The sequence below is a fragment of the Phacochoerus africanus genome, chromosome 2, assembly GCF_016906955.1.
Source record: "Phacochoerus africanus isolate WHEZ1 chromosome 2, ROS_Pafr_v1, whole genome shotgun sequence".
Lineage (NCBI taxonomy): Eukaryota > Metazoa > Chordata > Mammalia > Artiodactyla > Suidae > Phacochoerus > Phacochoerus africanus.
In genome coordinates, this window is record NC_062545.1 from 122685583 (window position 1) to 122815096 (window position 129514).

General features: G+C 43.0%; 1 protein-coding gene across 1 annotated transcript; it reads left to right on the forward strand.

Moving 5' to 3' along the window:
- Positions 1-70286: 70286 nt before the first annotated feature.
- TNFAIP8L3 (TNF alpha induced protein 8 like 3) lies at positions 70287-119794 on the forward strand. The gene is made up of 2 exons (XM_047766353.1): positions 70287-70496; positions 118268-119794. Exons 1-2 carry the CDS (start codon positions 70445-70447, stop codon positions 118828-118830), a joined length of 615 nt encoding a protein of 204 aa, XP_047622309.1. The 5' UTR covers positions 70287-70444; the 3' UTR covers positions 118831-119794.
- Positions 119795-129514: the final 9720 nt, after the last annotated feature.

Sequence of the window (129514 nt, forward strand, 5' to 3'; positions counted from 1 at the left end):
GTTCATGAGTTAGCAATTCTGAAACTACTTTCTGTGTATCTAAGCTTGAACAAAGGCCTAAATATTTTAAGGAAACTGAGGGCCAGGTTTCTCACTATCAGAGAAAAGAATTATAAATACAGAAAAGAGGAAGATTAGAATATTCTCTGGTTATGGATTGCAATTAGAGGTACAGGTATGAACTCATGCTTTCTAACAGATAAATAGTTAAATAAATACTTTTTCTAGCTCTGTCCACTGAGAGCACTTGGAAGCAACAACACCCCAATAGCAATGAACAATTATATCTTGGTTTCCAAATAGTATTCTTCACCAAACTGAACCAGGGATCCTTAGAGAAAAGTCTTAATATTCCAGGACTAATGCTTTTCAAGCACAAGATGAGCCTGGAACATCTTTTGTACCAGAAACTAAGGAAAGACTCAATGAGTAGTTGAGAAAATGACTCAAGATCAGCTCAAAGGAAATTCCACTGACCAAATCTGGGACAATCTGAGCATCAATGATAATAATGCATTATATAACACTGAATAAAATAAAAATCCACGAGATCACACTGTCATGAATAGATACATATAGACACACACATAAAGTAGGGGAAAATATAATCTCTTCTACAGAGAAAAACAGTAGATAGAGAAGGAATAATATAATTAGAAAATCATCAATGGACCCTAAAACTAGTTGGATGAGGGTGAAGTTTAGTGAGGAACAGAATATTTACATAGTCTCAAAGGACTTCCCTACGATTATTTAGTACTTACAGAGGGAGAAATAGTAACTTTATGGTGGAGAAATTTGGCAGACACCACATGTTCCAGTTACTAAGGCTATATAACAAATTACCCCAGACTCAGCACCATTAAACAGTTATTTATTATGCTCATGGATTCTGGAGTTTAGGAATGTGGACAAGGAAGGTCAGTGATGGCAGCTCCATGATACTGCAGTCCTCAGCTGGAAAACTTGAAGTCTGAAGACTGGGATCAAACAAAGGCTCCTTTAATCACATTCATCACATACTTGATATTGTCTGTCACTGAAAGCCTCAGCTCTTCTCCATGTGGCTCCCGGGGCATCCTTACAGGATGGTGGATATCTGTATTCACCAATGTACAGTTACTACTTCTCAATTTATTATCAATAAGTAAATTATAGGGAGAGACTTTGACTGTACTAATACTCCACATCTCAACCTTGCTAATTTTAGCATCTACTGATGATTTTTGCCTACAACAATTAAAATTGTAGTATTGCAAACTCTATTTTTTTCTTCAAAAAAGTTTATTTTTTTCAAATTAGGAAAGTAAGATATACTTACAGTATAACACTGGAAAATGCAGAAAAGCACTAGACAAAAACAAAAATCACAAGTAATCCTACTACTCTCCGCCCCAAATTAATATTTTCTTATCTCTATGAAGATGTCTACTGTAACATTATTACAGTAGAAAAAAAATTGGTAATAAACCAAATGTCTGTTGTTGGTAAGTTTGAGGAAGGAATATCATGGAGGCAGTACAATATAGTGGGTAAGTGGGCTGCCTGGGTCTGAATCCGGACTCCACCATGGACTCAATTGTGACCTTGGGGAAGTCATCAAAACTACACTGTCTCAGTTTCCTCATCTGAAAGATGGGGCAACTGTAATACAGACCTTTGAGAGTTATTGTGAGGATTAAGTATGTTAATATAAGTAAAGTGATTAGTCTAATACCTAGCATATATTTAAGTATTAGTTATTACACTGATAAAATTTTACTATTATTATTGAAAACCTTCGAATAACGAAGTTTTTATTTTATTTTTTATTACTCAAATGAATTTATAACATCTGTAGTTGTACAAAGATCATCACAATCCAATTTTACAGGATTTCCATTCCACAACCCAAGCACATCCCCCCAACCCCCAAACTGTCTCCTCCAGAGACCATAAGTTTTTCAATGCCTGTGAGTCAGCATCTGTTCTGCAAAGAAGTTCACTCTGTCCTTTGTTCAGATTCCACATGTCAGTGAAAGCATTTGATGTTGGTGTCTCATTGTATGGCTGACTTCACTTAGCATGATAATTTCTACATCTATCCATATTGCTAAAAATGCTGGTATTTTGTTCATTTTAATGGCTGAGTAATATTCCATTGTGTATATGTACCACCTCTTCTTGATCCACTCCTCTCTCAATGGACATTTAGGTTGTTTCCATGTCTTGGCTATTGAAAATAGTGCTGCAGTGAACATCAGAGCACATGTGTCTTTGTGAGTCATGGTTTTCTCTGGATAGATGCCCAGCACTGGGACTGCTGGGTCAAACGGGAGTTCTATTTTGAGTTTTCTGAGGAATCTCCATACTGTTCTCCACAGTGGTTCCACCAATTTACAATCCCACCAACAGTGTACTAGGGTTCCTTTCTCTCCACAGCCTCTCCAGCACTTATTGTTTGTAGACTTTTGGATGACGGCCATTCTGGCTGGTGTACAATGGTACCTCAATTGTAGTTTTGATTTGCATTTCTCTAATAACGAGTGATGATGCACATCTTTTCATGTGTGTTTTGGCCATCTGCATGTCTTCTTTGGAGAACTGTCTGTTTGGATCTTCTGCCCATTTTTTGATGGGGTTGTTTGTTTTTTGGTATGGAGCTGCAGAAGGTGTTTATCAATTTTGGAGATTAACCCCTTGTCCGTCACTTCATTTGCAAAGATTTTCCCCCATTCTGTGGGTTGTCTTTTCGTTTTGTTTTGGGTTTCCTTTGCTGTGCAGAAACTTTGAAGTTTGATTAGGTCCCCTTTGTTTATTTTTTGTTTCACTGTCATTAGTCTAAGAGGTGGATCTGAGAAGATGTTGCACTCGTTTATGTCGGAGAGTGTTTGGCCTGTGTTTTCCTCTAAGAGTTTTATAGTGTCTGGTCTTGTATCTAGGTCTTTAATCCATTTTGAGTTTATTTTTGTGTATGGTGTTAGGAAGTGTTCTAATTTCACTCCTTTCCATGTGACTGTCCTGTTCTCCCAGCACCACTTCTTGAAGGGACAGTCTTTTCTCCATTGTATATTCTTGCCTCCTTTGTCAAGAGATTAGTTGACTGTAGGTGCGTGGGTTTAATTCTGGGCTTTCTATCCTGTTCTACTGATCTCTATGTCTGTCTTTGTGCCAGTACCGTGTGCTTTTGATGATTGTTGCTTTGTGGTATAGTCGGAAGTCTGGGAGCCTGATTCCTCCAGCTCTATTTTTCTTTCTCGGGACGTCTTTGGCTATTCTGGGTCTTTCGTGCTTCCAAACAAACTTTAAAATATTTTGTTCAAGTTCTATGAAAAATGTCCTTCCTAATTTGATAGGGATTGCATGGAATCTGTAGATTGTCTTGGGTAGTATAGTCATTTTGATAATATTGACTCTTCCAATCCAAGAGCATGGTATGTCTTTCCACCTATTTGTATTGTCTTTATTTCTTGCATCAGCATCTTACCATTTTCAGAGGACAGGTCGTTTGTCTCCTTAGGTAGGCTTCTTCCTAATTAATTCATTCTTTTTGATGCGATGGCAAATGGGATTGCTTCCCTAATTTCTCCTTCTGATCTTTCATTGTTAGTGAATAGAAATGTCGTCAATTTCTGTGTATTAATTTTGTATCCTGCGACTTTTGCCAAATTCATGGATGAGCTCTAACAGTTTTCTGGTAGAGTCTTTAGGAGTCTCTAGGTATAGTATCATGTCATCTGCAAATAGTGATAGTCTTACTTCTTCCTTTCCAATTTGGATGCCTTTTATCTCTTTTACTTCTCTGATTGCTGAGGCTAGGACTTCCAAAACCACATTGAAGAGGAGTTGCGAGAGCAGACATCCTTGTCTTCTTCCTGATCTCAGCGGGAATTCTTTCAGATTCTCACCATTGAGAAGGATGTTAGCTGTGGGTTTGCTATATATGGCCACTATTATGTTGAGGTAGGTTCCCTCTGTGCCCACTTTCTGAAGGATTTTTATCAGAAATGGGTGTCGGATTGTGCCAAAGGCTTTTTCTGCATCTATTGAGAGGATCATATGCTTTTTATGCTTCAGTTTGTTGATGTGGTGTATCACACTGATTGATTTGTGGATACTGAAGAACACTTGCATCCCTGGGATAAATCCCACTTGATCATGATGTACAATCCTTTTCATGTATTGTTGGATGTGGTTTGCTAGTATTTTGTTGAGGACTTGTGCATCGATGTGCATCGGTGATATTGGCCTGTAGTTTTCTTTTTTTGTGGTATCCTTGTCTGGTTTTGGTATCAGGGTGATGGTGGCCTCATAAAATGAATTTGGGAGTATTCCTCTGCAATTTTTTGAAATAGTTTCAGAAGGAGAGGTGTTAGCTCTTTCCTAATGTTTGAGAATTCGCCTGTGAAACCATCTGGTCCTGGACTTTTGTTTGATTAAAAAACTTCCAACACAGTTTCAATTTCTGTTCTTGTGATGGGTCCATTCATCTTTTCTATTTCATCTTGGTTTAGTCTTGGAAGATTGTACTTTTCTAAGACTTTGTCCATTTCTTCTAGGTTTTCCACTTTACTGGCATATAGTTGCATGTAGTAGTCTCTTATGATGTGTATTTCTGTGATGTCTGTTGTTACTTCTCCTTTTTCACTTCTAGTTGTATCGATTTGAGTCCTCTTTTTTGCTTGATAAGTCTGGCTAAGGGCTTATCAATTTTGTTGATCTTTTCAAAGAACCAGCTTTTTGTTTCATTGATCTTTTCAAGGGTTTTCTTCGTTTCTATTTCATTGATTTCTCTCCTTCTACTAACTTTAGGTCTTGTCTGTTCTTCTCTCTCGAGCTGCTTTAGATGTGAAGTGAGCTTGTTTATTTCAGCTTTCTCTTGTTTCCTGAGGTGGGCTTGTATTGCTATAAATGTTCCTCTTAGAACGGCTTTTGCTGCATCCCATAGGTTTTGGAGTGTTGTATCTTTGTTGTTGTTTGCTTCTAGGTAATTTTTAATTTCCTCTTTGATTTCTTCAGTGATCCACTGGTTGTTTAGTAGCATGTTGTTGAGTCTCCACGTGTTTGTGTTTTTGGCAGTTTTTTCTTGTTGTTGATTTCCAGTCATATAACATTGTGGTCGGAAAAGATGCTTGATATGATTTCAATTTTCTTAAAGTTACCGAGGTTGGATTTGTAGCCCAGGGTGTGATCAATCTTAGAGAATGATCCATGTGCACTTGAGAAGAATGTGGATTCTGTTGCTTTTGGATGGAATGTCCTATAAATACCTATTAAGTCCGTCTGGTTTAATGCTTCATTCAGGGCCTGTGTTTCCTTATCGATTTTCTGTCTGGATGATCTGTCCATTGCTGTAAGCGGGGTGTTAACGTCCCCCACTATTACTGTGTTATTGTCAATTTGTCCTTTTAAGGTTGTTAGCAGTTGCCTATGTATTGTGGTGAACCTATGTTGGGTGTGCACATATTTAAAATTGTTCTATCTTCTTCTTGGATTGATCCTTTGATCATTATGTAGTGACCTTCCTTGTCCCTTAAAATATTCTTCATTTTAAAGTCTACTTTGTCTGATATGAGTATTGCTACTCCAGCTTTCTTTCGATCCCCGTTTGCATGAAATATTTTCTTCCATCCTCTCACATTCAATTTGTATGTGTCCCTAGAAGTGAAGTGGGACTCTTGAAGACAGCATGTATATGGATCTTGTTTTTGTATCCATTTAGCCAGTCTATGCCTTTTGGTTGGGGCGTTTTGTCCATTAACATTTAAGGTAATTATTGATATGTATGTTCTTATTGCCAGTTTATTAATTGCTTTGGATTTGGTTTTGTTGCTCTTTTTTCTTCCCCTCTTCTCTTGTTCTCGCCTCTCATGGTTTGATGACTCTCTTTAGTGTTGTATTTGAGTTGGTTTTTCTTATTTGTTTGTGTATCAATTGTAGGTTTTTGGCTTGCAGTTATTCGGAAGTTTAGATATGAGTCTATATGTATGTGAGATTAAGTTGTTGTTCTCTTAATTGAAGTTCACCTCCAGTGTCCTGCATTTGTACCCACCTCTTCTCATGATTTCTGATTTTGGTGGCATAATTGTGCATGGATGATTTCGTATCTTTACTGTATATATACCTTTACTGGTGAGCCTTGCCATTTGTGCTATTTTTGTTTCCTGTTGCTGTCTTTTCTTTTCTGCCTAGAAAAGTTCCTTTAGTATTTGTTGTAAGGCTGGTTTAGTGTTGCTGAATTCTCTCAGCTTTTGCTTATCTGTGAAGCTTTTGATTGCTCCTTCCAATCGGAATGACAGCCTTGCTGAATAATACAATCTTTGTTGGAGGTTGTTTCCTTTCATCTCGTTAAGTATATTGTGCCACTCCCTTCTGGCCTGCAGAGTTTCTGCTGAAAAATCTGCCGATAGCCTTATCGGGGTTCCCTTGTATGTTATTTCTTTTCCCTAGCTGCTTTCAAGATTTTCGCTTTGTCTTTAATATTGGTCAGTTTGATTAGTATGTGTCTCAGTATATTCCTCCTTGGGTTTATTTTATATGGTACCCGTTGTGCTTCCTGGATTTGAGGAAGTGGTTCCTCTCCCATGTTAGGGAAGTTTTTGGCTGTTATCTCTTGGAATATTTTTTTCTGTCCCCTTCTCTCTCTCTTCTCCTTCTGTCACCCCATAATATGGATGTTGGTGTGTTTAACATTGTCCCAGAGTTCTCTGAGACTCTCTTCATTTCTTTTCAATCTTTTTTCTTTTTTCTGTTCTGCATCCTTAATTTCTACTAATCTGTCCTCCACCTCGCTTATTCATTCTTCTGCCTCCTCTATTCTGCTGTTAGCTGCTTCTAGTGAATTTTTTCTTTCAGTTATTGTTATTTTTGCATCTCTTCTTGTTTAAGTTTTATATTTTGTGTCTCTTTGGTCAGGGTTTCCACTAAGTTATCCATCTTTGCCTCCAGTTTATTTCCAATGTCTTGCACCAATTTCAGCATCAACAATCTAAAGTCTTTTTCCTGGAGGCTGAGAATCTCCTTATCACTTAGCTGATTTTCTGAGGTTTTTCCTTTCTCCCTCTTCTGAGTTACAGTTCCCTGTCTTTTCATTTTTATAGGTTTTTGGTGTGGTGACCTTTTTACAGGTAATAGAGTTGTAGCCTCTCTTACTTCTGATGTCTGCCCCCCTGTGGCTGAAGTCGGTATGGGTGGCTTGCTGTAGGCTTCCTGATGGGAGGGACTGATGCCTGACCACTGGTAGGTAGAGCTGATTCTTATCCCTCTGGGGGGTGGGGCTTAGTCTCTGGATGGGATTAGAGGAAGCTGTGTGCCTGAGGGGTCTTTAGGTAGCCTGATTACTGAGGAGCAGGGTTGTGAACCCACCTGGATTGTAGTTCGGCCTGGGGCTTCTCAGCACTGACTGATGGGTGGGGTCTTATTTTCCCAAAATGGTCACCTCCAGAGAAAGGCACACTGCTGAATATTCCTGAGAGCTTTGCTTCCAATGTCCTTCCCTCACAACAAGACACATTCACCCCTGTTTTCCCAGGAGCTCCTCCAAGAACTGCAGTTAGGTTTGACCCAGAGTCCTTTGGAGACTCTGCTTTGCCCTGGGACCCAGTGCACGTGAAAGTCTGTGTGCACCTTTTAAGAATGGGGTCTCCATTTCCCCCAGTCTCATGGAGCTCCTACACACAAGCCCCACTGGCCTTCAAGGCCAGATGCTCCAGGGGCTCTTTCTCTCAGTGTCAGATCCCCACACGTGTGAGTCTTATGTGGGGCTCAGAACTCTCACTCCTGTAGGTGAGTCTCTGTGAACCAGTTAGTTTCCAATCTGTGGGGCTTCCCACCCAGGATGTATGGGGTTGTTTATATCACATAATCGCCCTTCCTACCTCTTGATGTGGCCTCCTCTTTGTCTTCTGGAGTAGGATATCTTTTTTTTTGTCTTTTTGCCTTTTCTAGGGCCACTTCCTGCGGCATTTGGAGGTTCCCAGGCTATGGGTCTAATCGGAGCTATAGCCACCCGCCTATGCCAGAGCCACAGCAACATGGGATCCGAGCTGTGTCTGCAACCTACACCACAGCTCATGGCAATGCCAGATCCTTAACCCACTGAGCCTGGCCAGAGATTGAACCTGCAACCTCATGTTTCCTAGTCGGATTTGTCAACCACTGCACCACGACAGGAACTCCAGGATATCTTTTTTAAGGTCTGTTCTATTTGGTTGAAGATTGCTCAGCCTTTAGTTGTGAATTTTGTTGTTTTTAGGAGAGAAGTTGAGCTCCAGTCCATCTATTCTGCCATCTTTATCCCATCTCCCATGGTTAAGTTTTTAATATCAGGGAAAGAAGCAGAACACAAGATTATATAAAGAGATCTCAATATGTAGAAAAACAAAGGAAAAGAGATGCAAACTATTTTTAAATCCCAGGTCACTTCACAGACATCTACATTTCTCAAAGAAGTCCAAAATCCAGAGCATTTTTGAAAGTACAGAATCCATTTGTTTATCTCACAGCCTTCATCTTTGAAAAAGCCCCTTATTTCTAGTTTGATAATCTTTGCTAATCCAACACATTTAAAAAAAAAGAATATCTTATCAAATCTTGAATTGCATTTCTGCTATTATACATTGAAGTTGAATAGGTTTTCATATTTGAATCATTTGTATTTCCTTTTTGGTTAACTGTTCTTATCATGTCCATTTTATTTTTACTTATAAGAGTTTTTCTATACAATAATTACAAAAGTAAGAAAGAAATGTTATAGAAGATAGCATTGCAATAATTTTTCCAAGTTTTTTCTTTTGGCCCTTTTTCCTTTTACTTTTGAGTATTCTTTTTTTATATATGCAATTTTTTTTGTTTTTGTGTAATAGAATTTATCAATGTGTGTGTGTGATTCATTAGCATTTCCTTCCACATTCGATAGTATTAGTCAAATCTCTCATTATCACATACTACTTCTATTATTTTATTTTTTACATTTGTATATTTGATCCATTTGGAAGTTAATTTGCTGTAGAAAGTAAGTCAGAGAGCCAACTTTCTTAGAATAATGATTGAGTTGTTTAACACCATTAAATGAATAATTTACCTTTTCCATAACCAATACACCTTTTATCATATATTAAATTCCCATATGGATTTGGCTTGACTGTCGTGTCTTAATAATGATCTAGTTATACATTTTACCATGTTTTTAATTCCTACAGATTTATAATGTTTTAGTATTTTGTATAACCAATAGTATCTCTTCTACTCTGTCTTTTCCAAGATTTTTCTCTCCAAGAACATGCTTGTTTGTTATTCCTGTGACTTTAGATTCAGTTTATATGCTTAAGAATGTGATTTGTATCAGGAAAATAATGGATTTCTGGATTAATTTAGAGAGACGACATCTTTTGATACTGAGGCTTCTCAAGTACATAAAAATTAAAACATAGCAAAACTTTCCATTGTTTTAGGCTTATTTTGTGCTCTCCTTTTTTTATTGTGGCTTAATATAGCACTTTAAATGTTTTTAATATAAATCTATATGATTAAATTTATTTGAGGGTATGTTATTTGTTTTGTCATTATTACAAATGGATTATTTTCTCTTGTCACTGCTGTTTACATAGAGTGAAATGTTTATAAACAGTTAAATCATTCTTAAACTCTCTAAGCTTTTATCACTTAATATAAGGAAGAGGATTTTCTTTCTATATCAATCACCAACCCACAATGGTAGGAAATGAATCTAGGATATAGGGCTATATACCAAAAGCAACCTCAGAATTGAAAGACAATTCTCTTTTTTTCTCTTGATGAAATGAAATAGAACATTTAGGACACTTGTTTTAGAGAGAGAGAAAGTCCTTTTTTAAAAGAGCTGTGTCAGCTTGTCTTAACTATATTAGCTCCAGTTAATACAAGTGAAGAGAGTGAGAACAAAAGTGAGAATCAAGGGTAAAATACAGAAAATTCTGCAGAGCTTGTAAAAGGTCATAACCACACATCTACTTAGGGTGTGGGATTTGCAGTCACCACACTGCTCTAAAAAGAAAAAAAAAATTAATGCAACTATGCATAATTCCCAGAACTTTCCATAATCTAATTTGAGGTTGCAAACCTGCCAAAGGGGGCCAGGAAGATGACACAACTGAGTGAAGCAGTCCTGGGATGATAAAACAGGGAAAGGTGAGGGCTGGGGCAAATTACCCACCTTTTGCCCCACTAAGGCAATAGTTTCCCTTTAGCCACAAAGCAGTGGCCTCCATTTGGTAAAGATCCATCTTGCTGTATCTTCAATTTTTTAAGAGAAACCAGAAATCCAGATTTAACAATTGAAAGTTTCTAGTTGTTAAATTCTGGCTGAAATTTTTTTTAAAGCAAAAACCACTGCAGGCCTGACATAACCCAGGCCCTCAAGCCAACCAGTGTGACCCCCCCACCCTGATCTCACCCTTGCTCCTGCACCTCCAGCTGAGTGGTGACCCCAGCAGTGCAGAGTATCCTGTGTGCGGAGATAGCACTCAGCACAGGCCATGTGGAATCCAGCTGAGGCCATCTCTGCACTCCAGACTGAGCATTACCACCCCAGTTTGAGGGATGTGCACCGGACACAGAAGGGGAAAATTAACTTCTGGGTTTTTAACATTCTCTAATTATGGCAATGACCAGCTCCAGGAAACCAGCAACTTCCTATCAGCCTCCTCCCAGTGAACTGTTCAGCCTCTTTTTCCTAGTGGGACCTGGGACACTGCTTTGGCTTCTAATAGAATGGTAGCCAAAGTTTGTATTCTAGACTCTAGAGGAGGGGCAGAGAGCACCCACCACACTTAGAATGTATACATTGTTCCACAGCTGTCACATGTGTGAAAGAATTCTCCAAAGCTAGCACAAATTCTTTAAAATTAACTAAAGTTTCTCTTCCAGAGCAGCATCTTTTTGAAAGAGATCTACTGATCTACAAGGTTTGCAATTTTTAGAGTGTCTCCGGTCTTCTTATCCAATCTTACAACAATCCCATGTGGGAGATGTTATGATAACCCTCATTTTACAGGTGAGAAAGCTGAAATCAGCGAGATGTGTTAGTTCACTGGAACTCCACAAACCAATACTTCTCTACAGGCAGCCTAAACACCTTGCCTGCCCATCGCAACTCATTAATAAAGTAACCCCTGGCACAAGGCTTTGTCCCTATTTTGTGTGAAAATCTGTGTAGGAGGAAAGAGAAAAATAGTGCAGTTTCTTTCACCCCACAGGAAAGTCAGGAATAAACTTCACAAAATTCTAGAAATTTTGAGACAGAGAGAGCTCAGAAAGACAGCCTGCTAGAACCCCTGGAGTTATGAGTTCCTCAGGAAAACTCAGGCAGGATAGTGCCTGGTTAGAGAAAAAGTCATTAGATTTGTTTATTCTGAATGGCTTTCCCACTCTTTATATATATATGGTAAAATTTCCCATTTTATAATGAAGTTTGTGTGTGTTTTACCAACAGGAAACTATTTTTATAGAGCTGGAATACAGGAGGCTAATTTTGTAGTGTATTAAAAAACAAGTGCTCTACACAGAGGCAAGTGAGTCTCTGTCACCACCTAGTGAACATCTCTAAATGGGAAAAAGCAGAGGAGGCTGGCCATGGTTGCTTGGAGGCCCCAAGGACATCTCACCATGGCATCCATGTGGCAGCCACTAAGAGGCCAGAGTAGTCTGTGCAGGCCTACCCACAATCAAATGTCATTTCTAATCAGAAGCAGATGGCATTTAAAAGATGTTGAAAAACTGCTCACAATATTTGAAGTGAAGCATCACAAATTGAACAGGAACACTTACCTGATCTACATGCCATGTTCCTCTTCTCTCCAATATTATTTTCACATTTTCTCCCAACCAGAGTGCGGCTCTGTTGACTTAAATATTCATGCTCAGTGCATGAACCATGTGAGCTGACCATATTTTACATCCAAATCTGACTTGCTTGATCCTTTGGACTTCAAACCTGTAGCACGTGCCCTCCTTGTTCTCCAGCTTACAATAGCCATTATCTGAGTCTATCATTTCTGCTTTCAAAATATTTTTTAAATTAGTCCTCTCTTCCCATTGCCACATCCCAACCCTGGCCTTTATCTCTTAATTCTGTTTCATTTGTTCAACACATTTTTACTCCGCACTGGCTGTCATTATATCCAGCCATGGCCCTGGGCACAGGGTAGACACATGAGGGCAGCACAACTGTGGACATGGGAGAGGATGTATTGACAGAAGGTTTCAGGTGAAACTGTGAAAATCAGGTTGAGAAGGATGAGGCGCTTCTCTGCTGGGATTCCTGACATGAACTCTTTCTATTTTCAATCCAGCAGGCCTTCTCTGCAGCCTGGCTGCTCCCTTCAGGCCTGACTCAGAAACTCTCAAAGTTCCCTCCTTCATCCACACAGCTCATCTACTGAGTCTGTATGGCTCTGTGCTCAGAGATACAGATGGGGTGAGATCCAGTCCCTGGCCTTAAGGAGCTCAGCAGGAGGAAGACAGACCAACAGACCCACAAGTGCTGGAAGGGCAACCCGAGACAGGGATAACGGTGCTCTAGGGGCCCAGAGAGGGTCAAAGAAATTCTGCTGGGCAGTGGAAAGAGCTGCCCTGGGGAGATTTCAGGAGAAGGTGACCTTCACACTGGACCCTGAAAGATGAGTAAAAATTTATCAGCTGGTAATGGAGGATGACTAGGCACAGAGCATCCCAGGCAAAGGGAACAGCAGGTGGAAAGACACACAAGAGTGAACGGAAGATTCAGGGTCATGGACAGCAGTCCTTCTGCATGGTGGGAGAGGAGGTGTATGACTAGTGTGGCAGTGACCCAGGTTCAGATCACATCACTGGATTGATGGCCATATGTTCCTTCCACCATGTGGATTTATCATCCCCGAGGATGCCTGAGGCAATAAGAACTAATAATAAGGTCTCAGATGAATGAAATCCTATGTGGCCACTTCTGACTCTCATTTCACCTGCTGCTACACTGATACAACTGAGGATGCATGGGGCCCAACAGTCACTGTGAGTCAGGCTCTGGGAACAAAGCTCATATTCACAAGTCACAGTGTGGTCTAAGTCCTTCTCAGAGTCTGATTTCCAGAGAAGCTAACCCACAATAGACACCCTAGGCAGCCTGGTTCCCATTCAAACAACACCTGATGGGACTGACACAGTTTTAGAAAGGCTATATCAATCTGAAGAAAGTTGCTCAGCCATGGAAACACCATAGAGATTGTTACTGGCGATGGATGGTTCACCCCATCCCTATGCTAGAATAAGGAGCCTTGTCAGAGCCTAACAAGCTCTGTTCCACCTGGAAGAACACTTCCCTCCTGGGGAGATGGACAGATAGGATTGCTGGAATCTCATGCCATTAAATGAAACTCACATCCTGTAACTAAATCTTCTCTCCCATTGCTCATGCTCATTAAGAGACATTGTGATTCTCATTTGCCTTTTCAGGTACCTGCAGACACAGAGTGCCTGAGTGTATAGTCCATCTGCCAGTTATAGTTTCCTGTTTTCCATCAGCACATTGACATTCAAGCTTGGAGGGTGTCTCTGCAAACTCCATCCACTTGAATAGAATGATTGGTCCTGAGATAGTGGGGAAGACATATATGCAAGCCCACAAGGCAGAGTTCAAAAACTTGGATGCTGGGCAAGCCACCACAGCAATGCCCTTCTGGGGTCTCTTGGTAGACAGACAGCCCACTGCTTCTGATGACATCTCAGCCTAGACTTTCAAAGGCCTATAACTTAATTCTGAAGGAACCTAGAAACAGTTCTGCTTCTGCCAATGCAGCCTCTTCTCAGACCAAACTCACTAGGAAACAGATCTCTTTTCCCTCAGATGTCTGGGGAGATAACTCTCTGGAGGTTGAAGAGCTTTTTCAACAAGCAAAGGAAATGAGAGCTGCTCCTGGAGTGAACCATGACCAAGGCCCTCTTATGAGGAGACACTGTTGATTTATTAAAGCAAGACTTCTATAAATAATCTTGGAATAAAGGAGATGGTTGTTCTGGTAACTGCTTTCTGACTTCACCTTAAAATCTCAACAGAAAGTGATTGATACAGTAAGTAAAAGAGCCAGTCAAAATCTATTTGTGTCTGCCCAGCCTGCTTGGTGCCATGAAGAACATTCACTCAGCTTCCAGACCCTGAAAGCAGGAGGCCAGGTTATTACCTTCCAGATCCTGTCTTTGAAAAATGGAATTCTGGGTAGACAGTTTCTGTCTCTCACAATCTGGTGTTTCTTTGGGGACAGGGGGTCTCTCCAAATCTCTGCTGTTGAAACCTGACTTGGAAATAGAATTTGGGGGAGTTTCTGTCACGGCTCAGTGGTTAAAGAATCTGACTAGGAACCATGAGGTTTTGGGTTTGATCCCTGGCCTTGCTCAGTGGGTTAAGGATCCGGTGTTGCTGTGAGTTGTGGTGCAGGTTACATACGCCACTTGGATCCTGTACTGCTGTGGCTCTGGTGTAGGCCGGCAGCTACAGCTCTGATAAGACCCCTAGCCTGGGAATCTCCATATGCTGCAGGAGTGGCCCTAGAAAAGGCAAAAAGATAAATAAAAAAAAAAAGAATTTGGGGAATTGCTCTCATCTCTACCACCTTCGTCTCCTTCTTAATCCCTCCCCTCAACCCTGCTCCTCTATGGAGTGGCCCCAGAGGTCTACAGAGGAGAACCTGTACAGCCTCTGGTCACTCAGTGAGTTGAGGTAACTTCCTCAAGGACAACTGTCTGTGTTGACTGGAGATGGTGACATTACTGTGGAGGTGCTGGCAAGGCCTGTGTCAGAGTGGCAGTGCTGGTGGGGACTCCAGCTCTCCTCAAGCCCCTCTCTTGCTCCTTAGGAAAAGGAGGCTCAGGAGTGTCATAAGCAGAGCCCAGAGGTGATTCCTAGACCAGAGATGCTACCACCTGGGACATTCACTGAGCTGTTTCACTCACACACTCATCAATCACACAGTTAGCCAAGCACTTAGTCCACAAGGGCTCACTAAGCTCCGACTCTGGGTAGGCAAAGAGCTGGGTCAAAGAAAGGAGTGGGAAGAAGTTCTAGTGCTGAATTCATGTATTAGTTCTAACAGTTTTTTGGTGGAATCTTTAGGAGTTTCTACATACAGTTCATGTCATCTGTGAAGAGAGATCATTTTACTTCTTCTTTTCCAATTTGGATACCCTTTATTCCCTTTTCTTGCCTAGTTACTCTGTTTGGGAATAGGGAAGGCTTTTTAAGGGCTCTGCCTCTGGCCCTACAAGGCTGTCTTCCTTGCTTCCCCAAATCCCCAGTGTGCTAAACCTACTCTCTTGGCTTAAATGACTTGCCTGAGGTCACAGCTAATATTGGGTTAAGGCAGGAATTGGTGTGAGACCTATTTGACCACAGACCCCCCAGGCTCTTTCCATGTTCTCTCGTGGACTAAAAGATCTATCGTTATTAAAATAACATTACTAAAGTGCACAAGTAACATCCACTAGAAAAAAAGAGTTCCTTTAGAAAAAAAAAAATGACTTCCAAGAATGGGTTAGTATTGATATAACTGAGGAAGTGGAAAAAGATTTAGAATTGGGGGCACGAAGGAATGGGCCTCTGGAAGGCAAAGAAAAGGGAGTGGAGGCCCTTAGATAAGGTTGGAGTAAAGAAGAGTCGAGCTGATGGGGGACTGGGCTAACACTGACTGAAGTGGCTACCTGTTTCCAAACTCCCATCATTGGGGTACCACCAGTTTGATTTTTTGCTATATGCTAGTACTATCAGCACTATTATTCACTGTTTTTTCTGAAAATAGATTTTCACTTTTTTTTTTTTTTTGCCTTTTCATCTGGAGGTTCCCAGGCTAGGGGTTTAATCGGAGCTGTAGCCACTGACCTATGCCAGAGCCACAGCAACGCGGGATCCAAGCCACATCTGCGACCCACACCATAGCTCACAGCAATGCTGGATCCTTAAGCCACTGAGCCAGGGCAGGGATTGAACCTGCAACCTCTTGGTTCCTAGTCAGATTCATTAACCACTGTGCCACAACGGGAAGTCCTAAAAATAAATTTTCAAAGGAAACTTTATCTCTCTCCTCTAAATCCCTATCAGAATCACTTGCCATAAATAGAATATAACTGTATAAAGTAAATACAATGAAAACAAGAGCATATTGTTAAATTCTAACTAACTAGTGGTCTGCCAAGGATGCCAGCCTAGAGCCTATTTTCTCTGTTAAAGAGAGATTTAGCATGAGTTAGGAGGTGTGGAAAACATTACCATCATGCTACATTTCTTCTTGAAACAATTAGAAAAACTAAGCAACAATTAAAAAGGGAATAACCACCTCACTCTCCGGTTCAAAGTTATTTTATGTTGGCTTGATGTCCCATCTAAAATTACCTCCCACACCTCCAGTGGAACATGTCCTTAAATAAATTCTGAGGTGGAGTATCAGATTTGTCTTGTTTTTGTGAAAAGAATCCCAAAGAAGCCATGAGAAATGGGGGTTGTGGCTGGGAAGGGAATCCGTAGCATTTCTAGGGAAGTAAACATCTCGGAGGACCACTAGGGGCGGCAGTGACTGGAGCCTGAGAAACACAAACATCTTTCATCCCCACAATCAGCTTTCCCAGTAGGATCTGTGGGGAAAGCAAAAGCCATTTAAAGGTTAGAGACATTCCAACTTGGAATGGATGGGCAATGGGCTCCTACTGTGTACAGCACAGGGAACTGTATGTGATTGGGTCACTTTGCTGTACAACAGAAACTGAAGAAACCTTATAAATCAACTATACTTTATTAAAAAATAAATCAAAAAATAAAAGAATAAAGGTTACAGACAAGAATGGAGCTAGCAGGTTCTGCTAAGAATTCTTGGCTTCAGTTCTCTGTTCACTCTCCCCTCTTTCCCCCCCTTCTCCCTTCTCCTCTCTCTCCCTCCCTCCCTCCCAACTATTCTAGCTTACCTTATATACATAGGAAAAAATGGAAGGAGGAATACCAAAAATGCCATCGGTGTTATACATAAGGATTCAAAGTGGAAGGAGCAGGGCTTGAAAGGGACTTCATTTCATGTACAAACTTTTAGATCATTTAAAATTTTCAACAACTGGGAGTTCCCGTTGTGGCTCAGTGGTTAACACATCCAACTAGGAACCATGAGGTTGCGGGTTCAGTCCCTGCCCTTGCTCAGTGGGTTAAGGATCTGGCGTTGCCGTGAGCTGTGGTATAGGTAGCAGACTCAGCTCGGATCCTGCATTACTGTGGCTCTGGTGTAGGCCAGCGACTACAGCTCCAATTGGACCCCTAGCCTGGGAACCCTCATATACCACGGGAGCAGCCCAAGAAATGGCAAAAAGACAAAAAAAAAAAAATTTCAACAACTATATGTCAAACAATAACAACATTTTCATAGCCTAAATAACAACCAAAAAGAATGACTCAATGAGTATTATGATATATCCTGTGATAAACCATAAAAGAAAAAAAATATGAAAAAGAATGGATATAGGGAGTTCCTGGCAGTCAGTGGCTGGGATTTGGTATTTCCACTGTTGTAACCTAGATTCAATCCTTGGTCTGGAAACTGACATCCCACATCAAGCTACTGCATGTTTCAACCAAAAAAATAAAAATTAAAAAATATAAAAAATAATAATGCATATATAACTAAATCACTTTGCTGTGTAGCAGAAATTAATACATCATTGTAAATCAACTACACTTCAATACAATAAATTTTTTAAAAATAAGCATTGTGTTAACTATGTTTCTGTCTAATGGGAGATCTGTTTTCTCCTTAGAATATGAAAGTTACTCTTTCACCAAAGAAACCAAGTATAGCATCCCACGACCACCACACTGGCAGCAGAATACGGAATGTTCAAATCATACAAGTGCAGGATCAAGACTGCGGCATAACAAATTTTTTAAAAAGCTATTTTAATAAATAGCAAGTAGCAAGTAGTTAACAAAAAGCATAGTGAAAGACACAATTTATTTTAAATACCAATGATAAAGGATATATTTTAAAATAACTTTGAACAAATAAAAGCAAATCATTTTCTAAATGCTTTTGAAAAGTAGTTTCCACCATTATTTTCTACAATCATGCCTTGCTACTTCTACACAGCATTTATCACAGTTTGAAATTATTTTAATTATTTTTCCATTTTTTTTGTCTCTCTCTCTCCAATAGAATATAAGTTCAAAGGAGTGGGGACCAAATCTGTCAACCGCATTTTTTGGTAAATAATAGCTACTTATTAATTTGTTAGATGAATGGATGGATAAATGAAAACAATGATAAAGATCCTTATAGAAGAAAATAACAACCTCAGAACAACCTATTATTTGATAAAAATAGAATAGAAAACTCCTTAGAGATCAAAAAACCTGCAGAACATAAGAAGAGAAATTTGGCAGACTGCATAGAGAATACCTGGCTAAGGGTTTTCATCGGTTTTTTAGTGAAGAGAAATTGCAAATTAATACTTTCACTTTACTGTCTAAATCAATACCTAAAATTCATAAATTACTGTACAGATATAAATATCTATATATACACTCAAAATTTAACTACAGTATAAACTGTATAGATTTTTTCAATTCATAATGTGAGTTTGGTATTTAGAAAGAGCATGGTCTGGGGGCCAGACCAATATGGGTGTGAATTCCAGCCCCACCACCATTAAGGTGTATGTGTAGTCCTGATTCAAATGAACTGTGAAGAAATATTTATGAAACAAGTGGGGAAATGGGAACACCAGTAGAAAGTAGATGATGTTAGGGAGTTGTTCACTTGGATGGGTGATGCTAACAGTATTGTGGTTACATTTATAAAGGGTCCTCATCCATGGAGATATGTATTGTGGATGCAATGGTATGATGTCTAGGATTTGCTTTAGAATAACTGGGGTGGAGGCTGGCTAGAAGAATGGGTACAACAGGATTCACTGTGAATTGATGATTGCTGAAGCTGGTGTTGGCTGCACAGGACTTCACCATTCTATCCCCTTTATTTTTGCATAAATTTGAAATATTTTTCATAATAAAAAACGTAGTAATTATGAAGCTAGGAGGTCCCAGCTGGGAGAAAGATGTCAGATCTCATTGTTCTCCCAGCCCTTCGACCCTCCCCCAAAGCTCCTCAATAAAATGGATTGATCCTCCCCCAAAAAAGTTAAAAAAACAATCCAATATTTATGTATAGATAAGAATAACACATTAGTTGAGTGACTCCAGCAAAGTTTCAAACCTTTTCTGTCTTTGTTTCCTCATCTGTAAAATGGGGATAATAATAGTACTTATAGATTGCTGTGAGGTTTAAATAATGTAATAATACATCTATCAAACATAACAGTGACTGGTACAAAGTAAGCGCTCATAGATATTAGCTGTTGTTGACATTCATATTATTAGTGAGGGAGACAGCACAAAGTCTGGACATACATGTACCAAAATCTAGGCAAAGAGATTTAATGTTCTTTCTTTTGTTAAAAAACTGTATTTTCTGATATATTCAGATTATTTGCGTAGTAAAAATAAAATGAATCTTGAATGATGCCTCAAATCCTTTTATGAATGAAATGAAATTATTTAATGAAAACTTAGTGAACATGAAATTGAATTAATCATTAACTGAAAATTATCAAGGATCAAGGGAAGAAGTTGTGACACGAAGTGGGGTGGGACAGGTCCAGGCAGTGGACAAAGATGGAAGAGTCAGCAAGCCCTTCAGAAAGGAAAAAAGCCTCCAAAAATTCTTCAAGGACAGACTGCCCTGCACAGCAGTCCTTTCTCTTGATTAGTTGTTTTCCTACATTACAAAAATTTGGTCCTTGCCCTTTTACTCTCAATACATTTTTACTTAGAAATAAGTATCCTTCTAACAGCCTCAATTATCACTCTTCCAAGGACTGCTCTCAAACCCTTATCTTCAGTTCTCACTGTCTCCAAGCTGCCTCACAGGCAATTCAACTTGATATGCTCATTTTCACCTTAAATCTCAGTTTATCTATAATGGCACAAATCCTGTCCCACCCCCACAATATGACACTTATTATGACACTTATTACTGCCCTTCCAATTCCACTAGGCCTCCAGAACCCAGAGCAAACCCCCAACTCCTGCCCCCACAGTTGATTCCATTTGACAATGTCCATATAGGAGCCAATTATGTAACAGGCACTGGGGTTAAAAAGATGAAAATATGTGGGCTGTGCTCTCAGGAGTTAGTGCTTACTGCCAGTATCCCTGTCTGGGGTGACCTTGGATCATTTTTGACTCGGTAAACTCCTACTCACCCTTCAATGCCCAGTAAGATGTTACCTCTTTTGTGACATCTTTTCTGACTTCTTCCTCTGAGACCTCAGCTTGGCACTTGTTGCCTTGTACCAAGATTTCTTGTTGTGGAAGAGGCTTATTATTGTTTCCAAATATTTAGTAACTCCTATTCTCCCATAGTAATAGATTCCTTAAATTTTAGCTCAAGAAATGACCTCCCAGAATAAAGACTGCATTTCACAGCCTCCCTTGGAGTTAATTTCCATGTGAAAAAACTCTGAATTCAGAAAGTGAAGTAGACAACTTATAGGGAGAAATTTCCAAAGAAAGGGTTATGGCCTTCTTTCCTAAACTCCCTCATCCTTCTGACTGGAGCAGAGATGTACTGTAAGCCCTCTTGGCCCAGGCAAGTAGGGCAACACCTGATGGAGCACAGCCACCATACCAAACTTGTAATGCTACCTCCAGCCTATCAGGTAAAAGAGAAATCAACCATTTTATTTAAGCCACTGCTATTTCACGTCTCTGGAACAGGCAGCTAAACCTGCCTGTTTGATAGACTCAGATCACCTTGCTGCCAAACATGCTGTAGTGGAAACACTGGAATGGGTATCAAGAGATCGGAGTTCTATTTCCAGCTCTGCCTTAATTAGCAGCATGAAACTCTACAGCCACTCACTTCCTCCAGACCTCAGTTTCCTTGCTACAAAATCAAAGAGCCAGATTTCTGCCCCTGATGATGGCAGAGAAGCTTGGTGCAGACCAACCCTCCCATTGACACCATCTCAAAAAGGTAGATTAGATAACAAAAGGCAAAAAAAAAATTACAGGTATTGGAGAGAAATCTTGCTAGACAGTGCTTGAGGAAACAGGATCTCAGAGAGAAGGGAATCAATTGAAGGGAGTTCAACAATCTGCCAACACTTTCCCCCACAATGTTCCTGCTGATTCATAAGTAGTTCAGGGTGAGTAAGTAAGAACTCTACCAGAAAAAAGAGCCTAAGAGTTTGGGAAGCTCACCTTAGCTCTCAGCAGCAGCACAGGATTGTAGAAACAAAAACTGCAGTGTATCTAAAATATTTCCCTGGCCCTGTAATCTATAAAAGTTCTAATTTAAAGTAACATCTAGAAGTTGTGGATGTGTGTTGTGATCTCTAAGGTAACCACTGGAATAAGAGTACCAGAACGTACAATAACAAGCTAGTAGAGGAGGAAATTCAATGATAAGTATATTTCATTTGTCCATAATCCATGGAGACCGAATACACATTTGTTGTTACCAGGGACAAGGGGAGGAAGAAATAGGGAGCAACTGCTTAGCAGATAAGAGGTTTCCTTTTGAGATGATGAGAACATTTTGGAACTAGATAGAGGTTATGGTTGCATAACACTGTGAATGTTCTAGGTGCCACTGCGGTGTACACTTTAAAATGATTACTTTTATGTTATATGAATTTCATTTTAATAAAAATTTTAAAATTTCAATAAAAATTACAAAAATGAAATGTAAATCAAAACTACAATAAGGTATCACCTCACACCAGTCAGAATGGCTATCATTAACAAGTCTACAAATACAAAATGCTGGAGAGGGTGTGGAGAAAAGGGAACCCTACTACACTGTTGGGGGAATGTAAATTGGTACAACTACTATGGAGAACAGTATGGAGGTACCTCAGAAAAATAAATATGGAACTACAATATGACCCAGTGACCCCATTCCTGTGCCTATATCTGGACAAAGTGTTCATTCAAAAAGATACGTGCACCCCTACCTTCACTGCAGCACTATTCACAATAGCCAAGACATGGAAGCACCTTAAATGTCCACCAACAGATGATTGGATTAAGAAGATGTGGTACATATACACAATGGAATACTATGAAGCCATAAAAAAGAACAAAATAATGCCATCTGTAGCAACATGGATGGAACTAGAGATTCTCATACTAAGGGACATCAGAAAAAGAAAGACAAATACCATATGATATCACTTATATGTGTAATCTAAAGTATGAGACAGATGAACCTATCTATAGAACAGAAAAAGACTCACAGACAAGGGAGAACAGCTTTATGGTTGTCTAGGGGATGGGGGAGGGAGTGGGATAGACTGGGAATTTGGAGTTAGTAGATACAAACCATTATATTTAAAATGTATAAGCAATGAGGTTCTGCTGTATAGCACAGGAAACTATATCCAATCACTTGTGATAGAACATGATAGAAGATAATAGGAGAAAAGGAATGTACATATATGTATATACGGGTCACTTTGCTATGTAGCAGAAATTGACAGATTATAACTCAACTATAATAAAAAATTTTTAATAAAAAAATTACAAAAATGTGTAGGGGAACTCTCTGATGACCTAGCAGTTAAGGATCTGGCATTGTCACTGCTGTGGCTGGAGTTTGATCTCTAGCCCAGGAATTTCTGCATGTCATGGGTGCAGCTAAAAAAAAAAATTTGTGTAAAATCTTTGATTTATCCAAAAGAAGGTAAGGGGAGAAAAAGGAATACAGAACAGGTAAGACAAAAGAAAATAAGATGATAAAATTTAACCCAGGAGTTCCCGTTGTGGCCCAGTGCTTAATGAATCCAACTAGGAACCATGGGGTTGTGGGTTCAATCCCTGGCCTTGCTCAGTGGGTTAAGGATCCAGCATTGCCATGAGCTGTGGTGTAGGTCACAGACTCGGATCAGATCCCGCATTGCTGTGGCTCTGGCATAGGCCAGCGGCTACATCTCTGATTAGACCCCTAGCCTGGGAACCTCCATATGCCACAGGAAGCAGCCATAGAAAAGGCAAAAAGACAAAAAAAATTAAAATAAAATTTAACCCAATTTATCAATAATTATATTAAATGTAAGTGATCCTAATACATTGATCAAAACAAAGAAATTACCATAAAACTCAACTATGCTGCTTTTTCTTTTTGGCCATAGCTGCAGCATGTGGAAGTTCCCAGGCTAGGGATCTAAACTGCACCACAGCAGTGACCTGAACCACAGCAGTGACAATGCCAGATCCTTAACCCACTGAGCCACACAAGAATTCCCTCAACAATACTGCTTATAAAAGACATATTTTAAATATTGAGATACAGAAAGGTGAAGTGAAGTAAGAGAAAATATATACCAGGAAAATGATGGAGCTGAATTAATGCCAGACAACGCCAAATTTGAGGCAAGAAGCATTACTAAAGAGGAACAAGCCATAATGACAAAAATTCAGTCCACCAGGAGGCCATAGCAATTCTAAATTCAATTGTTCCTCATAGCACAACTTCAAAAATATGAAGCAAAGCTTAAAGAGAAACAGGCACTCCAAATGTCATAATGGAAGATTTAATATGCCCCTCAGTAACTCATAGAACATGCAGGGGGAAAAAATGACCAAAATATTCAAGATCTGAACACCACAGTATACACACCTGATCTAATTAACTCATGAAGAATATTGTACCCAACAACTATAGGATAAACACTTTTCTCCAAATGTACCAAAATTTTACATTTACCAAAATTGATCCTTCTCTGGGCCATAGAACAAGTCTCAACACAATTCAAAGGAATGAAATCCTACAGTGTGCTGTCTCTGATGACAGCAGAATTAATAGAATCAATAAAAAAGATAACAAGAAAATACCCAACTGTTTGGAAATTAAGCAACACTTCTAAAATGAGGAGGCCAGAACAGATGCTCTCCAGGGTCCCTTCAAGGTCTGATGCTCTCCAAGTCTGAGTACTTCATTTGCCAAGTTTTCACTTCATACTGAGCAGTGCAGGACATGCAGAAAATTTTCCTCATGTGTTCAGAGGCTAATGGGATTGTCAGCTTTTGCTTCATTCTCTTTAAGAGAAAGACCTCCCCTGGGCAGAGTGAGACACATTTCTCCTGGCTCTCCTTCCTTCCTCTGCCTTCTGTGGTTCTGCAGGCAACATTTATGCTCACCAATGGCCATTATTCCCAACTGGAGAACATACCTTCCAGACTCCTGTGAGGCTCTGCCAGTCTAATGCCAGCAGCCACTCTATTTCTAAGGCTACTCACAGGAAGGGTCACAGCAGTCAGCCAGAACTGATACTTGGTCTATGTACAGACTCCTCAGGCAGAATCCAGGGAGAATGATATACCAAAAGCTTGGGGACATCATCCTGCCCTGAATTCTCAGAACTGGGCCACTTGCGGCCATCTTGTTTGGGCTCCTGAAGGTGTCTGAAAGCACATCATATAAACCTGGTAGCCCTTTATTGGAGGCATAAATAAGGCTGGTATAGATCAATTCCAAAACCAACAATGGCTCTCTTCAATTACCCTGTCCAGCCTTGCCATGTGCTTATTTACTAGGAAAGACTGAACATTCCTTTATACTAGGGTAGACATGACTGATAACATTTGACAAGCATCCAAACCTCAACATACTTTTATCAAGCTCCTGCTACATGGCAGGTTCTCTACTATACACTGGTATTATATAAGAGGAAGCAAATGGATTCCTCTCTAAAGTGTTGGACACTTTCAGGAATATTTCAAGTATTTTCAGGAATATCCATAGGGACTATCCCATGGATGGATCTGAAGTCCAGCATGTTCCTGAAATCAGAATCTGAGCCATGGTCAATCCTGGAGCCTAGGGAAGTTCAGGTCTTACAGCTCCATAAGGAAAGCCAAGGAGTGGCCTTCCCCTGACACCAATCCCAGACCTCCTGAATCCTAAATGACAGGATTAGGACATTTCTGGAGACCCAGTCAAAGGAGAGATATACATAGGGGACACAGGAACTTAGTTACAATAGGCAAAACCACTGATACCCACAACTCATATTATTGATGTTACAGCAGAGTCCCCGGTTAAAATGAGGCCTAGAGAGGCCTCACATGCCATTCTCAGGCAGCAATGTATTTTCACAAATGGACAAAAAGAGCAGAAGACATGTTCCTGTGGGAGAAAGAGAGAGGGCTGGTGCTTTAAATGATGGCTATAGGGACCAGTGTAGGGAGAGGGTGTAGCTGAGTCCAGATGGCCTGGCTGAGATAAGCAGTGAGTGACCACCAGATCTCCCTGCAGGCATCTCTGAGGTCTAGCACACCTCACCCAGCTGCCCCTCATAGCTCCCTATCCTAATCTCTGCCCCCCTGGCGCACTTGCGGGTCTATACTCAGAGACAGGTCAGACTGTCTGCACAGATCACTGACTGACCTCCTCAGCTCTGGAACCAGGCCACCCTCCAAGCCACAAAGCTGACCCACAACCCTGTGGCCAGAAGTGACTGGCAGCCAGCTGAGAGAAGTTCCCATGGGCATCACAGAATCAAAGTAGAAGAGGTCATTCAGCTAATACCTCATGGCTGGGTGAAAAGGCAGGGATGGAGGGCTCCTGGCTCCCCAGACCTTGAATAAATCCTTCCTCCACTTCTCTCCACCTGGCAAGTTCCCATGGATCTCTGAGAAAACACACACACACACACACACACACACACACACAGGTAGACCACACATGTGCACACGCACACATATCAGGTACAGAACTAAGCCCTGACCCCTGGCTGGGGGTCCTAGGTGTTGCCCCGTGATAGTGCTTGCTTCCTGTTTGGCTTCCTTGAGGCTTTGGATGGACAGCACATGACAGTGGGGCTCAGAGAGGGGTTACAAACAACCCCTCCTGCAGGGTGGGGCAGAGGCTCCTCAAGGGACCAGCAGCCTGTCTGCACGGGTCCAGGGCAGGGTCTGGGGGTGCTCTCCAGTCCCTCAACACTACTTCCCACCCTAACAAGTGTGAGCCAACATTGGCTTCTCTGTGACAACCCCACTCCCATCATAAAGGGTGAGTGACAACATTCTAAAACAGAAAAAAGATGCATCCTCCCCCATCATGAGAAGAAATCCTGTGGGGACAGTCAAAGGGGAAAGAAGTTAACATTTACTTTGTACTTGACATGTGTTTTCACATATGGTCTCAGAAACCAGCAAGGTGGGTAATAGTTTCCAATTTTACAGAAAGAGAAACTGAGGCCCACAAATGCTAGTTATGCAATTTATCCAAAGTCATAGCACTGTTGAGTGGTGGGGCTGGACTTCAAACTCAGGTCTCCTTAATGGACAGAAAACAAAAAAGGCTTGAAAGCCAAGGTGGTGATTTGGGAAAGAAACAGTATGTGGAAAGGGCAGAGCTGAGTAGAAAAGCAAAACACAAGGCATTTGAGTTTATTTTTAAAAGCTTGAATTTCTTTTTTTATAAATTCCTTTTTTTAAAAAAGGAATTTTTATAAAAAAGGAATTTATATATGGTATATGTTACACTTCTAGCACGTTTTCAAACGATAATAGATCCTTCCCCCTTTAAGTGAATTCACATCCAAAGACTTGAGCTGTGTAACCTTGGACGAGCCACTTAATCCTTTGGAAAGAGGCAGATTGGAGATAGCCCAGAAATGAGTTGGCAGAAGGAGGAAACTGAAGGCTGCTGATGTGAATGACAAATGCTAGAAAAGTGGATGTGGAAGGCAGAGACAAACAAGCGGACATCTGGAAAGGGAGGTGAGGGTTGATGGCAGTGGTCAAGCAGAAAGAGCATGGCTGAGCCCAGCCATCTGGGGGCCTACGGACAGGAAAGGGCACTCAACTATAATCTCCATGTTGCTAAGAGCACATCTGATTCTGCCACTGCCCCATCAGAGCCTTAGGCCTAGGGAGTATTCAATGATGAGCTAGAAAAAGAGCAAAGAAGAAATGGAATCTTGTGCTCAAATGGAAAAAGTAGGACTTTAAGACATTCATGAAAGGATAGTGTCTAGGGGCCTAGAACTATGCTGGCACAGAGCAAAACTTAATAACTATTTATCAGCTGAATTAATAAAACAGGATATCTAGTTTTTGACCCAACTCTGCTTCTCCATCAATCTGAAAAATCCATTTAACCTCTCAGGATCTAACTTTATATCAAATGTAAACTGAACAGCTGGTACTGGACAACCTCTGGTTTAGGTGTTCACAGCTGAGGGCCCCCACAGCCAAAGCACACTCTCTCACAGAGGAAAGTGGGATCAATACCACACTAGACCACGGAGTCTGTGGACAGCAGCCCAGGTGCCAAGAATCTCTTTGAGGAAGTGGTGGTGAGTAACCTCTAGGCTGGAACACAGTAGATAGTACACAATATTTATCCAATCTTTCCCTCCCTCTCTCCCTCCCTCTCTCTCTCTCTAATCTCCTATATCACCTTTACCAGCCTAGCAAAGATTTCTGCTGGATGTGTCAGTCAGCTCAGGAAGATCTAATCCTCCGCGCCCAACAACTTGTCAAAGACTTCCATGTGCAGCCCTGTGTTATTTCAAACATGAGATCCATTCCCATCCTTTCTCCTGCATCCCATCCTTCATCCACTCATCAAACCTCCCAGTGCCAGGAGATAGAGGGCATGAGCAAAGGCTTCAGCTGCAGGGCTCCTCCCCAACAGTGACTCCCCAGCTCACTTTGGACAGTCACAGAACCACTCTGACTTCAGTTCCTCATCTGTGAAATTAGGGAATAATGCCTACATGCAGACTTTTTGCAAAAAACAAATGAGAGAATGAATATAAAGAACGCTGAACACCACAATAGGGGAGACTGATGGAGTTCAACTGCCATTTCAATGGGGACAAGTGGGGATTCACAGCCAATGAGCAGAGTGGATAGAAAATTACTAAGAGAGATTAGTGGTAGGGGAAGTCTTGTTGAAAGGAGGCCAAGGAGATCAGTTACCAAAGGTAGGGGATGGGGAATTTGATCATTTATCAAAGATAATTATATATCAAAGGTGGGGATTCTCTCTAAACTGATTTAGCAGGATTCTTATTAAAATTGAGCTTAGCAAGAACAGACCTGTAAGCCCAAGGTTGAAGCCTAATCAAAAAGAGGGTTCAAAGAAATCTAATAAATGTTTGGTCAAGAAAAGAATATTGGTAAGACCTAACACCATAAAATTTCTAAAAGAGCATAGGGAAAGCAAACTCTGATATAAATGGTACCAATGTTTCCTTAGGTCAGTCTCCGAAGGCACTAGAGATAAAAACAAAAATAAACAAATGGGACTTAAATTTACAAGCTTCTGCACAGCAAAGGAAACCATCAACAAAATGAAAAGACAACCTATGGAACAGGAGAAAATATTCACAAAGGATGAGGCAGACAAAGGCTTAATTTCCAAAGTATGCAAACAACACATAAAACTCAACAACAAACAATCCAATCGAAAAGTATGCAGAAGACCTAAATAGACATTTCTCCAAAGAAGACATACACATGGCAAACAGGCACATGAAAAGATGCTCAACATTGCTATTAAAGAAATGCAGGGAGTTCCCATCATGGCGCAGCGGAAATGAATCCAACTAGGAAGCATGTGGCTGCGGGGTTCGATCCTTCATTGGGTTAAGGATCTGGCATTGCCATGAGCTGTGGTGTAGGTCACAGATGTGGCTCAGTTTCCGAGTTGCTGTGCCACAGGCCAGCAGCTGTAGCTCCGATTAGATCCTTAGCCTGGGAACCTCCATAAGTCCCAGGTGTGGCCCTAAAAAGAAAAAAAAATGCTAATCAAAACTACAATGAGGTACCACTTGCATTGATTGAAACTGGCCATCATTAAAAACTCTACAAATAACAAATGCTGGACAGGGTGTGGAGAAAAGGAAACACTTCTACACTGTTGGTGTGAATATGAGTTAGTGCAACCACTATGTAAAACAGTATGGAGGTTCCTCAGAAAACTAAAAATAGAAATACCATATGATCCAGTAATCTCACTCTTGGGCATATACCCAGACAAAACAATGATTCACAGGGATACATGTACCCCAATGTTCACAGAAGTACTGTTTATAATAGTCAAGACCTGGGAACAACCTAGATGTCCATCAACAGATGAATGGATTAAGATGTGGTACATATACACAATGGAACACTATTCAGCCAATAAAAAGAATGAAATAAAGTCATTTGCAGCAACGCACAGATCATACTAAGTTGAAAAAGAAAGACAAATACCATATGATGTCATTAATACATGGAATCTAGAATATGGCATAAATAGAGTTCCCATTATGGTGCAGCAAGTTAAGAATCTGACTGCAGCAGCCCAGGCCCCAGCTGCAGCTCGGATTCAATCCCTGGCCTGGGATCTTCCATATGGCTGCAGGTGTGGCCATAAAATAAAATAATAAAATAAAATGTGGCATAAGTGAATCCGTGTACAAAACAGAAACAGACCCACAGACAAAGAGAACAGACTTGTGGTTGCCAAGGGTCAAAGGGGAGGGAGAGGGATGGACAGGGAATTGGAGAGTCTGGGGCTAAGAGATGCCAACTATTACATTTAGAATGGATAAGCAATAAGGTCCTAATGTATAGCACAGGGAACTATATCCAATCTCCTGGGATAAACTGTAATAGAAAGGAATATTTTTCAGAAGAATGTGTGTGTGTGTGTGTGTGTGTGTGACTAAGACACACTTTCCTATACACAGAAATTTGCACAACATTGTAAATCAACTATACTTTAATTTTTTAAAAAAAGAGAATGTTGGTAACCTGCCGCAATGGTCTAACCAACAATTATCAAGCCAGACACTGGGCCTTAGTGTTCTGAGCCCTTGAGATAACCCTGGAAGGAGGCTCCAGAATCACTGTTCCTGTTTCATCAATAAGTAAATAACGGTGCCAGCAGCCCACAGGAAGATTGCTGGTCAATGACAAAGAGTCTGGATTTGAACCCAGAAAGTGTGGCTCCAAAGCCCACAGCCTTAACCATCAGTTGACACATTTTTTTTCATTCTTTGATGGATTTCATGCTTACTCTCTCCACAAATTTGGGGCACAGAGACCCAAAGAGATACGGTTCTCATGCCAGCCTGCTTTACAATGAGTCATCCCTTCACATCCTAATCATTACTTTGGGGCCTAGAAAGATAAGCCATTGTACTGGACGCTCCATAATATGATTTGACCAACAAAAACATTGGTACACAAAAGAAACCATAGCAGATTTCTGCATTAGTTTCTATTTTTGTTGTGTTCCGCTTTTGTTTGATAATAAGGGGGAGGAGACTGAGCTTGAATACTCATCTGCAGCAAGAATTTTTTATCACCAGGGCCTGGAAAACAAAATGAGTTTTAATTTCTTCAAATTTTATTTCAACTTTGCCAGTGAACATCTGTGCTTATGGGCTTGGACACCATAATAGACAGCTAACTCTTTCCAATAATTTTCTTTTGATAATTCCTCCGACAGTGTGAAGAAAAAGGCCTGAACATGGATTAAACATCACATCCCATGACAGTACTTTCTGAATTCTGGCTGGCAAACTGATACTTTTCTTTTTCTACCAAGTTAATAGGGGGAAAATGATTTATCAGAATGGAAAATCATTGGGCTAGGCATCAGGAAAGTCAAGCTCTCATCCAGGCTCTGCTACCCACTCTTTAAGCTGTATGACACTGCAGTGGGTGACTTTACTTCTCTGGGTGTCTGTCTCCACATTGGGAAGTGAGATGCTTATACTCCCTGGTCCCTAAGTCCCTCCCAGTTCTGAAGTTACCTGCATAAGTGATAATCAGGAGACCCTCACAGTGTCAGCATTTTGGCTTTGAATCTAGTTTGAGTTAACCTGGCTAACATAAGGGAAAAAATCCAAAATTAATTATGCACATTTATGAGCGTAAAAAAGACACTATTTATGCCAGGCATCCCACATGAGAGATGATATAATGGAGGGCATCAGCATGAGCAAGGAAATAATTGGGAACAGTGGGAACGGTGTCTCTGAAGGTGGCAGCTGTGGAAATGCTGGCCCAATGTGACCAGAGTCGAGTTTTCAAGAGAATATAAAAGTCTAGTTTTATGTGAGGCTTTCCCATCTTTAAAATACTATCAGGTCATGAAGTTCCTGTTGTGGCTTAGCAGTAATGAACTAGACTAGTATCCATGAGGACAAGGGTTCAATCTCTGGTCTTGCTCAGTGGGTTAAGTATCCTGTGTTGCTGTGACCTGTGGTGTAGGGCACAGACATGGCTCAGATCCTGCATTGGTGTGGCTGTGGTAGAGGCCAGCAGCTGTAGGTCTGATTACACCCATAGCCTGGGAACTTCCATACGTTGTACATGAGACCCTCAAAAGCAAAAACAAAAGTAAACAAACAAAAACTACTGGGGCAAAAGAAAATACATTCAGAGGTCCCAGTTAGAAAATACTGGGTCAGGTACACTGGGACTCCATACTCTTCTCTTAGCTCCCAGAGCTCCCAAGTGAACAGCATTCATTCTGTTTACTCATATGTCTTCTGGTTGAGCCTAGAAGTCTAAGATCTTGAGGGTCTTAGACTCCATGTCAATCTTGAGTAGCATATTGTGAATAGTTAGTGGAATAAAGGAATCGTATTATCTACAACTAAAACCTCACGAAGGACCACAGACTAAGTGGCTTAAACAAGAGAAATGTGTTTTCTAACAGTTCTGGATACTACAAAGTCCAAGACCAAGGTTCCGCAAGATTGTTTCTAATGAGGCCTCTCTTTCTGGCTTGCAGCAGTCACCTTCTTTCTATGTCCTCATGTGGCCTTTCTTTGGTGCATGAGCCCACAAAGAGCCAATTCTCTAGGGTCTCTCACTCTCTCTGAGGTATGTATCTCTCTCTCTCTCTCTTTTTTTTTTTTTTTTTTTTTTTTTGACCACACCATGACATGCTTAAGTTCCCAGGCCAAGGATCAAACTTGCACCAAGGCAATAACCAGAGCCACAGCTGTAACAACACCAGATCCTTAACCTACTGAGCCACCAGGGAATTCCAGGGTGTCTCTTTTTATAAGGTACTAAATCTATCAGGTCAAGCCTCCCTCCCCCTTATGATCTCTTTTAAACGTGGTGGCCTCCCTTGGTGGCCTCCAAATACAGCCATACCAAGGGTTGGGGCTTCAACATATTAATTTGGTGGGCACACGAACATTCAGTCCATAACACTCACCTAATTCCAGTCCACAAGAATTTACTGAAGGGATGGAGGAAGGAAAATACAAGAGTATAGAGGGCAAGAGGGGCAGGAGACAAAGAGGCCCTCAGCCAGGCTTGCCTGATGCTCTCTCCTTTCCCAAGGGCCTACATTTCCTCAAGCCTTGCTGATGTTCCTCACTCTTCCATTATCCACTGAGCTGAGCAATGGGCTCTCCCACAACCATGACCTTGCGCTTTCGTACAAGTGATACACATACAAAACCAACTGGGCTACCTCCCACATCTATGTACATCGTCTCCCTTCCTCACGACAAGCCTACCATGGAAACATCATTAACCTCACTTTCCTAATGAGAAAACTCAGGCCCAGGCAGACGAAGTAACAGGTCTGAGGTCATAAGCCAAGTGAGTGGTAGGGCCCAGATTCAAACTCCAGTCTGCTTAGCAACAAGGTCTCCAACCCACCCCCTAAGCATGACTGCTTTCCTGCTACCTATCTCTCCATCAGCTGCCCTGTACCCAACTGAGAATTTTTTAGGTATCAGAAGCCAGCACCTGAACCACAAACCGATGCTTACTGGCAGTCCATTCTCATATTCCCCCCAGATACCTCTCACCCTATCTGATCATCATTTCCCTTCAAAGCCAGTCTTAGCAAGCTACAAGGAGGAAGTGATCCATGGTGACTGGTTTCTGGGGTCCCAGCAAGGTCCCCCTATTCAGAAGTGCTTTCTGAACACTCTGTTTTGTGGTGCTTGAAGTTCCATTTTCTGAGCTTCCTAAGTCAAATCCTGACGATGAAGGCTGGTTAATCATCAGAATCATTGAAAAGAAGTTTATTTTTTATATAATGAAAGATCTCATTGGTCTCCTCTTGTGTATGTAAGTAATAAACACTTACTGTAAAAATGTTAAACAACATATAAAGATATAAGGAAGAAAGTAAACCTACCTGAATAGCTACTCTGAGAGAACCATCACTAACACATCAATAACCAAAAAGTCATATATTTCCTCATTAATACATATAATATATACATGTAAGTTTTATGAAGTCTTGTCACACATGCTATTTTTCATTGCTACAACTTTAAATGTGGTTTAGGGAAGGGAAGTTTTTGGGGTTTTTGTTTTGTTTGTCTTTTTAGGACTGCACCTGTGACATACGGAAGTTCCCAGGCTAGGGATCTAATGGGAGCTACAGCTGCCAGCCTAAGCCATAGCAACGCTGGATCCCCAACCCACTGAGCGAGGCCAGGGATCAAACCCACAATCTCATGGTTCCTAGTCGGATTCCTTTCCACTGTGCCACGACAGGAACTCCAGGAGGGGAGATTCTTACTTCCCCTCCTTTCTCCACCTGTCCCCTGTTACCCGCAGTCTTTGGTCCAGGTCACCAATATTAACAACCTCTCTCTACTCTTGTCAATCATCTATACATACACAGACATAGATTGATGATGATGATAGGTATAAAAGAGAGATGTAGATGACACTTTGATTTATTCTTTTTTTAAAAAAACAGTCTTCTCTGACTCTTGATCTTCCCATTTAATATTACCTCATGGGAATATCTTAGTCATCTTTTTTAAAAGCACAAAATATTCCATAATATTATCACAATGCACTGGACTATTCCCCTGCTAATGGAAAACTTATGGTCTATTTTTGTCACTATAAATATTCTAGGACATATCTATCTATACACACTGCTTCCATTCTATGAAAGAGTCTCTGGAATGTAACTGCTTGGTTAAAATAATGTTTTTAATTTTAATTGCTAACGCCAGCTTTCTTACCAAAATGTTGTAGCAATCTCTCTCTCTCTCTACTAACAATGCCTAAGTGTACTCTCTCCTGCTTCCCACCAGTAGTAGGTGTTATCATTCTTTAATTCCTGTCAATCTGATGGGTAGAAAGTGATAACCCAGTGTTACTTTTTTTTTTTTTTGGCATCCTGTCTACCAGAGAGATAGAACATTTTTTAAATGTTCATTAGTAATTTGGAGTTGTGTTTCTGTGAAGAGTCTGTCCTTACTGCCCATTTTTAACTGGATTGGTTACCTTTTATTTTTAAGACATCAATCCTTTGCAATAGAAACAGGCTAACAGTTCACCTAACCTGTTTCTTCATCCTCCTAGGAACAGCCAGACTATCCCAGCCTCACTAGTGCTTAGACATATCCATACACTGAGTTTTGGCTGATGAAGCATGGTGGAAGCATGTGTTCCACTTCCAGACCCAGCCCATGAAGCTGCCCAATTGTGAGTGTCCCTCCTAAATGTCCTTCCTCAGCAAACTTGGAAGTCACATGTCAACAACAGAGGTGCACAAAATGGAAAGAGCCTGTGTTCCTGAATCCCTGCCTGGAAGAGAGCTGTATCTGAACAGGTCACCCATTGTGGACTCTTATGAGTAAAAAGTTCATTTCTACTGTGTTAAGCCATAGGGAATAATGAGTTGATTTGTATAGCTGTTAGTGGTGCCCTAACTAATACATCAATCACTTGCCATAAGTGTTACAACTGTGTTCCCCAAGCCACCATTGTGTATTAACTTTGCTTGTAGTAAAATTTAAAATGTAAAATGCCTCTATTTCCTTAGAGTCCTTCATTTCATAGTTTCTGTATTTTCTATCTATAATGCTATCTTGGATGCTTTTCAGAAATACAGATTCTAAAATCCATTCTAAGAAATTGAGCTATAAGCAGACTATAGTGAAGCCAGGAAATCTAGAGATTTTTAAAGCTCCCTGGGTGATTCTGTTACTTTCCCAGGATTGAGAGTATTGTTTAGGACATTGATGTGGCAGCCCCTACCAAAATGGAAATAATTGGGGGTGATGACCCTTCTTATTACCCACTGATGCCTCTGAAAATAATTTACCTGTCTTCTAAAAGTAGATTCCTGGAGCCATCTGGACAGAGTCTAACCTGAAGTTGTATTAACCCATTACAGTAGGAGGCCACAGTGGGTTCAAATCCTGACTCCTCTACTTACTAGTATATATCCTTGGGCAAGTGACTTACCTTCTCTCTGGGCTTCCTCTCTCCTCCCCTTCAAAATGGGGGTGATTATAATTTCTACCTTGTGATATGAATAATGACAACTTTCAGGGTCAAGTAAAAGATAAAGATACAAAAGTATTTAATTCTAAGTCTGGTACACAGGAGCAGTCTAAGAATTGCTATTATTAATTCAAAGTTTGAGAGACACTAAGTGCAACCTTGCCTAATTTATAACTTTGCCTGTGGATAGTTTCAATGGACATCTTCAGGTACTTTGCCCTTCAAGAAATGCAAATTAGAAACCTCAGATATAGATAGATAGATAAAATTACCTTTATACTTACAGAAATATTCCAGAAGTTACCTGAATCTCTCAAAGCTTACTTAGTTCTGTGTATATTGTATATGTAAGTACGTGTGTGTGTGTGTGTGTGTGTGTGTGTGTGTGTGTGTGTGTGTGTGTGTGTGATGTGTGGTGTTTTGCTGGGGTGGGATGGGGGGAGATGTTTAAAATATTAGGTTAAAATATTCAGCCATTAGAAAGGAATAAAAGGAGTTCCCATCGTGGCTCAGTGGTTAATGAACCCAACTATTATCCATGAAGACACAGGTTTGATCCCTGGCCTTGCTCAGTGGGTCAAGGATGTGGCTTTGCTGTGAGCTGTGGTGTAGGTCCCAGACATGGCTCAGATCCTTTGTTGTTGTGGCTGTGGTGTAGGCTGGTAGCAACAGCTTCGCCTGGGAACCTCCATATGCCGCGAGTGCAGCCCTAAAAAAAAAAGACAAAAGACAAAAAAAAAAGAAAAAGGAAGGAAATATTGCCATTTCAACCTGGATAGACCTAGAGAATATTATGCTTAGTGAAATAAATCAGACAAAAAAAAAAAACCATATACTATGATATCACTCATATGTGAAATCTAAAAAAACAATACAAATGAATCTTTATACAAAACAAACAGATTCACAAAAATAAATTCAGGGTTATCAAAGGGAAGAGGGAGAACAGAGGGAAAAATTAGGGGTATGTGATTAACAGATACAAACTACTACACATAAAATAGATAAGCAACAAAGATTTACTGTATACCACAAGGAATTATACCAAATATCTTATAATAACCTATAGTGGAATATAATTTGCAAAAAAAAAAAAAAAAAAAAAAAAACCACTATGCTGTACACCTGAAACTAATACAACATTGTAAGTCAACTATACTTCAATTTTTTTTTGTCTTTTGTCTTTTGTCTGTTGTTGTTGTTGTTGTTGTCATTGCTATTTCTTGGGCCGCTCCCACGGCATATGGAGATTCCCAGGCTAGGGGTTGAATCGGAGATGTAGCCACCGGCCTACGCCAGAGCCACAGCAACGTGGGATCCGAGCGGCGTCTGCAAACTACACCACAGCTCCCGGCAACGCCGGATCGTTAACCCACTGAGCAAGGGCAGGGACCGAACCCGCAACCTCATGGTTCCTAGTTGGATTCGTTAACCACTGCGCCACGACGGGAACTCCTACTTCAATTTTTTAAAAATGGATGCAGAGACAATGATTCATGAATAACTGCACAGGGTCATTCCTGACTAAATCCCAGAAAAACAACTGCCAACATTAATTTAGGGAACCTGAATTTATTAAAGGCCTATCCTGTGCCAGATTGTGTGCTAAGGGTGTTATTAGTCACCTCATTCACTACTTGAATAGGCTCATGAAATCATGTGTTAATATTCCTACCTACAAGATGAGGAAACAGGAGAATTTAAAGAAGTTGCCCACAGCTACTTAAAGGGTAGAGTCACACTGTGCATTCAGGTATAAGGTTTCTTTGGCAATGATGAAAATTAATTCATGGTAATGCTTGCACAGCTGTGAATATACAAAAAAAAAATCACTGAATTATACACTTCAAACCTGTGAACTTAGTGGTATATAAATTATATCAACAGAGCTGTTTGGAAAAAAAAAAAAAAAGTGAATCTGGTCTGTCTCCCAACCAGACTTGGGGGAAATGTTTTCCAGGTTTGGTTTTGTTGTTGTTGTTGTTGTTTTGTTTTGTCTTTTTAGGGCCAGGGGTCACAGCCACAGCCACAGCAACACCAGATCTGAGCTGTGTCTGTGACCTATACCACAGCTCACAGCAACACTGGATCCTTAACCCAATGAGAGAGGCCAGGGATCAAACCTGAGTCCTCATGGATACTAATCAGATTGTTTCCACTGAGCCACCATGGGAACTCCGAAATGTTTTCCAGTTTAAAAAATTCTTTCACAGAATTCCCACAATGGTGCAGCGGGTTAAGAATCTGATTGCAGGAGTTCCTGATGTGGCTCAGTGGTTAATGAACCCGATTAGTATCCACAAGAACTTGGGTTTGATCCCTGGCCTCACTCAGCAGGTTAAGGATCCAGCATTGCTGTGAGCTGTGGTGTAGGTCGAAGATGATGCTTGGATCCTGCACTGCTGTGGTGAAGGCCAGTGGCTACAGCTCTGTTTCGACCCCTAGCCTAGGAAATTCCATTATGCAGCGGGTGCACGCCCCCCCCCCCAAAAAAAAATAAATAAATAAGAATCCAATTGCAGTGGCTTGGGTCCCCATAGAGGTACAAGTTCGATCCCCTGCCCAGGGTTAAATGATCCAGACTTGCTGCAGCTGTGGCATAATCACAGCTGCAGTTCAGATTCATTTCCTGGCCCAGGAACTTCCATGTGCCATGGGTGTGGCTATTAGAAAAAAAGATCTTTCACGTGCATCATCTTAACATCAAAGCAACCACCTTCCCACTCCCAACACCATGTTGTAGCTGTGGAAATCCCACAAACCTATAAGGAGCGGAGGGATGGCTAAATAAAGCCAAAACTCAGGGCAAAGGGCAATCAGAGCCAGAACGTGTGGGAGAGTGGGAGAGCCAGTGCAGCTGATGCCCTCCCATGCTCACCAAAATCCCTACAATCACCTCTCAGTCCACTTACAATGCTGGCTTGCTAGTCTTTATTTAAAGCTCAAATTGGATCTCAGGGATTCCCATCAGAAGCCCTCAGCAGCTCGCCTATGCCTTTGGGTTACACACAAAGACTTTGAAGCAAAACCCAAATCCCTCAAGACCCAGGCTGCATGATACCCTCCATCTAGCCATGCCAAAGGCAGCACGGTCAGTCCCTGACTGCCATTGAGTGCTCAAGTCTTCATGCTCCTGCCCACATTGCTCCTTGTCTGCCTGAAGGATCCCATACTTAGTGGAGTCATCTTTAACTGTTCTCTGTGGGCCCCTCTGCCCACCACCACCACCACCCCCACAGCCCATACCTTTTGATGAAAGAACATATAACACTAACAATCCAGTTAAAACGACCAGTTATGAGTTTGATCAAACCTCTGGTAATCAGCAAAATCAAGACTGTGAGAAACTCTATAGCTCAAATAGATCAGGTTCTTCAAAAGAGAAACTGTAAGAAGAAAGGGGTGGAAAGGAATGTGCAGTTTAAAAGAGATTTAAGAGATAAGATTTTTTTTAAAAGAGCAAAATTAAACTTTGGTGTCTAGAAATGCACAATGAGGGTAATAAAACTGTAAAGACATGCAAGGAAGTAATTACCATAAATGTCAGGATGGTAGTTACTTTCGGAGAGATGGAGAAGTTTGTCACTGGGCCAGGGTACATGGAAGTGCTTGTGGGGTAGCTGCCAGAATTCTATCTTCACCTGGGTGGTTGTTATAAGGATGTTCGCCTCATAACAATCTACTAACCCATAATTTGCCTTCTGTGTTTTTTTTTTTCTATTTGTGTTTTGACTTACAAAGAAAGGGTTAAAATGAGCAAAAGAAATGTTTTTCATTAAAAGGCATCACAGCCTTCAATTAAGAAGGATGCCAGAAGAAAAATTTAAAGGGCAGCTAGTCACCCACTGTAATCAAAGAAATAAATGAATAAATTTTTCATCATCTGAAGATGTTCTCAACAAGGCAATGGAAAGGATGTATAGGCTGTTATACAAGAGTATGCCTTACCAAAAACAATTTATAGAAGAACTTTTGACTAAGAAGTCTGAGCCCTTAACTCATTGCCAAGGAGTTGCTCAGGGCAACCTCAATGCAAGCCAGGAAAGGCTCTGTTTCCTAATAAAGAGGAGGTGGCCGCCTGGCATAGCTGGTCACCCTATGCGTCAGGAAACATGAGTTCCCACTTTAGCTCAGCCACTGCCTCTCTGTATGACCTTAGGTGAGTCACCTAAACTCTATCAGCCAAATTGGGAATGAATGTTGAATGAGGTAACCTCAAGGCTCTTCCAGCCATACCTTCATATAATTTTTTTATTCTAAAGCAGGATCTCTCAGACAGTGGTCAACCACTTGTCTTAGAATCACTGGTCACAAAGGCAAATTCCTTGGCCTCACCCAGACTTAATGAGTCAGACTCTGGGGATGGGGCACTGGAAGGTGGTTTTTTCCAAGGATCCCATAGGTTTCTCATACTTATTAGTTTAAGGGCCACTGCTGTAAGGTATTCTTTAGGTAGAAAGAGGGTGGAAAAGATTTCACAACACTTAGATTCTTCCCATGTGCCACACACCATGTAGGGCACTTGACTGTAGATGAAGAAAAAATGGTATCCCCCGTCCTACAGATGAGCAAAAGGAGTACCAGTGACTTTCAGTCACAGAGCTAGTAGGTGACGAGCCTGTCTGAAGTGGAGGGCTTCTTTGCCAAAAGTTAGGAAGGGAGGGAAGGAACAAAATTCAAACTGAGAAAGTGTCCCAGGATTGGAAAGATCCTAGGTGAGTCTTAGACGGAAAACGAAACAAGGCCTAAAAAAAAACAAAAAAATCAACATAACCCAGGCAAATCCAGACTTAAAGACTCCTTCTTATCAAGCAGGCCCACATAACAGATGAGTTCCCCAAAACAAAGACTGCCCCAAGGCCACAGACTACATGACTCAACAAAACGACCCCTGTCTGTAAAAAAAACAAGTACTCTTCTTGGAGGGGGGCTGAGGCTTGCTTGCTCAGAGCTCCTGGTCATGCCCTTGGTTAATAAACCTGCTTACAATCTCATTGCTCCAGCCTCTGCCTCCTTCTTCCCCGCTGTTCTAACAGTAAGTGGCCCTGTTATGCATTTGTCACTGGCAAAACTCATTAACAATGCCCAGGAAATAAAAGCAGAATCAGGGTAATAAAATAAAATCTAACCTTTTTTGGTCCTTTGTGCTCAGGCTAGTTTCACTAGCTCACAGGGTATCAGGTGGGGAGGTATGGCTCCGAGTACTTCAGAGGAGAGTTCCCAATACAAGGGCACTTCAGCTTGGCATTGGGTGTGCAGAGACCCTGGGAACCACACTGCAATTCAAGATGACGGCAGCGGCCTGCCGAGCACAGAGATGCTGCGGCCGGTGCCTCAGCTCTGAAGCCTTCAGGTGCAAGAAGCACTGCGCACAATACTTTAAGTCAAGATGGCAGCGGTGGGCTGTGTGCAGAGATGCCGGGGAGCCGGGAGCAGCACAGCTGTGCCTGACCTAGAACTCCGCCCCTCCAGGCTGACAAGAACCCTATAAAGCAGCCCTGCTGTAGGCCATTGCCTAGAGCTTTTCAGGAGAGGGCTAGAGTAAGAGTTCACATCTCTTCATTGTTTTGGAGGGCTTTCTTAAATTTTTTTTAATTTTTTGGGAGTATAGTTGACTTACAATGTTATGTTAGTTTCAGGTGTACAGCAAAGTGACTCAGTCATAAATATAACCATTCTTTTTTCCCATACAGGTTATTACAAACTATTAAGTGGATTTTCCTGTGCTATACAGGAGGTTCTCATTAAGCATCTATTAGAATAAAGTTTTCCTTTACTTCTGAGTCTAACTCATTCTTGTTCTATTGGCACCAGTGACACATGAGGCAGGAAGAGCCTTGCTGGGGGCTGACTGGAGGGGGTGAGTACACTTTCAGCACAGGCACATGCTATACAAGGCTTTCTATCTTTCATTTAATATTAAAAAGATGAGGTGAGTGGGGTCTAACTGGAGGAATGACATGGCGAAAAGCAGAGTAAAGTCTCTCACTAACATGGGAACTGGAAGAAGATACTTAAATACTTGAAGTTTCTGGTGCAGAAATGTAGGTAGCAGGAAGATCTTAAAGTCAAGTGGCCTGGAGAACAAAAACAAACAAACAAAAAAAAAATGTTTGCTGGGAGTTATGAATTGGAGAGAGAAAGAAATGAAAGACTGGAATTCCTTCTGTTGTTGATAACTTTGGACTGTGCTTTTTCATTATAACTCCACTGTAGAGATGAGATATATGGATCTGGGGTTTATAAGGGTTATGCTATCCCCAACTTTTCAGTTGCTCCCTATTGCCTATAGGATAACTTCTAAACTCTTTAATCTTGTCATTTGAGCCCCTACTTTATCCCTGGTCTGGACCTTGCAATCTTACATCTTTTGTTGAAACCCTTTTCTCCAACCAGAGTGCCTGACTCACTGTCTCCCAGCTCTGCCTTGTGGTGTGCACATTCTGTACCTTTTCTCATCTTTTCCCTACTTGGATTCTGGCTTACAAGCCTCTCTGAAAACTGGCTCCCTTGGAAGCCCTTGGCTGAGAGGGTGTCTCACTTCAGCCACTCCTTGGCTCATCTTGCTCTGCAGTTCTCCTTTACCATCTCTTCTTGCTAATTACCTTTTCCTGAGTGTGACTGCCCTCCCACACCAGAAGGGCCTCCCCTACAGTGTCTACCTCAGTGGCTGAAACTAGTAGGCTATAAACCTTTTTGTGATCTTAGTGGCTGCCCCATTTGATTAAATCACTTCCCACCACCTGACTTTGGCAGCCAGGGGCTCTCTTGAGCTCTAGTTCTTTTTCTTTTTTCTTCTTTTCTTTTTTTTTTTCAGGGCTGCACCTGTGGCATATGGAAGTTCCCAGGCTATGGGTTGAATTGGAACTACAGCTGCTGGCCTACACCACAGCCACAGCAACATGGGATCTGACCCACACCCTACACCACAACTCATGACACCACCAGAACCTTAACCCACTAAGCAGGGCCAGAAATTGAACCCGCATCGTCATGGATAATAGTCGGGTTCTTAACCTGCTGAGCCATGATGGGAACCTCTTGAGCTCTAGCTCTTGCTGTCCAGAGAGCTGGCTCCTACTTTACACTGCAACCCCTTACACCCTTTTTTTAACTTTAACATTTTTAAACAGGTTTTTTTTTTTTTTTCCTTGGGCCACTCCCACGGCATATGGAGGTTCCCAGGCTAGGGGTCTTATCAGAGCTGCACCTGCCAGCCTACGCCAGAGCCACAGCAACGCTGGATCCCAGCCGCGTCTGCGACCTACACCACAGCTCACAGCAACGCCGGATCGTTAACCCACTGAGCAAGGGCAGGGATTGAACCCAAAACCTCATGGTTCCCAGTCGGATTCGTCAACCGCTGCACCATGACAGGAACTCCATTAACAGGTATTCTAAAGCTCTTTCTATCTCCCTCCCCTACGGTTGTGCCTTTGGCTAAGACTGATCATTTTATATTTGCAGACTTCACCTTAGGAAAATTATCATCTCTCCCCAAACACTGCATGCTGACTCCAGGCAGTGAGAATTCAAACACATGCTCTGCCCTATAAGGTAATGTCTGCTTGAGATCTTTTTCCAGTCATGGCATCTTTAGTCCTTTTTTATAAGTTTTTCTTTATTAAGACATTTAAGATATGTTGGAGTTCCCATCGTGGCACAGTGGTTAACGAATCCGACTAGGAACCAAGAGGTTGCAGGTTCCATTCCTGGCCTCACTCAGTGGTTGTTGCCGGTGTTGCTGTGAGCTGTGGTGTGGGTCCCAGACACGGCTCAGATCTGGCGTTGCTGTGGCTCTGGCGTAGGCTGGCAGCTACAGCTCTGATTAGACCCCTAGCCTGGGAACCTCCATATGCCGTGGGAGCTGCCCTAGAAAAGGCAAAAAAAACAAAAAACAAACAAACAAAAAAGACATTTAAGATATGTTAAATAACCCCTATACTTGAAAATCATATTCTATAGCAACTTTTAAAGAAATCAATATGCCAGAATATTGTTTTATTATAAATTCTTCCTTTTCATGCAGGAGTCAAAAGCAGCATATGGAAGTTCCCAGGCTAGGAGTCAAATGGGAGCTACAACTGCCAGCCTATGTGCACAGCCTCATCTTTGACCTACGCCACAGCACACGGTGGTGCCAGATCCTTTACCCACTGAGTAAGGCCAGGGATGGAACCCTGTCCTCATGGATACTAGTCGGGTTTGTTACCGTTGAGCCACAGCAGGAACTCCCAGAGTTCAATTTTCTGGCTAAGTTCTCCTTTCCCTCCAGCCTCTCTGTCCCAATCTTTCTCTATTACAACATGCTTGAAACACTTCTGACAAATGGAAACTCTTCTAAGCATAGAAGTGGGGAGGGAAAGGGTGAGGATGGAACACAGGGAGCTAAAGTTGGGGCATAAAGGCAGCATTTTCCAAATCAAGAGGAGAGAAGGGGATATTCAAGTCTACATATATCATCATCACTGTAGGGTGGAGTGATGATGAAATGTGGAGTTTTAAGAAAATGTCTACAATTATCTGACTTTGAAATGTCACAGATACACACCATGGTCAGGTAGATAGGATACACACAGTTTTTTGATGTTTGGGAAGTCAGAGGATGGACAGAGAAATTCAATGAGAGGAGCGTAAGCTTTGTGGAGTGGTGAGCTGACTGTGTGTCACTGGAAATGTGCACAAAAGATAATGAGTGATCAGCAACACTGACAAAGAAAACTATTTTTTTATGATTTTTCTGAAGATTAATGAGTCATGAGTCAACCATTTCCAAGTAAACATTTCAAGCTGCAAATCTAGATCTTTTGACAGTAATAAAAATGAAAGAGTTACATTTGTATTTTCATTCAAATTTATTTTTTAAGACATTATTTCAGACAGAGAAAAGTTGCAGGAGTAGCTAGTTATTTTGCAGAATGTCAGTTGGGTTTGTCTGATGTTTTGTCATCATTAGATTCATATTATGCCCTTTTGGTAGGAATGCCACATAAGTAATACTAAGTCCTTGTAAATGTCTCTTATGAGGAGGCCGTATGTTTTCATTTAAAAATAAAACATATTATAGGGAGTGACTGTTCTGAGAATGATTCTGCAGAAACTATGTTTAACTATAAAAATGAGAACAAACAGCTCCTAAAGGAACCATCATAGGAACAATTGTGAATAACAGAGTTGTTTTTCAAGATGACACCAGGGCCTATGGCTGTTTGCTTTCTGTCTTCAGAAATTTTTCTGTGTGTCTACTCCTGAGTCCATATAACTCCATTTGGCTTCTAAGACTTTTTTTTTTTTTTTTTGGTCTTTTTAGGGCTGCACCCTTGGCATGTGGAAGTTCCCAGTCTAGGGGTTAAATCGGAGCTACAGCTGTTGGCCTACACCACAGTCACAGCAATGTCAAATCTGAGCCATGTCTGCAACCTACACCACAGCTCACGGCAATGCCGAATTCTTAACCCACTGAGTGAGACCAGGGATCGAACCCACATACTTATGGATACTGGTCAGTTTCGTTACTGCTGAGCTGGATAGGAACTCCAGAGATTTATTTATTTATTTATGTATTGTATTCTTAGGGCCACACCCACGGGATATGAAGTTCCCAGGCTAGGGGTCTGGCTTCTAAAACTTTTTAAATCATGTAATTTAAAGAACAGAAATCTTCATGATATATCAACAAAATGGAATATTATGTAGTCATAAAAATGATGAAGTAGTAGGAATCCTAAGAATAGACATGAAAGAGATGTCCAAAATCAGTTTTTAAAAGCAGGGTGCAAAGCAGTAGCCACAATCCCATTTTTGTAATAAAACCACAAGAGGTCAGAAATGGAGATGGAAAGAATGAGAGAGAGAGGAATCTGGAAGGATGCATTCCTAACGGTGGTTACTTCTGGGATGTGAGATCATAGACAAATTGCAATTTTCACTGTCATCTGTCTATATTTTTGCATAATTAGAATTGTTACAAATATTATTACTCATGATCAACTTAAGCAATAAAGATGTTTCCTTCTTGAGAAAAAAAATCTGCTTATAAAACAAGTCTTGGGAGCTTGGTGATATCTCCTCAGAAGCACCTCTATGACACACCCCTTCTTCCTCTTCTGTCTCTAACAGATGCCTTCACTGTCTCCCTCCCTAAAAAGAAAGGGAACTCCCTCCATTTTCCTGCCTTGCACCTTGCAGTTTCTCTGCATTACTCCCAACATTGCCTATTGCCCTCCTCTCAGAGGAATGGGCTTCCTTTCCCCTCTCCCAGGCTCCTTTTCTCTCTGCCTTCTGTCTCCCTCTTACTCCTGGCTTCCCTCCTAACAGAGAAGTTCAAAATTCTTTCCCCTAAAACCCTTCCTCCATTTCCTCCCATCCAGCCAAACTCCTAGAGAGGTGTGTGCCTTTACTCACTTGAAATCAGCTTCTGCTTCCCACTCCATAACACTGAGCTCCTAAGTGCAGATCAAAGCCAGTGGTGGCTTTGCATGTTCTTCCCTAGAAAACTCCTCTGCAATATTTAACACTTGCCTTGGCCTCCTTGAAATACTCTTTTCCACAGCTTCTAGGACAGGCTGCAGTCCCAGCCCTCCTCCCTCCTCTCTGACCGCTTATTTCCAAACCTCCCATATGGGTGGTTCTCCAAGACTCTGCCCTGATTCCTCAGCTTTGCACTTTGGCACCCTTCCCTTGGATGATCTTACCTATGTCAGAGACTCATCATCTTCCCTCCAAACCTCCAAGTTCTCTGTTTCAGCTTTTAGCATCTAGTCTTTTCTGTCACATGGGATATATAGTGCTGATCTTTTCATTTCCACCATCACTAATCTGCTAAGTCCAAGTAGTTCTACTGCTGAAATGTCTTGTTATGAACTGAATGTTTATGTCTCCCCAAAATTCATACCCTGAAGCCCTAACCCCCACTGTGATGGTATTAGAAGGTGGACCTTTGGGAGGTGGTTAGGTTTAGATGAGGTCATGGGCGGGGGAGCCCCATGATGATGGGATTAGTGTTTTCCTAGGAAGAGGAGACACCAGAGGTCTCTCTCCACCAGGTAAGGACACAATCAGAAGGTAGCCATCCAGAAAGAAAATCCCCCAGAACCAAGCCTGCCAGAGTCTTGATCTTGGACTTCCCAGCCTTCCGAACTGTGAGAAATAAATGTTTGTTGTTTAAGCCACAGAGTCTGGTGTTATAGCAACTCCATCAGACTAAGACACCTGTTACATCTCTAGTCCTTCTTTTGCCACCCCACTGCCATCCCCCTGGTTTAGGTCCTTGCCAGTGCCCAGATTGTGACAAAACCCTCCTCTCTGAGTTACTCACCTTTAGAAATTATCCCTCAAGCTAAGAATTCCCTTCTTAAAACACAAGCCTGACCATGTCATTACTCTGCTCAAAACCAGAATTCAGATTTCCCACAGGCCCACACAACACTTGTTCCATGGTATGTTAATAGCTGATAGGGCAAAATTAAAAGGGGGGAAGGCAATGCCAAAATAAATTTGACTTACTGAGAAACATTGGGTTAAACAAAGTTCAACAGGTATCTTCACTGCAGAACTCCTAACAGTCATACACGTGCTAATGAAAACTTTGAATCTCTAGGGGGAAAAGGTATAAGTGCATTATTTCTCAAGTTTATTTGACCCCAGAAAACTTTTTTTTTTTTCCTACAAAACATTCATGCTCAGGAAGGATCCTTGTAGAGGGGTTATAAGACAGAAGGAATCTATGTCCCCGAGCCACTACTTGGAGCTGCCCTGGAGAGTAGCCCCACCAGAAACACTATCGGGTGGGTGAGAAATACGTTTTTATTGTGTTCAGCCACTTAAACTTCAAGGCTGTTTGTTATAGCACTTAGCCTGTGCTGTCTAATGCAGAATGCATGCAGCTTTTTAAGTTTAAAAGAACAGATTACCTTTTTCAGCCTGGGAAGTTTTTGTCACAAACAGTAATAGGCTCCATGAACTGCAGCCTTATTAAGTGTCAGGTAAGATGATAAGCACTTGGCAAACATTACCTCATTTAATCCTCCTGACCACCCAGTAGGGTATATCCTATCATTGCCCCATTTCACAGAAGAAGAAACTAAAGCTTGCAGAGGTTAGTAACTTGGAGGTAAGAGGGTCAGGATTTTAATCCAGGTTATTTGACTTCTAGACCTTGATCGTAATCACACTGAGGTCCTGCCTCCTAGGCCCAGGTTATGAGGTCAGAAAAACTGGATTTTAGGTTCAATGTCTTAGTTACCTAGACCAACAGAACATCTAGGTGACTGACTTATTCCAATCTTTATTTAGACCAGTGGTTCTCAACCATGGCTGATTTTGCCCCCTGAGGGGACATGTGAGAGTATTTAGAGACATTCTGGGTTGTCATTACTAGGGAGGTGCTGCTACTGGATTCTAGTTGGTAGAGCATCCAGGGATGCTGCTAAAACACCATATAATGCACTGGGAGCCCCACATAAAAATACTATCTGTCCTAAAATGTCATTGTGCCAAGGCTGAGAACCTAGACATCTCATATCTTTTATTGACAGAGCCAAAAATGTCCAGAATAAATCCATGCTCATGCTTGGAATAAGAAGTATGCTTGAAAATTCTGCCTTCTCCTTAATACCTAAGAAAGCAGGAAAGGCAGTAGCCAACAAGTGGCTTTTGGTGTTTAATGGCCAAGACTCATTGTGGAAGGGAGGCTGGCCCGAAGAAGACTGGCCACAGAAAAAGAATTTGGTTTGGTAAGACCTCAAGAATGGTGCATGGTGGCAGAATAGAAATTCTGTTAAAAGAATGCCAAACCTTTTTGGTTTCCTAGTAACATAATTTTCCTGAGATTTCTCTTATGTTTGAATTTGCAGCATCTCTACACCTATTTTAAATCAAGGCAACAGAAGAATTTTTTTAACATGTCATAATAGGATCTGAGCTCCTTGGGAAGGGAGGGACACCTAAAAGACATCTGGCCCACCCCCTACCCACATCTCTGGTGTATCCCTTTTCAATATCATATGATTGCAGGGAGGGGGTGTCACCAGCATCCCATTCCAAGAATATTCTGGTAGAAAGTTCTCCCTCCCAGAGGCAGAAACCTGCTTCTCTAAACTCTCTGCTGGTTGCCTCTAATTTAACCTGTTGTCAGAGGTTGGGGTTGGGGAAATGGGTACAGAGGACAAGAAGGGATAGAATGTGTCCTTCAGTGAAAGCTGAGTCCCAGGTACTATGCTCTGTGCTTTACACACATTACTTCTAATCCTCCAACAATGTCTCATAGCAACCTCAGGTTACTGCACAGCCTCCCATCCCTTCCTCCTGAAATATCATGAGATCTAGCTTCATATGGAAACATCCCTGGAATTCCCTTCGTGGTTCAGTGGCTAACGAATCTGACTAGGATCCATGAGGATGTGGGTTCAATCCCTGGCCTCGATCACTAGGTTAAGGATCCAGTGTTGCTGTGAGCTTTGGTGTAGGTCACAGACATGGCTCAGATTCCGCATTGCTATGGCTGTGGTGTAGGCTGGCAGCTGTAGCTCTGATTCGACTCCTAGCCTGGGAACCTCCATATGCCGTGGGTGTGGCCCTAAAAAGCACCCCCCCCCAAAAAAAAATCCCTTTGGCACTCTGGCCATTTATTCATTCATTCACTTATTCAGCACATATTTACTGAGCACTTAACTCTGTGGCAAACTTGTACCAGACATTGGGGATACAATCTTGAACAGGTTGGCCTTTCAGGACAGTGGGACTGCCACATTCTGTCAGCAAGGGAAGCCCTCAATTTAGAGGACTATTATTATTATCTGTAGCAAATCCCTAAGCTGGCCCCCTATAAGGTAGCCTATGACATCAGGGACCCAACCCACAGGAAGTGATAGGAAATTAAGCTGAGACACAGAGGGCTTCACCAGGTGATGGGGATAGAGAGTCTTACAGGTAGATGGAGTAGCCTGTGTGACTACCACAAATGCACGCAGGGCACTGAAAACAGGTTGTGTGGCAGCAAGGATTGGGGGCAGTGAGAGCGATGCTGAAGAGGTGGGTCCAGACTAGGGTGGACCTTACTGGTCATATAAAGGATTTGGGTCTTTAGCTGAAGAGCAGTGAGGACCACTAAGCTGAGGAACAACTGGATAGGATTAAGCTTCCAGAGAGCCAGTCTTAAAGACTATGTGGAGAATAGACCAGAAGAAACAGAGGGACCAGGAGTACAGGCGGGAGGCCATGCAGTTGTCCTGCATCTCACAGTGTGGATGATTGGGGGAAGGATGTGAAGAGAAGTAACTGTGGTGGTGGAGGGGTTGGGGACTTGAGCTAGTGCCCATCATCTCCATCAACTCACCTCCAAAAGTCACCCCAAGTAAACAGACACTCCAGTTTAAAACAGGGTGTTTCTTGGCTATGCACCTATAGCTAGGAAACAAGCCCCTGGTCCCACCCCCTTCCACTGGAAGATTATTCCCAAAGCCACACCCCCACCCCTGAATTCTATCCAACATGGAAAAATAGGGATATTTGAGCAACGGAACTTGGTATTTGGACATGGGACAGAGAGAGCGAGGAGACCCAAAGATGACTCTGCTCTACTTTTCTAAGCAGCAGGAAGACGATGGAGTCTCAGGAGGCAGGAAAAGGAGAAGGACAGGTTCTGCTGGGGGGGAGGGAGAGGGATTCACTGGATCAAGGTGAAGCTGGGGCCACCAGTGGGGTAGTCTAAGTGCAAGGAGAAGATTTGGGGACCCCAAGAGAATCAAGGTATGAGAGAAGACAGGACAAAGTGGTGAGCTTGACAACAGAGTGAATGCTCCTTTGATCTCCTCAAAATCTTCAAGGACATTCTGCAAACCTCACAAAACACTTACCATGATGGGTGTCCCATGGAAACTAGAATGTGGCTGATCGGGATGGATGCGGGACTTGGAAGCCAGAAGTGAGGGAACCACAAGACTGTCACACCCCCGAGTTTTATCGGGCTGTGGAAATTGGTAAGATGGTGAGAGGGGTGTTTAGGGGTGTCTAGAATGCAAGGAGAGGGAGCTCCCTAATTCACATCTGTGTTCTGTACATCCAGGAGTTCATTTGCAGGAAGAGCTCCATTGCATTACCCATATCCCCTCAAAAAAGGTTTGAAAATATAACCAAAGGGAAGGTGCAGGGTTTTAGGTACTGTGGCAGGTTATTGGGGCCACACTTGTTGGCAGGGGCCGGGGGGATTCTGTCACCTTCCAAATCACACTTCTCGCCAGCAGCTTACTCCTCCCCTGTGCCCCAAGGTGCCACCTGAAGAAATTATTTCCCTAAAGCACCCCTGGGGACAGCCAGATCCTCTCTGGCTGGTCAGGAGCCTCACCACCAGCAATCCCTGAGGAAGTGGGGAGACCCAAAGGAAATAGCAACAGAAACAAGTTCTATTGAGATGTCTCTAAACGAACCAAGGGAAATTGTGCACAATTCTATGTTTTTGCCATTACTCCTAGAAATGGGGGGTCGACTTTCCCTAAGACTTTTACACCTGGAGACTAAATGAAAACAGACTTAAGCAATTGCACAGAAGCTTTATAATCTCCTGAAAATCTCTCAAAAAACAATGTGAGGTAAATGTGGCTTTTTTCTCCAAAAAGCCAGTTTACTGAAAAACAATTTGCAGTTTGAATGTTCTATGAAAAAAATTTTATATCATGTACATTTTCATTTCAGGCTCATCTTGTTGAAACAATATTGTCTTTAATTTTTTTTTTTTTTTTTTTTTTTTAAGCACAGAGCTAAGCTAGAAGAAGGCTCTGTTCTGCGGGCTAGTATAGTTCCTTGGGTGCTTATCTTCCATGGACCCTGCTTCTCCTCCATCCCCCAACCCATCTAATTGACTCCTTAAGACCGAGAGGGTTTCATTTCTCACTCAGCAGGCCTAAGACCAAACCTCACAGGTAATAGGTACTCAGTAGAAACCTGCAGAACTGAAGGGAACCGAGGGGAAAGGCAGCAACATGGGCTTTTCCTCAGGAAAACAGAGGTAGTGGGCAACCATTTCAAGAGGTTTTCTCTTTGGGCTGTCCATGACATACAGCAGGGACTAAGCCATAATTGGTTTTGTGTTCCCATTCCTTAGTACCCGGAAGGAATACTAAGGATGTAAGGCCAGGCATTGTGGCCGGGGGAAAAAAATTATGCATCAGGGAAGTACTGCAAATGCAGACATCTTTCTCTTTGCAATTAGGGAGAGAGCCAGCAGAGTAGCATCGTTTTGGCCGCTGGCATAGCAGAGCCATCTCTGGTGAGGGACAGCAGGAGAGTTTCCAGGATCTTCATTCCTGGTGGGCAAACAATGTGAGCAGGATGCACAATCCACTCCTCTAAGCATGGAGCTGTAGAGCTGCCCCTGTTACAGTTCTCTGAGCAAAACCTCTTTCTGAATACATTCAACTTTTTTTTTCTTTTTTTTCTTTTTGCTTTTGCTTTTTGGGGCTGCACTTGCAGCACATGGAGGTTCCCAGGCTAGGGGTCAAATTGAAGTTATAGCTGCCAGCCTATGCTACAGGCACAGCAACATCAGATCCAAGCCATGTCTGTGACCTACACCACAGGTCATGGTGACACCGGATCTTTAATCCACTGAGTAAGGCCAGGGATCGAACCTGAGTCCTCATGGATCCCAATCAGATTCATTTCTGCTGAGCCATGATGGGAACTCCACATTCAACTCTTATTGTTTGTCTGGGAGGGGCTATGGGGAAAGACAGATTTGAATTTCAACCAAAACTTTTCCACTGACCTTTGGGAAATGATTTAGCCTTTCTGAGCCTCCATGTTCTCATCTGTAAAACCGGGATAAAATTTAGTAATACCTGTCTCACTAGGAAATCTTGACAATCTTGACACATGTAAAGCACACTGCCTAGCACACACCAAGCACTCAATAAAGTTCCCCAGGGTGGGAGAGGCTTACCCAGGATGAGTTCTGGACAAAATCTCGAGGTGGTAGGTGTGTCCACCAGCCATCTCATAGCTCTTTCCCCCTGCAGTGAATCCGTGCAAACAGGTCAATCTCAGAACTGGGGCGAGAGAACTGGCTGGGAACATAGTGGGTGGCAGAGAAGCCAAGATGTGGCAGGGCTGAGGCTGAGGAGAACCAACCTGCAAGATGACCTGCTCCCACCCTGGTGTCAGGGGCAGTGGGATGGGGAGGTGGCCAAGTGAAGGTTGAAGGGGCCATGGTTAGGGGGGCCTAAAGGAAGCCTGCAGAGGAATGACACTCATGGATGCAGAGGGGAAGGGCAGGGTTACAGCCCAGGGAAAACCAGCTGACAGTTTCCAGCTGGAGCTCTGGTGGGAGCTCCCTGGCTCTCTGGGAGAGAGGCTAAAGCTTAGAGAGTTTGCCGGGGTTTACTCCAAGCCTTCCAGGCACTGGGGCTGGGAGTGAGGAGTGATTGCTCCTGCCCACCTCCCTTTCTGTCCTCCTCACGGACCACCTCCCCATGCCCCTGTGTCCCCAGGCCCATTGCTGGTCCTCCAGCACACCCTGCGCCCCTCTGCCTGGGATGCCCTCCCCATGTCACTGGCTCACTGCACACAGCTTCTGCTTAACTGTCACCTCAGCCAAGAGAACTTCGCTGTCTGTCCACGGGAAATATCACACATCCTTTCCCATCCCCATCACTCTCCAGGCCCCTATTGTCTACACAGAGCTCATCACCCTCCCACCCATGACACATTTGTTGGTGAATCTGTCTACTTCCTACACCACGATGTATGCCCCAGGAGGGCAGGGCGTGCTCATATTGTATCCCCAGAGTCCAGACAAACGTCAGCACTTGAGCACATAGCTGCTCAATAAAAATTGGATGGATGAAGGAATGAATGAATGAGTGGGTGAGTGAGTGAATTGTCAAAACCCATCTGTTGGTCGGTAAAGGACACTAACATTCTGAATTGGCTCCAGAACTGGAGAGGACTGAGTACTCGTGGCCTAATGAAGATCACAGGTACTAGGTGCTGTGCCCTGGGAATGGGGAGGATAGGCTGAGCGTAGAGAAGGCAGCAGCTCATCTGGGGGCTCCCCTCTATCTGTTTCAGGTATCCATCCAGGGGTGTTCTTATTAGGAGGCTCCTGTGTGCTGAAAATTTCCTCTTGATTCAATGGCCTGAATCCCTAATGGTGGGACTTTAGGCACCGTGGCTGGGGGGCAAAGGTGTCGAGGTGGTTGGCTCACCCAAATCACACCTCTGAGTCACCTCATGCCTATTTAGAAGGCTAACTCCAATAGCAACCAATAGGTCATTTATACAGACAAGTCATTAGAGAAATTAGAAAATTTAAACCATAGTTTTCAGTGCGTTACCCAAATAACTGACAGTATGTAGCTAGGGCTTGGATGGAGTTCTTGCCCACAGGCCAGGATTTCTTCTCTCTGGTGCTTAAATTCATTGCTTGGGAAAGGACACAGCAAGCCCAGTAGCATTACTATGAACAACTCTTAACACAATATGCAAGAATATCCAGGCCCCACCCAGAAGCCCATGGTCATGACACTTACCCAATCTCGTGGCTGAATCCATTGAGAGGAATTATTTCAGAACCAAGAACATATTTCTCCAGTTTCCATCCATATGTGAGGAGAAATGACAAATGCCTCTCTCTGTGACAGTGCCCAGAAAGAACCAAGCTCTCACACTGGTGCATGTGAGGGAAACCTTACCCGCAGCTGTGGCCAACACCTGAGAAGCTTTCTGGGGAGCCTCCTTGAAGAAGCAGTGATATCTTCCTGAGGAGGGTGCAGCACATAGTGATAATATGGAAGGGGAAAAAGAAGACAAAAGAGCCATTCTCAAAGTGTGGGCTCAGAAAGCGGGGACTCTGTAAGAAACAGTCCTTTGGGGGCATGTTACCGCTGCCTCTCTTGTAGCTGCTCAGCCTTCCCTACCTGCTGTACCCCAGGGCTTTGCATCTCTCCTCCACTGTGACTAGTTGCAACAAAACCCCATTCCCACAAAAGAGATGCATCTTCACTTGAACATGTTTTGATTTATGCCTGGAGAAGTACTCTAGCTTATGTCCACCTCAAAGTTGTCACCAATCCCCGCCATAACTGGAGAGGAAATGGAGTCTGCACCTTAGTGCTCCCACTTAGCTGTGTGACCAGGACAAGCTTATTAACCTCCCTGAGCCTCAGGTTTTTCATTCGCAACACAAGATAACCTTATGCCCATGGGGCTATCAAGATTAAACATGATTAAATGCAATTACATACATAAAGGATATATAAAATGCCTGGGAGCTAGCAGGTTCTTAATAAATATACTGTCCTAATGCCTCATTATTTTGCTTATTAAATGATGTTACATTACTTTGCAGTGGATTATTATTTATTTTAACTTCCAATCTAGACAGCCCCTCTTAGCTTCTATTTTTGTTTTAGATAATGTAGGATAGGAGTTCCCTGGTGGCCTAAGGACTCACCATTGTAACTGCTGTGGCTCGGGTTCAATCCTTGGCCTGAGAAATTCCACATGTTGCGGGAGGGGCCAAAAAAAATGTAGGATATGTTTGGTTTTTAGTTATAACAAAGTTATATGTTGGAACAAGCTCAATCTAATAACACTCTCAAACAGTAGAGTGATTTCAGGGACATTTATCCCCCCATTAATTCATTTATATCCCACCTTGTTCCAAAAGTATTTTGAAGGGGCTCACAAAAATAGATACAGCAGGATACAGTGAGATAAGATTAATTGTTACAGATTGTTCACAGAGTTAGTCCTGAGCTTCCCAGAAGCCAAAGCAAAGAGGGAAAGCCAAGCAATAATAAGATTCACAGTGTTTGCAAGATACCAATTGCTTCCAGGAAACGTGTTTCCTATATTAAGTCTCTGTGAACTCCATCCCATCCTCAACAGTATCTCTATAGAACAGCTGCCTCTGATCCTACCTGTTGGTATAAGCCAGGACACCACACCTGAGGGTTGCTCAAGAAAGATCCAAGCAGAGTGGGTTTCTATTGGTCTGTGAAATGTGTATCTGTTCCAGCTACCATAGATTCACAACAAATCACCCCCAAATTTAGTGACTTATAGCTACAATTTTATTTTGCTTACAATGTTTTAAGCCAGAAATTTGGATGGGGTACAACACAGATAGCTTGTTTCCGCTCCACCATGTTGGCAACTCACCTAGGAGAAACTCAAAAATGGGAAAATAGGAGTTCCCGTCGTGGCACAGTGGTTAACGAATCCGACTAGGAACCATGAGGTTGCGGGTTCGGTCCCTGCCCTTGCTCAGTGGGTTAACGATCCGGCATTGCCGTGAGCTGTGGTGTAGGTTGCAGACGCGGCTCAGATCCTGCGTTGCTGTGGCTCTGGCATAGGCCGGTGGCTACATCTCCGATTCGACCCCTAGCCTGGGAACCTCCATATGCCTCGGGAGCAGCCCAAGAAATAGCAACAACAACAACAACAACAACAACAACAAAAGACAAGAAGACAAAAAAAAAGGGGAAAATAGAGGCATCTTCACTTACATGTCTGGTAGTTGATCTGGCTGTTGGCTGGGACAGGAGGGCTCACACGTGACCTCTCCTTGTGGCCAAGGCTTCCTTGCTGTGTGGCATCTTCAAGGTAGTTGGAGCTTTTACATGGGAACTCAGGGCTCTGAGGGTAAGGGCCCCAGAGAGGCAGGCACAAGCTGTAAATTTTGCATATCTCTTGTCTACCTCAGAAGTGTACAAAGTCCCTGTCACTGAAGTCCCTGTCACAGCTAGTTACAAGCAAGTCACAAGCCCACTTAGATTGTGGGGAGAGAACACAGACACCACTTCTTGATAGGAGACCTGTTAAGGTCATACTGCAGAAAAGCATGTGGGTGGGAGATACTGTTGTGCTATTCTTTAAAAAAAATCTGCTAGAATATCCTTTAGCAATCACTCATAAATACTATATCTGCCATCAAGGCTTTGATAAGAATTAAGTAGATCTAAAGGGCTTAAAGGCAATCTTTCTGATACCTTTTAGGAGGTCTTGGCTTGGTCTAAATAGCATACAGCTAGCTTTAGAGTCACAGTGACCATATGCTAAATAGATCAAAAGATCTAGGTCTCCATGCATATTATTCTGCTCAGACCCCATAAGAAAATACCATAGACTGGGTGCTTAAAAAACAGAACAGTTTACTCACAGTTCTAGAGGCTAGAAGTCTGAGATCAAGGTGTCAGCATGGTTGGGTTCTGGCTAGAGTTCTCTTAAGTTGGAGATGGCCACCTTCTCACTGTGTGTTCACATGACCCCTTCTTTATGTGAGCCCAGGGAGGAAGGGGAGAGGGGAGAGGGAAGGACGGAGAGAGAGAGAGAGAAAGCTCTCTGGTGCCTCTTCCAATAAGGGCACTAATTCCATTTATAAGGGCCCCAACTTCACAGCCTCATCTAACACTAATCACCTCCCAAAGAATTCATCTCCAAATGCCATCACAATGGGGGTTTGGGCTTCAACATACCAATGTGAGCACAAATATTCACTTCATAATACCATGGCTATAGACATGCCAGCATTCAGTAGAAAATGATGTCAATTCCCAAATATTTCCAAATATCTGGAGTCTTTAATCAAGTAGATAAATCACCCACACATGTGAATTTTTCACTTTCTTTCCAATTTAGTCTTATAGTTAAAACTCAAGCCAGAGACTATGACACAGATATAAATAGAGCATCATTATATATAATTTGGAAAGGATTTCACTGGTGTACATCTGTAAGCAGTTCAGGAACACTTTCAAGCTGTGTTTACATGATATCAAACATCTGGATGAAAACTGAAAAAAATAATCAACTTGGATTGGAAACAAAACAGAAGTACAAATCTCAGTGCACTGGCCCTTGGAATACTGAACACAGAGCTGATCTCCATACCCCAGGAATGAGATAATGGTGCAAAGAAGGGCCACTGAAATGGCCAAGGCAGACTTTAAAAAAGGAACTCCATTACGCAAATGGGATGGGAGGGATGGAATTAAAGACTACGAAAAACATGAAGAATACAAATCTCAAAGAATCCAACTGCAGGAACCAGGAGCTTTGAAGCTTGAAAGCAAGGCTTTTAGTTCAACTGAAAACCCAATACATCCTGACTCTGAGGTAAAGGGGCATCCAGGAAACTCAAGCTTCTAGACAGCCGGCGAATGATTCCTTTCAGCATTACACCCTGTTTTTACTCCTTCAGGCAAAAACCTTTCTAGAATTGTGTACTTACTTCTCAGGCTTCCAAAACAGAACACACTATCCTCAGATCAGGACTAGAGCCCTCAGGGCGGCAGTAATTATGTCACATTCCCTCCTCCCAAAGGTCCCTGCTAAATGAGCCCATGGCTCCGATACTTTACCTCTTGCCCCTACTTTCTCAAAGTTCTTCTATTGTTTCTCTCCATCATTTGACAGACTTTTGTTCTTGCCACGTGATTTTTGGGATAGCTCCCTGAGACTTGGACCCTGAAATGAGGACTTGAGGGCAAGTTGTTTGCTTGGGTAGTGATTCCAAGACACTCCAGCAGGGGGCCAAGAGAGCAAGAGGGAAGGGCAGGCAGCCCACACCAGTGCACTGCTTACTCCTGAAAAGTGACTGACCTCCTAGGGCAGCTGGGGCCTCTACAGGACTGTGCAGAGCTACCCCAGGAAAGGCAGGAGCTAGATTTTACCCCCAAAGTCTGTCTGCCATTCCTGGAAGGCTGCTGCCATTAGTTCCCCGGCACTTCCAGAAGCTGCAGGTGTTTGCACTGAGAAGCCAGCAGGATGGAGGGGAGAGTGAGTGCCCAGTGGATGTGATCAAGGACAGAAGCTCCTTCACTCTGGTTCCCGTGCTATCTGGAGTGGCCACTCCCTTTCTCCCTCTTGTCCTCCCACCTAACAGAATTTGGAGATAGAGAAAGAAAACTAGACCATAAGTGAGCTGGAACATAAGGGACTCTCCTCTGACGAAAAGATAGTTTTTACTTTTCTGATATCTCAAGATTCTTTACTTCCTGCCTTCTCCTGGTTCTTGGTTAAATCCTTAATAGGTGCTGTAAGACACCTGGTAGTTTAAAAAAAAAAATGAGGCCACTCAAAAATATCCAATCTAGGATTCCTTTGTAACATGGTGGGTTAAGGATCTGGCATTGTCACTGCAGCGACTCGGGTTGCTGCTGCTGCAGTGCAAGTTCAAGCCCTGACCCGGGAACTTCCACATGCTGTGGGCAGGGCCAAAAACTCCAATCAGGAGTTCCCATCATGGCTCAGTGGTTAACAAACCCAACTAGTATCCGTGAGGACATGGGTTCAATCCCTGACCTCGCTCAGTGGGTTAAGGATCCTGCGTTGCCACTGCGAGCTGTGGTGTAGGTCACAGACATGGCTTGGATCCCAAGTTACTGTGGTTATGGCATAGGTTGGTGGCAGCTACACCTCTCATTCGACCCCTAGCCTGGGAACCTCTATATGCCTCAGGTGCAGCCCTAAAAAGAAAAAAAGACCAAAGGAAAAAAAAAAGGCAATCGAATTAATTTTTGAAGCAAAATAAGAGTCTACAAATAGCAGGTTATACTGGGAAAAATCTCTAGAAATGAAAACTGCCATATTCATCTTACCTCAAGTAACAGGAAATGGCCAGACCTCAGAATCAGTGTCCAGAATGAGGCCATCACCCCAAGAAGAACACGGGAGTGAAAGTAGGGAAATATGCAGGACCCAAGCACCCTGGTTTATATAGTCTATACAACAGAACAGAAAGAAAAACTAGATCATTGAATATGCAGGGACTCAGGGTAAGCTTGAAGCCAGGTTACAAACAAGATTCATGTCCTCCCTTGTCCTGTAGGAGGAAAGGGAATTGGTCAGCATAGGCCCAGCACAGGCTCAGGCCCTAACAGGGAGTGTCGGGTATGTTCAAGGCAAGCAAGTTGGCAAACTGAAGGTGCTCAGAACTGGCATTTGAAGAGGGCTGGGTTAGGCAGCCCTGATTATTTACTTATTTATTTATTTCTTTATTTATTTATTTAAATGATTTTTTTCCCCCATCATAGCTGTTTTACAGTGCCCTGACTTAATTAAAGTCACACATCAAGTCCATGAACAGCCAGGACAAAAATCCAGGTGTCTTCCCTCCAACATGGCAGAAATTACCCAACACTTAGTGGCCTAGAGGCAAAACCAAGAAGAAGTAGGTTCCAGGAATACCAGGGCACACTGGCCCAGATTTCCCATGAGGATAATTCTGGGGAGAGGGGCCTGAGGCCAAGCCACAGGGTCGAAACCTCCAGGCATCAGAGCAAAGCATCCCCACTGGCAGGAAGGAGACATGCCTTTCCCCGGGGGCAGAAGTCGGGAGGGGCCCACGTATCAGGGATGGAGCTGCAGCAAACTGAGAACTGAGAAATTAAGACAAGGAGAGACTGAAATGGGGTGAACATGGAGCAAACTCATCCCTGCTTAGAGTCTGGCTAGTTCTTTGTCTTGATATCTGTCCAAGGCAAAGGGAGCAGAGCAGGAGGGTAAAGATGCAAACTCTCAGATAAAAGCAACTGGGGTGTTCTTGTTGTGCTTCAGTGGGTTAAGAACCTGACCCGTGTCCATGAGGATGCACATTTGATCCCCGGCCTCTCTCACTGGGTGGGCATTGCCACAAGCTGTAGTGTAGGCCACCAGCTGCAGCTCCAATTCAACCCCCAGCCTGGGAACTTCCATATGCTGCAGGCGTGGCCCTCAAAAAAAAAGAGTGACGGGTGAGGGAGGTTGAGATCTGGCTTGGGTGTGGTGGGATTTTGGGAAGGCTGGAGAAAGCACTGTTGCAGCCATTAAGACACAGTGAGGGAGTTCCCATCGTGGTACAGTGGTTAATGAACCCACTTAGGAACCATGAGGTTTCGGGTTTGATCCCTGGCCTCACTCAGTGGGTTAAGGATCCAGTGTTGCCCTGAGCTGTGGTGTGGGTCCCAGACATGGCTCAGATCTGGCGTTGCTGTGGCTCTGGCGTAGGCTGGTGGCTACAGCTCCGATTAGACCCCTAGCCTGGGAAACTCCATATGCGGCAGGCACAGCCCTAGAAAAGACAGTAAATAAATAAATAAATAAATAAATAAGAATGAAGTTATTTAAAAAAAATTAAAAAGACACAGTGAGGATTCCCGTTGTGGCGCAGCAGAAACGAATCTGACTAATAACCATGAAGTTGAGGGTTCAATTCCTGGGCGTGTTCAGTGGGTTAATGATCCAGGTCACAGACATGGCTCGGATCCTGCGTTGCTGTGGCTGTGGCACAGGCTGGCACCTGTAGCTCCAATTCAGCTCCTAGCCTGGGAACCTCCATGTGTCTCTGGTATGGCCCTTAAAACCAAAAAAAAAGCAAAACAAAAACAAAAAACAAAAAAAAAGATAAGTGAAAAGCTGGGAGGAAAGAAACTGTGGATTTGGAAAGGAAAGGGTAAAATCCAGGGACTTGTAGAAGAAATAACATTAGAATTTGATAGGACTGTGAATGCCAAAGTGGAAATAAGACAAAAATCAGAGAACTAACTTGAAGACTACAAGTCTGGGGAACTGGGAGGCAGTTGGCACCTTGAGTAACTATGGAGATTTTGGAAAGATGTGATTGTTTGGAATTGAGAGTTAGCGTTGCTCTGACCCTACCCTCTGCTCCATATCTAGGAGAGGAGAGCTTTATGGGGTTAGCATCCTATTGTCCAAGGCCACCCTCTGTCCTCAGGGCCATTCCCCATCCCTGTTAACTCTTGCAGCTGTATCATCTGGACTAAGGAAGGAGACAGATGTATAGAAATCCAATACTTGATCCTTGAACTTAGCAACTTCATCAAGAGGTATTAAAGTATGAGTTACAGGATTGTGAAGGGTGAACAGAGTTCCTGGATTCTTGACAAGTATGTGACTTGATAAAATCCACACTGGAAGAAAGTAACACAAAATTTGGAAGGATAGAAGAATGGAATTATGGTGTCAATGTGTCCTTTTAGGGGTAGGATTACTTCACTTGAACAAGGTCACTGTGACTCAAATGTATATTGTAATAATGTAATCCTTAAAGAGCTTCCATAAATCTAACCACTCATGAATGTCTAGATAAGATGAATTTGGAAAGATCTAAAAACTGGCTAAGACTGATACTGACATCCAAAAGAGAAAGTTGTTGAAATACTGGAAATTCCCATGGGATGATATGTGGGGGTTTTTTGTTTTGTTTTGTTTTTTCGTTTTTTGGTTTGTTTGGTTTTTTTTTTCTTTTTTTGTCTTTTTCTAGGGCCGCACCCACAGCATATGGAGGTTCCCAGGCTAGGGGTCCAATCGGAGCTGTAGTCGCCGGCCTAAGCTACAGCCACAGCAACACAGGATCCAAGCTGCCTATGTGACCTACACCACAGCTCACAGCAATACTGGATCCTTAACCCACTGAGCAAGGCCAGGGATCAAACCTGCAACTTCATGGTTCCACTGAGCCATGACGGGAACTCTGATATGTGTTAATAATTTGAAATAAAATAAATGTTAGGAGTTCCCATTGTGGCTCAGCCATAAGGAACCCGACTAGCATCCATAAGGACACGGGTTTGACCCCTGGTCTCGCTCAGTGGTTTAAAGGATCAGGCATTGCTGTGAGCTGTTGTGTAGGTCACAGACAAGGCTCAGACCCCAAGTTACTGTGGCTGTGGGGTAGGCCAGTAGCTGCAACTCTTCGACCCCTAGCCTGGGAACTTCCATATGCCATGAGTACGGCCCTAAAAAGACAAAAAAACATAAAAAATAAAAAATTATTTTTTGGCTACAGGAGGATTTTCTATCTATGCCACAGTGTTTCAAGTATTAAGATAGTGACATCCAAAATCAAGAGGCCAGGGAAGTAACAGGGATAGGGTCCAAGGGTCCTGCCAAGGAATGACATTGGTTTATGACTTTCCTCAGAGATTGATCAAAGGTTTATGGCAACCAGGAGTTAGATCCAGTTTTTGAAAGATTTCTCCCTTAGAAGTGTTGATGGATTCAACTAGGCGGATGGGCTTTGAGCACAAAAGGGAGGGACCAGTTAAAGGACATTGCCAAGAGAAGACTGGATGGGAAAGAAAATGTTGGCGAGAGAGGAGAGAAGAATGGGAAGTGTGAGGATCCAGAAAAGAAGGGGAGGGAAGGAAAGGGGAGGGAAGGGGAGGGAACCAAAGGAAGTCATTGATGAGATAAATAAACTAAAAAGAGGGATTGGTCAAGCCCTGCTTTTGATAATTCTGTTTCAAGTGGAGACAGGCTACTAAAACACCAGCAAGCAGGAGTTGAAAAGAGGGGGAAGAGCAACACTGGGGAAGAGATTTGGGAATTGAAGGCAAAAGCAAATTGAAAGCTGGATGTAGTGGAAGAGAGTAAATGGCTCATAAGGGAGCACATGGTGGTATGATGAGTGTTTTGAACTCAGCCCTCAGACCTGGGTTCCAGCCCCACTTCTGCCTCTGTTCCATCTTTCTGAACCTGTTCCTTTACATCTAAAGTGATCAGATTAGACTAGGTGACCTTGAACATTCCCTCCCTCTTCTGAAGCATAGACATTATGAAATCAGAGACTTACATAAATGGAGCCTTCCAGATTGGAACATGTATTTAGATTTTCTAAGTAGAAAATGCTTTGAAGGGAGGGAAAAAAGGTTCCACTCAACACTTGGCGAGCAGTATTTGTTCTGTAAAATAATTAGTGAGTGAGTTTTATTGAAATAGGTTCTCACATAATTATGAGAAAATTTTAAAAATAAAAGAATTTAGGAGACTCAATTTTCCCTCCCATAGATCATTAGAGTGATTAATGTAAACCATGGATGGGTGATTAATATATATGCAGGTGGAGAGAACTAGTATGAAATGAGAAGAGTACTGATCCAGGGTCAGGAGCCCTGAAGCATAGTCCCAACTTTGAAAATACACAATTTTCAAAAGAGTAATGCAGGAACCAGGCTACTTAGGTGGTCGAAAAGCTGAGAAGCCAGGGGACAGTAAGGCAAACTAGATATTAGCAATAGCAGGAAGCCCCTGCCACCCTGGGCTAGAGGGACAAAGGGGAGGAGGTGCAGTGACTGGGACCCAGAGGCTGTGGACACCTGATGGAAGCTGGGACTACACTGGGTCCATCTGGTGGGAGCTGGAGCCACAGAGGTGATGCAGCCACTGTCAGGAGCACTAGGAACTGAGGGATAGCGGATTGGAGAGACTACCCCTGCTCTCCCTCGCCCTGCCCTCCAATCTTCTGCCAGTGCTTCACACTGGCTGGACCCAGCTGGAAACTAGCTTAGAGGATGGCAATGCAGTCTGCAAGGGCCATCTCCTCCATGCAGAAGACAGAAAGGGCAAGGATAGAGCTAGATCTTCACACAATAGAGGACATTCTTCCTGTCATGTCTTGTTTTCATTCTTCCCAAGTCTGACACTCAAACTTCCTCCTACAGAATGTTTTCCAAACTTCCTTCATTGTTCTGGTTCCCCTCCTCTTGGAGTTCCCTGGTATATCTCCTTAAAGTGTGGTACCAGCTCACAAGACCCCTGATGTCCATAATACTAACTCAGATACAGAGGAGTATTCTTGCCCTTGTTGTAGCAAAGCAGCTGTTATCCCATTGCTGACTCATGTGGAGTTTATGGACAATCAAGACCCATATATTTTTTCCATGTGATTCCAAGTCTCCCTGACCTGTCCTAGCAGGGTAGCTATACATTTGATAAGCCCAAACAAATTCATCCTCTAAATCACTATAAAAAAAAAAAAGGAGTAGAATAGATCAGAGCCAAGGACAGAGCATGTGTCATTTCACTGGAGACCTCCCTCTAAGTTAACTTGGAACCATGAAGCAAGGCTAACTGGGTAGGGTTGTTCAACCAGTTCTAGGTTCACCTAACAGCAAGAGAATTGTGCAAGACTTCATCAAGTTCCTTACTTAAATCACAACATGGAGTATCTGTGGCAGTTAAGTTCCATTCACTTTTCACCTAAATCACAGAGGGTGCTTAACTCATATTTGCTGCCTTGAAGCTTAATAATATTATCTTTTTTTTTTTTTTTTTTTTGCTATTTCTTTGGGCCGCTCCCGCGGCATATGGAGGTTCCCAGGCTAGGGGTTGAATCGGAGCTGTAGCCACCAGCCTACGCCAGAGCCACAGCAACGCAGGATCCGAGCCGTGTCTGCAACCTACACCACAGCTCACGGCAACGCCGGATCGTTAACCCACTGAGCAAGGGCAGGGACCGAACCCGCAACCTCATGGTTCCTAGTCGGATTCGTTAACCACTGTGCCACGACGGGAACTCCTAATAATATTATCTTGATTTATACACCTATAACCCTGTTTAAAGAAAATTAAACATGGTCCTTTTAATGGAACATTGATAATGAACTCGTGTTGACTGCTGGTGATCACAGTTTTCTTCTTTAAACATCTATAAATCTGTGTGTTCCAGATTTTTGCCAAAGTGACAAAAAGACCATCAGTCTTTTATCCTTTATTCTCTTTTGTCTTTTTAGGGCCGCACCCATGGCATATGGAGGGTCCCAGGCTAGGAGTCTAATCAGAGCTATAGCAGCTGGCCTACACCACAGCTCACGGCAATGCCGGATCCTTAACCCAGTGAGTGAGGCCAGGGATCGAACCCTCAACCTCATGGTTCCTAGTCGGATTCATTCCCACTGCACCACTCCGGGAACTCCAGACTTTTATTCTTGAAATCCACTCTTTTCTTACTTTTGAAAACTGCCACAACATTGCCCCTATCCAATCTTGGGGTGATCTCCTACCTTCCTAAACCGTAAGGACTCTCATTGCTGTGTAATTAAGCCTTGTGGGTCTTGAGTCCTTCTTCTCCCTAGTAGGAATAAATTGACTCTTCCCAAGTCACAGAGCTGTGCAAGGATCCAGGAGGATGGGAAGACAAAGAGCATAGCTAAAACAGTCACTTAGGGTGCCCATATAGGTGGCACGTGGAACATTGTAAGCATAGTTTCAGTACAGCACAATCACATCCTGCAGCCCCCAAAGTGAATGCCACAGAGACCAAGACACCGCATGCAATCCACAGAGACTCTTGGCGGGGCTGAACCTGTGATCCTGGTCCTGCTGTTTAAAAGGCTTACAACCAACCTTGGAGGAAGCTGGGGCCAAAGCACAACAGAGACCAGGACCATAGAGTTTTCTTCTTTCTCCCTCTTTTCCTCCCACCACCTCCCCGCCCCCCCCAACCCCCACCCTGCCACCCCCATCTCAATGTCTCAATTTGCCTCTCCCTCTTTAGAGTCACTGTCTCTGCATTCACTGCTCAGGAAACCATCTGGTACGCAGCTCATGAGGGCAGAAGCTAAAAGCCTGGGAAAACAGCCTGATGGCCACACTGCCAGCCTCAGCCACCTCTGCCTACCACAAGCTGTCTGGACATGGATGGGCCTGTGTAAAGGACACACTGCCCACAAAGGAAATATAGAAGGATGTTTTCCATTCCTCTCCTCAACCTATGGGAATGCCCTCTGCGCTCATTCATTGCTGGGTAAATGCAAGAATGAACTCAACTAACCCACCCTCTACTGAGAGGGGTCATGTCCATTAAAATTCTTGATAACATTAACTTATCAGCATATACATAATAATTATTTGGTTAGGTAAAATTTTCTGTCTTGTTTCTTTCTCCCAAGAACAAAGGAGGCTGCTGAAGTTTCACAGATATTGATTAAAGATGTGCGCAAAGATTTGGACATGAGGATGTTCACTGATGTGTCTACCAGAAAAATGGAAACAACCTGTATGCCCAACAACAGAGGATTGTTTAGACACCTTATAGTACACCTATCCAATAGAATACTGTGCATCTACTAAAAATCATATTGTCAGAGAGTCGATGGAATAATGTTCACTACTGTTAACAGGAAAAAAGCAAGTTACACAAGCAGAATGCTGTTCACACAGAGAGGGAAATTTTTGAAAAGATATGTTAAATAGTTATCGCAACTGGTGGAATTATGAATGGATTTTTTTTTAAATTTTTAAATTTATTTTCTGCTTATAAGTGTTTTCCAATTTTTCTACAGTGATATGCCCTGCTTTTAAAACAAGGCACGGTGGGGTAGGGCAATATAACTTGTTTTTGCTAGCCAGGAAAAAAATATAGGAAAAGCCCCCCTCTTTCAAGACTGTCTTCCGGCATCTTGTTCTGCCAGACAGATATGAAGCAAACTCATACCCCACAGTCCAGTTTGTCTAGAGCCCCACAGAGGTCACCTTGGCTCTGGGAAGGAGCTTCCTGGTGCCAGCATACACCTTGAAACCAGTTATTTAAAATGAGGCTACCCTGGCTAAGATCTCGCTCCAAAGTACCAAAGGCTACATCGGCCCAGAGGAACAGCAGTTCCAGAACTCTGTGGGTTTTCAAAGCAGAGTAGCAGCCCTAGATTGTGAGAGGAACCTCCCTCCCTCCCTCCCTCCTCCCGGCTGCCTGCTGAAGGTTTGCAGACAGCTCCCTTTCCATCCCACAAGAGGAGACAGGCAGATGAGTCATAGCACTGGCTTGGATTAAAGGAGTATTATTGTGTTAGCAGAAATGGATCTATTTTATTATCTGTTTCTTGACACCTAACAAATAGATATGCTTTTCTCACCAGACAGGCAAGTTCTTTAAAATGCCACTGATTTTGTTAACTGAAGCTAAGAAATGACCAAGAAGAGTTAGAAATTTTTGTGTTTGAAGAGTAGCCAGGCTGAAAAGATGTAGTGGAAACACTGAGAAAAGCGGTTTATAACCCTCAGACTCTAGATTCAAGTCTGCAAAGTGATGCCATTCTTCTAAAAATACACAAAGGAACTATGGAAGTCCTTCCCCCTTCTCTAAGAGCTTTCTCTTTCTTTCTTTTAAAGAAATATAAAGAAATATATTAGGATTGCTTAGTAAAGGAGATTCACCATCTCACTATTTTCATGGGGCTGATGGTCAGGGGAATACTATTTTAAGGACTTCCTTCTCTTATACAGATTTTTTCCACACTGTGAGGGCAGATAAGGTGTGTTCCACTAATGTTCCTCATTAAACACACATGCGTGCCAGTAGTCATTTCCCTTTGTCTTGCTATCCCATGACAACAGATTTCATATCAGAGGAAATTGGAATGAAGACCTTATTTAGTTTGGATCTCTCTTCTCCATTGTTTAATTCCACATTCAGTTTTTCATTCTATGTCTGCCTCCTTTTGCAGCAATAGACTTTGACTGATTATAGAGACCAAAATATGAATAGGTGTTGTTTATTAAAGGCTCACCTCATAGACTTTTTCAGCCTCCACAGATCAGCACTTCTGCTCCCTCTGCCTCCGGAATTTTCTCGCCAGGCTGAAATGTAGTAGGTACTCAGTAATGATCTGGACATATCTGTGTTGTAGGTGTATGCTCCCAGTACTCTGTCTACCGTTCATCCAATTCCAGTACCAAGCTTCCCTATTTGCACTGAGATGCATAAATGGCTCAATGGTATTTCTGTCTTCAATCCAGACCACCTGTCTATTAAAACAAACAAATAAGCTAGAGTTCCCTTTGTGGTTCAGCTGTAACAAACCCAACTAGTATCCATAAGGACATGGGTTCGAATCCTGGCCTCACTCAGTGGGTTAAGTGTCCGGCATTGCCGTGAGCTGTGGTGTACTTCAAGGACGAGGCTCACATCTGGCATTGCTGTGGCTGTGGTATAGGCTGGCAGCTGCTGCTGTGATTCTACCCCTAGCCTGGGAACCTCCATATGCTGCAGGTATGGCCCTAAAGAGCAAAAACAAACAAACAAAAGCAAAAAAGCGTCCATCAAGTGCTAGGAACAGAGGTCGAAGGGGACAGAGAATGTTTCATATTTCCTGTTGTTGAATCTAGGCACGGCCTTTAGAGGAAGCTGGATGCCTTTTCAGTCCAGTATGCTCTGTTCTCTGACACTATCATCATTGTTTTTCCTTAAGACTGCAAAACTATGACGCCAAACTTTTTATAAGATTCCCAGCTATTTGTTTTTTGGGGGTCAACCTTTATCCAAATGTTGCTGTTACTTTTTTCTTTTTGCTTAAAAATGTGATTTTAAAATATTTTGTGGGAATTCCCGCCGTATTGCAGTGAGTTAAAAGGATCCAGCATTGCCACAGCTGTGGCATGGCTCCCAACTGTGGCTTGGATTCGACCCCTGGCCCAGTGCTGCCAAAAATAGATAGATAGATAGAGAGAGAGATAGATAGATAGATACATTGTGTGTGTTTCTAAATAGGATCTATTAAATCTATGAACTAATGTTCTTTCAAACATTAAACATCAACTGTGTGCTAGGCATTGGGTACTAATTTTCATACTCATTAATTCATTTACTCTCTTACAACTACCCTGTGAAGGAGATGCCAGCACCTGAGGAAACTGAGGGAGGTTAAGCCATTTGCCCAAGATCACAGTTCTAGTGGTGGGTTCTTTTCACCCTTTCATTGAAATCCATCCAATTTTTACCAGCTGAGGTCCAAGAATTTGGCCATCTAGAAAACATTTTCTGAGAAGACAGCGGAGAGCTGTATTTGCACTCTGTGAAGCCCATACCTTCACCAAAGGAGGCAGCCTCCAGGTAGCCAAGAGGCGAAGCACACTATACCCTAGTGATCAGGAGCAGGTTGGGATATCAGATAGTCGTGGTTTCAAGGCCAAGCTCACCCACTTTACTGGACCTGAGACACAGGAAAGTTATCTACTCTGAGATTCAGTTTCTGCATCTCAAAATAGAGATAACAATATAGGTTAAATTCTACGAAACTGCCAACATTCAACCATTTTTGACCTCCAAAAAACATTTTGAAATGGTTCGACCTAAATTCCTCACTGGGCCATCAGAGATTAAGGAGTGCAAAGAGAAAACACTAAATGGTGATTTTTCATAGGCTTTTCTCTTCCCAATTTCATTTTGCTCAGGTCAATAAAGCGAGTTTGTATTCCCTGCCCACAGTTTATATGGCGAAGAGCTGGCCTGAGGTTATATAAACGTTGGAGGAGCCGATAATTCAGGGTGAACAAAAGACTGCGTGGATAGTCGAGAACTAACAACAAAAGAACCCCTCAGGTCTTAATGCTCTGTGCAATTTCCCCCTGAATTATTAAATAAATATACAAATGCTTCTCTCGCTCTATTTTTTTTTTAAGAAAATGCAAGAAGGGGATATTGAGGAGTTTAGCACTTTGTGTTAAAGACAAAGCAAAGGTTTAAAAATCAATTCTTGCCCCTCAGGTCAGGGCTTGGAAGTGGCCAGGCTCCTTGACTGGCAGGAGGGCGGTCCCGCCTTGGACAGCGGCTCCCTATCTCAGAACCAGCTCCCGCGCGGCCTTCCCAAACTGCTGCTCCCGCGTCCATGTCCGCGCGGGGGAGAACCACCCGTGTCAGCATTACCTGCTGCTCGTTGTTTACTTCCTCGTGGGGTGCCAGGCCTTGCTCTCGGCCCCTTACATTCATTATTTTTATACTCCCCTTACAACATCTCGGACAAAAAGGAACTCTCATTTCTCCCATTTTCCAAGTGAGGAAACAGACACACGAAAAGTTAAGCCACTCTCCCAAGGACCAGGGCAGGAGACTCGAACTCGAGTTCCTGGACTCAGGACTCCCACTTGAACCTCTCCTTTTCCTACTTGAGTAGAGGCGCTTTTCAACCTAAGAAACCTCCAAACTTGGCCATCCACGAGTGAAAGGGGTCCGCCCCGCCGACTCGCACGACCCCGCCGCGCTCTGCCAGTCCCGGGGTGCAGACGCCCGACTCCGGGCGCGGGTGGAGGAGCGGCACCGCCCTCGGGTATTTAACCCCAGTCCGGAGCACCCGGGGCGCCGGACGCTCCCGCTCCTCCCAGCTCGCGCCTCCCCGCCCTCCTCCCCGCGCTCTCCCAGCGCGCCCCACCCTCAGCCCCGCGCTCTCCTCGCGCGCAGGCACCGGCCGGGGAGCGCGGGGAGCCGGGCGCGGGCGGCGCTCGTCTCTGCCGAGCCGCCCCCTGGCCGAGGCCGCCGCGCACTGCCTGGCCCGAGCGAGACGCGGCAGGCCGAGCAGGACGCCGGCCCGAGCGCCCCGCGGAGTGGCGGCTGTGGACTCCCAGCTGGCAGCCCACAGCATGGATTCGGATTCGGGCGAGCAGAGCGAGGGAGAGCCCGGGACCGCTGCAGGTATGAGTGGTCGCAGCTTCCCGCGGGGAGGGCTAGGGCAAAGAAGAGGGGAGCCAGGCGGGAAATCGCGAGTATCTCCCGGAGATACCAAGCGGGAGGCTGATAACCAGCAGCCCGATCCCTTCCAGGCCGGGACTGGGATGGCTCTGCTTTCGGGCTTTCTCTCCATTGCACTTGGGCGCGGGAGCGAGTAGGTGCGTTTTCGGGTGGCCCTCCGCCCTGAACGAGCCCGGCCGTGGGCTCGGGTCCGGGGCTGGGTGGGGGTGGGGCGGGGTTCGGGAAATCCGCCTCTTGTAGTTTGCTGCAGCGAGGGTTGCAACACGTCTGCTTTTTGAAATAACTTTCTGAGCGCTGGCCGGGCCCTCGAACCCCGGGCGCCAGGGACGCTGCGGAACAGGTGACCCGCTCCGAGGGCATGGCAGGAGACTCCGGGAAGGAAAGGCCCCTGCGGGTGGGCGGGTAGGAGTCAAATCACAGCTTGTGGTTGCGGTTCCCGAGGCTGCTAGAGGAGCTGGTGCAGAAGCGTTCGCCCATCTCTGCTCAGCATACGCGGAGGAGGTCCCCGCAGAGAGTCCGTGAACACAGACCCGGCGGCTCGTGGGGGCCGGGCTTCTCCTTTAAGGGGCGCCGCCAGCTTTTCACAATCGATAGTGTATCGAAGCGATGGGTGGATGCTTACTTAGGAAAAATGAATGTCCTCCCCCGCCTCTCCCTGATACTGAGCAACAGGAGGAAGCCACCCACAGCCTTGGGTCGATTTACCGCAGGCTCTGCCCACCTCCACCCTCTACACCTCCCGCTCACCGGTCCACCGGCAGGAGACCTGATCGCCCTCCCACGTGCGTGTGGCTCCCCCGGTGCCCGTGCGGCCCTGAAAACTAGCCCTGGCCCGCCGACCTGAGACCTGAGAGTTGGGACCCTCAAGGTCCTGGACTAGTCCCCACTCTGCCCAGCGTCAGACCGGCGTCCTGAGGGTTGGGACCGAGTAACAGGAGGCACCATCAGCCCAGGCGTGGGTGCAGGAAAGGCAGGCTCAGGAATCAGGCAGGACAGTGCCAGGAGCTGTGCCAGGAGCCATACATATATTATTTCCCTTCATCATCACAGCACCTAGCCAGGTGGTTATTATCTCCATTTTACAGAGGTTCAGAAAGCCTAAGTGGCTTACCAGCAAATTTCAGCCAGGGAGTAGGAGCAAAGGGCAGAGTTACTCCCTTTCTACTGCATCATACCCCTCAGCCTCTCTCAGCTGGGTGGAAAGGGATGAGGATGGCAGAAAAGAAAGGCGGCATCATCAAGATGCCTGTGTGTGAGGATTCCTGTGTGTGTGCAAGGGCCACCTGCTTTGTGTAGATATGTGTGGACATAATAAACATGAAGCCCTTTGCCAAGCTATATGTTTTTGTGACTATGAAGCACCAAGATTTTTTTTCCACAGGTGGCTTATGGATCTCTTCACATCATTTAAAAGTTGCAGTGGGTGTTTTGTGTGCATCTAAGTATATCTCCAGAGCTCAAAAGAAGAGGGGGGTGGTACATTGACACTGACACTTTACTCTCTCATAATCCCAGGAACTAACATGATCTCCCTGCCCCACTCTCACATCTCTTATGCCTGATGGAGAAGGAGAGGAGAAGGAGGCTTTGACAAAGAGGAGGGGAGGAGGAGAAGGGGAGTGGAGGGAGACACTCAGAAGAGTTGGTACTTGGGTGAAAGGGAAGGGAAGGAGTTCTTAAGGGCCAGGGTGCTTCTCCCCCAAACTTGCAAGCAAAGAGTATCCCAGGGTGTTCATGACCATTTGTGTCAAAAGACCTGGGCACAGCTAGGAGTGGATGTGACCACTGAGGTTGGATGGGTCTGATGAAGAATAGGGCAGCCAGCTCTGAGACTGGTCACCATTTGTTTGTGCCCTACTGTTTTCTATAGTCATTTCTTCTTCCTCTGTGTGCTTGAATCTTACAAGTTGAACATTTACTTGAGTGTCACAAGTTATTCTGCTACATGGCATTCAGTCTCACTCATTATTTTCAGTCTTAAAGTATTCTTGACAAAGCTTCAGAATTAGATGCTACTTCATCATCTTACTGTGGCTGCATCCTACCAAACAGAAACTCTTGTTGCACCTTCATTTACAGATTAAATTGTCCACATGGGTTGACCATTGTCCCATTGTATCTGTGCAAACTGGATGGATTTGTAACTGAGGACCGCAGAGAAAGTGGGACTTCTGGGAGTATCCATGTGTGTGTCTGTACCTACCTCACAGGGATTTGAAATGAAGGGCTGCTTCCCTCTCAGTGCCCTCCCCTTACCTGAACTTGTGGAAAAGCCCTGTCATAAAACAGACCTTATTTAATTAAGGTCCAGAGCCTGGACTCTGGAATCAGAAAGACCTGGGTCTCGATCTCTATCTGATGGCTAAATAACTTAAACTCTGTAAACCTCAGCTTCCTCCCCTAAAATAAAAATGGAGATAACACCACCACAAGGTAGGGGTGGGGGTGGTGTAAAGATTAAATAACTCATAAAAAGTGTTCAGTGTTTCTCCTGGTAATCATTCGATAAATGATAGCTGCTATTTTTATTATCACCTGAGTGGATTATTTGCTGTAAGAATACTCCTAAATAATGTTCCCCAGGGCTTTGTAAAACATCAGTCACTAGGCACATGTAAAACAATTAGTTTTATTGTCATTACTATCACATTAATTTAACTGCCTAAGGAGATTTATTTTGAATTTTCTCCTTTTCACTCCCTCTTTCTCTCTCTGGGGGCCAGGGTGGGGGGGTGGGGGTGGGGAATACGCGCGTGCATGCGTGCACAAATGTGTTTGCCTGTTTCATTTTTTAAAGTTACCTCTTCTCATCCCCATCATCTTTGACCTCAAGGCATAAAGATGGGAACATTCGAAACTAAGGCTTTCACCATCCTTTTCTTCCAGCTCTAGGCAAAGTTGCCCAAAGTAGAAGATCCCTTACCCAGCCGGCCTACTAACCTGGAGATTAGCCACTTTCAAGCCACTCCAATAGAAGAAGAGAGGTTAATCCCCTCCCACATACTGGTGCACCTTTTCCCTTCAAGGTAACAAAGGGGAGGCACTCACTGTTCTCCCCTCCATTTTTGCCCATCTGGTAGCCTTCCCAGTCAGAAATTGACAGAGGAATGAGGAAATCTCTGAGCACCGCATACTCTTTACTGTAGCCTTTTCGGGAGACTTTTCCAAAGATCTCCCCAGTATCTGCTGTGCAGCTTTCTCATCGAGCAATACCCTGCATAGGAAGGTAAAGGAGGAAGGATGAGATTTGTCTTAATCTGCATTCTCTGTTTTTCGTGAAGCACAGGATGGTGCTGCTATATCATCCTGCTGCCTGCAGTTCTCCTCTGCCTTTCTGTTGTTTTATGGTTCTTTCTATGTTTAGAAAAAAGGAGAGAGGATTTATAAAACACTGGATTCTTTCCAGAGACCCAACTTGGCAGTCTCTCCTTTGACAAACCCACCATCCATCTCTCAGGAATCCCAGAGCTTAGTATATTAACTCGGCAATAATTGAATCTTTCCTAAGAAGCAACAAGCAACTCAACATTAGCGGTAACAGCTTTTCCCCTTTCTGTCTTATGAGACTGAGATAATACATCCAGCTGAAGGCAGACAAGATCCTTCCATTGGAGGGAAATGGTCTGGAGCAGTCAAGCTGATGGGGTGTCCCCGAGGCTGCATAGGTGCTACAGAAAAGCATTTCCATGTGATGGAGTCAGGAAATGGGAGGGGAACTTCAAGATAATAAAAGAGTGGGAAAACAGCAGGCCCGTGACTTTGCCCTTCCTGTCCTTTCCATCTCCTAGGTGCTAAGCTTGGTCCATGTGGACAAAGTGGCAAGGAGTGGGAAGGATTCAGTTGGTGGCCAAGAGGAGAAAAGGCATTACAGAAGTCAGACACCACTTGAGCAAAGGCATAAATAAACAGGGAGGCGACTGGAGTGGAGAGCACAACTAGGGAGTACTGGGTAATAAAGTTAGATGATGTGGGGAGGGCCGCTTAGTAGAGGAGGTCTTAATAACTTGGTTCTGATGGTGCCAAGGGAGCCCCCATTGAGCTGATAGTAGAGTGGAGACGTGATCCACTGAGAGGTGGGTTTTCAGAAGCCACATCCATCCAGCAGGACAGATGTAAAGTGCAGGGATGGCCTGGGCTTGGAGCCTCAGCTACCAGGGTGAGGCCACAATATCCAAGGGGGTGGTAGCACTAAGTGAGGCAGAAGAGGAAGGATGCAAGTGCCATTCCGGAGAAACAAACAACAGAAGCTGGTGACAGATTGTACAAAAGCAGTAAAAGGAGAGGGAGAGTGGAAGGAGACTGGTGTGTTGAGTTGGGCTGAGTCAGGGAAATGCAGGAGATAGGTTTTCCCACCCCACCAGTGCTTCCTCTCATTCCATCAGAAACTTAGTGATCACATAAGTTTTGCTTCAAGGTGCTTTTCCCTTGTAGATAGTAAATCATGCTGGGGCATTGGTCTCCAGGGATCTTGAGGTTCTGAAATTTGTTGATTCTCATTTTAGGTAATTTGTGGAGGCTGCTCAGTAACCTTGGCTGACTGACAGATTGAGAGTTGATGGACTGGCTGACCAAGCTCAGGGACCACCTGGGGATGATTACTCATAGCCCCAGGTCTTATTCTTGCTTGTGGACCTTTTCAGGGGCCTCTGCCTTATCCATACAGTGGGCCATAGCTGCTTGGAGGGTCTGGACCATGTGCTTTCATATTCCCAAGATTTTAAGAGCATAATCGATGAATGAGCATTTTGAGAAGCCTCCTGAGGACTCTGCACTAAAAGCCCAGACAGGGAGCCAGAAACCTGTGTGTGCTATAAACTAGAACTGCCAACACTTTATTCCAGTGTTTAGTTTTGCTTCAGTGTTTTAAGATTTCTTGCACTGTCTGGGACTCTGTGTTGGGAAGTACAGGGAATGCAAAGAGAGATATAGACACAGTCCATCCTGTCCCCCAGGGCTTGGGATCAGATGGGGAGATAGGACACATATATCTAGGGCCAAAACTTAAGCCAGTGCAGACTCTGACCCTCTTGCCCTGGAATTATACCTTGGCCAGGTCTCTGTTTTTTTTTTTTTTTTTTTTTTTTTTTTGCTTTTTAAGGCCACACTTGCGGCATATGGAAGTTCCCAGGCTAGGGGTCAAACTGGAGCTGCAGCTGGCAACCTACACCACAGGCACAGCAAAGCAGGCTCCAAGCCACATCTGCAACCTATACCACAGCGCATAACAATGCCAGATTCTTAACCCACTGAGTGAGGCTAGAGATCAAACCTGCATCCTCATGGATACTAGTCAGGTTCATAACCCATTAAGCCACAAGAAGAATTCCTATATGTTCTCTCTTGACACAGCCTCTTTCCATTATGTACATGTCTCATTTTTTATACTGGCCTTAGCTCCCTAAGGGCAAAGCCTAGGTCTTTTTCACCTCCCGCCAATACCATCTGTGTGCCCTAAACACAGTAGTATGCTGCTGGCTGGCTGGCTAAATAGATGGATGGATGGGAGATGTTGTAGGTTGGTTCTCCAGGAAGCAGACTGTGAGGTGGAGGTTAGCATGCAGTGTGTTTATTTGGGGATGCTCCTGGGATAAATATATGGAGAAAATAATTGGGAGGAGAGACATACCAGACAAAGCAGAACAAGAAGCTGGGCTTCAGTGCATACCCAGCAATAGTCTCAACCTCTGGAGCTGGAAAACCCTTCAGAAATGAGTTGGGGTGAGGGGTCTGGCCTTTATATCTCCTGAAATCATGATCAGTCATTAGATTCAGGCCCTCCCTGCATCTTGGGCAAAGCTAGTCCCTTCAGCTGAGAGCTCTCTGCAGGCAGCACTCCCAGCAGCTGGTGGAGTGCCTGGTCCAGGAAGGGGAACCTGGGCAGAACACCACAGCATCCACCGCAGGTGGCTTCCAAAGTTCTTCAGGAATGTTTCATGAGGGATGACAGCCCTATCTAGTGGCAGAGTTCAGGGGATAGTTGTTAAGCTATAAACTCTATTTAGACCTCATGAGGACAGTTTAACTTGCCAGATGAAAGCAGCCATTCTAGACCTCATAGATCTATACCCAGCTGTTCAGTCCATGCAATCCAATAGATATTGACTGGTCACCTGTTTTTGGAGTGCTGTGGTAGCAAACAGAAATGGAATTAGATGTGATCCTGCTCTCAAGAGGCTTGCAGCCATGTTAGGAAGACAAAACACCCCCAACCAAAACTGAATTGCAAGACTAGGAGGCATCAGCAATAAACAGGGTAGGGTTTGGAGCACAGAGCATTGTGGTTTGGTGTTCTCGCTGGAAGGCTTCTGAGAGGAGATGGGCCTGGAGGAGAGCCTTGAAGGGGTGAAGGATTTAGATGAGGGAGGAAAAGACCCAGAGGAAACAGAGAAGGTGGCAAGGACAGGAGCCTGTAAGAAGCCTGGCCTGGCCTGGCCTAGCGGGGCTCCCTCAGAATGATAGAGAGAGAAGAGGGTGGACATATTCAAAATGTAAACTGAGTGTTGTGGTGGTTGTGGCCAACATGTAAGTTTCTGGAAATGGAGAGAGAATGTGTATGAATATGTAAATATAAAGCTCTATCTCCTACGTTGTTTTCTCTTAAAAAATATGGCACCTGCTTTTTTATTTGTCAGCAAAACTGAATTATAGTCACACTTTGTATTAGCACTTTTCTCTAACTGGTTCGTTTTCCCCCAAGTTACCATTGGCTCCTGTTCGAATTCACATGTAAATTTCTATAAAGACACCATATACATCATTTTGTTTTGTTTTTCAGTCATTTGGCTTCCAACTCTTTTTTCTGTAAAATGCCTTTGTAGGTGGGTGTTTATACTGTATTCTGTACAAGTATGGAAATAAAGGATAGACAAGACAAATTTTAAAAATAAGTTTCCTTTGATAACCCAATCCAAGAAAACATATAAGGAAAGTGAATATACTTTTCCCCTCACATGTATTAAGACATACCCAAAAAACATACTTTTTTTTTTTTAAACATCAGAAATGGTCTTTTTGGCAACTGCATGGCACAGATTCTGAAATTACTTCAGAACAGTCTTCACATTCATATTGGGTTTCCTAAACATCATTGCCTGGGAATAAATTTGAGCCTGCTCATGGAAAATCTAGTGTGCAGACTATAAAAATGGAAGGCTTGGCAGCACAGAAAGTGCTAGACACACCCTAATAGAAACCAGTATTTTGTAATTCAGTTCTCCAGGAAAAAAAAGGAAAAAAGAAAAAAGACACTTCGATGGTGTCCAATACTGGTTTAAACAGTTGAAAAACCACAAGAGCAGCCGCTAGCTTCTAGGTTGTCTTCTTGAAAGTAAAATACTGCTTTCTGGGAAACTTTTCTAGCCCTGAAAGGAAACATTTCGGTGATACGAAGCTTTATGAAGACTCTCACTTGATATTTTTACAATTGAGGCATCCGGTTTCCCGTGCAGGAGGAAAGTCTGTAAAGGGTTGTTCTGGTGGGTACCCCCAGGTGGGGCCTGGGGGTTATGCTGGGAAGGTACACAGATTTTCAGAGAAGAATATGGGTGGAGAGTGATGGGGGTTCCTGCAGGGCATCTCTTTCCTCTGCAGCATCTCTTTCCTACCACGTTTGATCTGGTCCCTTGGTTTCCTTGGAATAATACTAAGAAAGGCAGGGAAAGAAGATTGGGGTTTGGGTTACAGGGTAGAGAAAGTAGGCTGAAGAAGTTGTGGCAAATATCAAACAAGAGAAATTATGAGGATGGTCCTGCCCCAGAGGGATAGTACTGAATGTAAAATAATAGTGCTGTTTTGAATTTTTACTTATTTATGTATTTATATTAATTAAGCACAGGTATTTGAGGCTGGGTTAACTGTTTATATGATACTTAAGTCTTATACAGGTCTTCTGGACCAGGTACTATAAGTAGCCCCATTTTATAGACCAGGCACAGAGAGGTTAAGTAACTTGCTCGGGGATTTACAGCTTGTCAGGGGATATGAAGCCAGACTAACTCCAAAAATGGTGCTCTTGTACCAGGCAGACTGTGTAATTAGATGGATGGATGCCACACACTCCTTTACATCCCCCACCAGCTCCCACAGGGCCCTCTGACCATTAGGTTCCTTCATTAGGCTCCTTCCGGCAGGTTAGGACATTACATCTCCAGAAGGCTCTGTTTTCAGCTGCAGACATTACCTGCATTAGCCCGATAACACATGTGCGAGGATGGGCTGTCATGGGCTCCATTTGAGGGGCTGGTGAGGGTGGTTTGGGAGGGAAGATGAGGAGAGCAGCACAAAGTAGCTGTCAGGGAGAGAAGGTTCTGGAAGGATCCTGCAGTCACATGCATGTCTAGGGTCCTAGAGACCTGGTGGGTGGTGAATGTGGCAACACAAAGAGGAGAGAAGGACTGAAAAGCAGGGTCAAGAGAGCTGCTGAAGACAAACAAATGTTCCTTCTATCAGAGTGTACTTAAGCTGGGTCCTAAGGCAGTTCCCCCCCTCCACCCACTCCAGCATTTAAGATCATTTCAGATACAGAATCCCCAGGACATGGTGACCAGTTGGATTCAAGGGCAAGAGAAAACTCAAAGATGAGACTGCAGCACGGTGACTGCAGCACTTGAGATTCTGAGCTCGACGAGATGGGTTGGGGTTTCTGGCACTGGCTCTTACTTATTGCTTTTTAGTAACGTTATTTTCCAACCAAAGGAATGCAAGCTAGAATATATGAAAGCAGGACAAAGAAGAAAAGTAGATCAAGCCCTTAGACTTAGATGTGCTTTTCTCAAAGAAAGAGTGCAGTCCAAAAGCAATCCTGAAAAGATGCAGAGGGCTTTATTTAGGGAGGGAGGGAGGGAGGGGGATTTATAAGAGAACAAGAATTCCCCTCCTGAAATGTTTACTTGTGGACTCTAAAAACATTGGACACCACCAGGCAGCATCCGAATCAGAATTGGAGCCAGACCCTCTGGCTCCTCTATTGTTCCCCAAAAACATATGTAATTTTTAAAAAGGATCCGAGTTATTCTGGGTTTGGGGATATCTAAAGGACCTCCTGCTGGATTTCCTTCCAACACCATCCAGTGTGTTCTTGCTGCCTCCGACCCCTTTTCCTCCTGAGCTTTCTCCCTCCTGGCACAGCTGCCCAGAGGTCAGACACCACAGGCCCGCACCAGGCCCTTCCCTGTGCCTGGCCCACCTTCCCAGTCAGGAGAGCCCTACGCAGAGCCCTCCGAAGATCTGTACATTTTTTAATACCCCAGAGGAATTTGGTAGGTTTTACAGATACACAATGACAACTGCAAAGGTTAATTTACTTTGAGTTCAATAGCTTTCAGCTTCAGGAATAGATTTATTGGCTTCTAGATCCCCAATTATGTGTTTAATCTTTGTTTAGATTGACTTTTTACTTTTGTAAGGAAACGGGGGAATTTGTTCATTTGTGTTAGCCTCGCTTACCCCTGGGATTTAGAATTCAGTGATCTGATCTCAGTCAAATGAAGCAGGTAGAGCTAAGATAATATTGAATCAACTTTTAGAGCGCCCAAAGCAGTATCTGAGGAATCAAACCTGAAGTTTCTTGACCTTTTTTTCTTTTTGATTTCTCTGACTGTACATAATCCTGGTTTCCCAGCAGCCTTCCTCAGGTCACCTCCCACATCCCTCATTAATACCTTTTCCCTACCTGTGTCTCCTAAGGCCAAGTTCTTGGCCTTGTTCTTTTCTGACAGTACACTTTCATCTGGAAAAGACCACTGATTTTTATAGCATGAAGCTAGCATCCCCCAAGGCTGTGGTTTAACCCCTTCCTCTCTCCAGAGCAAGAATCCTGCCTTTCAAGGTCCTTTAGACTTCACCTCCTCACTGTCCAGAAACACCTCAACTCAGCACAGTCACACCCAGACTGTTACCTTTCTGTCACCTTCTTTCAACTCTTCAGGTGGTCTCGACAGCGACCACGTCATTTAGAGTTAAACTGTGAAGTCATTAAGAACAATGAAATATCCTACATACGTGATCGCATAGTAAAACCAGGACATGGACAAAGCAGTATTATTATTCATAATTTTCAGATGAAGAAACAGACTCAGAGATATCAGATTACCCCCAATCACAAAGTAAGTAGTGGATTTTACTGTTTAAAGCTGTTCCCAGAAGTTCCTGTTATGGCTCAGTGGGTTAAGAACCTGACATCATGTCTGTGAGGATATGGGTTCAATCCCTGGCCTCACTCAGTGGGTTACGGATTCTGCATTGCCACAAGCTGTGGCGTGGGTCGCAGAAGTGGGTTTGGATCCTATTTTGCTGTGGCTGTGGCGTAGGCTTGGCAGCTACAAATCTGATTCTACCTCTAGCACGGGAACTTCCATATGCTGCAGGTGTGGGCATAAAAAGATAAAAAAGCTTTTCCCAGGACTCCCCTCGTGGGTCAGGAGGTTTGGGATCTGGCATTGTCACTGCTGTGGCTTGGGTTACTGCTGGGGTGTGAGTCACTGCTGTGGTGTGGGTTTGATCCCTGGCCTGAGAACCGCTGCATGCTGTAGGCATGGCCATAAATAAATAAATAAATAAATAAATAAATAAATGTGTTTCCCCCAAAAGGGGGCAGAAACAAACCTAAATATCCAACTTAGACAATTAAATACCCAATCAAATAGTTATTGAGTGATTTGACGCATAACAATACCTCTGCACAGTGGAATATTATTCAGCTGTTAAGAAAAATTAATTTGAAAAACATATAATGATACAAGTGTTTGCATTATAATGTATAAAGAAAGCCTAGTAATCTGTGATCCCAATTATGTAATATACATATATGAATATACATTTATATATACATACACATACACACCTATAACATACATATAGACACTCTCTTTTTTTTAATAGAGAAGGGGGGGAAACTTGATCCCTCAATCACACACATGAACTCTTTTTTTTTTTAATGCTGGAGCAGAATTAACAATGCTATAGGATGAGTTTACATGTGATTTTAATTGCCTTCTATGTACTTTCCTTGCAATTTTCTCAGTGGGTATGTCTAACTTTCAGCAGTATGTATTGTTACTGTAAAACAATAAATGAGATCCAGTGGCCTTGTCCACTACTCATTCTGATGTTCTTGCAGTTTTGTCCCAGGTCTCAATCTTTTTTCCTTAAAACTCGTTCTTTCCTTCATTCCCCATGATCCTCTGCCCCCTCGGACCAGCCCTCCATGGGTGCTTCTCCTGGCCCCCAGCTGGCCCACTGGTGGGAGCAACTCCAGGCTTCCCTCCTCAGTCCTCTTCCTACTCATGCATTGCCCTGGCCCTGGCTCTGTCCTCTCTGTGGTGTCCCATCAACACCCTCCCCTCTGAGCCCACCCAGCCTGGGCCTCAGGGGTCCTCATGCCAGGATGAGGAAGTGTAAATAGTCAGGGAAGATAAGGAGCTTATAGATTTGAAGCCAAGGGCACCAGAGTCTCACAGGCCACATGGACCTGCAGAATGAGCCTGTTGGCTCAGCCGTTTGGCTCTAGACTGTGGCCTTGCTGACGCTCGCTTACTAGCAGCATGTGCAGCTGGCACCGGTGACCCCCATCCCAAACATGAGTGGCTTTCACTTTCCACTTGTTCATCTACACATTGATTTTGTGTCTTTATTATTCTTGCAATCCAAAAAAAAAGAGGAGGCATTTAAAATTATTACAGGGTTATTAGCTTTAAGGAAGTATTGGTCTGCCACTCCCAAGTGTGGTCTGTCTTTTCTTTCTTTCTTTTTCTTTTTTTTTTGCCTTTTTCTAGGGCTGCACCTGCGGCATATGGAGGTTCCCAGGCTGGGAGTCTAATTGGAGCTGTAGCCACCAGCCTACGCCACAGCCACAGCAACATGGGATCTGAGCCACATCTGCGACCTACACCACAGCTCACGGCAACGCCGGATCCTGAACCCACTGAGCAAGGCCAGGGATCGAACCCAAAACCTCATGGTTCCTAGTCGGATTCGTTAACCACTGAGCCACAGTGAGAACTCCTGGTCTGTCTTTTCAAAAAAATTCATTATTGAAAAGTTGTCTGATATTAAATATTATATGTATTTCTGAAGGAATTAGAAATGTATTGAGAATTTCTTATGCATCATGGAGCTGAAAATAAGAGATGTCATGGCTCTGATATTCTTTACTTCTTTCCTATCTCCACCTTATTTTATGCTAGTCCATTAAATAGGGGTAGCCCAGTCAGGAAGCTTGTAGGAAACAGAAGTGCTCACCCTCTAGACTCACGTTTATCACAGTTTTTTTAACCTAGTTTTTTTTTTGTTTATTTAAAATTGCATATATCGGAGTTCCCGTTGTGGCACAGTGGGTAACGAGTCCGACTAGGAACCATGAGGTTGCGGGTTCGATCCCTGGCCTTGCTCAGTGGGTTAAGGATCCAGCGTTGCCGTGAGCTGTGGTGCATGTAGGTCACAGATGCAGCTCAGATCTGGTATTGCTGGTGCTGTGGTGCAGCTATAGCTCCGATTCAACCCCTAGCCCGGGAACCTCCATATGCCGCGGGAGCGGCCCTAGAAAAGGCAAAAAGACAATAAATAAATAAATAAATAAATAAATAAATAAATAAATAAATAAATAAAAAAAATTGCATATATGGAAGTTCCTGGGTTGGGGACTGAACCCACACCACAACAACAACCCAAAAAACTACAGTGAAAACACCAAATCCTTTACCTACTGCACCACGAGAGAATTCCTAACCTAGTTTTAAATTAGCCCCAACCATCCTTAATGACTGGTATCCTCCATCAGCCAGGATTTTGTCTATCTTTATTTTCTTGGTTTATATTATAAAAGTTATTATTTTGGAGTTCCCATCGTGGCTCAGTGGAAACCAGTCTGACTAGGAACCATGAGGTTGTAGGTTCAATCCCTAGCCTTACTTAGTGGGTTAAGGATCCAGCGTTGCCATGAGCTATGCTGTAGGTCGCAGTCACGGCTCAGATCCTGCCCTGCTGTAGCTGTGGTGTAGGCTGGCAGCAACAGCTCCGATTGGACCCCCAGCCTGGGAACCTCCATATGCTGCTGGTGCAGCCCTCAAAAAACCAAGGACAAAAAAATTATTATTTTATCCCCTTTCAAATATAAAAAGATAAAATATATTAATGATGCATTTTCACTCCCCCAGAAAAGTTCCTCCTTCCATTAAAAAAATCACCTTAATGTTCAATGGAAAGTAGCATCAATTTCCTTATTAAAGCAGCCATATGTTCTTATTACAAATGACTATGACTACTGTGATTTTTAAAGGAGAGATGAGAAAATAAGAGAGGCAGAATGATCGAGATGGAAGTGAATTCTTAGAGATTGCAGATGTTTATGTGGAGAATGATGGATGGTACATCCTAAGACCAGAAAGTGTAGCAACCACACAAGCATTATCTCTAGAGAGCCATCACCTGGCTTTCCCTTCACCTGAGGAGCTAAGTTAGTGACGGACCAAGGCTTATGGGTAAAGAAGTCCAGTTCCAGTCATCCTTGGTTTTCTTTGTTGGTTTCATTTTCATTAAAAAACAAATGTCTCCACATAAAAAAAATAGCTCTGCCAAATGATTACAGGTCTGAGGCAAGTCTGAAGTGGGGTGAAGGTTGGTGACCATTAGGGGCTGAGACTGTCATGCAGGCAGAATGGAGGCCAGAAAAGGACTGAGAACAGCTGGTTAGGTGGTCAGGGTGTCGAGCCATGTGGCTGGGAAACCAGAGGGACGTGAGGCCATCCTCTTGAGAGTCACTTGACCTGCACAGGTCTGCCAGTCATGGATACCCTGCCTTCTTGGGCCTTTCCACCTGGAGAGTAGCCCCTTTTAACATTAAAGAGTCTAAAACTTTGAGGAGAGATGACTTCCAGCAGTGGCCTACTGACCTCTCGCCTTCACCTCAGAAGTAAGTCCTCCTCCTGACCTACCTTCTAGCCATGGCCCCAGAGCTCTGCCCCATCCTTGATGCTTCCCTTCCCTACAGCCCCTCCCCCCCAGGTGCTCCTCTGCATTTCCTCTGCCTTGGTCCTCCTCATGCACCACAAGCCCTCCTGAGTGCTGGAGGGACTAAGGAGTGGGAACTCTGAGATGTGTGGCTGTGACTGGAGACTTGTCTAGAAGCAGAGATCTTAAAGGTTTCCAGAGAGAAAAACCAGGCCCTTAGCCATGCAGTGCTTTTCTAAATAACAACACTGAGGCCTAAACAACTGTGGTGCAATGTTTTGAATTCTCAAAGTGAATAATTGCCGATGTAGCGTTCTGAACCTACTCAAATGGGCAGGTAGACTAAAGTCATTTTAAGGTAAGTTAGATTTCAAAAAACTTACCTCACCATGTTTCCTTCCTTAGGGAGATGCTCCATCAGGAGTCCACCAACTGAGGCCTCCAGGTGGTCTAGCCTGTCAGCTGTTTTTGTGTGTCCCACAAGCTAAAAGCATTTTTCTTTTTTTAATGGTTATGCTGTAAATGGTTATATAGCTACCTTTGGTACTTTCGGCCTTTTATTCTCTGACCCTTTAAGGTAGTTAGCTGACACCTGAGCTGGACGAAATGTTTCCCCTGACATGGGGAGCAAGTTAAGAAAGAGGAAGCCATGAATCCCAAGAAACAGGAGATGGACACAGGAGGGAAGTGATAAAGAATGAAAGGAGAACTGGGCCAGCAGCCTGGACCAGGCTAAGAGGGAAATGTACCCAGATTTAAGCCAGGGCACAGGGCACTCCCAGAAGCATCTCCAAGAAAGACAACTGAAGTGATAGATTAGTTGATGTGTCTGAACCTCTTGAGGAGACCTTTATATTGTGCTAAGAACTTTGAGAGTGAATTAGTGCTAGATAGATAGAAAACAAATGAAAAGAAAAACAAGGCAGGAGTTCCCTGGCAATGCAGCGGCTTAAGGACCTGGTGTTGTCAGTGCTACGCACAGGTTAAACCCCTGGCCTGGGAACTTCCAGGTGCTGTGGGTGTGGCCAAAAAGAAAGAAAGAAAAAGAAAAACAGGGCAGTGTTTCATTCCTGGGAAAACAAGATTAATAAGAAAGGAAATGCAGTCATGGAAGTGATGGAACATACATGACTCAGTTATGAATGGCATTTCAATCACAGCAATAAAATCACAAGTTTGATTTAACCAAATATTGAAACAGAACCAAATTGGAAGGTAGAATGGAAAATGGATGGAGAAGAGAGCTATATGAATGGCATTTCAATCACAGCAGTAGAATCACTAAAGTTTGATTTAACCAAATACTGAAACAGAACCAAATTGGAAGGTAGAATGGAAAATGGATGGAGAAGAGAGCTATATTCTCACCTTCCATGATAGGAAGTTAAAAGCAAATAAAATCAAGGACTAATGGTATAAAAGCATGTAATTTAGAGAGGGCTCTTACAGGAGTTCCCATTGTGGCGCAGTGGTTAACGAATCCGACTAGGAACCATGAGGTTGCGGGTTCAATCCCTGGCCTTGCTCAATGGGTTAAGGATCTGGCATTGCCATGAGCTGTGGTGTAGGTCGTAGATGTGGCTCAGATCCTGCATTGCTGTGGCTGTGGTGTAGGCCGGCAGTTGTAGCTCCATTTGACCCCTAGCCTGGGAACCTCCATATGTCTCAGGTGTAGCCCTAAAAGGCAAAAAAAAAAAAAAAAAAAAAGTGGGCCAGAGGATGCTACATTTTGTTATAAGCCTTATAGAATGATTTGACTTTTAAAATAATGTACCTGTATTACTTTGAAAATAGAGTTTAAAAAATAAAATGAAAAGGAAAAGTGACCAGGGCAACCACGCCCAGGTTGGGAAGATGCACAGTGGGGGTGACCTTGGGCCCCCGTGTTGAGGAAGCAGACTTGAAGTGTCCCAAGGCCCCACCTGCTCTGGTATCATTATTGTTCCTGACATGAGAATGAGTGAATTTCAATAACATGGCAAGACTGTTAGCATTCATTCATGCAACAAACATTCTCTGTGTTTCAAATCCCTGAAGAAACCATGATTCCTGCCTTCAAGGAATTCACAGACTTGTGAGTTATAAAGTCACTCCGCCAGCTAATGGATGATCAATCTCCATGGTGATAAGAATATACTAGAGGGAGAGGTAGTTGTGGAGAAAAGTCACGCAGAGATCAGAAGTCCTTCAGGGAAGTCCTGGAGGTTGAATAGGAGGTGGAGGTGAGGAGGGAGATGTCCAGGCACAGGGGAACAGAATATGCAAAGGCACAGAGGGGTCCCAGGTATAATGGAGCAGGACAGGTGACACCTATATATGACCTGGAGTCAGGAGTTCAGAATTTGTAGAGGATGAAGCTGGGGAGGTGAGGAGAAAAGATTGATCATCAGGGAGTTTCTTGGTGGCCTAGCAGTTAAGGATCTGGCATTGTCACTGTGATGTGGCATAGGTTCAGTCCCTGGCCCAGGAACTTCTGTACGCCACAGGCGTGGCCAAATAAATAACTTAATTAAAGTTATAAATTAAAGAAAGAAGATCATGCAGTTTAGCGACCAGCATGCCATGCTCAAGAGCCTGGACTTTGTCCTCAAGGTTATGGAAAGCCAGTCACTGTTCTCCCTAGAGGCACAGCATCATCAAAGCCAAGTTTCAGTGCAGCGTGGAAAATAGAAGGGAAGCCAAGGTAGAGAGATGAGTGAGGAGATGGATGGTCATTTGGATGAGAAATGATGAAGGTTGGTACTAAGATGGAATCAGTGAGACAGAGAAGTCGGATATATTTGAAGATGTTATGATGGAAGCTAATGCCCCATTTGATGTAGAAGAAGAGGGAGATAAAGAAGGCAGGGGGGGCCCCAGGTTCTTGTCTGGATACTGGGCAGGTTGCAGGGCCACATGTAATATAAGGAGAAAGGTGAAGGGGGTGGGATAAAGGGGATGAGGGAAGTTTTGAACATGTGGAGTGTAAGAGGTCTGTGGAAATCAAGGCGGAGAGGTCTTGGAGGCAGTAACATGTGGGTGGGGGGCCTCAGCAGAGACTCTTGGGCTGGGAGACATTTCAGGAAGGGCAAGGGGTGACATCTCACACTCAGGGAGAGTGAGTGGCAAGGGAAAGAGGGCCCTGAGTAAACTCAGAACACTAGACTTCAGGCATGGGCAGAGGAAAGGGGGCCCTGGAAGAGGGTGAGAAGGCCCAAGAGGGGGATGAGGAAAGCAGAGACCGACCCTGGGAGGCTCATATGTTACTAGGGGTCAGGTGATCAGAGGACCAAGGACTGTGTGTTCCAGGGGGTACCACTGGCATTTCCTGTCCCAGAAATGACAGGGAAGTTGGCATATCTGGCCCCACCTACTAATACCTATAGAGCCTTCTGAACTATGACAACCAAAATGGCTTCCCATGTTTCCAAACAGCTGTCCTCGGGGACAATTAGAAGGTCGCTTGGTGACCTTGTGAGGGCCATTGCCATTGAGTTTGGGGTGAAAGCCAGGGAAGGACAAAACTACCTCTGTCCTTCTGTGGCCACCTCTCCTCAGGCCTCTTCCTGGCCACCATCTCTCCTCTCCTCAGTCGTCAGCCTCTTCCCCATGACATCCCTTGCTGGGATAATCAGTGTTGGGTTTTGAGGTTTAAAGCTATTACTAAGCTCCTTCTATGTGCCAGGGTCACCATGGTGGACACACCTCTCCTAGAACTTCAGTGAACACACAGGTGACATCAGGTGGAAGGTCCTTGAACAGGCCCTGCATAAAGCATTTGTTCAGGAGAGGGCTGGGAAGGAGGACAGAAGGGGGTGCTTGGATTTGGGGAGAAGATGCACCCAGCAAAACAGGTGAGGCTGGTGAAAGGATGACCACTTTCTCTTGGGCACAGAGAAGTGGGATGCCAGGGACTTGAGGCCTGGAGGGAAGAACTAGTCCTGGGGTTTTGGATGCAATTCCGGTTTGCAGCTGCGTCAGCACAGGGCAGCCTGCTGGGGCTGGCTGTCTGCGGCTTGGTCTGTGGGCGCTGAGGTCAGCACAGGGAGAAGCCTTGGGCAGAGCCTGCTGACCGCTACTCTGTGGCAAGCACAGGCTGACGCCTGGCAGAGGAGTCGAGGGCCCCAGGAAACGGGGTGGGGGGCATTTTGGAGAAAAGTCACAGAAAAGGAAAGCTGGAGGCTCCAAGGTCAATGCCCCAGGTTTTCAGAGGGAGGGAAAAGCAGGAGGCATTCTAGTGCTGAAGCACTGGCAGATGCAGAGCTGGGAGAGAGCTTGGTGGACAGAGGGGAATCCGTGTGAGAGGAGAAGAGCTGAGAATCCCTCCCACCCACGTGGGCTCTCAGGAATGCCCAGGGCTGGCTTTCTATGGACTTAAAAACTCAGTTTCTGATTCTGAAGAGGCTGTTATTAAATTGAGAATTTAGGAATTTGTTTAATGTTTGTTTTATATATAACAACTTAGCAGAATCATCTAGTCCATCTCCCTCATATAGTAGAAGAAAGCAGGGCGGAGAAGACCTGGGCCCACACAAACAGCAAGTGCCTGGGGGGTGTGGGGGCAGCATGGGCAGGCCTGGGGGCCCAGCTCTCTTCACACCCTGCTGCAGGTTCAGTTCCTAGAGTCAGGAGCAGGGCTGAGTTCTCTGGTTTTCCCTGTATTTGGGGACTGACTCCATGGTTATAGCCCTGACACTTTGACCCCCCCCCCCCCCCCAGGAGATCCTTTATCAGCATCTTAGAGTGACTGCGCCCAGTGACATGATTTGAAGCGATGAAACTTTTTGGTGATACAGTTTTACATGAAGCATATATAATTTTATTTGGAAGCTTTGACTGTCTTTGAGATAAGTATGGGGAAAGTTTAATTTGGAAAGGAAGCCTCAGGAGTTCCCGTAGTGGCGCAGCAGAAACAAATCCATCTAGGAACCATGAGGTTGCGGGTTCCATCCTTGGTCTCACTCAGTGGGTTAAGGGCCAGCGTTGCTGTGAGCTGTGGTGTAGGTCACAGACACATCTCGGATCTGGTGTTGCTGTGGTTCTGGTATAAGCCGGCGGCTGTAGCTCCAATTAGACTTCTAGCCTGGGAGCCTCCATGTGCCGTGGGTATGGCCCTAAAAAGAAAAAAAGAAAGAAAGAGAGGAAGAGAGGGAGAGAGAGAGGGAGAGGAAGAGAGAGAGAGAGAGAGAGAGGAGAGAGAGAGAGAGAGAGAGAGAGAGAGAGGAGAGAGGAGAGAGAGAGAGAGAGAGAGAGAGAGAGAGAAAGGAAGCCTCAGAGAAAGACACATTTATGAGTAACTTCCAGAAAGGCAAGTCTCCACAGCTCTGCCTCTGTTCAGGGTGATTCCATTGGACTAGGGTTCTCAGCAGAACTAAGGAGCCCAGCCCCAGGGGACCTTGCAGGAGCGCATGCTGTCCACCATCCCACCTCTCATCCACAAACTACACTCCTCAACATCGCTAATCCACTGGGACGACCCTGTTACCAGTGATAGCCAAAATGTTTCTTGACTCACATATCAGATCTCAAAACCATGAATAAAAACCCGGTTACTACAGAATACATGTAAGAGGTATTGTAAGCAATATATTACATGTGCCCCTTTCCTGCTGTTTCACTCTCAAATTGAAATCCAAAAATGTCATTGTACGAAATTCATATTTCGCTAGAAGTTATTAAGTAGAACATTGAGCAAGCCATAGTGCTGTCTGCCAGATCCTCTCCCATCCGGAAGTACCTTCTGGTTTCTTCTCCCTTTTGTGTTCCAACCCCTCTAGTATAGCTAACCATTTATCTTTTTTTTTTTTAAGCTCACTAAACTGAGGGTGAATATATTACTCTATTAATCTAATTACAGCATCTTCTAAGAACCTCAGTTCTTTAGGCTTAAATATCAGTGTCTCAGGCCATATTTTGTTTAATTTTTTCCCAATATAGATTGGAGTTTGTTCCATTTTATTGTCTACTTTTAAAAAAAATGTTTTAGGTTTTATATCTATCCAAAAATTGGAGAATTCCAAAGACTGACATTTTTATTGCATCAGTCTATTTACTAATTTCGCATATTACCAAGTTGGCATCCTCCCACAGCTCTGAATGTGGCGTCCTACTGGTGTCCTTGTTAGCAGTCTGGTGGCCTCTGAGCCTGGGTTTTTGAGCGCCTGCTGTGGTGAACAATTTGGGAGCTGCCAGCAGAGAGAGAGGATCACCCAGAGAGACAGACGTGGCCTGTGCTATTCTGATCCCCAACAGCTCCTGTGTATTAAAATAGCTTGTGAGCATGAAGGGACGTGAATGGGGAGGCTCTGGGGGTGGAAGGAGGGATGGGTGCTGCTGCCTGGGAGAGAGGGTTCCTGCTGGGGTTGAACACTGAGGATGTGGTGGGGTGATGCATCTGGGTCCCCCAGGTGATGGTGCTGCTTGTGGGGTGCAGACAGACAGAGCCTGACTGGCCAGGCAGGCAGCTCTGTGTGAAAGGCAGGGCATGGACCTCATGCTGAGTTCAGTACATTTTTTTTTTTTTTTTTAGTGCCTTTGGTTTAGCCTACAGTTGTGAATACACACCTCGTTCCAGTATACATTCTGAACAGATAGAATCTGGGCCACCAAGAATGAGAAAGGAACAGGCCAAATCATTCAGTCACTCATTTAACAGAGATTTGTTGGACTACTTCTACACGCTGGATGCCACCTTCACTGTGAGGGTTCATAGGTCCTCTGAGCATCAGTCCTATAAGAACACAATGCCGGTCACAGCACAGCATGGGGAAAGGAGTGTGCTGAAGTTGGGGGCAAGGGCTACCCTTCCCAGGAAGGAGTGAGGGGTGGCCATGGACTGACAGTGTAAAGAGGCCTTCAGCTGGAACAGACAAGCCAACTGGATTGCTGGTACTTGTTTGGCTCTCTTCCAGTTGACTGTCTTCAGCCAGTTGGGCTAGGGCTCAGCCTTCCTCTTGAAGGGGTGAGCCGCCCTTTGGCTTCTGATCTCAGTAAGACTTCTGACTGACCTGGACAAGCAGGCCTCCAGTGGGAGGGCAGGGATGAGGGGAGGTGGAGCCAGGGGGTCTCTTTGTGGGTCTCCCCCTTAGTGTCACCTGCCACCTCCTTGCTCAGGAAGGAGCACTGGGAGGGAATACTGCCATGTGCCAAGAGAGACCTTGGACATTCTTTCCCTCTACATGCAGCCTGGTGCTGGATCATTTGTTACTTTCCACAGACCCTATATAGCACAAACTGGGAACAGATTGAAGTCTATGAGGAGGGAACTGGGAGAGGAAGGGGTGGCACTCTCTGTCATCACATGTAGTCTCTGTCTGATGTAGGCTGTTTATTGACATAGAAAGATATCCTCAGAGTGTTGAGTGAAAATGCAGACTAGAAAACAGTGTTCATTGATCCCATGTCTGTGACTATTAAAGAGCACATTTACTTTATATGTACTTGGGAAAATGTTTGGAAGAATATGTACATACTAACCATGGTGCGTGGTGGAATTGTGAGGAACTGGTTTTCTTCCTTTAGCTTATCTGTCTTTTCTGACTCTTCTCAGTGCTCATGTATCATTTTTTTATAACGAAATTATTAAAGAAAAAAATAGTTTGAGAAATAGCTCCTCGGTCTCCCCCTCTTAAAATAAAACTAAGAGACAAGTATTAAAAATTATACCAATGGATGGTGTTTATCTCTTTATTCCTGAGAGTGATCTACCATTCAAAATGACTGCTTATTTATAAGTGGCTGCTTTAGGGAAAGAAAGAAAAATCTAAAGAGCTTAAAATAGTTGTTAAATAAAGCATTGTAAGTGTGTGTTGTTTTAGGGGATTTTTGCTTTTCTACACCTGAATAAACATTAAAGAAATTGATTCTCCACTCATCCCCACTCTCGTAATACACACAAATCACAAGTGGCATTATGGGCAAGTTTTACTAAACCTTAAAAAAACTGTAAATCCTTGTCTGACACATAAAGTCTCAGAGAATAGAAAAAGAGAAAGAAACTCAATCCCTTTTATGAGGCTAGTTTACTCTGACATCAAAATCAGACAAACTGTACTAGGAAGAAGCTATAGACCAATATAACCTTTGAGCATAGTTGCAAAATGCTACTAGAATTCTAGTAGTTTATTAATTACATGTGCATCATGACTAAGTAGGACTTATCCTGGGAATGCAGTGATGTTTTAAAGTCTTTTAATAATTGGTTAAATTCACATATTAAGAGAGTCAAACCCTCCCAAGGGAATGGAAATAAAAGCAAAAATAAACAAATAGGAAATAAAACTTAAAAGTTTTGCACAGCAAAGGAAACCATAAACAAAATGAAAAGACAACCTAAGAACTGGAAAAAAAAATTTGCAAATTATGCAACCAAAAGGGCTTAATTTCCAAAATATACAAATAGCTCATATAACTCAATAATAAAAAAAGCAAACAACCCAATCAAAAAATGGGCAAGAGATCTAAAGAGATATTTCTCCAAAAAAGACATACAGATGGCCAATTGGCACACGAAAAGATGCTCGACATTGCTAATTATTAGAGAAATGCAAATCAAATTACAATGAAGCAAGTTCCCATTGTGGCCCAGTGGGCTAAGAACCTGACATGGTGACCATGAGGATGCAGGTTCCATCCCTAGCCTCACTCAGTGGGTAAAGGATCTGGTGTTGCAATAAACTATAGCATAGGTCACAGATGTGGCTCAGATCCTGTGTTGCTGTGGCTGTGATGTAGTCCTACAGCCACAGCTCCAATTCGATCCCTTGCCCAGAAACTTCCATATGCCACAGATGCAACTGTTAAGGAAAAAACAAAACCAACAATGAGGTACCACCCCCACATTGGTCAGAATGGCCATCATTAATAAGCCTACAAGTAACAAATACTGGAGAAGGTGTGAGGAAAAGGGAACTTTCCTGCACTATTGGTGGGATGTAAATTGGTATAGCCACTATGGAGAATGGTATGGAGATTCGTTGAAAAACTAAATACATACAGAAGTACCATACAATCCAGCAGTCCCACTCCTGGGCACATACCCAGACAAAACTATAATTCAAAAAGATACATGCACTCCTGTGTTCATAGCAGCACTATTCACAATAGCCAAGACATGGAAACAACCTAAATGTCCATCAACAGATGAATGGATTAAGATGTAGTACATATGTAGAATGGAATATTATTCAGCCATAAAAATGAATGAAATAATGCCATTTGCAGCAACATGGGTACAACTAGAAATGATCATACTAAGTGAAGTAAGTCAGAAAGAAAAAGACAAATACCACATCACATGTGGAATCTAAAATATGGCATAGATGAACCTATCTACAAAACAGAAACAGACTCATAGACATAGAGAACAGACTTGTGGTTGCCAAGGGGGAGGAGAGAGGGAGTGGGATGGACTGGGGGGTTGGGGTAGCATATGCAAACTATGACATTTAGAAAGGATAAGCATGAGATCCCACCATATACCACAGGGAACTACATCCAATCTCTTAGGATAGAACATGATGGAAGATGATATAAGAAAGGCAATGTACTTCTATGTATGATTGGTTCACTTTGCTGTACAGCAGAAATTAAAAATTATAAATCAACTATACCTCAATAAAAAATTTTAAGAAGATAAACCATATGATCATTTCAATAGGTACAAAGAAAGTGTTTTATAAATAGATACACATGTTTACCTTAAGACAAACCTGGAACCTTAGTCAACTAGGAACAGAAAGAAGATTTTTTTTTTTTTTTTTGGCCACATCCCAGACATGCAAAAGTTCCCAAAGGCCAGGGATCAATCACACCACAGAAGCCACCCAAGCTTCAGCAGTGACAATGCCAGGTCCTTCACTCTCTAGGCCATCAGAAGATTTTTTTTTTTCCCCACTGTACAGCAAGGGAGTCAGGTTATCCTTACATGTATACATTACAATTACATTTTTCCCCCATCCTTTCTTCTGTTGCAACATGAGTATCTAGACAAAGTTCTCAATGCTATTCAGCAGGATCTCCTTGTAAATCTATTCTAAGTTGTGTCTGATAAGCCCAAGCTCCCGATCCCTCCCACTCCCTCCCCCTCCCATCAGGCAGCCACAAGTCTCTTCTCCAAGTCCATGATTTTCTTTTCTAAGGAGATGTTCATTTGTGCTGGATATTAGATTCCAGTTATGAATGATATCATATGGTATTTGTCTTTGTCTTTCTGGCTCATTTCACTCAGTATGAGATTCTCTAGCTCCATCCATGTTGCTGCAAATGGCATTATGTCATTCTTTTTGATGGCTGAGTAGTATTCCATTGTGTATATATACCACTTCTTCCGAATCCAATCATCTGTGGATGGACATTTGGGTTGTTTCCATGTCCTGGCTATTGTGAATAGTGCTGCAATGAACATGCGGGTGCACGTGTCTCTTTTAAGTAGAGTTTTGTCCGGATAGATGCCCAAGAGTGGGATTGCGGGGTCATATGGAAGTTCTATGTATAGATTTCTAAGGTATCTCCAAACTGTTCTCCATAGTGGCTGTACCAGTTTACATTCCCACCAACAGTGTAGGAGGGTTCCCTTTTCTCCACACCCCTTCCAGCACTTGTTATTTGTGGATTTATTAATGATGGCCATTCTGACTGGTGTGAGGTGATATCTCATGGTAGTTTTGATTTGCATTTCTCTTATCACCAGCGATGTTGAGCATTTTTTCATGTGTTTGTTGGCCATCTGTATATCTTCTTTGGAGAAATGTCTATTCAGGTCTTTTGCTCATTTTCCCATTGTTGATTGGCTTTTTTGCTGTTGGGTTGTATAAGTTGTTTATATATTCTAGAGATTAAACCCTTGTCGGTTGCATCATTTGAAACTATTTTCTCCCATTCTGTAAGTTGTCTTTTTGTTTTCTTTTGGGTTTCCTTTGCTGTGCAAAAGCTTTTCAGTTTGATGAGGTCCCATGGGTTTATTTTTGCTCTAATTTCTATTGCTTTGGAAGACTGACCTGAGAACATATTCATGATGTTGATGTCAGAGAGTGTTTTGCCTATGTTTTCTTCTAGGAGTTTGATGGTGTCCTGTCGTATATTTAAGTCTTTCAGCCATTTGGAGTTTATTTTTGTGCATGGTGTGAGGGTGTGTTCTGGTTTCATTGCTTTGCATGCAGCTGTCCAGGTTTCCCAGCAATGCTTGCTGAATAGACTTTCTTTTTCCCATTTTATGTTCTTGCCTCCCTTGTCAAAGATTAATTGACTCTAGGTGTCAGGGTTTATTTCCGGATTCTCTATTCTGTTCCATTGGTCTGTCTGTCTGTTTTGATACCAGTACCACACTGTTTTGATGACTGTGGCTTTGTAGTATTTCTTGAAGTCTGGGAGAGTTATGCCTCCTGCTTGGTTTTTGTTTCTCAGGATTGCTTTGGCGATTCTGGGTCTTTTGTGGTTCCATATAAATGTTTGGATTGTTTGTTCTAGTCCTGTGAAAAATGTCCTGGGTAATTTGATAGGGATTGCATTGAATCTGTAGATTGCTTTGGGTAGTATGGCCATTTTTACAATATTGATTTTCCCAATCCAGGAACATGGAATATCTTTCCATTTCTTTACATCTTCTTTGATTTCTTTGATTAAAGTTTTATAGTTCTTGGCATATAGGTCCTTTACCTCCTTGGTCAGGTGTATTCCGAGGTATTTGATTTTGTGAGGTGCAATTTTAAAAGGTATCGTATTTTTGTATTCCTTTTCTAATATTTCATTGCTGGTATACAGAAATGCAACTGATTTCTGAATGTTAATCTTATATCCTGCTACTTTGCTGAATTTATGAATCAGTTCAAGTAGTTTTGGGGTTGAGTCCTTAGGGTTTTCTATGTATAGTATCATGTCATCTGAATACAGTGACAGTTTGATCTCTTCTCTTGCTATATGGATGCCTTTTATTTCTTTTGTTTGTCTAACTGCTGTGGCTAGGACTTCCAAAACTATGTTGAAGAGCAGTGGTGAGAGTGGGCATCCCTGTCTTGTTCCAGATTGGAGTGAGAAGGCTTTCAGTTTTTCCCCATTGAGTATTATATTTGCTGTGGGTTTATCATAAATGGCTTTGATTATGTTCAGGAATGTTCCCTCTATACCCACTTTGGCGAGGGTCTTGATCATGAATGGATGTTGGACTTTGTCAAATGCTTTTTCTGCGTCTATTGAGATGATCATATGATTTTTGACCTTTTTTTTGTTAATGTGGTGTATGATGCTGATTGATTTGCGTATGTTGAACCATCCTTGTGAACCTGGGATGAACCCAACCTGGTCATGGTGTATAATTTTTTTGATATGTTGTTGGATTCGGTTGGCTAAGATTTTGTGGAGAATTTTTGCATCTATATCCATCAATGATATTAGGGGATAGTTTTCTTTTTTGGTGGTATCTCTGTCTGGTTTTGGAATGAGGGTGATGGCAGCATCATAGAATGTCTTTGGGAGTATTCCTTCTTCTTCAACCTTTTGAAGGAGTTTAAGGAGGATGGGCACCAATTCCTCTTTATATGTTTGATAGAATTCACCTGTGAAGCCATCTGATCCTGGACTTTTATTTGTAGAGAGTGATTTTATGACCTCTTCAATTTCATTTCTAGTGATTGGTCTGTTCAGTTGGTCTGTTTCTACTTGATTCAGTTTTGGCAGGCTGTAAGATTCTAGAAAATTGTCCATTTCTTCCAGATTGTCAAACTTGTTGCCATATAGTTGTTCATAGTATTCTCTTATGGTTTTTTTGTATTTCTGCTGTATCCGTTGTGATTTCTCCTTTTTCATTTATAATTTTGGTTATTTGGGTTCTTTCTCTCCTCTTTTTAGTGAGTCTGGCCAGGGGTTTGTCAATTTTGTTTACCTTTTCAAAGAACCAGCTCTTGGTTTTATTAATTTTCTCTATTGTTTTTTGAGTCTCTATTTTATTGATTTCTTCTTTGATCTTTATAATTTCCTTCCTTCTGCTGACTTTAGGCCTTTTTTGTTCTTCTTTTTCTAATTCATTTAGGTGGAGGGTTAAGTTGTCCATTTGGGATCTTTCTTCTTTTTTGAGAAAGGCCTGTATTGCTATAAATTTCCCTCTGAGCACTGCTTTCGCAGCATCCCATAGATTTTGAGAGGTTGTGCCTTCATTATCATTTGTTTCAAGGTAGTTTTTAATTTCCTTCTTGATTTCCTCATGGACCCATTGGTTTTTCAGTAGCATGTTGTTTAGTCTCCATGCAGTAGGTTTTTTCTCTTTCCTTTTCCCATGGTTGATTTCTAATTTCATGGCTTTGTGGTCAGAGAAGATACTTAAGATAATTTCTATGCTCCTAAATTTATTGAGATTAGCTTTGTGTCCCAATATGTGGTCGATTCTTGAGAATGTTCCATGAGCATTTGAGAAGAATGTGTGTTCTGCTTTTTTTGGATGTAGTGTCCTGAAGATATCAATGAAGTCTAACTTTTCTATTGTTTCCTTTAGGATCTCTGTTGCTTTATTGGTTTTCTGTCTAGAGGATGTGTCCATTGATGTGAGGGGGGTATTAAGGTCTCCTACTATGATTGTATTCTCATCAATATCTCCCTTTATGTCTGTTAATATTTGTTGTATGTATCTGGGTGCTCCTGTATTTGGGGCATATATGTTGAGGATAGTAACATCCTCTCCTTGGATGGATCCCTTAATCATTAAGTAGTGTCCTTCTTTGTCTTTCTTTATGTCTTTTGTTTTAAAGTCTATTTTGTCTGATATGAGCGTTGTGACTCCTGCTTTTCTGTCATGTCTATTGGCGTGAAATATTTTTCCCCACCCTTTCACTTTCAATCTATATGTATCTTTTGTCCTAAGGTGAGTTTCTTGTAGGCAGCATATTGAAGGTTTTTGCCTTTTTATCCACTCAGCCACTCTGTGTCTTTTGATTGGGGCGTCCAGTCCATTGACATTTAAGGTGATAATTGATAGATGATTATTTATTGCCATTTGAACCTCGTGTTCCAGTTGATTCTATGGTTCTCCATTCTTCCTTTCTTTTTTTTTTTTTTTTTTTTTGGTTGGATGGTCTCCTGTTATTATCTGCTTGAGTGCATTTTTTTTTTCATTTTTTGCAAATGCAATATTTGGTTTTGGCTTGTGGTTCCCCTGTTTTTTAAGTATGCTAACCCCTTCCTATAATTGTGTGTTTTAGCCTGATGGTCCTATAGGTTCAAACACTTCATTACTATATTAAAATTAAGAAGAGAAACATACAAACAAACAAAAAGGGTTATTTACTTCCTAATATCCCTTGCCCACATTTTATGGTTTTGACGACTCTTTTTTATTTTTTTCTTTTTAATTTTATTTTGTTTGAGGCCTCTTCATGATTAAATCTGTATGCTGGCTTATTTGAGTGACTGCTCTCTGATTGCGGTTTCCTCAGTCCTAGTTCTTCCTCTTCTTCTTTTTTTTTTTCTTTTCTTTTTTCTTCCCTTTCCTTCCTTTCTTTTTGGTTTAGAGAAGCCCTTTCAATATTTCCTTTAACCTGGGTTTTGTGTTGCTGTATTCTTTAAGTTTTTGTGTTGGAAAAAATTTTTATTTCCCCTTCTATTTTAAATGATATTCTTGCTGGATAGAGTATTATAGGTTGCATATTTTTTCCTTTGAGCACTTTAAATATCTCTTGCCATTCCCTCCTGGCCTGTAGTGTTTCTGTAGAGAAGTCAGCTGATATTCTTATGGGGGTTCCCTTGTAGGTAACATTCTGTTTTTCTCTTGCTGCCTTTAGGATCCTCTCTTTATCACTAACTTTTGCCATTTTTATTATGATGTGTCTTGCTGTGGGTCTATTTGGGTTCAGTTTGTTTGGGGCCCTCTGTGCTTCTTGTATCTTGAACCCAGTATCCTTTAGATTTGGGAGGTTTCCAGCAATAATTTCTTCAAATATATTTTCCATCCCCTTATCTTTTTCTACTCCTTCTGGAATTCCTATTATGCGTAGATTGGCCCGCTTTATATTATCCCATAGGTCTCTTACATTGCTTTCCAGTTTTTTGATTCGGTTTTCTGTCTGTTGACCGGATTGAGTGATTTCCATTATTCTATCTTCCATATCACTGATTCGTTCTTCTGCATTATTCATTCTGGTTTTTACTGCCCTTAGTTCAGTTTGCATCTCTGCAAATGAATGTTCTAGTTTTTCTTGGCTCCTCCTTATATATTTTTTTTGTTGTCTTTTTGTCTTTTTTCTTGTTGTTGTTGCTATTTTTTGGGCCACTCCCATGGCATATGGAGATTCCCAAGCAAGGGGTTGAATCGGAGCTGTAGCCACCGGCCTATGCCAGAGCCACAGCAACGTGGGATCCCAGCCACTTCCGCAACCCACACCACAGCTCACGGCAACGCCGGATCATTAACCCACTGAGCAAGGGCAGGGATCGAACCCGCAACCTCATGATTCCTAGTCAGATTCGTTAACCACTGCGCCACGACGGGAACTCCCTCCTTATATTTTCTAGTTCCTTTCTGAGGGTATCTGCATTACTGTTCATATCTTCTCTTAATTCCTTCAGTATTTTCACTATTTCTCTTTTGAACTCCAGGTCTGTCAGACTGCAGAGATCTGTTTCATTGTTGACTGTTTTAGGTGAGTTCTCCTGTTGGTTTGACTGGGGGTGGTTTCTCTGCTTCTTCATCTTGCTTGTTGTTTTCTTTCTCCTGAGGGAGTTGTACTCTCCGTTATCGGGCAGTGTTTGCCTTGTCACTGCCGTGGAATATTTCCTGAGGGCTGGCATTGTTGGTCAATCTTTTTTGAGGCAGTGTGGCTTTTCTGGAGTGTTGATGGGGCTAACAGTGTTTCTTTGGAGCAAAGGAGGACTTCCTGAGGGCAGACAGGACTGGGAGGTCCACACCACGATGGTAGCAGATTTCACTTGGTCATGCAGAGCTTGCTGTGGTGTTTTTAGGCTGTGGGGTTCTTGCAGGGGGTTGGCGGTGTTGGGCAGCTGTTCCTCAGGAGTGCAGCACCCCCTGGGGGCTGGAGCAGCTATCTGGGTCACTGAGAACCTAAGAGGCTCTTCCCTAGGGCAGCCCAACTCAGAAGGATGGCCTGAGAATGTAGGCAGATCTTTTCAGTCTGGCCAAGCTTGTTGCAGCTTTTCTGGGCTGCAGGGGCTCTTCTAGGGGGCTGGTGGTGCTGAGCAGCTATTCCGTGGGAGTGGGGCACCCCCTAGGGGCTTGGGCGGGTAGCAGGGCCACTGGAAACCCAAGAGGCTCCTCCCCAGGGCAGCCTGACTCAGAAAGACCGTCTGAGATCTTTTCCCGACTCGGCCAGGCTTGTTGCAGCTTTTCTGGGCTGTAGGGGGTCCTGCCTGGAGCTGGCAGTCCTATGCAGCTGATCCACTAGGGCACCCCCTGGGGGCTTGGGCGGGTAGCAGGGGTTGGAAACCGAAGAGGCTCCTCTCCGGGGCAGCCTGACTCAGAAAAACCATCCGGGAATTAGGCAGATCTATTCACTGCCTGGCTAGGCTTGTTGCTTTTCTGGGCTGCAGGCCTTTTCTCGGGGGCTGGTGGTGTTTGGTGCTACTCTGCGGAAGTGTAGCCCCTCCAAAAGGCAAGCAGGCCTGTGCAGGGACAGCCCCTGCGGTGGTAGGCTTCAGGCAATTGTTGAGGCCAGCCCTCCTGGATGGCAGGCAGCCCCAGGTTCGGCGAGAGCATAGCAGGTGGCGGGGGTGGGGGGAGGGGATGCACTGGGAAGCACAGCTTTCAGCTAGCTAGCGGGCCTGTAAGCTTGCTGTGGTGTGGGGGGTATTCTATGGGGACCCACCCCTTCTTCTCTCCCCTCCCCAGCACGGGCGCAGACCAGGCTCTTTTCCCAGGTTCCCTCTGATGCGGCTTTCCACTTCCCCGCCCCTAGAGTATTGCTCCCTTCCTCTGCGACAGCTTTGTTTTCTAGTCTCCCAGGCAGTCTCTGCCCTGTCAAATGGTTTCTAGACCTTCCAAGCAGTTTCCGCTCCGCCCCGCCCCCCCAGCCCAGGGACTATCTGGAGCCTAGGTCTCAGTGCCCAGCCCCCACCCAGGCGTCCCCCGGCCCTTTCCCAGGGACTAAACTCTGGAGCCAAGGACTCGGTGCCCAGCCCCCACCCAGGCATCTCAATTTTTGGTGACTGTGCCCGTAGTTCAGATGGTCCGTTCGGTTCTTGATCTGCTTTTCCGTACTCCAACTTACTGCTACACTCTTCTCTGCATCTGGAGATTCCTCCAGTTCGTTTGATCTTTCCCCCATGTAGGTGACTTTCCAGGGTGCGGGATCCCTTTCTCCTCCGCAGTTCCCTTTTGGGAGCGCCCGTCCCACTCGGATTCACCTTCTCTCACTCTCCTCTTTTCTCCCGTTCTGCCCCGTAATGTCACGAACTTCTTGCCATTATTGGAGTTTAGGTTCTTCTGCCAGTGATTGGTTGCTGTTCTGTGCAAGTCATTTATTCTGTAGATGTGCTTTTTTTTGTTGTGTTTGTGGGAGAGGGCGAGCGTGTCCCCCTACTCCTCCGCCATCTTGTCCTCTCTCTCCATACATGTCCATCAGAAGATTTCTTAACTTGATACTACTATCCATTAAAATCCACAGCATATACTATGTGTGGTGGGGAAATTTTAGAAGCAACCCTATTAAAGTCAGAAACAAGTCAGGGATGCCAAATAGCACCCTTACTATTCAACATTGTGCTAGAGTTTCCCACCAGTGCAATAAGGCAAGAAAAAGATAGAGAGGGTCGAAGGAAACAATCATTTTGTGCAGGCAATGATTGTCCACATAAAACAATCCAAGCAATGCCACGTAAAATCTATTAGAACTAATAAAAGAACTCAGGAAAGTTTTTTGTTTTGTTTTTGTCTTTTTTCTTTTTGAGGGCTGCACCCGTGGCATATGGAGGTTCCCAGGCTAGGGTTCTAATTGGAGCTGTAGCTTCCGGCCTATGCCACAGCCACAGCAATGCCAGATCCGAGCTGAGTCTGTGACCTACCCCACAGCTCAGGCAACACCGGATTTTTAACCCACTGAACAAGGCCAGGGATCGAACCCCAACCTCATGGTTCCTAGTTTCAAAACTGCGCCACAACAGGAACTCCTCAGGAAAGTTTTTCAATTGAAGATAAATATACAAGAATCAGTTGGGTTCCTATATATCTTTAATAACCATTTAGAAACTAATAGAAAAAAAATTATACCTACAGTAGCAACCAAAACCATATGGTACCTAGAAGTAAGCTTAGTGAAAGACATGCAAGACCTTTACAGAGGCGACTATAAAACATTACTGAAGGACAGAGAAGATATTCTAACTAAATGGAGAGATAGACTATGTTAATGGATAGGAAGTTCACCATCATAAAGATACCAGGTTACCTCAGATTAATACAAAGTGTTAATGGCATTTGGTCAAATGATCCTAAAATTCATTTGGGAGAGTAAAGGCAAGAATAATCAAGACAATTTCTAAGAAGAATAAAATAGGAGGAACTCTCCATGGCCAATCAAGACTTATTATGAGTTACAGTAATTAAGATAGTGTGATATTGGTACTAAAATAGACAGATCAATCAACAGAATAGACAAACTCAGACCCATACAATATGGAAACTTGATAAGAAAAAGATTGTCTAGGAGTTCCCGTTGTGGCACAGCAGAAACAAATCCAACCAGGAACCATGAGGTTGCGGGTTCGATCCCTGGCCTCGCTTAGTGGGTTAAGGATCCAGCTTTGCCATGAGTTGTGTTGTAGGTCACAGACACGGCTCAGATCTGGCACTGCTGTGGCTGTGGCAGTGGCTGGCAGCTGTAGCTCTGATTTGACCCCTAGCCCGGGAACATCCATATGCTGCAGGTGCAGACCTAAAAAGCAAAAAAAAAAAAAAAAAAAAAAAAGAAAGAAAGAAAAAAAGGCTGTCTAACAGATCAGTAGGAGAAAGATGAACTATTCAATAAATTGAAAAATTAGGAGTTCCCGTCATGGCTCAGTGGTTAACAAATCCAACTAGGAACCATGAGGTTTTGGGTTCGATCCCTGACCTTGCTCAGTGGGTTAACGATCCGGCGTTGCCGTGAGCTGTGGTGCAGGTCACAGACGCGGCTTGGATCTGGCACTGCTGTGGCTCTGGCGTAGGCCGGTGGCTACAGCTCCGATTCGACCCCTAGACTGGGAACCTCCATATGCTGCGAGAGCAGCCCAAGAAAATGGCAAAAAGACCAAAAAAAAAGAAAAATTATGAGAAAAATGTATATAACACAATATTCATAAATAAGTTTCAGATGGATTAAAGACCTGAATGTAAAAAGCAAAATCTTTAAAACTTTTGGAAAACATTTAAGACTCACTTATTACTTCATGGCAGGAAAGGCTTTTTTAACACAAAATACAAAAACAACTAACCATAAAGGGAAAGACTGATAATTATTTTAATGATGGTAAAAATTTTAATTTCTATACAGCTAAAGACAGCATAAAGTTATAAGGTAATGCTACAGACTGGGAGGAAATTTTTGCAACACATGCGATCCACAGAGGATTAGAATCCATAAAACATAAAACTTTCTACAAATTAACAAAAAAAAAACATACAGTACAATTTTGGGGAAAATGAGTATATGAATAAGCAATTCACAGATGAGAAAGATCTGAATGCTCACTATACACACAAGCATATTGAATCTCAGTAGCAATCAGAAATGCATATTAACACAAGATAACCATTTTGTACCTATCAAATTGGCAAAAATTTAAAAAGTGGATTAGCTGAAGTGTTGATGAGGAGGTGGATCCACAGGAACTCATACACTGCTGCTGGGAGTGAAAATTAGTGTAATGTTGCTGAAAGCATCTGGCAGTCTGTGGTACAGGATCTGGCAGTCATGTTTCTAGGTGTGGAACCTCGGAGGCTATTGTATGTGTGCATAAGGAGACACTACTGTGGACTTTTTTGTTTGCAGAAAGTGGAAATAATGTAAATGCCCATCAACAGAAAACATGGGTATAGAATATAAGCAACAGGGAGTTCCTGTCATGGCGCAGTGAAAACAAATCTGACTAGCATCCATAAGGATGCAAGTTCAATCCCTGGCCTTGCTTAGTGGTTAAGGATCTGGCACTGCCATGAACTGTAGGTCACAGACGAGGCTTGGATCCAGTGTTGCTGTGACTGTGGTGTAGGCCAGCAGCTACAGCTCCGATTTTTTTTTTTTGTCTTTTTGCCTTTTCTAGGGCCGCTTCCTGTGGCATATGGAGGTCCCCAGGCGAGGGGTATAATCAGAGCTGTAGCCACCAGCCTATGCCAGAGCCACAGCAACGTGGGATCCGAGCCGCGTCTGTGACCTACACCACAGCTCACGGCAACACCAGATCGTTAACCCACTGAGCAAGACCAGGGATCAAACCCGCAACCTCATGGTTCCTAGTCGATTTCGTTAACCACTGAGCCACAACAGGAACTCCTACAGCTCCCATTTGATCCCGACCTGGGAACCTGCATATGCCACAGGTGCAGCCCTAAAAAGACAGACAGACAGACAGAAAGAAAGAAAGAAAAAGAATATAAGCAACAAAATGCCTAAGTAGATAAATCTTGCAAGAGTGATGTTGAATGAAGGGATACAAAAGGATTTGTGCAATGTGACACCTTTATCTGAAATTTAAAAACACTTTGAACAATATAATGCTGATGCGGGCATATTCACAAAGCAAATGTATAGAAACAGGGATGAGACTAAGACACTTCAACTTCTGAAGTGCTGTTAGATCTGAAGAGAAAGAAGGGAAAGAGATGGAGCTGAAAACAAAGAGGGCTTCACTTCCCACTCCTCTGTCTTTGAGGGCGGAATATTAAGATTTGTTCCATCTGGGTGGTGGCCACACAAGTAGAGTTTGTTAAATTATCTTCTCTTTTGTCTATATATTTAGAACATTTTATGGGTTTTTTTTTTAATTAATTCTTCTGAGGAAAAAACCCACTTAATCTCCATGTTAAAGTGGGCAGTAATTCAAAGAAGCATTTAAACTAATTGATGTTTATCATCCCATGAATGGCAATTTAGTGTGTAGGGCTGAAGCATAGGACTCTGGAGCAGCCTGCCTGGTCTATATCCCTCTCTGCCACTTCCTACATGGTAGCTTTAAATGAGCTACTTCATCTTCCTTTGCTATAGTTTCCTTGGATGTAAAATGGTGCTGCTGTTAATGGTGGTGGTGGATAGAGGTGATATTAGTGCCTGCACGTTGAGTTGTTGCAAGGAAACGATGCATAATGCACTAAATACATAGACTCTATTATTGTTATTGTGTCTGAGTATGACCTGCTATTCAGAGAGACACTAGTTACTTGATGCAGGAGAGAGTGGGAGAGGGGATGAATAAGCTTTGCTTATTAAAGAAATCATGTAAGTAGATGTTGTTTTTAGCGATGGTTGCTCTTCTACTGCAGTGAGACAAAAATATCTCTCAGATCTCCAAAATTAACCTGTTGAGTTGGAGATGATTCACACACACACACACACACTCTCACACACATTCTCACACACACACACACACACCCCGCTGGAGTGACTTCACAAGTATTTGCTTCAGTTAGTTCTGTGTCTTAGTCTCATCCCTGTTTCTAAGTAAAATTATCACTCATTCATTTTTCAGAGCTAGCTGTCAAATCAGTACGAAAGACAAAACCAATATGCAACTCTGTTGAAATATATAGCATGCCCTCTAAATATGAAAGTTCCATCTACCTTCAAGTTTTGATGAATAGGTGGTATTGTTCTATCACATCATAAAACTGGCTTTTTTTGTATTTTAAAAAAAGGCTGAAATACAAATCTCATTGGTAGATATGTATTTTAATTGAGGCCTACTTAATGTCTCAAATAAGTGATAAATCAGTCATTAGGGAGCCAGGGATAATTTTCTATAAGCAGAAGCAGGAAGGCAAAGATTGCAGGCTTTGTCTAGAGTTAATTTGAACTTTGGCCCAACTGCACCTCTCTTCCTTAGCCTCCTAGCTTTGAATGAATTATTTAAATCTGCTGTGCCTCAGTTTCTTCCTCTATAAAATGGGACTCACAGTCCTTCTCTTGCAGAAATCTTGTGAGGATCAAATAAATAGTATACACTACTTAGGGTACATAATCTGTGCCTAGTAGTTAACATTATCTCTAACATGATCATTACTGAATTATGAATTCCTCAGTGCTGATGGATGGGTGGATTGAGGGCATCTAAGATGAGATAATGAGCTGGAAGATCTTACAGCTGATCCTGCTAATGTTTCTTCACTTCACCCCAAACAATAAGTTATTGAAAGGCACGGGAATTTTTTTGAAATGTAAAAAAATACGTGGTCTTCATCTTGAAGATAATCAAACGCTGCTTTTAAAGTGTAATTATTCAAAGCGAGGTGTTGCAGTGATCTGAATCTGCTTTCCTACAAGAAGCACCCTATTTTGTCTACCACTGCCTTTGTATATCCTTGCTTAGCACCCTGAAACATCCAACACAGCTGTGAAATTTCATCATGTCTGGTCCCTGCAATGTCGAATCCTCACTCCTGACTGCAGGATGAACGAACCTCTAGGATTGAGCTGCCACCCAGACCAAAGCAGAACTCTGAGCCTGCTCCCAGGCCTAAGCCAAAGACAAGTTTTCAGGGGCACTCAAGCCTGAACCAGAGGCAGAGGGGAGGCAAAGGGGGTGAAGACTGGCTAATGCGACATCCCTCCTTTGTGCTTGTCTCTGGTAATTCAGTCCTTCCCCCTTTTGCCTTCCACCCCAGCCAGTCCTACTGTACCCAGTCTACCTCACACTTCCTACCTTCATTTTTTTTTTTTTGAAAAGAAAGATAAATTTATTGAGATAAAGGATAAAAGACGCTGCTAGTGCAAGTGAACGACTTCCTGATTATCAGGGAGAGCAGACTCAGAGCACGTGTTGGTGTCTGTTTTTCTAGCCCAGGGACAGAGTTGAGAGGAGAGGTCTTACTAACATTTGCTGGTTGGTTGGGGGGTGGGTACAATGTCCCTATAGGGGCAGGATGAGGAGTGGGCCAAATACTGACCCTCATTTTAAAATAATCCATTCTCCTGGGAGGGAAGGAGAGGTAATTTGGTGGTGGGCCCTGAAACTGGGAGAGAATCTCTAGGAGGTAGACACTGTGGCTCTGACTAATAGAGACTACACTTTAACCAGCTAAATGGAAATTTGCATTTTAAAGGAAGAACCTATTTATTGCTCAGGATCTTTAATTGGCTAATTATTTAGGGAAGATGGATTTTTTCACACCTCTTGCTTGATGGCTTGGGACAGGGTCTGAACAAGGAAATGGGAAGCTTAGGGAAGGACCTGTTGCCTTGGAGGTGCCTACTACACAGGCTCATATGAGCATCTCCACCCAGAGGCCCGGGGCACCTGGAACTCAGCATGCCCAGGACTGAAGCCATCTTCCCCACACACCTTCCAGATGCCTATTTCATTTGGTGGGGCTTACTGCCCCCAACCCCACTCATTTCCCAAGCTAGAGGAAGCACTCAGCATCAGCCCTGACTCATCCCTCTTCCCCAAAGTCACCCAGGCTGTTCGTTAAGCCTCTCCCCCTCACCCATAGGACAAGCTCAAATGAGAATCACAGTGTGTCTAACCATCTTGCTAACTGCCATGGCTTCCTACTGCCTTGGGGAATATCTTGAGGCAAGTAAAAATGTGTGAAATCCGTATTTCAAATCATCTTATTAGAACTTTTGAAATTTTTATGGCCCATTTCTTGTCAGATCTAATTAGAGCATTACTTTCACCTTATAATTTGCCTGCAGAAAAGCTCTTAATGATGAGGAGGCTTATCATCAGCTCTGCCATTTTCTTGCTCTTCCTTTGGGCTGGCATGATTAGCATATTGTCTTCAGCCTCAGTTTTATTTCTTGCAGGAACCTTTTGAAATCACTGGTCCATTTCATAAGGGTTAGTTTAGTTAGAACTAAATAATAATAATGAGTGAGTCTATTTAACCAAGCACACACGTAAACATACATCAAAATAAATCAAAACTGCTGAAAGGGAACAAACAAATGAGAGGTACACACTAAATACTCCCTGACCCCCAGGGAGCAGGAGGATCTTTCCCTCTTCCATTAGAATGCCACATACCAGTGGGTGCCAGGGTCAGCCTGTATGTTAAACATTAGTAAAGCTTAATCCATCTCATTAGGAAACAAGAAAATGGGGAGCTCCTGTTGTGGCCCAGTGGTTAACAAACTCAACTAGTATCCATGAGGATACCGGTTTGGTCCCTGGCCTTGCTCAGTGGGTTAAGAATCCGGCATTGCCGTGAGCTGTGGTACAGGTTGCAGATGAGTCTTGGATCCCTCGTTGCTGTGGCTATGGTGTAGGCCAGTGGTTATAGCTCCGATTCCACCCCTAGCCTGAGAACTTCCAAATGTTGCAGGTGGGGCCCCCAAAAGACAAAAAAAGAAAACAAGGAAACGGAATTAAGGGTTCTAATGTTTTCATTTTGCCCATCCCCTCGTGGTGGCTGGGAGGCAGCTGCCCTTCAAGTTTTGGTGACCCACCTGCAGAACCCACAAGCTGCTTGCTTCTTATTGCTGGCGGTGGAAATTTTGGGACCTCAAATCTTCTCAACAACAAGGGTGAGCCCACTGGATATGTCTTCAAGGCAAGCACTCTCTTTTGGAAGGTGGGGAAGGGGCTAGACCTAAGAAGGCCTCAAGGATGTGCTGGATTAACTGGCAGTCAGAAAAGTCTATTTTTTAGCCCTCCTAGGTCATCTAAGTTTTACTGTGATGCTTTTAAAGTATCCCAAAATACCTTAAGCCTCAAAAATGCCATCTCATTCAAGTATGAAAGGGATTACACCTAACAGGGCATTTTTTCATGAGCTACTAAGCTTTGATCATTTTCTGTGAGGAGAGAAGGGGAATCAAGATTTTTGCTTGTCTCTAACTCAAAGGCTTCATCATCCCTTGACCATGTCATTTCAGTGTACCTCCTCCAGTGCCATGTTTTTTCTTTAATATCCCAGCAGTATGCAAACCACAGTTTTATCCAAAGAAGGAAAATATTTTTCAGTTTGACTCCACTGGAAATCAACAGTTCCATTAGTCTTTCTGAAAACCATAAAAGTGTTAGGTTTGCATTTCAAAAACCTACTAAATGTTCCTTAATAGTTTTGTCCCCACAGCTACATAGGGCCCCAGAACTTAAGCAGAGGCAATGTCTTCTCTAGAAGGTGTTTATTGTTGTCATGAATATCCCTCCTGCAGACCACGGCACCCCACAGCCAACTCCCTCTTATCACTCACTCAGAGACCAGATAAGGAAGCAGGAAGGAAGAGGGTGGTATCCACCTGGTGCCTGGCCCCTCATTGGTTGTGAAGGATGGAGAGTGAGGAACAGGACTGGTCCAGTCAGCCTTGCTGGTGCAGGAGCAGGTGAGCAGAAGAATGGTGCTCATCGTGAAAGTTCACAAAATAGTTTGTGAGGCAGCTCTGTCTCAGAGAGGCCTGCTTGAACTTTACATCCAACATGTAAGTGTAAGGGATTGAGTCCCAGAAACTTGGACTACCACAAATCACCCTCTGTCCAGGTCTTACCTCTCCCCATGCCCTGGGGAGCCCCCAGCTTTCCTTGTACTCTGGGCCTCCTACGTTGACAGGTGGTACTTATTAAGCACCACAGATTGTTTTTCTCAGGGTACCATCTCCACCCCTAGCTTCTACTTAACATTTTTAGCTAACTCTCTTCCTTGCCATTATCCTAAGCTGTTTACCAAAGTGAATGATAGCACATGAGTGGGGGCTATTACAGATAGTTTTATAGTTCTGAGAGCTATCCGTACTCACATATATATTTTCCACACACCCTTTAACCAGAAGTAGAGAAGTTACCGAACTCAAAGAGAAGAAGAAAAGAGCTAAGTCTGTCCCCCAGCCCCTCTTCCACAGTACATCCTGGGTTGATGCTCAGAGCTCTTCCCTGGGCTGTAGCTGACAGCTGAGAGCCTGTCATCTTTAATAACCATCATTTATTTTTCCCACAATGTATTACCTTGCTCTTACCATGCTGAAGCTCATCTGCCTCTTTTCTACCCACTCATCCTTGGCTTGGTGAGATCTTCCTGCTGTGTATCACCACCAGCTTGGCATTTCACCATCTGGGAGAGATTATGTTTTCTAGAAACGTGGAAACATCACTTGTGCTATGGCTGCACATCATTTACAAAAGCATCAGCTCAGACTGGCCCTGACACGTTACTATGCAGCGACAGACCCACTTGAATTCTTTTGCTTTCTCTTTCCACACTAGTTGACTCCCATTGTCATGCTATTTTACCAGCATAGTTCTGGTACTTCTCCTTTCTTTGTATATGTTGCAAGCATGCTTATTCTCAGAGCACTTACTTTATAATCCTTCCATTTGAGCTCTTCCATCAATTTTGGTTTAAAGAAGACCCTGTTTCTTTTCTACAAAGATGAACTTTGCAGCTTCCTCAGTCTCGTCTCATTGTGCCAGTCAGGTTAGCTGCATAATCATATCTTATTTCCATTCTCAGGTACTGTAAACAATCCATTATTTTTCATGGCTAGAATGGGAACTTTTGCTCAAACCTAGTTAAGAGAATCATGGCTGACTAGAAGAGCCTTCTTAAGGCTCTTGGGAAAAAGAACAGTTTTTGCCATGACCTATTCTAGATCTCTTGGTGTTTCCCCTAAACAAACATGTGCATGCTAGTTAGGGCTGCTTCCCCAGAACTCCCAAGTGCACCCTTGACCTTGGCTTTTAAAGTTCACATCTTTCTCTTAGCCTGCAGTGTTCCTCCCTAGTGGGTCACCAACATGGTCCTTCTGCAGAAGGAGGAGACAGAAGGATTGAGTGGAAGGAAATAAGCCCAAGATTTCCACCTGCAAAAGGTCTACCTCATCCAGTTCTCCCTTAGTGCACGCACTCTCCCTTAAATCTTGCATGCATGTTGGAAATAGTAGTGTCTCCACACCCCTCCCCACAGATCCCTGGGAATTGTCAGAGTGGATCAGATTGATGTTATTTCTCTGAATCCTATCCTGGCATTTCCTATACCATAGGATGTTATAGGGAATATATATATATATATATATATATGTGTGTGTGTGTGTGTGTGTATATATATATATTTAAATATATGTGTGTGTGTATTTTCTAACATCCAGTACGTTTGAGAAGGGGTAGACTAAACAAAACTACACAGGTATCTTTACTGTAGGGCCTCTCAAAGCCTTTAATAAACTACCTGGTATGGCACATCATCAAAAGCCAGCCACAGGGCATAGTCATCTACAAACTCATTTAGCTGATCACAAAACCTTCTCTCTTGGAGCGTCTGAGAGGACTAGTATTCTATGAGATACACGCTGGGGCATGCCGTGATCAGTGGGTCCTACATTCATGGTGTGAGAAACACTTAGGGAGCTCGTGATTACTGGCCATACCCCTAAAGATTTTAATAGCAATGGTTTGGGTTAGAGTGTGGGAATCTACTTGTTTGTTGTTTTTTCTTAAAGCTTCCTTTATCATTTTGATGATACATAATTCCTTTACCCCAGCATCTTGATCATTAAGACTTCAGAGATTCCATACCCATGACCCTCCTGAGCCCTCACCATAGCAGTTTGTACCACAAGTCCCTTTATACATAAATAACACATTCTTTTACAAGGGAGATGGCTGAAAACGTATGAGGGAAACCATCAAAGTCCTTTGTGATTTGGGGGAAATTACTGGCTTGTTTCAATGACTTTAGAAACCACTTCCTGACAATGTAGCCTATCCACATTCAAGTCCACCTTCACAGCCCATAGAGCTTCCCCCCAGCTGTTCTCAATCATGCCAATTTGGGCTGTTTCATATACCTAAGTGTTTTGTTTCATTTGTCTACATCTTGCCTCCCTGCAGGACCATATTCAGAGTAGGACCCAATTAAATATTGGGGGGAGCAGGAAGGACATTCTTCATAGCACTTCATACAGAGTTGAACGAATTGTAAATGCTCAGTAATTGCAGAGAAAGCAAGGGACAAAAGACACCTTGGTCCCAAAAGGTCAAAAAAGAGTGAAGATTTACTTTAGAATTAAAAAGCAAGTAGAGAATGATTTTAAGTGTCGCAACAAGAGTAAACAGCTTAGGAGAGTTCCTGGTGATCTAGTGTTTAGGATTCTACCCTTTCATCACTGCAGCCCAGGTTCAATCCCTGGTCTGGGAACTGAGATCCTACATCAAGCTATTGCACATTGTGACCAGAAATAAATAAAAGAGTGTACATACAGCTTACCCTGCTAAGATGGTATTATCTTCAATATTAAGTATGTATTATTTTCTTCCTTCTTCTGGAATTCTTCCTTTGTTGCTTCCCTGTTCTTCATTTTTTAGGTCAATGACATATACATCACTAGTAGCTCAGGAATAGGGTGACCAAATTTTCCCAATTTGCCTGGACTTTTCCAATTTTAGTACTGGAAGTCCACCATACAGGAAACCCCTCAATCCTGGCAAATCAAGGCAGTTAGTCACTGCCTTGAAGTGTTTCCTGAGCAGATAAAACTGGGAAATGCTTTACCACATTCCACTCACCTGAATTAATTCCCTATAGCTGCTATAACAAGTTACCACAAACTTAGTGATTTAAAACATCACATAGTGGGGAGTTCTATAGTGGCCTAGTGGTTAAGGATTCATCATTGTCACTGCTTTGGCTTGGGTTTGATCCCTGGCCCAGGAACTTCTATAAGCCACAGGCGTGGCCAAAGCAAAAACAAAACAAAACAAAAAATCTACACAAATTTATCATCTCACAACCGTGGAGATCAGAAATCCTAAAATGGTTTTACATTTTAGAAATCCTAAAATGTGTAAACAGGACTGCATATTTTTTCTAAAGTCTTCCTTTGCCTTTTTCAGCTTCTAGAGGCCACCCATATTCCTTGGCTCATGGTTCTCTCCTCCATATTTGAAGCCAGCCACTGCATCCCTCTGACCCTCTGCTTTCATCATCACATCCCCTTTTCTGACTCTCTTTCTCCTTTCACTTACAAATAAAGACCCTTGTGATTACCTCATGTGCACTGGATAATCCAGGGTAATTTCTCCATCCCCAAGTACTTAACTGAGTCATATCCCCAGAGACTGGATATAGTTCTCAGTGCTATACAGCAGGACCTCATTGCTTATCCATTCTACATGTAACAGTGTGCATCTACCAACCCCAAACTCCCAGTCCATCCCACTCCCTCCTCCCTCACCCTTGGCAGCCACAAATCTGTTCTCTATGTCTGTGAGTCTGTTTCTGTTTGTAGATAGGTTCATTTATGCTACATTTTAGATTCCACATATAAGTGATATATTTGTTTTTCTCTTTCTGACTTACTTCACTTAGTATCTCTAATAATCTCTAGCTGTATCCATGTTGCTGCAACTGGCATTATTTTGTTCTTTTTTATAGCTGAGTAGTTCATTGTATATATGTACCTCATCTTCTGAATCCATTAATTGGCCAGTGGACATTTAGGTTGTTTTCGTGTCTTGGCTATTGTGAATAGTGATGCAAAGAACAAAAGATACATAGGGGTGCATTCATCTTTTTGAATTATAATTCTGTCTGAATGTATGTCCAGGAGTGGGACTGCTAGATCATATGGTAATTTTTTTTTTTAGTTTTCTGAGGAATCTCCATATTGTTATCCATACTGTATCAATTTACATTCCCACCAACAGTGTAGGAGGGTTCCCTTTTCTCCACATCCTCTCCAGCATTTGTTATTTGCAGACTTACTAATGATGGCCATTCTGATTGGTGTGAGGTGGTGTCTCATTCTTGTTTTGATTTGGATTTCCACATGAGGAGAGTTTTGATGGATCAGTTTATAAGTCCAATTCCTCTTTTTCACCTCAGTAGTCTTCTCTAACTCACCTGCCTGAGAAACAACCTGAGGTCAAGACATGGAGACCTCCCTTCTTTCTACTGTTTCAGTAATGGATTTCCCACCCCCCAAAAAAATCATATTGGGGAGTTCCCATTGTGGCTAAGCGGAAACAAACCCAATAGTATTCATGAGGATGCCAGTTCAATCCCTGGCCTCGCTTTGTGGGTTAAGGATCTGGCATTACCGTGAGCTATGGTGTAGGTTGCAGATGTAGCTCAGATCTGGCATTGCTGTGGCTGTGGCCTAGGCCGGCAGCTGCAGCTACAGATCCAATTTGGCCCCTAGCCTAGGAATTTCCATATGCCACAGTGCAGCCGTAAAAAGAAAGGGGGGGAAAAAAAAAAGATTCTTACTGGGACAAATTACCTTGGGGTGTAAAATCTCCTAGTCAAACAAAGGGATGATGTGAAACTCTGGTGTTGGTGATGGCTCTTTTAATCAAAGCACCATTATCTGCCCCTACCCATCTCATTTGGAGGTGCATTTCCAATAAAACTTTACTTTTTATGTTTAGTAAGTACTTATCAAAAGCTTAATACTTGTACTGCAAATAATTAGAATGATAACTCACTCCAGAAGGAATTTTTTCAAGATTGGAGATTTGGGTCACTAGGATCTTCTTTTAATTTAAACTTCAATTTGTGGAGTTCCCATTGTGGCTCAGTGGAAATGAATCCAACTAGAAACCATATGGTTGCGGGTTCGATCCCTGGCCTCGCTCAGTGGGTTAAGGATCTGGCGTTGTTGTGAGCTCTGGTGTAGGTTGCAGACGTGGCTTGGATCCTGCATTGTTGTGGCTATGGTGTAGGCGGGCAGCTGTAGCTTGGATTCGACCCCTAGCCTGGGAACCTCCATATGCCATGGGTGCGGCCCTAAAAAGAAAAAAGAAAATAAATAAACTTCAATTTATATGGATCCTTTGGTTATAGAGAATTATGACTGATAGATCAAATTTTTTCAAGAAGAAAAACATAAAGTTCTCTGAATGTTATAGAAGAGAGATACAACCTCAAGGAATAAAAAAGAACAATGTAACAGTTCTAATTTTTAAAGGAGAGCTTGCTCCTATCATTTTAAAATGGACAATAATGAATGTTATATCACTGAGGTATGTAGGTTGGACATTTTTAAAAGAACAATTTAACATGTTAACTTTAAAGTATTTACAATTTAGAATATCTAGACATTTATCTATTTAGAAATTATAACTATTTAACCATTAGGTGAAAATACTTACTGTCAGGTTAAAAAGTATTCAAATAGATACATAGCTATTGAAAATTATTTTGGGGAAATAAGAGCAAAAGGTGTGATGACCACTGCTCTGCAGAAAACTGCTGGGAATGCTGATGGTGAAAAGAGCAGGGTTTGGAATCCAGCTAGCAGGGAAGCCTTGGTAAAAACTCCAGCTTTCCCCAGCTCTTAAGGTTAAAGCCATGAAGTGGCTGCCCCAGAGCCAGTGCTCCCACATCCCAAAGTAGCTGCTATGGGCCCCCAGTGCATTAGGCTCAGAGTCCACTGGAGCTTGGACACAAGTCCCTGCTCCCCCAGAGCTTACATTCTAGTGGACACTGAGTCAGTTGATCCATTACTTTGCGTAAATGTATGTGTGCTGCATTTCTAGAGAGCCTCTTAAAATACCTGTTCAGGCAGTTTTTGGTGTTGACAAAGAAATTACTGCTTTTTTGATATTCCAGAACCGATCCATCTAGATTCCACTTTTCTTGTCAGAATAATCATCTGAGGAGGAATACAGGGTCAAAGGTCACAAGTCTTTAAGTTTCTCCTGTGGAGCTGACTTCAAAGCATATGGCACAGTCTTTTGACAATGCTGGTAAATATTTGGGGAAAACAGATTTGATGTTTTTGGAACAAAGGTTATTTACACAAAGGTCTGGTGACCATGGTAGATGATCAGTCTGAGCAGGAATATTATTTGTTTCAAACTCTGGAGGGGCATAAATCTCATGGTAAAGAATCAAGCATCACCATTTATTCCCTTCACACTGAGGCTGAAGGGGAAATCCTGGTCTTATCAGGGTCACTTGCTATGAAGTTGCTTGAAGAGTCTACCCTCTCAGTCTTTTGGGAGAGAGTTTCCTAGTGCTATGGGAGACCCATGCTGCCCACTGCGTTAGTTTTGCTGATCCTACTTTAGTGACCTCACTCCAGGCCATGACCGTGGAGGCCTGCACCTGGAAGAGGTCCGTGAGCAGAAGTGACTGTCCTGGAAAGACCCAGGGCTGGGCTGAGAGGGAGGGAGCCAGACCATGAGGGGACATGCTGGAGGAGGAAGCGCTGGGGCCTGTGTCTAAATTGTGCTTGAGTGTTAACTGAATTTGTGTCTATGAGACCTAAGCACTCAGGGATTAATGACGTTCCACTGAGGGGATGAGTCTGGAGTGGGTAGAAGGGGTGGAATATGAGATGGGGAGGGACCGGACAGAATAGCAGAAGCTGGCATGTATGGCCATCTGTCTGTCCATGCTGCCTATCCCATCTGTCACTTCCATGTAGCCAGAGGACTGGACAAAAGGATCCTAGAGGGCCCTCAGTTTTCAAAGAAAAATTCATTCTTCTGCAGTCTTTACCTTAACAGACATCATCCCATCCCTGTGCCCAGAACTGAGCTAGGTGCTGAGGAAGACATTATCTTTGTCCTCCAGGAACTTGAATCCCCTTCAGAAAATAAGAATAATACACATACATACTGTCATAGTGAGGGTGGCCAGTGGGCTTCATTTCAAATGTCAGCTCCAGCTAATTGGTGACTTCATGGAGTATTTCATCCCACCTAAGACACCACCGATTCTAAGATACCTTTTCATGTGCTCTTAAAAAAAAAAAAAAAGAAAAGAAAATGCTGCCAATTAAATTGCAAATGATTGCTTTTTTATTGCTTAATATTGTATACTTATTGAAAGATCCTGTTTTAGAATTACTTAGACATAGCGTTATTTCTTTTAAAATATGTTGTTCTCATTCCTTCATAAAATGGAAAGTAACAGGGAAATAAGTTGGCTTTGGTTTTCCTACACTTTCTCACATTCAGGGTACTACTCAGCTGGAGACACCTTTGCTTGGAGCTGTTGATGTCTGTATTCCTACACAGGGTGGTTCTCTGTGCCATTGATACCACTGGAGAGGCAACATTTCTTGTAAGAGTACACTTCACTTTTTTTCCAAATCTCTGTCTCATATTGTTTACATTAATACACACATAGGTAATGCAACCAAAATAAAACGGCCACCTGACCGCAGTGACTATAAGACACATCCCAATTTTGAAGATATCAAACATGAAAAAAAATTCACCGTAGTAAAATATGGATTCTGAGACTCAGTCAAAAACACTACAGTGATCAAACATTTAGGTCTATACTGGGAATGGGGTTGGCATGGGCGCTGCATTCTTATCATTAAGCAATGATTTCCTTCATTGCAAAACTTGCAAATTTGCAAAACTTGAATGGTTCCAGTGCAGTAGTCATTGTAGAGAGTTCTTTGTGAATGAATAGAGTCAAAAAGGCTTTCTGCATAAAGTAGGTCTAAAAGTGTGAGATTTGGCTTGGATGTGAGGAAACCTTGTTCAGAGAGGAAAGAGCACAATTTAAAAGATTCAAGAGGGTAAACAAGCATGTAATGTGGAGAGGACAATATGGTAACCAGGCTGGGGTGGGGTTTCATTAAAGAGTTGTGGGGTATGAAGGCATGAATTTTTGCTGTAGAAATGTGAGTTCAAATTAGTATGTTTCACTTGTAGAAACAAAATAAATGGTTCTCATATTTCTGTAACTCTTCCCTCTTCTCTTACCATAGGTCCTGATGTTTTTAGTTCAAAGAGCCTTGCCCTTCAAGCCCAGAAGAAGATTCTGAGCAAAATAGCCAGCAAAACTGTGGCCAACATGCTGATTGATGACACCAGCAGCGAGATCTTTGATGAGCTCTACAAAGTCACCAAAGAGCACACCCACAGCAAGAAGGAAGCACACAAGATCATGAAAGACCTAATCAAGGTGGCGATCAAAATTGGGATCCTCTACCGGAACAACCAGTTCAGCCAGGAGGAGGTGATTATTGTGGAGAAGTTCAGGAAGAAGCTGAATCAGACTGCCATGACCATTGTTAGCTTCTACGAGGTGGAATACACCTTCGACAGGAATGTGCTCTCCAAGCTCCTACACGAATGCAAGGACCTGGTACATGAACTGGTACAGCGACATCTGACGCCCAGGAGCCATGGGCGCATCAACCACGTCTTCAACCACTTTGCTGACATGGAGTTCCTCTCCACCCTTTATAGTCTGGATGGGGACTGTAGGCCCAACCTCAAGAGGATTTGTGAAGGAATCAATAAATTGCTAGACGAGAAGGTCCTTTGAATGTCCTCCCTCTTCCTGGACTTGACTGCATTCATGTTAAAGCACCCAGCGTGTCCCGGGTGAGAATCAGGAAAACGAGAAGAAGCCCTTGTCAAAGATGCTTATGTTCTGTCCTCATCATCCCTCTGATGTTGATGCTGGAATAAGCGCAGATGTGCTTATCCCCTGAGCTTTTGATGAGGTCTGTACTCAAAAGCCCCTTTGTTTGCAAGCTCAAAGGACATTTCACCTGTTCTATGCAGAAAAGCTGCCCTGCTCATCAAGGTGGGCAGAGTCATCTTGTAAAGTGGAAGGAGCCCTGGTCCAAGGGTCAGAGAACATGGATTTGGTTCCCAGCTCCACCAGTTACAATTCCGTCCTCGTCCTCTAGATCCTGAAACCATCATGCCTGCCTGCCTACCTCCCAGGGCTGCTGTGAGGGTTGAATGAAACTGTGTATGTTCTCACTTTTAAAAACTCGAATATAAGGTCCTGCTAGTTTCTCTGTGGGTTGTGGCAGGGATCAACCCGGAATCTAGACTATTAAGCAGCAGAGATAAGAACAATAGTTTCTAATGGGCTGGGTTTGCAGTCTGTCTCTAGATGCACTATTTCAAACAAAATAAAAATGAACTCAAAGGTTTGAAAAACTACAGCTGCAAATGGGAAAGAATGTTTTTTGAGAGTTGTGTTTTTAGGTCTTAGATGTGCAGGTTTATGGTACTGCAGAGGGAAACTTTCCAGGGGTTGAGGGAGTGGAGAGAGAGTTTCCCACCCATCACATAGAGGCAGAGAATTGTGCACCCCTACCCTGCCCCCATCTGAGGCACACCCTCCATGAGGTGTGGGGGGTAGGGGAGTTTTATTCCAGTATGCACAGGAGATTTGGGCAGAGTGAACCCCTATCCGTCTTTCATGGTCTTTCACAGTCATTTTGTGTTGTTTTCTCTGGTTTGTTAATAAATTCAAACAACCCTTCAAACAAGATGTTTTGGAGTTGTGATTCAAAAATCAAATTCCTTGGAGTTGGATTCAGTGTTAAAAGGAAGAAGAAAATGAGGAGCAAGAGCTCTGCACTCAGACCCTAAGGGAAAGTAGCCCCAGAGGGAGTATATATAGGGTGGTGCCTGTGCAGAGCTGGTCCATGGACATGGTGACCGCTTCTCTGAACGTCTCAAAGCCTCACTTTGACACAAAGTAGTTAGTGCTTTATTTGCCTGGAGGACATCACCTCTGTCCTGCTATGCTTCCCTTTTACCTGAGGATAAGGTAAAAATACCACATCAGGTCAGCCCCAGGTTTCATTGCACTCCGTGGTCTCTCTAGCAAGAGCATCAAGAGATGGTTTGGGGGAGGCTGTGAAACAATGCCAGTGAACCTAGTATGGCTGTTTGACCCCAGCTGACTCCCAAGTCAACATTATATAAAGCATCTGGTTAAGTTTTTCAGCCACCAGCACTCAAAATTAGCTCACAGGAAGGATGTCCAGGGGTAACAGGGACTAATGAAGTCAGCCCCTGTCTCCATGTTTGACAAACGGGGCCCAGCCCCTCCCCATGGTCCTGAGGAGTGAGCAGATGCCCAGGGCCCGTCTGGACTGAGGAGGTCATTGGTCATTTGGGCAGTGCCAGTGGAAGCTGTCCGGGATAGGCTCCTTCCTTCCTACCTGCCGACTAGGCAATGAGTGGCCCAGAAGTAGCCAAATTACAGAGCCCTCAATGCCTGCCTTCATGTACTCATCTGATTAAGGACCACTTCCTGGTATGACAGATGGTTCTTCAAACAGGTTCTTTTTTCACTAAACAGGTGGACCTACTCAGAGAAGTCAGCCCCACCAAAAGGAATGGGTGGAACTGTCTTCTATCTACCTAAAATAGATAGGGAAGAAGGCAGGTTCCCCAGCCAAAGAGGGTTGCAGGTTCTCCCCTCTCCACAGGCCACAGCCCACAGCACAGTGAGGGCAAAGCCCATGAGCTTCTGAAGGAACAAGGTCCTTTTTGTTCTGATCAGAAAAGGATTAGCACTTCCACCAGCAATTCTCAGCAAATGCAATAGCAGTGTGGGTGGAAACATTCTACCATCTCAGGCTTCCCCACTGTCTCCAGCTTATCAACAGTAGCCAGGGGCAGTTGGGCACAAGTAACCCATCACTCCTCTAAAAATAGCCACAACCTATAGCATGTATGCATTTCAAACACACCACTGACATGTAAATTCAAGTGACAAATGAGTTTCATCCAACAACTGAAAAGTTTACAAATTTCAAACATTTAACCAACAGCCTGGTAGCCAAAGAAAGAATCTCATTATTGGTTTATCCTGAGGACTCTAACTACATCTGCTCAGAAACTCTGTACTAAATTTTCAATAGTGAAAACCCACAAAAGCCAAGTTAAAGTATCTACATTCAGGTGGCACCCTAAAGAAAACTGATTTCAAAAGAAGAAATGGTACAAAAACACTCAATCGATCAATTTCCATGCAAACTTCAGAGAGCAATGCCTGGCTAAGCAAGTCAAGGGCAGAGATGGGACTCCCTCTTTAAGGGGAGTGGGATGGTATGGCAGGAGAAGTTTCACCTGGAAACATCACTGAGTCTTCAACCATCCCTTGGCACTCAGCTCTGTCCCCACAGGAGGACAGCAGGGACTTGTACTGAAGTTTCCACCCACCCCTGACTGTGTCCTCCATGTGTCTGAACCCTGCAGAAACACATTCCCTGCCGGCTGTGCCCACCATGTGTCTGTATCACTTTTCCTCCCTGTGTTTGCATCTGTGAATCTCGACACCCTCAGCAACTCCAGGTCTCTGCTCAGTGACAAATCAAAATGAAAAGACTTTTCCATCTGTGCTTCTCCTCCCAACTCCCATCTCCCCCATATGTACATTTTTCAGAAGCAAATCAGTACATTCCCTGGCTGCTCCAATGCAATGAACTTTTTGTGTGGGTATATATATATACATATACAAAATAAATACATGAGTTCTCAAATCAGGCCTACATATGCTCTGCCCAATATCTTTTGGGCTTGTTTGTTTGTTTGTTTTAATTTAACATGGTCCCAGATGTCAAGAGCAAAAATAATCAGTAAAAATTCTAGACCAACCAATTTCTGGCTGCAAAGACACTGAGTTAGTAGGAACTGTCCAGCAATGGAATATGTTGACAGTAAAGTTATGAATCAGATGGCCTTGGAGGAGAAGATTGTGAAGGCTCTCCCTATTTAAAACTGTGTGGTCAGTGAGTTCCTTTGTTTAGTCTGACCCTGTTACGGGGGCCACAAGTCAAACCAGGCCATCTCTTGCTCTTTCCTTAGAGGGAGGTCTATGCTTGATAGGGGAAAAACTCTTCTACAATGCTGTTTTTCAAAATGCATCTGGAAATCCATGAAAGTTCTGGACAGGGTGCGGGAGACAGGGAGTGAGCTGGAGCAGAGAAGTCCATGAGTTCCAAAAGGAGTTTATAAATTTTTTTCCATTCTGACAACTTATAAAAAAAGTCAAAATCGATATCAGTACCTTCTGGGAGTTCCCACTGTGGCACATCAAAACGAATTTGACTCATAACCATGAGGTTGCGGGTTTGATCCCTGGCCTAGCTCAGTGGGTTAAGGATCTAGCACTGCCGTGAGCTGTGGTATAGGTTGCAGACACGGCTTAGATATGGCGTTTCTATGGCTGTGTCGTAGGCCGGCATCTGTAGCTCCATTTTGACCCCTAGTCTGAGAACCACCATATGCCACAGGTGCGGCCCTAAAAAGCAAAATATATATCAGTATCTTCTGCGTCACTAGGAATGACTACATTATAGCCAGATAATGCTATCTGCCTTCAGGGTCTGAGTTTGTATTTATATTGTTGTTCGTGCTGATGGATCAACTCAAGAGAAATAAAATAATTGAACTTAATGTGTTTCTCTAATGAGGCCAGGGCATCCCCAGGGGTCTGCAGTCATAGCTTGGGCATCTATGAGTTCTCCATTTTGAGAAATCCTGCTATGATGTATGAAAGTATAGGCTTGCAGAGAATGAATGAGTGTTACCCTGCCCTTGACGGTGACTCATTTGTGTTGGGCTCTCAGAGACTGAGGGGTAAATCTGTATCTGGGGGACACATAGGCCTTGCAAAGAAACACTGCAAATCCACTTGCACTTGCTCACACTCTCTCAGTTCCAGCAGTACCTGCTGTTGTGCAGAGGCCCAGGTGTCAGGAGTGTGGAACTCATTGCTTGTCTGAACTTAAGGCAGGTGACATTCAGATTTCCTCCCAGTCTCAGAAGGAGAAATGGTCAGCCAGAGCAAGCTCTCTCTCACATCCCACCCCCAGCAGTGGTACATTCTTATTACACTGGTATAGTGGTATGTTCACATATATCTCAGTGCCATTACTAACCTGTCCTTTCCTTGCCTTCTCCTTTCTTTGCTGAGCTGGGAAAGTCTCTACAGAGGAGGGGTCCTGGCCATACACCAAGGCAGCCAGAGTTTGGGCAGCCAGGGCCCCCCAGGCTGTGGTATAGAGTTCCTCCTTACTGACTCTAAGACCTTTCTGGACCAGCTCCTGGGACAAGAGAGTCTGGGATCTGGCTCTGTCATAAGGACTGGATGGGAGCCAGAGCTTGGCACAGAGCAAGTGCCGAGGCTAGCAGGAAAGCCACAACCAGGCTCTGTTGTGGAGGGAGAGAGCACTCTTCCAGCCTCTGTCACTTGTGAAGGAAGAGCTTACAGGCTTGTCCCTGGGGAGTAATTAGACTTCTTCTGCCTCTCAGAGCAGCAGCTTTCCTGCCGAGAGGGTCAAACTTCCTCAGTGATGGGATGCCCCTGCTCCATGATTCAGAAACAGTTACAACTTGATTTTAGAACTGGATTATTGAGTTTGGGTTAGGGGTGACCAGGGAGATGAGTATTTAGGGGGTTGTTTTCTTTTAAGCTTTCATAGGCAGCAGGAAATATACAACATGGAATGAGCCATGAGTCAGGAGGTTAAGTCTCAGCTTTCCCAATACATGGTGATTTCCTTATACCTCTCCTCTTTGGGCCTCAGTTTCCTCAACTGTAATAGCAGAGAGTTGCACAAGGTTTCTAAGAATCCTTATGGTTCCATAATACCACGTTTTGAGCATCATAGGAGAGAAGAAGCTCTGGGCATTTCTCTGTTGTTGATTTCTTAGAAGGGAGGTTACCCATTAGTCAAACAAAGCAATACTACCCAATGGACTATGAAACGCCACCTCAATGATTCCTTTCAAGATCTTTGAATTTGAAAAGCAAAAACAAACAAAATAAAACAAAACGAAAAACCCCGCTTAAAACAAACAAACAAAAAACCAGGAATAAACCTAACCAAGGAGGTGAAAGACCTATATGTGTAAAACTATAAAACACTGAAAAAGGAAATGGAAAATGATTTAAAGAAATGGAAAGATATCCCATGCTCTTGGACTTGAAGAATTAATATTGTTAAAATGGCTACACTACCCAAAGCAGTCAACAGATTTAATGAGATCCCTTTCAAAATACCCATAACGTTTTTCACAGAACTAGAATAAATAATCCTAAAATTTATATAAAACCACAAAAGAACCAAGCTGGAGGAATACCCCTTCCAGACTTCAGATTATACGACAAAGCTACAGTAATCAAAACAATGTGGTATTAGCAGAAAAAAAACAGACATATAGATCAATGGAACAAAAAAGTGAGCCCAGAAATAAAACCACATGCCTATGGTTAATAAATCTATGACAAAGAGAAAATAATATACAATGGATAAAAGACAGCCTCTTCAACAAGTGGTGTTGGGAAAACTGGACAGCTCCATGTAAATCAAACAAATTAGAATATTCCCTCATACCATAAACAAAAATAAACTCAACATGGTTTAAAGTCCTAAATATAAGACATGACAGCAGTACCCTGGTGGTCTAGTGGTTAGGATTTGGTGCTTTCGCTTCTGCAGCCTAGGTTCAAACCCTGGTCTGGGAACTGAGATTCCACACCAAGCCGCTGCATGACAGAAAAATAAAAGAAAAAAAAAGACATGACACCATAAAACTCCTAGAAGAGAACATATGCAAAATATTCTCTGACATAAAACAGTAGCCACATTTTCTTAGATCAGTCTCCCAAGGCAAAATAAATTTTAAAAAAATAAACAAGTATGATATAATCAAGTTTACAAGCTTTTGCACAGCGAAGAAAACCATCAATAAAATGATAAGACAACCTGTAGAACAGGAGAAAATATTTGTAAATGATGTGACCAACAGGGGGTTAATATTCAAAATTTACAAATAGCCCATACAACTCAATATTGAAAAAACAACCACCCAAAAAAGGGGCAGAAGATCTAAATAGACATTTCTGCAAAGAATACAGATGACCAAAAAAAAAAAATACATGAAAAGATGCTCAACATAACTAATTATTATGGAAATGCAAATCAAAACTACAATGAGATATCATCTCACACCAGTCAGAATGACCATCATCAAAAAAAAATCTATAAACAATAAATGTTGGAGAATATGTAGAGGAAAGGCAACCCTCCCACACCCTTGGTAGGAATGAACATTGGTACAACCACTATGGAGAATGGTATGGAGACTCCTTAAAAAAACTAAAAGTGGAGCTACCATATGATCCAGTAATCCCACTCCTGGGCATCTATCCAGAGAAAACCATAATTCGAAAAGATACAGGCACTCCAATGTTCACTGCAGCACTATTTACAATAGCTAAGACATGGAAGCAACCTAAATGTCCACCAACAGATGAATGGATAAAGAAGATATGGTACATATATACAAGGGAATATTACTCAGCCATTAAAAAATGAAATCATGGTCATGTTCAGCAACATGGATGGACCTAGAGATTATCATACTAAGTGGGGTAAGTCAAACAGAGAAAGACAAATATATGATATCACTTACATGTTGCATCTAGAATATATATATATATGTACTTATTTATAAAACAAAAACAGACTCACAGACTTCTAAAACAAACATGGTTACCAAAGGGGAAACATGGGGAGGGGAGGGATAAATAAGGAATTTGGGATTTACATATACACACTACTTTGTATAAAATAGATAACCAATAAAGACCTACTGTATTGCACAGGAAACTCTACTCAATATTCTACAATAACCTATATGGGAGAAGAATCTAAAAAAGAATGGATAAATGTATATGTACAACTGAATCACTCTGCTGTACACCTGAAACTAACACAACATTGTAAATCAGCTATACTCCAATATAAAATAAATAATAAATTTTAAAAATAGGCAGAAGACATAAATAGACATTTCTCCAAAGAAGATATATAGATGGCCAATAGGCACATGAAGAATGCTCAACATTGCTAATTATTGGAAAAATGCAAATCAAAGCCACAATAAGATATCACCTCACACCAGTCAAAACAGCAGTCATCAAAAAGCCTACAAATATGAAATGCTTAAGAGGGTATAGAGAAAAAGGAACCCCCCCCCACATTGCTGGTGGGAGTGTAAATTGGTGCTGTCACTATGGAAAACAGTATGGAGATTCCTTAAAAAAAAGAAAAGAAAAACGGTGCTACTATATGATCCAGAAATCTTATTCCTGGGACTATATCCAGAAAAAAAAAATTCAAAAAGATACATGCACCTCAATGTTCATAGAAGCACTATTTACAATAGCCAAGATATGGAAACAACCCAAGTGCCTGTCAACAGATGATTGAATTAAGAAAATATGGTACATATACACTATGGAATTTATTCAGCCATAAAAAAGGAGTTAAATATTGCCATTTCAATGTGGATGGACCAGAGAATATTACTTAGTGAAGTAAGTCAGACAGAGAAAGAAAAATACTGTATGATACCACTCATACGTGGTATCTAAAAAATAATACAAATGAATGTATATACAAACAGAAACAGACTCACAGACAGAGAAAGCAAATTTGATTACCAAAGAGGAGAGAGAGAGGGCAAGATGAACAAATTAAGGGTCTGGGTTTAACAGATACAAACTACTATACATAATATAGATAAGTAAGAATGACTTACTGTATACTACAGTGAATTATATTCAACATCTTGCAATAATCTATAATGGAATATAATCTGCAAAACAGAAAAAAAGCTGAATCACTATGCTGTTCACCTGAAACTAACACAACACTGTAAATCAACTATGCTTCAATTAAAAAAAAAAATCTTTTAGTCTTTTTAGGGCCACACCCACGGCACATGGAGCTTCCCAGGCTAGGGGTTGAATCAGAGCTGTAGCCACTGACCTACACCACAGCCATAGCAACATCAGATCAGAGCCATGTCTGAAACCTACACCACAGCTCAAGGCAACGCCGGATCCTTAACCCACTGAGTGAGGCCAGGGATCGAACCTGCGTCCTCGTGGATGCTGGTCAGATTTGTTTCCACTGGGCCACGATGGGAACTCCCCCCCAACTCCAAATTTTTTTTTGAATGTAGATCTAAGTTCATGATTTCAGAAGGGAAAATTTTAAACCAGGAAATGTAAGGTTAAAAACCATAATGACCCATTGAACTAAACAATGTGGGTCCAGGTAGTCAGCTTAGCAAGGCCCCCTGGGATGCAATGCTGGGACTGATCTTTTACTAAGAATTACATTTCAAGTTGAAACATATCCAACTCCGGTAATGTAGCTCTGTAGAGATCTCAGTAAGTCATTACTGATTTGAGTCAAATATCTTAGGAAATTAGCAGAATTATTTAAAAATATATTAATAAAGCCATTCTCCCTTCAGCTGGTACATGTTATAGAATTCTCAAAATTTTTCCACCCACTAAGTTGTCATCAAAGATTAATATATATCTTTACATAGTTTATTCTATTGCACCCCAGTGTTGTGAACTTACCTTTTTAAAAACAGCTTTATTTAGAATTCACATAACATACAATTCACCTATTTAAAGCATACAATTCAGTGGATTTAGGTACATTTACAGATATGTGCAACCATAACCACAGTCAATTTTATAACATTTTCATCACCTCAAAAAGAAACCTGATACTCTTCAACTATTACCACCCACCCCCAGTACAGACCTTACTCACAACATAAAAATTGCTTTTCCTTCCCCCCTCCCTTGCCAAATACCATAAATAATAATTTCTTAATATTGGAATTGCACTATGGTTGTAGTTTCAGAGCAAATAAATCCTGATGACATCCAGGACTAAGACTCATTATGCTGAACCCAATTGAACCTCAAGCATCTTCTGTGTTGTTTTATGAAAAAAAAGTCTCATTGCCCTCTCCATAGGGGTGTGTGGGGCATAGGGGAGGTGGATTCAGCTAAGTGTAGTTAAGAATGGATATTGAAGTCTCTAACTAGTAGTAGAATCATCTATTTCTCTATTTGATTCTATCAGGTTTTGCTTCATAGATTTTGATGGTCTGTTAAGGGCATAAATGTTTATATGTATCTTCTTGTTGTACTGAACTTTTTATTGATATAAAATGTATTTCTTGAAACATTTTTGGATTTAAAGTCTATTTTGTCTGATATTAGTATAGCCACTCTTGCTCTGTTTTGGTTACTATCTGCATGAAGTATCTTTTTCCATCCTTTCACTTTTAATGTATGTGTGCCTTCAGATCTGAAGTGAGCCTTTTGCAAACAACATACAGTTGAAGCTTGTGTTTTTATCCATTCTGCCAATCTCTGTCTTTTGATTGGAGAGTTTAATCTACTTATGTTTAAAGTAATTGCTGATAAGGAGGGACTTAATTCTGTCCTGCTATTTGTTTTCTATATGCCTTAATAGTGTTCTGGCCCTCATTTCTCACATTTCTTTCTTCTTTTGTGTTAAGTTGATATTTTGTAGGGAAATGTTAAAACTTGATCATTTCCCTTTGTGAATATTCTATACTATTTTCTCTGTGTTTACCCTGCAGATTTCATTTGACATCCTAAGTTATAATACTATAATTTGTATTTATACCAGTTTAACTTCAAAAACATACAAAACCTCTGCTCCTTTACAGCTCTGACCCCACACTTTTCAGTTGTTGTTGTCTCAAAATTACATCTTTATGCATTATGTCCCCCAAAACATAAACTAATAATTCTTTTAAGTGCATTAGTTTCTTAAATCATATAAAAAACAAAAAGTAGAGTTACAAGTTGTTACTTTACTACTAGCTTTTATAATTGCCCATGTATTTACTGCTATTGAGATATTTATTTCTTCATACTGCTTCATGTTACTGCACAGTATCCTTTCATTTCACCCAACAAGACTGCCTTGAGCATTTCTTGTCAGGCAGGTATAGCAGTTACCAGTTCTCAGATTTTTTTTTTTCCTGGAAATGTCTTAATTTCTCCTTCACTTTTGAAGGACAGTTAAGCCTGAAGTAAGATTCTTGGATGATATTTTTTGTTGACTCTAATACATCTGAATCTAATCATGTGGTAATTCTGGAAACCAGATACTTCTTCCCAGGATTTGCTGGATTTTTTTGTTTTTGTTGTTGTTATTATTGTTGTTTTATTGTCATAGGCTGTCTCTCTGCCAAGGTTGAGTTTTAAATCTAAGCTCTTCTCAGGTATTTTCTGAGTCTTCACTTTTCCTTGGGCATATGCATAGTCACTTTCTAATTTTCACCATATATGCAGTTGCTTTTGAATGCCTGAGTCTTAAGATATCTGGCTTCCGAAA

What these genes read in the sequence shown, in the direction of transcription:
- TNFAIP8L3 (XM_047766353.1), top strand. Translation starts at nt 70,445, where the DNA reads ATGGATTCGGATTCGGGCGAGCAGAGCGAGGGAGAGCCCGGGACCGCT. An exon ending in AGAGCCCGGGACCGCTGCAG is followed by an intron (nt 70,497 to 118,267) that starts GTATGAGTGGTC and finishes CTCTTACCATAG; the next exon opens with GTCCTGATGTTTTTAGTTCA.